The 144,179-nt window shown below is 42.5% G+C and overlaps 3 protein-coding genes across 8 annotated transcripts in view; 2 read left to right on the top strand and 1 right to left on the bottom strand.

The window, feature by feature from the left end:
• Positions 1–5,441: 5,441 nt before the first annotated feature.
• Positions 5,442–65,763, bottom strand: ophn1 (oligophrenin 1). Of its 2 annotated transcripts, XM_066714724.1 has the most exons (25): positions 65,129–65,763; positions 50,586–50,681; positions 49,378–49,439; positions 47,864–47,935; positions 37,464–37,565; positions 36,795–36,905; positions 36,030–36,134; positions 35,668–35,797; positions 35,313–35,413; positions 34,657–34,748; positions 33,827–33,905; positions 33,283–33,316; positions 33,055–33,117; positions 32,036–32,110; positions 30,872–30,956; positions 29,220–29,278; positions 26,692–26,797; positions 25,636–25,795; positions 24,664–24,811; positions 23,375–23,455; positions 22,230–22,574; positions 21,932–22,082; positions 16,445–16,495; positions 9,281–9,320; positions 5,442–8,530 (listed from the first exon to the last, which is right to left on the bottom strand). In XM_066714724.1, the coding sequence occupies exons 1-25, from the start codon at positions 65,280–65,282 to the stop codon at positions 8,519–8,521; spliced, it is 2,514 nt and encodes an 837-aa protein (XP_066570821.1). In that variant the 5' UTR covers positions 65,283–65,763; the 3' UTR covers positions 5,442–8,518. The 2 variants fall into 2 exon arrangements, with proteins under 2 accessions (XP_066570821.1, XP_066570822.1); XM_066714725.1 differs by lacking the exon at positions 23,375–23,455 and having other exon boundaries at positions 65,129–65,762.
• Positions 65,764–69,330: 3,567 nt separating this feature from the next.
• yipf6 (Yip1 domain family, member 6) lies at positions 69,331–78,588 on the top strand. Its single transcript, XM_066714726.1, has 7 exons — positions 69,331–69,406; positions 71,286–71,414; positions 72,353–72,431; positions 75,346–75,388; positions 75,802–75,927; positions 76,028–76,185; positions 76,818–78,588. The coding sequence occupies exons 1-7, from the start codon at positions 69,374–69,376 to the stop codon at positions 76,955–76,957; spliced, it is 708 nt and encodes a 235-aa protein (XP_066570823.1). The 5' UTR covers positions 69,331–69,373; the 3' UTR covers positions 76,958–78,588.
• A 13,070-nt stretch (positions 78,589–91,658) lies between these two features.
• stard8 (StAR related lipid transfer domain containing 8) overlaps positions 91,659–144,179 on the top strand; it is a 60,722-nt gene continuing 8,201 nt past the window's right edge. Inside the window, exons 1-10 of one of the 5 annotated variants that reach the window (XM_066714727.1) lie at positions 91,659–92,247; positions 104,256–104,289; positions 134,342–134,413; positions 137,158–137,239; positions 139,669–139,732; positions 140,026–141,329; positions 141,944–142,117; positions 142,473–142,632; positions 143,118–143,316; positions 143,847–144,057. In XM_066714727.1, the coding sequence (XP_066570824.1) occupies positions 91,783–92,247; positions 104,256–104,289; positions 134,342–134,413; positions 137,158–137,239; positions 139,669–139,732; positions 140,026–141,329; positions 141,944–142,117; positions 142,473–142,632; positions 143,118–143,316; positions 143,847–144,057 (2,765 nt within the window). In that variant the 5' untranslated portion in view covers positions 91,659–91,782. Of the gene's footprint in view, positions 92,248–100,747; positions 100,909–104,255; positions 104,290–107,664; positions 108,007–113,362; positions 113,580–124,905; positions 125,194–134,341; positions 134,414–137,157; positions 137,240–139,668; positions 139,733–140,025; positions 141,330–141,943; positions 142,118–142,472; positions 142,633–143,117; positions 143,317–143,846; positions 144,058–144,179 lie in introns of those variants that run through there. The other 4 variants (XM_066714729.1, XM_066714728.1, XM_066714731.1 and 1 more) reach the window with 4 other exon arrangements.

The raw sequence follows: 144,179 nt of genomic DNA on the forward strand, positions 1-144,179 counted from the left end.
CTCTCTTGCTATCGACGCCACGAGACAGAGAGGATTTCAAAGGCAGTGCTGGCATCGCGGAGCCCCGGTCTGCCTGTGAGGGCTGTTCGTCCCTTTCGTTCCCCTGAAAACAAGCCATCTGTGTGGAACAAGGTAGGGCTACGAGAAGACGATCTTCTCAAAGATCACATAAGAAGGGAGCCAGTTATGTTAAAAATGAAACTGCAGCTTTATTGGGCATTATTTGTGAACTGGCAGAACTGTAAGAGAAAGAAACTTGTGAAGAAGTTGGCACACATTTGTAAAAGTGAAACTATTATTTCCCACCTTTAAACTTAGCAACAGTTTTGTTTTTAACTTGCTTACATTCCCCCTTTCCCAGGGATGTTTTGAAGATGCTGTGTACAATTAACATGTTTAAGACTGTTGCTGGTGCAGTGAGACCTCTGCACATACGGTCACTGGACAGTAACAGTGGCATTAATCATTACATATTGAAATGCAGACTTCAAAGCAGAGACAGGATTGAAGAGGTTCATAATTAAAATCACCATCAGCACCACATGCACTATAGTCTTAGTTTTAAGTGAGGAGATGAGAAAAGACATCTTTCACATCTGACCACCAATATGTGTGTGTGTATGTACAGTTAGGTCCATAAATATTTGGACAGTGACACAATTGTCATAATTTTGGCTCATTTTTATATGTGGTCCCCCAATATTAGGGGCTCAAAAGTAATTGGACAAACTAACATAATCATGAATTAAATAGTGAGTTTCAATACTTGGTGGCAAATCCTTTGCAGTCAATGACTGCCTGAAGTCTGAACCCATAAACATCACCAGATGCTGGGTTTCTTCCCTGGTGATGCTCTGCCAGGCCTGCACTGCAGTGTCTTTTGTCCTGCTTGTTCTTGGGGTGTTTTGCCTTCAGTTTTGCCTTAGAAATCAAAACAAATCAATCAGAGAGAGAGAGCACAAACATAAGGTGTGGCCAAATCAACTATTTGGTACATTCAAAAGAAAGAACACACTGGTGAGCTCAGGAACACCAAAAGGCCCTGAAGACCATGGACAACAACTGCAGTGGATGAAGGGTGAAGAAACATCCTATGGACAGATGAGACAAAGATCAACTTGTACCAGAATGATGGGAAGAGTATGGATAAGGGAAGGAACTGCTCATGATCTGAAGCACACCACCTCATCTGTGAAGCATGTTATGACATGGGCATGTATGGCTGCCTGGGGAACTGGTTCCCTTGTTTTTATTGATGATGTGACTGCTGACAAAAGCAGCAGGATGCATTCTGAAGTGTTTAGGGATGTATTATCTGCTCAGATTCAGCCAAATGCTTCAAATCTCACTGGACGGTGCTTCACAGTGCAGATGGACAATGACCTGAAGCATACTGCGAAAGCAACCCAAGACTTTTAAGGTGAAGAAGTGGAATGTTCTGCAATGGCCAAGTCAATCACCTGACCTAAATCCAATTGAGCAGCATTTCACTTGCTGAAGGCAAAACTGAAGTCAAAACGCCCCAAGAACAAGCAGGAACTAAAGACACTGCAGTGCAGGCCTGGCAGAGAATCACCAGGGACGAAACCCAGCATCTGCTGATGTCTATGGGTTCAGACTTCAGGCAGTCATTGATCAAAGGATTTGCAACTAAGTATTGAAACTCACAACTCACAATGTTACTTCCCTCAAATTAAAGATGAAAGTCTACACTTAAAGCACATCATGATTGTTTCCTTTCAAATCCATTGTGGTGGCGTACTGAGCCAAAATGATGACAATTGTGTCACTGTCCAAATATTTATGGACCTAACTGTATATGTATATATGCAAGGCTTTAATAGTTGTGATGTTTTTTCCGCAGCGCTTGCATGCCATCTGCTGCCTGTAACCATGGTGGTGACCTGACCCCGCCACATTGCACTGGAACCAGCGGTCGCTCGGCTCACTTAAAAAAACACGCATTTGAAACTCGCATAACAAGCGTATTCCCAAAAACTGACATTATAGCCCATTGTCGGGCTTTGCCGAGAACCGCTGCCTGCTCTAAATGCCCTCTTTCAGACCAGCACTCGATCTCCAAAACCAACTAGCTGTGCTTTTCTCAAAAGCCACTTTTATCGTAAAAAAAAAAAAAAAAGCTGTTTGTTAACCTTGCTGTGCTATATAAAGACGTGGGTAAGGAGACGGAGCTGCAGGAGCAGAATGAAGCACCGGCTCTTTTGGTAGGAGGTGCGCCAGCACTGAGTACAATTTTGTTTCCATGGCGATGAGCTATTAGTTTTATTACGCTGTAATGAACCCGAGCCGATACTCGGAGCGCCGGCGACGGCACCTTGGCTCAGGGTGTCGCACTCACAGGCTCTCAGTAGCCAGCGCAGGCAAGATGCTCTTCTGGATTCATGCTATCGAGATAATAGCTTCTGGCTGAATGTACATCTCCCTGCGCTTTCCTTCACAGAGCTGTTACATTACTTTACACATATTTAAAGTAGCCCTGAGGAAGATGTGCATTTAGAGCTAAACAATGCCCCCCATGTCTTATCTAATGATAATAATTATTATTCACATGGATGATGAGGAATCTTGGATACAATCTGTGTCTCCATTTTATCTCCTAATCCATTAAAGTGCAGAAGCTCCTTTTACAATCTTAATGGACCTTTCTGTAAGAGGGGACTGAATACTGGCCTAGAAGGTCAAAAGCTCAGAGACATCTGGAAAGCCCAGCCGCAGAAATTTTGGAATAGGCTGTGGTCCCAGGATGACTTCTGTCTACACACCGGAGGCTCACATTAAACAGCATTTGGCTCGACGTGTCAAAGATGGAGGAAGGTTTTCAAATGGTCGATTTCTTCTCTCAGATGAAGTGCTCGGAGAGGCCGGGGGGTTAATAATGGCTTTGCCCTGACGGTGGAGTAAAGCCACTCTTCTTCTTTCTTTTCTTTCTTTGGGATAATCCCCGGTCCACCCCCCTCACCTGCAGGCGTCTCTCCTGCTGTGCTTGTGTTCTCCGAGTTTCTTCAGATCCTGAGTGTCAGTCCCAGACAGGTAGTTAAGACGAATCATAAGGCAGGGAAAGTATTGGGAAGCACAGGGATTCTAGCAACCATTAGACACATTTTACTTAGTGCGTTCATTTCCCCTTGAAGTTTTTTTTCTTTATCTTTTCCTCTCTCTCTCTCTCTCTCTGAAGACCGGGAGTTGAACAATAACACATGCAAACTAATGAGGCTGCGACACTGTCTTTTAAAGACTGCAACACTCCACCACAATGTAGTCGAGTTGAAGAGACACAATGTATTTGTGTGTTTAATCATTAATATATGCATTGTGCTTGTGTCAGTAGTCCTCTTCTGTACTGCTGTATGTTTCCCGTCTCTTAGTTTCAGAAACGGGTTCCAATGATTTGGGGCTAAACAACTAATCCTCCCTATCGAGTCCACAGGAGGAGCGTCTTCTAGTAGCAGGAATTTGAAGCATCAAAGAAACCGCTTCAGTTTGAAACGAAGCAATACCCTACGGTTTTGCTCCTGCTGACCAAACAATGACAGTCCCAGCACAAGTATGAGGCTTAGTTATCCATGCCTGCAAGCATAGTTTGCTATCAGAACATTTGGGATCTTATTGATGTGTATTCAGCTCTTAGGCCTCCACTTGTTGCCGGTAATCTGTCTTGAAAAAAGCGAACAGTATCTTTCCCTAAGCTTGTAATTGAAAACCAAATCTTTTAAATCGCAGTGCTCAGCTCACGCCACAAGACTGCGTGGCTGTAGCTGTAACAACAACAACTGCCTGATACCACAATCGTGCTCGGCCTTAAATTAACATCGAACGCCACTCTGTTGTTCGTTGCTGCCGATCTGGAGCTCAGCTTTCTGCATCTGCTTTGTAGGATGTCTGACCTTGTTGACAAGAACACTGACATTGCCATCGGAAGCGTTATTCCAGTTTGCTGATGTCTGTAACTCGGGAAGCTTTCTGGTCTGAGTTTTAAATGACACGCACCAGCCGGGAAAATGATACACGCGTACACAAAAGGTTGCACCAGGTGAATTTCGTTTTTCTTCCACTGACAAAGCAGACTTTTCCACAGCTCCTACTGCGGTATAAATCACAGTTCCTGCAAACGTCTTCTGTAGGGGTCTCCAATTCTGGTCCCTGAGAGTCACAGGGTCCGACATACTTTAGCTACTGCTTTGAACATCCCTATGAAATCGATGGACAGATTGGGGCTGTCCAGCAGGATTAGAGACCGCATTTTCTGAAGCAGATCAAGTCACCACTGAGACAGTAACCCTCTGGAATGGGATCAATTTCTTGGCTAAGAGGTGTGATCGAGTCTCTTCTGTCTGGAAGAGGAGATCATGACAGGACTTTACGGGACATGTTTTCACAGCTCTGAATGGTACTGGCAAAACAAAAACGTGAGAATGATAAACAGGAAGTATGTTTAATACAGAAAGAGTTTTACAAAAGTAATCTAAATAGTAATCTAAATCCAAAACACATGGCAAAGAAGGTGTACGCAGACTTGTGTAACGTTTCCCGTAATGTCATGGTATAAGACACAACGTGGGCTTCCGCTCAGGCAGATGTTTGTAATGAAGCACGGGAGACAGATTGGATCGGTCGGGTTGTGTGGCTGACATTGGCACGATCTGCTCTGGTTTTCTTATCGTTCATTCCCCACCTTAACTTTCAGTTCATTCATTCCACCCTGGAGGCTGGAACTCCTTTCTCTGAAATTTAAATTGCATTTTGAAGCTGCATGTCACCCACTTTAGAGGAACCATAAAAACGAATGATAACATTAAGCTGTATTGTACATGAATACCATCCGTAGAACTCAATTAAAAGCTATAAAATTAACTGCCAATGTCGGTCATATGGACTCATTTCAAATGCGGGGATAAAATAAATCAATCAAGTAGATCTTTCCGTTTACAATGGACTCCACTCTAGAGCTTATTCAACTCTTAACAAAAGGGGATATAGTCTGTAAGTCTCTAATTTGAGACCCAATCATTTTCAATTGATATTTTCTATTGACAAGTTTGCAGTTTGAAGAACCGAACCATCTCTCGGTGTGTCTTGAAGGTGACTCGGTACCGATACTGAAGGGACAACAGCACAATTCTGGCACATGCTCAATACTTATTGTATTCAATTTTAAAATCCTGTTCTGCCAGAATATCACCGCACTAAATCTGAGAAAACTATTTCTATCTGTGAAATAGTTTTCTCGAATTTAGTGCAATTGCAGACACAGAATGTCGCCACGTATAAATCGTACAAAAGCACAGGTGTCTCTATGGTGTCTCTAACTTAACATTTTGGATGTGAATATGGCCATAGGCGGTGTGTATTTGATTGAATGTATCAGTTGGCACTTTGATGAAAATGACAGGGACACAAAACAGGTGAACAGATATCATGGAGAGAGAGAAAGGCGTTTTTAATACTTCCAAATGAACACTAGACTGTTCAGTACATCTACACACAATTCCACAAACATTCATGTGTCAACAGACAGATTTTACAAAGGTACACCAGACTGCAGACTCGAGCGAGAGGATTCTCTATGGAGGAAAGATCACACAAAGCATGCAGACGTTTGATCGGCAGGACCCTGAAAAGGTCTTCCAGTTTCTCAGATCGCAGGCTTTACAGGCGAAAGCCCCCCACGTAAAAATACAAAAATAATACAAAAGAAAAGTTGGGAGAATATGTACACAACACAGAGAGCTTTAAATCACAATAACTGCTTTGAAATGTGAAATTCTGAAACTTGGTGAAGGAAAAAACTAAAGCATTTCTTTAATAACAATGTACAAGCTTTAATTATCATCTCTGATCCTCTGGGATTCATTTAATCTAAAGTAATTTTAACTTTATATTGCGCCCCCCCCCCCCCCAAACTTCAAATTAATTTGCCAGACGGGAGAAGCTGTAAATGTCACCGCTTAAAGCATGAAAAGGTTTCCATGGCACCTTTCCTTTGGGTCGGGTGTAATACGAGGGGAGACACGCACCTGAAGGACGATCAACTCGAAGGACACGCATCAAAACCGCTGTCATTTTCTCGTGTCAGTGACCGTTCTGCTCCCTGCCCTCTTCTCCAGCGTATTTCACATTCATATGCTTGTTGATCATTAAAAAGCATAATTGGACAGCTCTTACAGGGGCATTACTCCCCAGCCACCTTTCCGGTCACCTGTTCGGCACAGAAGTTGTGCTTTCTGCTCCAGCCGTTCGTTTCCCTGCTAGTCGCACATTTCGGCTGGGAAAATGGCTGCCGGTGAAGCATTACGGCACAGTCTAGAAATGCTTTATGTCCTCCCGAGTAAAACATTAAAAATACAGATTTGTTTAATGCTTTGGTTGTTTAAGGATTGCTTTATTGCCAGCTGCAGTTATTTGTAATAATTTGTGACAAGCCTTTATAATCGGTAATGAAATAATACCATTCCAGACTATTCCAATGACTATAGATATCTTTTTATTGGTTTACGATTAATCTCCTGGTCCTCGGAGAAGAGTTGCATCCTATCTTTATTACGAATTGAGAGAGAGGAAGCCAAGAAGGGCAGCGAGGGGGAAGGATCTTTTCTTCTTTCGGATTGAAACTGAGCGGAGCTGCTCTGTGGAATTCAAAGCGTGATTTGATGCATAACTATGCGATTAAATCTTTGTAATTACCCAGAGATTACGTAGTTACCTACAGATTACAGCCGAATTAGATGGAAAGGGCTAAGCAAGTGTTTTCACTGTTGGTGATTCCGTCGTTATCCTGCAATGACATTGTTATCAGCGCCTTCCCAGTACGTTCGTTCATGTGATCCTGCTTATATATCATATTAGGAAAAACAGGTGGTTTTATTTTATTTTTATAAAGAAAATGCTTACTTTCTTTTTGGTTAGGTACATTGGAAATGCAGTCCGTCATTTCAGAGAGACAAAATTCAATAACAGCACAGAACGAAGTTGGAAAAACACTAATTAAGACAATCAGAAAAGATATCTGGTCCAGGAGATGAAGGGGAACGATGTTCCCAGAAAATCAATTTAGCTCTAAGCATGTTTGTGCCGAGTGGGAAGAGGAATCGAGTGCAGGACAGCAACACAGACAGCCAGACTGCACTGCAGACACTGTGTGTGCAGAAGAGACCCAATGGAGTTGAAATTGGCTTTACATCTAAATAAAATATCTGGGATTCATGGCAATGTCACTGTTTTTTATATATATATATATATATATATATATACACAAAAATATAAATAAACCGTTTACCTCTAGTTCAACTCAAATGCAATTTTTCTTTCTTCGGCTACAGATGAAGTAGTTCTCACAGAAAGAAACATTTATTTGAACGTCAGGGAATTGGTTGAGTTTGTTCACATTCAATATTCTCATTGTTGACTTAGGAAGAAATATTGAAAGTCCACAGAATGATAATCATAATAATAATAATAATATAATTGTATATGTAACAGTGGCAAATCCAGTGAGAGGGACAATAACTGCAGACAGTAAATGTATACAGATAAAGACAAGTTACTTAAGAGAAAAACAAGAACAAAAACAGTCAGTTTTCAAAAAGATGGATTGCACTGATTTTAGGGAAAGAGAAGAGCTATGAAAATGAATCTTCGAAATCTTAAATCCTGAACGCCCTGCTCAGTTTGTAACTGATGCTTTTCTGTGCCTTTTGGTTTTCAAAAGTGTCCGCAACCAAAACTCACATTTACAGTTTATTTTAATTCTAAGCATTTAGTCAATGTGCAGAATATAGTTGTGCATTATAATTTCCACCCATATCAGGTAACTTCGTAGAGGGACTTTAAAGAAGTCTTCATGTGTCGTTGTGTCAGTTGTGTCCAAGAAGCAACATGTTAATCTGAAGGTGGATGAAGGCAAACTCTCTTTAATTCTGTTTGCCATCAAATCTGTTTCAAACCAAATGCGGTGAACAGAAGCCTACAGTTTAAAAACAACTGTAAAATCTCAAAATTTGATACCATTGCGTTAGTTAAATTATTTACTGTAGTGGGGGAAAAAGTGCTACCTCAGAGGAGTTCATCCAGAAAACCAGTGATTTGAGAAAATGCCACCTGAAACACCCCAAATGACCCCAAAAAGTCATGGCCTATACACAACACTTTCTGCTCAGACGGCACCTTGGCTTGAAAACACACCAATAGCATATTAAGGTTTCTCTGGCACATTCATTGGTAGACCCAACTGGATCCACTGGAATCCATGAGAAGACAATAAGGCATGTTCAGCATCACAGATTAAATGATTTGAACGCAAACATGTACAACCAAAAATATGAAAAAAAAAAGTCCCTTTTCCTTTTAGCATCACGTCAGCTCGACATTGGGCGACACATTCAGGGTGTGATTCGCGTCCGTTGATCCCAAGCCTGACCCATATCCTAGTGCCTCTCAAAGAAGGATTGTCCTCAGCTCCAGTCCAGGGAATGTGAGGAGATGGAAACCTGTCTGAGGGTCGTCACTTTGAAGGCTGCGGAAGAGAGAAAAGGCCAGTCAGTTTTGATCCATTCCACAGGCAGAAGTGAAGGTTTCCAATAGGTCCTGTAAAAATGCATCTAACACAGGCAATACATGTATTTTTATTGTGGAATCTATGATGTTCACATAATTAAATAGAACTTCATTCCCAAGGGTAGCCAGTTTCAGGTCAACATGACTTCCCATGGCTTCAGGGCTGTTCCCCACAGCATCCTCTGTCTGCTGGACCAATCCAGCCGTCTGGTTACTGTTTAACTTCACCCCTCTGTGCCCAACTATGCTCAGCTGGTTTTACTGTTTGGACACGGGCCACTGTTTTGTCTCTAAACCCGTGGGAGCCAAAAGTGGTTGCTGTCTCCAGAACATGCAGTTTACAGTCTAGGATATAAACTCCCTCACAGAGTTTTGATTCACAAAAACAATCTCTTCTGGATTCATATCCACACCAACTTGCCTCCATAATACTGGGTGACCTCTGACAGAGAATTAAACATGAATATATATATATATATATTGTTATGCAGGGGAGTAAATGTTTCCATATGTTCCAGATGTACAATGAACTGAATGAAAATGGAGCCATTCACTTGGAGGCTTGGATTCACTATAGAATAGAATTTATTTTCTGATAAAGAAAAGCAATGCCGGTGAAATTAAACAGCCCATCTGTTGGTCAGTATGTCCAGTTAAATGTGAACCAATTAAAAAAGCAAACAAATGAGGATAAACAAACATGGCTTACCTCTTCTCTCGCACTGAGACTCGACGGTGCCGGAGATGAGCTAGAAAGCAATAAAACACAAGTCAGAAAAGATTAAACCTCTAGATGACTGCAAGGGGATATGTCAAACCACAGTGGCTGTCCAAGTTATGATCTTCATCAGTGGCATTATGGACATTTGTGTTAGTTGTTGTTGTGGGTTGTTGTGTAGCTGAGTGGTCCAATTTGTGCTGGGAATGTACACTGGACACTGGACATTGGACATTTGTTTGACCCAAAAGGTACACAACGTCCTTGTTTCCCTCAAGCTTTCCCACAATCCCTAGCTGGTCTCCAAACTGCATGAAACACTTTCTCCACATCTACCTGTTATAAATAATTTTCTACCACAAGTCAGCTGAGATATCCGGGCCTAAGGGTGGTCATGAGGGAATCCTTGTACATTTGACCTGACCACTACGAGAGTATTTGCCAAGCCAACCAGAGGAAACATTTTTTGGAAAGTGTCAGGTGTTCAGATCAGTCTATAGTTGTCCTTATTGGTTCATCCCTGCTGGGTTCTTTGGGTCTGCTGGGCTCATCGTTGAGTTCTTCCCCCACATTTTTACATGATGTAAATGGCAACTATATATATTGTTTTACATCCGTAAGGCTCAGGAATTACTGGTGATCAAGAAGTCAGATGCAGGTGAAAGACGCACTAAGCAAGATGCATTTTTAAGAAGATTTGAAAGATTCTTGGAAAAACAGTGGCAGGAACGGTATGACTGTTCTCAGACAGCGCGATCCTGGCCTGATTACATTCCAGGAGAGAAACCCAGAACCAAAGATGCCACCGGCTGCTGAAACGAGTTAGACTACTCGAAATGTTCTTGTATAGTCTGAAAACTCACACTTCATACAGTTTGATGTATATCAGATCAACAGTTTATCATCTCAATCATTGCTTTCATCTCATGTCTGTGCAGAAGCTTTAATGGTCAACGAATCAGTGCCTTGAAATTCCTTGTTAGTATGAAGGTGCAGAACAATTCCTCTGACAGCTCGACATGTACTAATATTAAAATTAAAATTAATCTCAATAGACGTAAAAAGGCACATAGTGAGAATCCCAATAAAGGAGCGTTTGCTGTGAAGTATTTTTCAATAATGCTCAGTAAACATTCAATCCATGCTGTTACACAACAGTCCTTAATGACTTAACGCAAACTGCCACAGAAATACAAACTCACACTGCAGTTAACCTTGAACAACAGCTGAACTGCTTCACCTTATGCAATGTGGCACAATAACACAATATGAGAATTCCTCCATAAGTGACATGACTCCAGAAAGCAATGCCTCTGTCCACACAAGTCTGTCTTGCTTTAAATGATATCGAACAATATGTTTTTGCTCCAAACTGCACAATAGCCAGGCACCAGCTACCAGCCACCAGCTACCAGCCACAGTCTTGACACGAATATCACTCAACGCCCTCTTTGTCAAGTCCCTATTACACTGGCTCCCTGCGTCTCAAAGCATTATAATTACATTACAGGTCTCTCTAGGATTTTCTTCTTCATGTACAGCGTTAATTCGAGCACTACCTTGTGCTTGGACAGAGCTACTCAAATCCTGCTTTTTAAACACGGCTTTATTCTTGTATTTTTTGACATATTGAAATAGAAAGAAGAAAAGGGAAAATATATGTACGGCTACTTTCTGGTTATATGTATACAGTGTCTGTTCCAGCTCACACCATCAAATCATCCTATTTCATCTTCCCATCTTTTATGTGGTATTCTTCGAGGCCTTTTTTCATCTCTTGGGACCCATTCTATAGCTTCTTTTGTCCGTCTGTGGTCTGTTCTTCTCACAATGTGTCTGGCTCATTGCCATGTTAACATTTTCATTCTTTGAATAATGTCACCTACATGCATCTCTCCCTGCTCCTTTGTGTCGTCCGCAGTTTCTGTAACATTTTTGCGTTTACCGAGCAGGTTTCAGAGGCGTAAGTGAACCCTGGTCGTGTGCATTGATCAAATACTTTTCTCTTCAGGCAAATAGGATTTCTTTCAGCAGATGCACTACATCCCATTTTCACCCTTCTTTTCATTTATGCCATAAGATCCCCCTCTGTGTTAGTTTGCTGTCCAAGGTAGACATCACTTTTGACTTCTCCAAGTATCTTTTGGTCTAATCAGATTTTCTTGTTGTTGAGCATGACTTTGGTTTTAGTCCAGTTAATTGTGAATACACTTTTCTGGCAAATCGTATCAATTTTATATAACAAAAATACATTATATAACTGTAGGTAATACTGATTGATCAATTGATACATTGCATCTATTTGATGTGCGTTTTACATTCTGCAAAAATTGAATGGGTTACCCCTGGTTTCTGTTATGAAAGTGTAGTTGTCTTTCATTCTGCATATTTTTTTTTACCTTTATTAAGAACATAAGAAAGTGTCCAATCAAGAGGAGGCCATTCGCCCCATCGTGCTCGTTTGGTGTCCATTAATAACTAAGTGATCAAGGATCCTATCCAGTCTGTATTTGAATGTTCCCAAATTGTCTCTTCAGCCACATCGCTGGGGAGTTTGTTCAGATTGTGACGCCTCTCTGTGTGAAGAAGTGTCTCCTGTTTTCTGTCTTGAATGCCTTGAAGCCCAATTTCCATTTGTGTCCCCGGGTGCGTGTGTCCCTGCTGATCTGGAAAAGCTCCTCTGGTTTGATGTGGTCGATGCCTTTCATGATTTTGAGGACTTGGATCAAGTCCCCACGTAGTCTCCTCTGTTCCAAGGTGAAAAGGTTCAGTTCCTCAGTCTCTCAGTAGGACATTCCCTTCAGACCTGGAATAAGTCTGGTTGCTCTCCTCTGAACTGCCTCTAGAGCAGCGATATAGCGAAGTGTGGTGCACAGAATACACTTGACGTTTAAAAGACACTTTAACTCTCCCAAGCACTATGTTTATCACATAGTGTGTGCCAACTGTTTAATGCAGTGACCGCTGGGAGCGATTCACGTGACCTCGGCAGGTTGAGCGCTTCTCCTCAGGATCACATGAAGGTCCACCTCAACCCTGGCACTGGCGTTCCCAGTGTCGTCTGGTTTGGGTTCCAACTCGGCTCTTAGTTGTAATGAAATCTGCACCTGAACAATCTTCAATTGTTTCATAGCTGACAGCAGTTAAAAGCTCAACTAAAGCACTTACAGAACTTATAAAACACGCCTGGATGTTGCCATGACATGACAAGCCCCTGCCTTCAAAATTCTTTCCAAACCAGTTGAAGGGCCAACCTGTTTTGATTTTGATGCCAACAGGTTTATAGGATCGATTGCAATAAACTCTCGGAGTCGGTATGGAGCTGTGGACGGGGTATTGCGCTGCTATCTCCAGATCATCCCCAGCTGCTCAACTGCAACGGAGAAACGTGTGGAACAAAGCCGGACACCAGCTGATCTCCTGCTCGATACAGCGCTGAGGATTAAGCGCTGTCCTGGTGTTCTGCCAAACAGGAACTGAAGGGGCCTCACAGATCATAATTCTGATTATTTTTATGAGTAGACTAATACCTCATTACAACAAACATTACTGGGGTCATTGGACTATTGAACTGTATTTAAATGTTGTAGTTTTGAAGGAGTACTATTACTATTGGCCATCGGCTGGGTGTGTTTTTGTTATTGTGAAACTCTCTAACTGAGCTTCGCTTCTCATTGATACGGAGACACGGAAGTTAGCCAACTCTTTAGCAGTTCATTTTACTCAGTGCGTGTATTTTAACACTATGGAAGAAGCGCTACAGACTTTCATATGCTGTATTTGTACTTCATCTTTAATGTATATCTTCTGACCGAGTGGTAGCCAGGCCTCTGCATGCGGACACACAGTTCCTGCCTGGTGGAAGATGTTTTGCTTGGTTATCTCTCGCCATTGGTTTCCTCATTCCTTGTGACAGGTGTCATTGGTCGAGGTCTGCCCATAAACTGTCCAATCCTGAATATACCAGCCTCCACAATTAGCTGAGCTTTGTTGTTGAGCTGGTTTTGTTGCGTTTGGACCTCCTTGTGCTGATTGACAGGTTGTTTATCAAAGACTTCATGAAAAGTATCTTCTTTCAAGGAATTTTTCTGACTCATGTCTGACTCATTGAACCCATGACACAAGGCCGAGTAATGCCCCCATAAGAGTTAATTACAAGATTAAATTAATGAGCTGCTCCTGGATCAAACAGACACCACTTACAAAATACAATTTAAAAAGAGTGGACTGACAAATTGCCTATGAGAACTAATAACATGATATTAGAGCCCTTTCTGTAGAGCATTCATCTTACCAAGAAATACAGTGGAGAACATCTGACCCAAAATCCTTTTTGTATTTTTGTGGCATTTGTTTCACACTATATATAATGTTCCTGTTTTTGTTAGAAAAAGCAACAGAAATTGTGCATTTGCCATTAGCACCTCTCAAAATGTCAAAGTGAGTTTTAAGAGGAAAAAGGCGTCTCTACATGCTTGGCATATTTTATGAAGTGATAAAAGAAACGCACTGATAAGGATTTTCCAAAAAGGCAAAGTTTTTAAACCTTTTAAAAGGCTGTTTTAAACTTTTTTGATTCTCACATATTAGTTTCTTAGCATCAAATGTCTTTCTTTTACAAACCTTGCTACACCTGAACTGTGTGGTTTGGCTTCTCTAGTTTTCCGCAGACGATACATGGCGATTAGTTTCCACCCTTTAATTATATGAATTGTTTTTTGGTGGGGGGATCTCAGCAGATGTTGCATCAGAATTTGATCACTTTTGGAAAATAGAAACAGTTAAAGGAAAACTGCTGACTGATGTGAACCCCACGCGACGCTGGAGGCTTGAATTTTTCTTAAATGCGACATCAATGGAACTGCTTTATTGTTGTATTTTTTTTCAACGTTTTGAAAGTTTAAGGCTATAAAAAAATCTACATATTTTAAGTCATGAATCAATACACCCACACTGGCGTATATCTTACAGTCATATTTCATTACCAAGATTAATTAATTCTCACTAAAGTTTATGACCTAATTAACTGAAACCAAAATCAGAAGTAAACCAAAGACTTATTGAATTGTACGTCTGCAGCGTCTGGCGCATGTTTAACTCTAGCTTGGAAATGCATTGATTTGGAATAAAACTCAATATCTACTTCAAAGGCATCAAAGGCGATTTGAATTCAGAAAATTTGGATCTGCTGATGACAACCTGATATCTTGATCTGAGAGGAGGTATTACTGTTCAAATTTTAGCCATGTCATTAAGATCTTCACTGCCATATAAAAGCCCCCTTGATACCCAAGGCAGTTGAATTGTGCCTAATCAATATTTCGGCTGGACTAAAGCCAAGGCAACCGCCGGCAGGAGAGAAATGCCTGAGTGACAGACAGACAGGTATATAATCGTCTGGACCTCCTCCCGTGTCCAGTTTCCAGGGCCCAGGACTGAGGGAGTCTAAGGGGCTCAGAGGGGCACGGTCGTGGCAGGGATTGCTCCCCAGCTTAGTCATTTTTACCTGTCTGCTACCTTGGGTGTGTGGCATTTGGCAAGCTGCGCATCGCTGGCCTGTGTGACTTGCGTCAAAGAATGTGCGTTTGTCTCGCTTAATTCCTCGTGACTGCTGCTGCCACGCAAAATCTTCCGTCGGGAATTAAAAACACAGCGCAGCCCACTTAGAGCCCCTCCTGAGAATGGCATCAAATTAGACCCGACTTCCCTGTCATTTAAAGAGATACATTTGTGTGTGTGTGCGTGTGAGTGTGTGTGTGTGTGTGTGTGTGTGTGTCTCACAATAAAATACTTTTGTAGCTTTTTTTCTCAAGCTGCTTCCCATCTGGCAAAAAAGTTTTAAATGAAACAACGGCTTATTTTTAGTCCTCAACTCAATTATGAATTGATTCAGTTGAAATGATTTTCAAATGACATCACCTGAGGCAACCTACTGTACTGACGTACTGTACTGTTATTTTGGCTTTTAAACCAGCCACAATAACCATTTGTTTTACATTTCTGATTGGCCGGTTCAGCTGTTTTTAAATAATGTTTTTTGTGTTTTGTTGGTTCTCTTGTTTTAGGAATCCTGAAAAATTATTAAAGTTGTATTATGATAAAAACTCCAAGGCCTTATTTGTTTGGTCAGATATGCTGCCAAATCCACAAAATTATTCTACTGTCGACATACAAAAAGTGCAAGAACAGGAAAACACACAGAATAACAGAACCTGTGTTTGTGGCATGGGTGAAACAAGGCCCAGCAGGAAAATACAATTTATCTTCCTCCTCAGCAAATCATACATATCCAAGCTGCGTTATAATTAATACACAACACACTGCACCGTCTCGATAGACACCTTCAACACAAGGCACACTTCCAGAGCAGTGAAAGACACATTTATGTCTCTTCTCTTTCCAAATGTAATGCAGCCAGAATTGCAGAAAGCCTCAATCCAAGCTGCCAAGTCTCATGAAATTATTTATTTAAAAAAAGAGAGTCCTCTAAATCACTCTGTCCTCCCGGAGTAATGTCAGATGAAGTGCCCCCATAATGCCTATCAATCATTTAAAAGGCAAGGAATCACCTCCAGCAAAGTGGCCTCGATTAAATTGCAAAACAACATAGTTCCATACAAATCTCTTCTTTAATGCAAGGCTCACATCGGTCAGTTCTCTGGCTTTTCTTTCGGTTCTGAAACTGGAAATGTGAACTTTAGAGTCGTCTAGGGGCATTATTCCACATCTGCCAGATGTCTTACACAGCACGTAAACATGTGGAAGGAGTCCTGTCTGCTTGTCTCAATGAACGGCAGCTATCTGACCCTTTGGATGATGCGATCGGTGAAGATGAGACTGGAAACTTTCATTAACCACTTCTACATGTAGGAGCAGGGAAAACAAAATGCTAAAAATTAGAATTGATCTGGTTTTCCTGTCTGGGAGACCTACGAGAACATGCAGTGCTTTACCTTGGCTTATTACTGGGGAAATGATAAAAAAAGACTTCAGCTACACTTGAAAACTCATCAAATCTCGATCCCACACAGCTGAGCTGTCTGTTTCGTACCACTTGTGTGGGCCTAACTGATTGGATGGTCAAACAAGCATGAGCTCTTTGGTTTGCTATGGAGTTCCTCAAAATGGGGACAAGGAAAGAAAAAAGTTGCTTACCTTCCGGTTTGCCTCGAGGCGTTCTCGAAAAACTTGGCTTTGGAAGCGACGCTGGGGAAATAAAAATGGTAAAGTCTTTCAGCCCATCGGCTTGTTAAATGAAGCCGTTTACTGTCGGCCAAACACAGTTGCAACGCGATCCCGTCCAATAACAAGTTACACAATGGACAGTTTGAAACAAGGCACATGTTAGCTTGAATTTAGTGTCCCACCCCTGAGTTCAATTAACCAGCCAACTCCCCCGACCAAATGAAGAAAACATGATACACGAATCTAATGAAATGACTGTAAATTGTATGTATGTGCTTTCCAATCGAAAACTAAATGTTCAAAAGGTTAGAGCTGTTCTCTATGCTGACTTCACTGCTCGCAGGAAGACAGTCCATCTGGAGTTTAATATAGAGCACTCAGTGATACACAAGCACTTCAAGACAGAGGTTCACTTCAATTATTAAGGACAACGAACTGCATTCCTTTTGGTTTCTGTTGCATGTTTACAAAAGCCCTCTTGGGCGACTTCTCGGACACACTTGCTGTTCATAGCGGTCCTGGTCTTTGCTTTCTGTTTACTCACATATAATGAACTACAACAAAACAGTGCATTGTGCATGCGCCGGGCTTTGGTTCTTAAAAAACAAACACACACACACACACACACAAAACATACAGTCTCAATCCACCTAAACTATTATAATATCTGTATGTCTTCAGCCCCCTTCCATAAAATAAACTAAAATCACATGTTCTCCTTGTCAAGTCACAGAGTTATGCCCCGTTTCCACTGGCGGACGTGTCCGGCCCCGGACGCTTAAACGGGTGTTTCCACTGGCTAAGCATCTGGACACGTCCGTGTTTTGTGGCCAGATACAGAGATCAGATACATTGTGTCGGAAGATATAATCTCAAGTGCCGAGTGTGATCACGAAGAAATTACAGTTTTATTAGCAGCATGGAGTGAAATCCACGTACAGAGACAATGACTGCTTACAGTTAATATCCGAGTGCATTAAACACTTGGATTTCACAGGACCGGTGCAGTGCCTGACTAGTTAAAATAAACTGAAGGATACTAATGGGATGGTAGCAGCCGATGTTATTAATATTGTATGAAGAGCTGGACATTGTTTCAGGCTGTGTAGTGTGAATGTCTGCAGGACAATCCAGAGACAGTCAGTGTGAAGGGAACACGATTCAGTTAACGTGCCCATTTACAAGTTAAATTAATGAATAAATAAATACAGCAGATCTGGGTTTCCCTCTAAAACATAAGGACTGGTTTAATAAATGCGTCCATAAACGCCATGACTGAGACGCGCACACTTTAGTTAAATTAAACCTGCTATATTGTAGCTGGATGATTCATCATGAAACGTGTGTATTTTGTTTCAATTTTAACTTGCCCTGGCTAAGGACGTTTGATAAGTAAATAATAAAAAATACGGCAAATAGTATCGTTTGCAGTTACAAATCTGTAGTAAGTAATAAATTAAGGAAGTCACGCTGTGCAATTTAAAATACATATATACTCGCACAAATTATGACGATAATAATAACAATACCTATTTGCTATTTATTTTATTGTTGCATATGGAAACGTATTCTTATGGGACGTGCTTGTCTGAATATAATGTTGTCTACACGTTTAGCTCTTCCTAATATCTCTGAACAGAAACGTGTATTTGTTACGATGTTTACAATAATGTAAAGCAGAAAGAATAAAACGGACACAAAAGTCCTTTCCACGTCAGGCTGTGTCGCTCATAGTGTTGATCTCTGTCTCTGTTTTTAAAATGAAACAAACCAAACCCACAGTCGCTGCTCCTCCCATCAGAGGGAGGGATCACAGCGGCCTGGTTTTGCTAAAAAAAGGACAGACGCGTCTGGCACGGCATGGCACGACACGGATGCTTAAGCCAGTGGAAACGAGGCATTAGAGAGAGCATGGACTTAGAACATAAGAACATAAGAAAGTGTCCAATCGAGTGGAGCCCATTCGCCCCATCGTGCTCGTTTGGTGTCCATTAATAACTAAGTGATCCAAGGATTGCTTTATCTTTAAAAGTTCACAGTGTTCATATCTGTGACTGAGTAAAGTCATACACGACAAGTTCTGCTACAAGCTGACAGCTGCCAGACATGATACAGGCAAATGGATTAATATGCACTAGATTTATGTAAGAGTAACAGGAACGACTTTGGCGTCTTTCTGCGGCATTAATAAAATGCAGCACAGGACAGTAAACCTCAACAGTCATCTGGAAATAGCGTTAGAAATTGAATGACACTGAAGAATTTGATAGGGCTCATATAGTTAGTAAACATCAAAGCAGATTTGTTTTTTGAAGGTTACAGCTCGTGGACAAAATGTGTTCAACTTCTCTTTTCATTACATCTGTAGCTCTTAGAAATATATAATCAAAGTTCTCAGTCAGGGTAGGGTTGGGTGCGTCAAACAACCTCCCCAAACTTTGGCAAGATTTAAAAGGTCAAAATTGTTTTGTTGTTGACTGCCGTTTTGTAACATTTTCTCTGGATCCAAATTGAGCAACATACTGAGAAACTCAACACATCCCAGGACTTTGTCATTTAGTCACTATTCAACTCATCAGTTTATTATTTGAGGTCCTCTCCTCTTTGTTTCTGCTCTCAAGTTTTACAAGGTTTTTTCCTCCATGTGGGCCAAGGGAAACGGCACACGCTCATGGTGTAGAAGAAAATCCCACATTCATGCCAGAGTGTAATTTCACGTTTCTGGGGCGCAGGCAAATTTGGTTACAAAACCGTTTTGTGCCTTTCGTTGTTGTTAAAATATGCATGGTTGAGACAAAGCCGAAAGCAAATGAAGACTGCGCTTGGAAAACTGCACGGAGGATCACCATCACAACAGACAGCGGAGAGGAAGTTTGGAGAGAGAATTAAAGCAGAGAGTGATTATAAAGTATTACAATCACCTCCGAGCAGATTAACTGTAACAGATATATTTGTAATTCAGAGTACGCTGATAGGATCATAGGCGTGTGAATGGCATGCATGACATCTTGGCTCTGCAGGACAAACCTCTCTGGCGGACAATGCTACCTCACACCTGTGGACGGCTAGCTATGGATCAGGTGCTTGTGTCCCAATGCCTTGTTCCAGTTCTCAGTCAGGGTGGGTCTCGTAATGTAGCTTCACCAAGGGCCTGCTTTCTTCTGCCCCAAGTCCACTCACGTGCCCTCGAACCCATCTGTGAAGGCCGCGATGTCTGAATTGGATGCATAACTACAGAGATGTTCTTCCTGGAGGACAACTCAAGACTTCCTAACTGCCCTGAACCACACACAGAGAGAAACTCGACTATCAGAGAGAGATGTTGACTAGGGACACACTGCTAAAAGGACGGGAGAAGATCAGTCGACTAAATCAAGTGCAAATGCAAGTAATGCATCAGGAATGGTATGTCAGCTTCTACTGCTGTGCTTGTGAGCAAGAGCTAAGACTTGTGTTTTTTTACTACGATGGGAAAAACTAAGTGGGGTGTCAGAGGGCTGCAAATAAACATTCGGTGAATGCATGGTCTCAATTTGTACCAATGGGTGTTTGTTTTTCAATCTCTTTTATGAATCTAAAGGTCCTTCCGTCTAGAAGACACAAACATGATGCAAAGTCCCTATTGACAGTATCGCTGGCTCGGTTCATTTCTGTTTCAGAAGTCTGAGCTCAGAAAAGCTGGATTACGGGGAACATAATTAACCTCTTCTGACATCATCTAAACAGGAGCAAGGGCAACAAGTAAGAAATGGTTGTATTCCTTTTCCTGTTTTGTGTTGTAGCAGCCCCGAGGGAAAGACAAGGGACTTACCAATTAAGACCTGAGGAGAAAGACAAACCAGAACCCTCTTCAGCCCCTGAGGACTGGAGTTTGCTTGCCGCCAAGGACCGAATGTTCTGGATTAAAAAGCCTTTTCGGTGCAGTATTAATGTTCTGGAGAAAGAGTGAGGCAGTGGAAGGACAGAGAGCAGCGCCGAGCAGCTTTATCTGTTTTTAGTTTTTTTTTATGCCTATGGGGCATAGGCAGCAGGGCCCATCGCGACTAGGGGCCCCACAAGGGGATCCACAATCCACCAGATATATATATATTTTTACAATTATATACCAAAGAACAAATATTATTTAACGGTAAAATAATAAAAAAAGAAAAAATAATATATATATATCATAAGTTATACTGTATGATTTCATTAAAACCTGGCACAGCCAACTAGCTGTCGTTAAGTTAGGAACGCAAGACAATGGATAGAAAATACAAATCAGCCGCTCTGAAACGTAAAGAACGAGAAAAAAGAAAAGTGTAGCTTTAAGACGATGCGTTTAGAGTGGTGTGTGGTGTCCTTTGTGGAGTGAGCTTACAGTGTGTTTTTAACTCCGTTACACTGGCAACCCGTTTTATAAACACACGTTATATCTCCGCAGCGGACTGCCTGGAGGACCCGCAGTGTCAGCTTTATAGAGGGGCGGTGGGGGGTCCAACGAGAGCGCCCCGCCCACTCTGTGCTTAGAGTTAGTTCCGCCGCTGACCTACAGCTAAGAAAGTCGGGCCCTTGTTGTCAAGTTGTCCAACCATTTCCCGAGGGTTGTGTAAACTGAACCTAGAAGGAGCTACCGTAGCAGATAGTCATGTCCATGTGTCAGAGATCAGCGTTGTTTAACACACTGTGAGCACACACGGCCAAACCCTGTGCAGTGGTTGGGAATGGGGCAAGCCTGACTTGTTTGTCCTCCAGGTCTTTGTTAAATCCCTGCTGTGGTACACCGAAGCTGTCAGAAAGCTGGGAGGTGGCCCAGCACTATTCTTTCAGAGATTTACAGGCTAATTTTATGATTAGTGAGTGTATGTTGATATGTATGCATTTCCTTGGCACCTCCTTTCCTGTCCTGTAGCTGTTGTTAAGAAAGCCTGTCGGCAACAATTACTGATGAGCTTGTAAGCTTCCTGGCCTTGATCCGCCAACGCCAAACCCGATCCCCCGAAGGCCAGATTCAGTAATTGAACATGTTCAGACAGACTCAGAAGATACGTTACCAGGTAGAGGACTAATAGGTCATTCTTCCATTTTACCATAAAGGATGTTTAACTTAAATGTACCTTTAACATCATGACACTTAAAATAAACAACAATAAAACCATTATATATAATTTTTCTATGAAAACAGTCAACTATAAACCAGTCAGAGGTCTTGACACATACCTGCCTACAGTGCTCTGGTTCACTAACAGCTTAACAAAATCATGAAGATTTAATTGACATAAAAACAGTCCTGTGATGTACTGAAATCCAAGTCTTGTATTTATTTCCAAACTCACACCACTTAAACACCACAATGAATAAATGAATCCCTCACGATGGAGATAATCTGGTCAAACTATGCCATCGGCCGACCGATAGGTTCCTTCTCATCTGTCAGACCACTATGAAACAGGCAGAAAGCATGCGAGTCGTACTCACTAGGACGCGGTGCTTTCCTCGGCCACTGGGGGCACGGGGGGTTTCAGGGGTGCCGGGAACCTGACCGGGGGGTCCGGGGGCCGCATGGGGGGCCTGGTGATCACAGGCTTCTCCATCGGCGATCTCACTTTGCCCACATTGTCTCCATCCCCTGCAAGACAATGTTTATCTTTCAATACCTGGATTTATATACCCAAATCAATAAGGAAAGAGTGAACGCTGATGCCGAGATGATGTAAGTAAAAGGACCCCCTCGTTGTAGATACCCCTGATTGATGCCCTGTAAGGAAGTGGTTACCCTCTCTAGCAGAAGCTGGGGTGCGCGGGGCTGGTTTCCGGTTCGGGAACGAGAGGGCTCTGGTCACGCCGACGCCAGTCTCTCCATTGGCTCCCGGGTTGTCTGCTTTCTGCCCACCATCATGAAGCCTGGCCACCAGTTTGCCCACGTCTGAGTCTGAGTGCCTCTCAGGCCGGGTGGACTGCTGGGGCATGAGGGCCTGTTTCTGCCCCGGCTCCCTGGCGCTGATCCGGGGGGCGCAGTTGGCTAATTTGGTCCGCTGGAGGGGAACCGGGCTGGCTGAGGAACTGCCATCTGAAATAGCATCGGACTTGCTGCCATTTTGAGCGCTGCTGCTGTGGTCGTCTGCCAAAGTTTAGAACAAACAAGAGCAACAATCATACTCCACAACAGCGCTGCACAAACTATGATTCGGCCACTCCGAGGGTGATTTCTGGGAAGGGAACAGAACAACCCTGACTGGGGTGATGGATTGTATTAATTTCCCACTCAGTGGTTTAATCAACAAAGGCCCACGTGGCTGTTCTTTGGTTACTAGGGTCGATTACTTCAACTTCATTCTGTTTCCCTTCCAGAAAACTCCAACCCCAATAGTAGATCAATGGTTTTGTGTGGCACGAGTTCATCATCGTCTGGCAGATTTGTGCTTTCCTCCCTTTCCTCACAGTTTGTCCAAATGCATCAAGGAGGGCCCCAGCGAGGGAACGCAACGCCAAACCCAAGATACAACGCAATCAGAAAAAGGGAAATGGTGGGCCTTTCACTACCATTGTGAGTTTGCTGGCTGCCGGGTGTTAGTAAGCTTTGGTGCTAAGGCTGCTTGTGTGAGTGCAAAGATTCAGACAGAAGAGTAAGCAGAGCTTTCGATTCCATGTGAACAGTGCATTGAATTGAGTGCAGACATTGGCGTTGTTACAGCAGAGCCCAGCTGGCCACATATTTATGAATGGATTCACACCAACTAACATACTAGACAGAAAATCATGTTCTGTGTGTCACAGCTTCACAATCCTCCAAAAAGCAAATGGTTTGTAACATGGTTGCCTTAATTGATTGATTGATTGATTGATTGATTAGGTTTTAAAAAGTACTTTTGCTCCACTTAAAGCAAGCAGGAGGGGTAAATAAAGACATGTGATGTGCACCTGATTGCAGACGTTTGGTTGCCAGTGGTGACTCAGATGTCCTTGACTCATTTGGCGGTTTGACAGTCACCACAACGAATCCTGAAATCAAATATTAGCCTCAATATCAGTCACTCACTCACCATCCAAAACGGGGCTCTACAAGCCATGCCAGAAGAGCGCGAGAAACATGCGAACCAAATCCCCAATCACGTCATGGAAACGAATTTCTACCCAGATTATGTGGTTAAGGAGACATTCTTCAGTTCGTTTGGGATTGAGTCTCTTCACTGAAACTTGGACGCTGATGAAGAGCTACGTTTTTCCCCAAATCATGGACATGAAGGAAAAAATATATAGAAAAGTTTCCAATCTACAAAGTTACTTTGTTATCTCTAAAATAGATTAAGTTATAATGTAACTATTTGATAGTAACTCGAGATCAACAAAGTCATAGATACCATTCCCATTCAGTGACTATTAAGTTATTTCATGCTTCAGTATAATCTACATAATCTTAGATAGATATGAGCATAAATTATATGATGTTGGCTCAGCAGTAACGCAGCGGTGAGAGAGAATGCCTAAAATTGGTTTTAATATTGTCTGCTGCAGCATTTAGTGGCATAATACAACCTCATTTAAAGAGTTAAAAGTAGAATATTTTGTTATATGTATAATAAAATATGATGGAAACTATTTTTGCAAAGTTGAAAAAATATATATTGGAGATCGCAACTCTAGAGTGATATTTACATTTGAATTCTAAGACGTGGATGTCTGTGCTGAGAGTTGGATCAGTGGGGATTATCTGGGTGCTATTTCTAGAGATCAAGGATAATAACTTTCATGCAATGCAAAAATACATGGTTGCCGTTTTTTACTGAACCAATTCTGTGCAAAAACGAGAAAGCAGAGAGGAAACGGTTGACGCCTTTTATACTTGAAACAAGACGACGAGTGTGAGTTGATCGATATAAAATATTCTAATTCACAGGTGTATCTCGCACTAAAATCTTGTAGATATTGGATTTTAAACAAAACCGTTTATGTGCTGAAGTGTCATCGAAGGGATTGCTTCTGCTGAGGAGAAGCTTACAAACTCAAACTCTTTTCCAGACTGTTTGGTCGTGAAACTTCAGAAATCATCCCTGTGAGACTTAAAGGACAGTATTTACCACACAGAGAAGCTCTTATAAATCTGATAGACATGGTTTTGTCCCGTTTTCACACCCAATCATACATCAGACCAGTCACCAGCGCCAGCGGGTCGAAGGCTGACATCTGGGTTCCCCGGACAGGACTCTTACCGTCAGCGCTTTCAAACTGGCAGTTGTTGAGCATCGGCCGGGGGCGGGGGGGGCGTTTGGAGATGGTGATCGGCTGACGTTTCCTCGGGTTCACTCGGGGCGGGGGGATCGGAGGGGCGTTGGTTTCCTCGGGGGCGGCGCTGAAGATCTGCACAGCAATGGAGACAGGGCAGAGTGAAAAAACAAATTGAGGCATTTGCCAATTCCACACTTTATGATGAAAAAGATGAAGGTGTCGCCAAAAACCAATAAGAGGAGTCACCACTGTTAATTGTTTAATATATTCAATCATACAACATAATGATACACTAATTATTCAATCTTTTGTCTTGCAGTTTTTAACTAATTAGCGATGGCTAAGTTCCAGACCACAGATAGCGTGTGACACATTTGCTATAACGTGGTCATTAACACCAGAAACAGCTTTAATTATTTTGCAAGTGTGCTTTATTATTCCTAGTAATGATGCCTGACATAACGGAAATATTTTTGGTTGGTTTAATTTAAAATCTGACTGATTCATCGAGACTTAATTCAGAGCTTTGTTCCTCACATTAGGCCTCACTCGAGTTATGTCCTTTTTAAAAAAATCTATTTCACAGGTTTTTATATAGTATAAAGGTCAACAGCCCTTAAATAGCAAAGTTTCAATTGTTCAGCCACATTATATGGCATTAAAATCGCACAAAAGGGTCTGTAGACACTATGACTGTATGGGTATGAATCCAATTATACAAGGCTGGCTTGTTTACAACACTGAATGAATTAACTAAGTGATGTTAAAATAAGCGTCACTAAAAAACTCAAATGGCCTGTTGAGTATCTTTAAGACACTGACTGAACAAGGCCCATTTCGCGGACACACGATTGTTTGCGACGGCTCCGCTCTTGTGTTTGCGCCCGGTTTCCTCACAGCTGTCCCACTGCGGCACAGTTTCGATCACAGCCTGCCAACGCACCCCTCCGCCTCACCTTCTGACAGTCCTCGATGAGAATCTCCACCACGATGTTCTGGAACTTGATGTTGAGCATCGCGGCCACCGTATCCTCCTCCGCCCTCATCAGCGTCGGCCCGAAGATCACGCCCATGTTGGAGGGAGTCATCAGGTTGTCCGCGCTGTGGCTGCAGACGCTGCGAGACACACGGGCACAGAGCGGGCGTCACCACCGGGCCCGGGGCGGATAAGATCTGCTCGGGGGAACCGTGGCCGCGCTCGTATTCAAGAGGAGAGAGCATATGCCTCCGACCACAAAATCGAACTGCCTGGAGGAGAACAACACTCCCCGTGCCAAGGTATGGTGCTGGAAGGGAAGTCTGGGCAGAAGAGCGTGGAAGCAGCTCCAAACCCAAACACTGTTATTTGGCAGGACTGTGTCTCCTGAGACAGACTTGTTTCACTCACATCCGCCTGACAGCAAAGAGGAGCCACAATGGGCCGCAGTGTTATCAAGAACATTTATTCAAAACTAAATTAATTTGGATTTCTGGTTGTTTGTTTGCTGTTGTTATTTTTTTTCAGTTTCAAAATACACAGATATTATCTGGACTGAGATTTGCCCCAGTTACACATGCCCACAATGTGTTGTAACACTGATATATATCTGAAAGCAGAAATTCATCAGCATTTCATCCACGCTGTAGTAAAGTTCATCACCTGAGTTCGCCACAAACCCAAACCTCACTCTAATCTTTAAACCCCAACCCAACCTTAACCCCAAATGACTTCTCAGATTTCGATTTATTTTTTATTCTAATCTTTAAGAGAATGGGGTGAATTAATTGTTAAACTACTTAAATACATAACTACGGAGTTCAGTGTAGGGCATATAAAGTATTCCTAATATCTTTATAGCTTTGTGAAAGTTCCAACAATGTGTCTGCTTGAAGTTCGATAACTTCAGAAAATCCTTTAATTGTTAATCTGTGACAATGGGGGAATCTCTATTCAATAACACACACACACACACACACACACACACACAGGACAACACCTAATGAAGTAAATCCTACATAAGAGAAGTTCTTACTTGACTAGGTGTCGGATCAGCAGGTTCAGCATCTCGCGGTTCTTCTCCGGGAGTTTGTAGACCAGTGAATGAATGGCACCCAGTCTGTAGTCCAAGTTGTCAGATTCTAACGGCAGAGAAACACGATTTTCAGCGTTACGATTCATATAAAATACAAAGCATACATCCTGGTTCAAAGAGGCAACAAGTGCAGACATGGTGCCCTGATTTGCACTGGTGAGCAAATCGGGGCACCTTTGGTCCAACGCAAACAAATACTGTAATTGTCTTTTAATTAATTGAGAACAGGCGCATTAAGAGCAAGTTTAAAGTCTCCTTCTGAATGTCTTTCCCATTGTCTAATTAGAACACAACACAATTAGATTAATCTTCTGACAACTAGTACCACCTTCTGGTGAAGAATGTAAAATGCAGAAAAAAACAAAAAAAACATGAGAAGGTTGCCCCAAACAAAATAATTTTCTTTTTAACAATAAGTTGAAATGTAGATACAATTTAAAGCGGGGAAATGCCACTTTTGAACTGATCAGGTGTTATTCAATGAGAAAGGATTTGCCAGTCTTATATGAAGACTGGCGAATGAACTCATAGCATACATAGACAAATGCATGCATACAATTTGCAAAAGGTGTTACAAAAGTTAATCTTTAACATAAACCATTTATAAAGATAAATGGAGTATCTCTAAGTTGCCTTTTAAGCCAATAAGGTTCTGAAGAATAATCACTTTCACAATGTGCAAGACTGCATAAGCTGCATAAGGTACACATGTAAAACACAGAAAGTATGAAAAATAATTTGCAAAGATGATATGGAAAGTACATATAAACAAGAACAACTTGATCTCAGAGACATCAGTACAACACCCGGAGCGTCGGGAGGCTGACTGTCTATTCATGTCTCTGTCAGAGTCGGAGACACTGGGCTGACAGCGGATCAGAACCGACACCTGAACCACCACAGCACCGATGGACTCGGGCCAGAGGAAATGAAATATGAGCTGAAACGCAATACGTAGTTATTACCAAGGGTTCTCCTCATCCTTTTTTCTTTGATTGTGTATTAAACAAGCATGCAATATCTGCACAATACATTAATCCTGCAACCCCTCAATGCTCTGTGTCTCAAATTAACCATACAACGGCCAAATCATTGCAGTAATCTGTGCCTCATGTTTCTGTCCAGTGGAAAACTGAATATGAATTTCTGCGGGTGAATCTAATCGGCATAAAAACCTTTGAACTCATTGTGATGGAGTGTGCTAGTACAACGGACTTAATGTGCTGGTTATGGACAGTAATTCCCACGACATGCATTTCTGGATGGAAATGTTCACACCTGCATGTTCTATATCTACTAGAGCCGGTAATTTAAACCCGTTCAAAATGCACTGAGCAGGAAAAAGTTGATTACCATTGGCAGCCAGTTCTTGGAAGTTTAAAATGTAAACAAAATGTTTCGGGTTCATCAATGAATTAAAAAAACTAAACTAAACTGAACAGACAAAATAAACACATTTTCAGCTGTCCCTAATTTAGTCCCCTCTGAGTCCTAATGTACCATCTGCTCTGCTTGGCACGGTCCCAGAGTGAAACATAACCCCAAACTACAACTCCAACAGCAATTTGCCTTCAAAGGCCTCAATTAATCTACCCCAGAGGATCACATTCTATAAACTGAGAACGCTTTCTCACCTGCAGTGTAATTTTGGATTTTGCCAGAACAGACGCTTTAATGGAAACAGAATTCAAATGACTCAAGTTGACTTAATTGCAAATCTGCAAAGAATCTGTAGTCATAAACAAGAGAGCAAAATCTATGAATTATAAAATGTTCTGTATTCATTACATAATATGAAGTGGCACCAAGGTGAAACAAATTACTTTTTCAAACTATTTATATGAACCAAACAATGTGGGGAAGCAATAAAAAAGGCAATCACAATGCTAGGGTATATTGTCAAAAGTGTAGAAGGGCAGTGATGTTCAGACTGTACAATGCACTAGTTAGAGCTCATCTGGATACTGTGTGCAGTTCTGGGCTCCACACTTCAAGAAAGATATCGCTGCTCTAGAGGCAGTTCAGAGGAGAGCAACCAGACTTATTCCAGGTCTGAAGGGACTGTCCTACTGAGAGACTGAGGACCTGAACCTTTTCACCCTGGAACAGAGGAGACTACGTGGGGACTTGATCCAAGTCTTCAAAATCATGAAGTGCATCGACCACATCAAACCAGAGGAGCTTTTCCAGATCAGCAGAGACACACGCACCCGGGACACAAATGGAAATTGGGCTTCAAGGCATTCAAGACAGAAAACAGGAGACACTTCTTCACACAGAGATGCGTCACAATCTGAACAAACTCCCCAGCGATGTGGCTGAAGAGACAATTTGGGAACATTCAAAAACAGACAGGATAGGATCCTTGATCACTTAGTTATTAATGGACACCAAACGAGCACGATGGGGCGAATGGGCTCCTCTCGATTGAACACTCTCTCATGTTTTTATGTTCTTATGAAGCTTACTGGCAGCGGAGATTAGTTCTCTGTTGAGTTTGTAGGTCATCAATGGCTCAGAAAGACTCCTGCAAAAGCAAACAAGAAATATATTAATATCAACCACTTTTTCTCTTCCGCTCTTCCTCCAGAACACAGAGAAACATTTGCTGAGGAATTACAGTTTTCATTATATCGTTAATGCAATTTACAGCCTAAGAATAGTCGCCCTTTTTTATGAATTCGGCAGCATAAGGTATATGCCATGTATTTTGAAGGAAAATCACATTAAAGAACTTCAAAGAAAACAAACACGAAACAAAACAGTAATAAAGATACAAAACAGGTAGTGTTGCCACAAAAAAACAAACCAAAAAACAAACGTCATTTTAAACCACCTGTATGTATCATTTCATTTTAAGCTGTCAAGCCTTTTTTGTGAGAGACGAAAGTGACCAGAAAGTTACAGGACATTCGTTGTAAGGAGACAAGACCTATTGGATAGGACCTATCCAGATCAGCAGGGACACACGCACCCGGGCACACAAATGGAAATTGGGCTTCAAGGCATTCAAGACAGAAAACAGGAGACACTTCTTCACACAGAGAGGCGTCACAATCTGAACAAACTCCCCAGCGATGTGGCTGAAGAGACAATTTGGGAACATTCAAAAACAGACTGGATAGGATCCTTGGATCACTTAGTTATTAATGGACATCAAATGAACACGATGGGGCGAATGGCCTCCTCTCGACTGGACACTTTCTGATGTTCTTATTGGCTCTCGCTATCTTGGCTTCATTGGCTATTCTATCCCGACAGAGGATAGAAACACTGGCACCACAGACCACACTGGACAACATGGCTATTCTGGAAACTACCAGTATGTGTGGTAAGTCTGTTGCCACTGTAGAGCAGCTTCCTTTAAGTCGCCGCCCTGAGGCGTTCGTACCGCGGTTCGAGAGTGGATTGGCTTGCAATACCCATCCCAGCAGCCTCTCTTGACCTGTGCCAGTCTTACCAGTGTGAGCTCTGCTCTGCTCTGATGTGTCATCACAAACACACCCGTTAGGCTGGTCCCCACCCCCGAATCAAATCCGCTCGGGTACAGAATCACAGTCCACCGTTACAAAACAAAGAAAGGCTTTCTTGTTGTCTGTATTCACCGTCCACACCTGCCCAGCCTGTGCATCGAGCTCATGTCCTACTGAGCACGCTTGGTCAAGGCATCCAAGACTACATTCATTCAGTCGTTATCCAATTTCGACCTCCTATGGCTGTGGCACCAGTCAGCTCCTGGACCTTCTCAGGAATAAGCTTCATTAGAAAGCTTACAGTGCTGTCTATCTGAGAGAGAATCCACTGTATTTTATACTGTTATAATTCATATAAAAGTTTTCCAACTAAATATACCAAACTGACAAGAGACCCAGTCTATCTTAGAGCTTAATGCTCAGTCTGAATATGTGACAACAGGCCTTTGTACTAACTTTATAAACATCCTTTTTGATTTTGAGCCTATTTTAGACTCAGTCAAACAGCCGTGTTTGGTTTGAGGAAGAGGAGAGATCAGCTCAGAGAGAGCAGATTCAGTCCCAGCAATAATAAGATTCCTTTTCAATAACACTGCTGACTTCCTCTGGTCTTCAATCTGTGCATTTTGAACATCATTTCCACATACCTGAGGTAGAATTTCATTGAACTGGTGATCGTTTTTATGTCCCAGTCGCTGCTAAGGAAATCCACATCACCTGGACATTTGGGATCTGGAGTAAATAGAGAGAAATGGGAAAGAACAAGCCGTATGATTCGAAATATCCCCGAAAGACGTGTTTCTAATACCACTCAACAACCACTACTATTCAAATTTGCAGTCAATTAACCTGGAGACAGACACCTTCATTATTTGTCTTTGTTGTCAGCAGAATAGCCGAGACGAGTTCCAGATGAGCTGCCATTATGTTGCAGGAGGCATTATGATTCTGACACCTTTCTGCCTGGCGACGTGTCAGTGACTGGAGTCTGAGCCTCTTCTGTGCGTTCAAGAGAGACAGCTGAGGAGTCGAGAGGAGCCGAACTCTTTAACAGCAACTCGGTCCTGCATTTTGTGCTTTATTATCTTTTTATTTAACCCTAAGGCACATTTCTAATAGACTGTGTGGAGATAATTCGTTTATATATATATGGTCACAGCAAATCATTGTTTATTCTCATTGAAAACTGGCAAAATAAGCATAAAAGAGTCCAGTGCATGTTTCCAATTCACTAATCCTGCAAACTCCACAAACTGTCCCTGCTATTATGAGTAAGTTTCATTATTGTCTTGGGCTCGTCATGTAAATATGTCTGCCAGGGTGCCAGGAAATGATTGCCAGCTTTTCTTCACCAAGAGAAATACACCACAGAAATACATAAGGAACCATAATTATACGCAGCTTCCAGCTCCACTTGGTCTTGTGCTTTTGTATAAACCTAACATCTAGTCAGGAAATTGCATTGCTCCAGATAGTCCATATTTACTTTCCTATAATAGACCACTGTTTGCTTGTCATACACTTGAACGTGTATTATTTAGCACTGAAACCGCTACCAACATGTTTAAGGTTGTTGTTTCTTTTTTAAGACTTTCTGGATATCAGAAATCTGTGTCAGAGCCAACAGCCTGCATAAAAAGTTCTTTCTTAATTTACGAACACATTTAGGTGTTAAAACGTTGGCCTACATATCTGAGCACACAAGTATCCTCACGTTACAGTATATGACTTTCCTCGGTAACGGGTTTTGTGTCTGAAGGTGAAGTCGGTGTCAAGCGCACAGCTGTTTTCAAGGTGATTCATTCTCTTACCAAAGAAGGCATTTAAAAGCTTTTGCACTTGAATGTTACTGCCCACAGTTCGGTAAACACCTTCTTGTGTGAGTCCTGTAAGAGAGAGGGAAGGCGGGGGCGTTATTATTATAGGAAGGACACATGCTCAGGGCAGGGAAAATGTACAGACCTCAGTGACTAAGAAAACACAGATCTGAACATTGAATGCACTCAAGCCAAGGTGATTGAAACGATCAGACAGAAAAATCCTACATGTAACACTAATAACAATTATAACTGTAACAGAATCTAACAATATAGAGGTTGGTACAGGTCACACGAGCACACGCTATGAGCATGTTTTGATTCACTTCCAGGACACCATACGCACATCTCGGGAGATACTATAAAGATCTAAGCGAGCTCTGGCCTTCACAGAAATGCAAAATGCAACACTGCCCTCCACAGGAAGATGAGGGAAGATGCATCGAGCTACAGCCTGTGATTGGGCATTCATGTTTTCTCCCATTGCTCCAGAATATATCCGATAAAGGTTGACGAATGGATAGGATTGAAAGGGAAAGCTGCACCCCATAGCCTGTGACTCGATGGTGAGTGTGCAGGAGCAGGTGTTGGATGCTGTCCTGTGCAGTGGGAAGGTTAAAGCTTTTTGTTTGGCATTATACGATTGAGCTCATTCCCTGTATCTGAGCTCCTTTGAAGTGGAAAAGCCTCTTAGATATCTTTCCTTGATTGTTGTTTTCATTTATTTCCCCCCTATATCGATATTAAGACTAAGGAGTGACTCAGAGCAGATTACAGTCCTAATTGGTCTGACAACACCAGCGGTTCATCTTAGCTCTCTGTGTGACAGAGGTTTCTGTCTTCTGCCTTAAACACTTTTGTTGTCAGTTGCTGTTTTTAATTTGCAGTTAGCGAGTTACAGTAAACATTCAATAGACAGAATTTCAGCTGTATAGAGTTTTTAGTTTTGGATAAGATTGTATCAGTTATTAGCGTGATTCTCATGATCATCTAACATCATGATCAAGTCTCACCTTTAGTCTCAACGTAATTGATGCACTTCCGGACGAACTTGAACCCGACTTCATTCAACTCCACTGGAAAAGGGCAAGCGGGGAGGTATCAATACAGGCATATCAGTTTAAAGATGACAAAATGAAACTATATTACTATATTTGTATTAATTCTATAAAAAATATCACACACGCATCTTTGGAGTAATTATTAAACACACAAACAAACTAATACACACATGTACTTACTTTCTTCTTGCTTGTGTATGGGGGAATGGTATATCTAAAAAAAAAAGAGAATTGTAAATTAAAATAATTACAAACTAAGGCTGGGATTAAATCAAAACTTTGACCCACCCGCTAATAGAAAACTACGGAACTGAACTCAGTTGCAGCTTCATTTTTATTTAGATGCCACTTTCTTCTAATCAGAAAAGTAACCGCTATGATGTACAGCTTTGTAGTTTGCTATTAGCGGGTGGGTCAAAGTTTTGATTTAATCTGGCCCCAAGTGTATAAATGTATTATATATTTAAATTATTATACTTTGACATAATTATTTTGGTCAGTTTTACATATTTAAAAAGGTGCTTATACGATTCATTCCATCTATAAGAGTGGTCTGTGTCTGACTCACACACAATAACAACACACAACCATCATTTAGGCGGGCACGTTCCCCTGTGAGTTCCCTGAAAGGCTGTGTCAGTGAGCAGAACCAAGAGTCGCACAACGCCATTGGTCCAGAAGGTGGCAGCAGTCGACTGCAGCACAAGATGTGGTTCAGACTTACAGGTTCCTTGCCGTCCATGGCCTCCATCCACATCTTCCTGTTGGACTCTGACGGAGCCTGCAGGGTCACAGTCCCCAGTCTACAAGACATAACATATACGGCAATAATAACAACAACTTTGAGCTCGTCTCAGAGTAACAGCACACCAAAAAAACACTGGGTCAGATATAAAACACAATAAAACACATTCAGTTGACCGTAATGTCAACATCACACGACAGACCGTTAGCTAGTGTGTCGTGTGCTGGACGAGTATTTAAAGATGAGTTTGAGGAATATTTACTGAAAAGCGTGCTTGTAAAGAAATTACAGTTTGTATGTTTATAACTGGGGTCATATTTGTAGCAAACCTACTTCACAAAGAGGAAACAATAAAGTAAAGAAATGACACTACAGTACTTGGATGCTTATTTGTGCTGTTATTGATCTGAAGTTGCTGTGACTCATGTTTTTTATTCCAGTCTGTGGTAATGTAGCATCTGCGAACAGTAAAACATGCAAACGAGTGCCAGACGAGTGTTTGGGTTAGGAGACTTCAAACACAGCTCCAGGAGTCCTTGTAATGCACCTGCTCTCCGCACTGATAAGAGAGTTTGTTTTGGCCATAGAGATGAAGAGAAACGACACAGACACATCCTCAGTGTGTCTTTCCTACATTAAGATGTGTGTGTATGTATACAAATATATTATATATTTCTATTGCAACAACATTTTATGAAACTGCGAGATACAGGTTTGTCTAAATGATACTTGTTGGTCATGTATGTTGGTCTGTATCTATAAGGGAAAACTCTTATGCTAAAATAAGTGGGTTAGAAATACGTGGTTACCTTTCTTGGCATTCAATATCAAAACAGAACCTCTTGTCTATAGATTCTGACTTCCGCCGGATACAGGATTTGAGTTTTAACTCTGTGATGCCCTGCAATAGAAAAAACACAGATTGTGAAGATCAAATCAGTCCAGATAACATCGGCAATCCAATCACTGTTTACATCACTTTTGTTTACACCCTAATATGGTTTATTTGGGTGTTTCTCCTTCAGTCCTGGCTGGACACATGGGGACAGACTGGGGAAATGGCTGCATCGGTCTGAAAGCTCTCTCACCAGTGCTCGAGTGTAATCGAGACTGGATGGTTATGGTCTTCAATAAGAGTAGAAAGAACGCTGGCTGTTTTTACTGAAGGGACAAAAGCCAGCGATATAATTCTGTCCAGAACTAATCCTTCAGTGTCTATACTGTCATGCAAATTTAAAATAATAACATTAACTCGAAACAGGACTGTAAATCATTGATGTTCGAATTCAGTCAACGGAGGACATGTGTTCTGGTTTTCATTCAGCCCGAGCTCTTTATTGGGCCATTATTCACTTCGCTAAGCCAGATCAACCCTTTCCCCAGGTCTAAAGCATGCCGAGACTCAAACGGCCACCAGGGACTGAACCATGATGGACACTGGCCTCCCTACGGGCAGAGACGGTACCTGCTTGGCGGCGGGTTTCTGCTCCACGGGGATCATGATCAACACCTTGCTGTCTATTTGATATCTGCAGTAGTACTTCACCCAAGAAACTCCCAGAGCCCCTGAGGAACACATCAAGCAACACAAGTCAAGTGCTGACCTCAATGACACACGGCAATCAGACTGTGACGCTGGTGACATCACTATGTTAAAAGACGAGCACATGTAGACTGCCAGACTCGCGTGTACATCACAGCAGTTCTCTAGTAGATACAGTTTCATTGTCCGGGATTAGCCCAGGCTTTCGTTTCAGAGATTAAACTGGATTAGTTGAAGATCTGTGTGAACGACAGACAATTTCCAAAAAGTTGCTCACATTTCTCCTGGCAATAGAGATACCCTTCGATGGTCGACTGGTTGGAGATTTTGCACAGCTGGTGCGAGTCCTTCATCCTCTTCATGAGCTCCTCCATCTCTTCCCTGGTGCTCTCAAAGTGGTTCCTGGTCTGGAAGACAGAAACGTTGACGATGTTCAGCTGCCAGCCGTTAGAGAGGCGTGACTGAGTCATCCTTCCACACTGCAGTAATACAGCACAACCCAGACGCGAACCCAACTCTGCGCACGCTATACATGCTCTGGGTCTGCTTCCCCAGCGGAGAAGGTTCCCCAACCAGGGTTATTTCTGCAGCCTTCATCGACAACAACGCAAGGCCAGAAAGCCCCAAATCCACACTCACGTTTTGCAAGCTCAGCTGCAGTTCTTGTTTGTAGGGCATGAAGTCCTGAGTCATTTCGAACGTGAGGTTATTCAAGGTAAATAAGCTGTGAAGGAAGGCCAGCACCTGCAGCAGAAACAACACACACAGCACCATGTTAAAGAGTACATAAATACAACAATAATGATTTTAAAATACAGAGGAACAGCATATGGCTTTGCGTTGTTCTCAGATGGGCTTTGTAAGCTGTATATCATTCCTCCGCCACCAAAAGGTCGATACAGGATCCTCTCAAAGGCACTTAATGAGCGTTCATCATCTCAGTGTCTCATTTCATTACTTTACATTTCAGTGTACTACTTTAAGTTCACACGTGCTGACAGACCAATGTCAGTGGCTACTCATAATCGTCTAATCATGCCTCCATTTCATGCAGTTGTGTTATAACTATTCAACACATTTAAATGTTCACCAGGAACACATCTACAACACATCTTTCAACAGAAGAGTTTTGTTTCTCTTATTATAAAAATCAATGCATTGAAATGTGTGAGCTGTACCACACGTAGGACCGTTCTCAGGACAGAGGCAGTGTCTCAGAAACTGTCCAGTGCAATATATCGTGCTGTAGAACTGAAGCACGGTCAGTTTGTGAACCCAGGTTGACCCTGTTGTGTGAACTGACGAGACGCGGCCGACATCACACAAGAACACGGGTCGGAGCCAGTGGAAACGCTCACAGAGGAAGCGGAGGAGTAAACAGGATAAGAGGAGAAAGGCCCGTACCGGCTCCACAACGTCGAACTTCTTCCTGTCCTGCACCTGCTGAATCTGATACACATACTCCACCGACGACTCGTAGAAGTTGAGCCTCTCCTTGTCAAGCTGTCCATCTGCCTGTGGATGAAATCAAACAATATTCACATCTGGTACAAATAGTAATGACATGATAATAACTACTTGTGAATTTCAGGTCCAATCGCTTGCTCTCGCTCTGAAATAAACAGGGTTTTCCCGAGTGAGATGTCTGAACAAACTCATCCATTTTATGCTTAAAATTGATGTCAAATCCTCAGGAAAAACAGATATATTCATATGACTAAATACAGGGATCCACTCTGTACACCGATATCTATGGTACCGTATGTTTTCGAGTGTGTGTACCACCATATTATAAATTGTATGAAGTAAAAAAACTAATTTTCTTTCAGTGAATAAGCTGTCAAGGATCAGTGTTGTAAATGTCAACACGTATGTCGGTTGATGTTTTGATTTGGCCCTCGTCCGACTACTCCGGCATCACAGAGGAGATCACAGATAATATTCTTCATGCAGTATTGCAAAGTAATAAACTATGGCCACACGTTTCCCAGACAATTACCAAAACCAAACCTGTCCACATGGATGCAAAACTTGCTGTAAACTTGAGAAATATGTGAGGAAATATATACTAACATCTTGAAGTTGGGACTCCTTTTTCTTCGATGACAAGTTTAAATGTTTCTCCAGTTGTGAGTAGTATTTCTCACTTTCCTTCTCAAACTTCTTCTTCCTCTCCTGCAATGCAAACACAGGGATTCAGGGTCATTTCAGTGCCTTTGTGGATCGCGGCAGCTGGAAATGCAGTCAAGTGTTTTCAAAATGGGCAGAGCTTTTGTACAATACATTGTGTGTCTTTAAATATAAAATTGTCTGTCAAAAGACAGCTATAAACTGGAACAAGGTTGAGGAAAGCCTTTCATTTGACTGTAAAGCAACACAGACCATCACACACACGGGACAGGGCCATTCGAGGAAGGGAAAATGAAAAGACTCGTTTTGAATTTGCGAAGTGCTGAAAACATTTGGATTGCTAATTGCTCATCCTGTTGGAAGCCACAGGCAAATCCGTTTGAATCATGCTTTGAAATCAGGCCAAAACACACATCAAAGCAAATACAATCATATTTGTCACCATGATTAAATTAATTTGATCTCTAGTGAAAGCCCTGTACAGTCGGGACACAATGTGCAATTTGCTCCTCTCCCAAAAGAAAAGCACATCTGATTGATAATTTTAAGTCGATAATGTCTCGATTACCATGAGTCAGCGTTACACTGCAGAGCAATTAGGGCTGACAACAGCGCCCAATAGCCCCAAAGGCCAGCCAATGCTTTCAACCTGAATCAGTACCATAGAGTCCTGCAGACAATGAACAGTCCCGAAAGGTGACGCAGACCCACATAAACAGGTTAATCCTCTTACTGAGGACCGGCCGAACCACCAGGGTTTTCCTTCTTTAATTTGTCCTTGTTTCAGTCTCTGTCACGCAGGTGCAGTTCTGTAAAATGACTCAGACTTCAACACATAAAGACACAGAAGCTCTGAGGTTTGCTGCGCCCAACCCGCCCGTTTTAATATCGAACGGCTCACTTCTGTTGTGCGAAAGTAAATCGTATCGAAGCAAAAGGGTACTGATTCATCGGGCAAGAAAAATGTTTTTCTTTGTAGTTATCCATATATATTATATTGCAGTTTGTCCATCTTAAATATAATATAGATGTAATAGATTACATTATAGCTCTATATATCCAACTAACACAGAAGTAAGACTTTCTAATCGGAGCGAAGTGAACTCTGACTGAAACTAAGTAGCTTTTGCAACAATTTCCCTTTTTATTCATTTCAACATTGAAAGAAGCTTCTAGTGAACGACTCATACCTTTAGTTCACACTTTCTTTTAAGCATCTTTTAATTGCACTGAAATCGCACTGAAATGTATTTTGTGATTAGATTAGCACTAAACACATTGTGGACAGCCATCATAATTATTTGCTTATTCCTCAATTCAATTAATCACACTAACAATACAGACACAGTGACTGCTTGTATGTCTTGTAGGTGTTCATTCTTTTGCAAAATGCTTGAACATAAGAGATGTTATTTTCATATGCTATTCCTAGATAGTCAGGAATACATTTCTACAACATGCTCAACACAAACTTCAATGTTTAAAACAGTTTTCCCGTTTTCCAGTTTTTATTGCACAAACCCCCTATTAATCCCTATTCCAGCAGACAGGCAACACTGCATCACAGAATCACCAGAGTGTTATTTTTCTCTTTCCTGATGTTAGCAAATAAATATTATTATTGGCATCATTATTTAATCTCACTACTGGTAAGTTTTATAGGCACATTGGTGCATTAAAGCAACTTGTAAACAATACCACCATTCTGTATTTAATTCGGCAGGAAAGGCTATGAATTGGGTTTTCAGTTGTTTTGGTTGTATATCTGCTAGTAGGAAAGTCCTGAAATGTTTGTACCTCAATGCCAGGAGGATAAGGAACAAGATGTTAGACCTAGAAGCCACAGTGCTGGCGGGTGACTATGATGTTGTAGGAGTGACAGAAACATGATGGGGATGAATACAAGTTGAAAGGATACACACAGTTTAGGAGAGACAGGCAAAATCGAAGAGGGGGTGGGGTAGCATTATATGTCAGAAACAACATTGTGGCAGAAGAACTCAAATTAGATCCCAGTAAAGGAACAGAATCTTTGTGGGTTAAACTTTTGAATAAAAGATCTGGAGGATTAGTGGTAGGAATGTGTTACAGACCACCCAACTCAGATATTCAGCAAGATGTTGCATTGTACAGTGTAATCAGGACTGCATGTAGCAAGGATGTGGCTGTTATAATGGGGGATTTCAATTTCCCAAACATAGACTGGGAAAGCCCGGTTGGGACTACAGAAGCTGAAATAGAAATGGTTGAGATGGTAAATGACTGCTTTCTAACTCAATTTGTCAGGGAACCAACCAGGGAGAGAGCATGCATTGACTTGATCTTTTCAAATGACCAAGATAGAGTCAGAGGGACACTAGTGGCCAATGGCAAACTGTGATCACAATATGGTCAGCTTTGAGGCATTCTTTCAAAAAACAAGGACCAAGTATAATACAATGGTCTACAATTTTAGAAAAGCAAACCTTGAAGGTATGAGGCGGCATCACCTGTAAAAATGATTAGACAGAAAACAGAGGAGTATCTTAATGAAAACCATATTCTTGGAGATTCTTACTAATTTATTAGAATGCAACTGCAGCTGTAGATCATGTGAAAGCATATGATATACTTAGATTCTCAGAAAGCTTCTGATAAGGTTCCACACCAAAGACTGATCCTCAAATTGGAAGCTGTAGGCATTCAGGGTAATGTAAGTAGATGGATTATGAACTGGTTGATGTATAGGAAACAGAGGGTGTCGATTAGAGGAGTCGTTTCTAACTGGAGTGAGGTTGTTAGTGGAGTTCCACAAGGATCAGTACTAGGGCCTGTGCTGTTTCTAATCTATATTAATGATCTGGACTCTGGGATAGTTAGCAAACTTGTCAAATTTGCAGATGATACTAAAATAGGTGGCTCAGCAGACACAATCTCGGCAGCACAGGCTATTCAAAGGGACTTAGATAATATTCAGTTGTGGGCCGACACCTGGCAGAGTGTAAGGTAATACATGCAGGTAATAAAAATGTCCACTATAATTACACTATGGGAGGAACAGAACTAGATGAAGTAACGCATGAGAAAGACCTAGGAGTCTATGGGGACTCCTCACTTTCTCCATCCAAACAATGTGGGGAAGCAATAAAAAAGGCAAACACAATGCTAGGGTATATTGTCAAAAGTGTAGAAGGGCAGTGATGTTCACACTGTACAATGCACTAGTTAGAGCTTATCTGGATACTGTGGACAGTTCTGGGCTCCACACTTCAAGAAAGATATCGCTGCTCTAGAGGCAGTTCAGAGGAGAGCAACCAGACTTATTCCAGGTCTGAAGGGACTGTCCTTCTGAGAGACTGAGGAACTGAACCTTTTCACCCTGGAACAGAGGAGACTACGTGGGGACTTCATCCAAGTCTTCAAAATCATGAAAGGCATCGACCACATCAACCAGAGGAGCTTTTCCAGATCAGCAGGGACACACGCACCCGGGGACACAAATGGAAATTGGGCTTCAAGGCATTCAAGACAGACAACAGGAGACACTTCTTCACACAGAGAGGCGTCCCAATCTGAACAAACTCCCCAGCGATGTGGCTGAACAGACAATTTGGGAACATTCAAAAACAGACTGGATAGGATCCTTGATCACTCGGTTATTAATGGACACCAAACGAGCACGATGGGGCGAATTGGCTCCTCTCGATTGGACACTATCTTATGTTCTTATATTCTTAAACTGATTTTCAGAGACTGATGGTAATATATGTCAAATTAACCCCAATGTTACTTGACAGAACACATTTTTATAAGAAATAAATGCATCCATAGATAGACATGGCAAGTCTCTTTTTGTAGAGATCAAATCTCTGTATCTACACATCTATTTTGTAACTATACATCTATTTATATGTCATTATATTCAGCAGATACATATAGCTGTCAAAGGAGAGTGTGGGTACAAAACAAATAAATAAATGAAGACCACAAAAGAAAGACAAAAAAAAAACGTTACCAATTGACGAAAGAGGGCAACATCGTTATTGATTGATCCTATCGTTTTTACCAAACAATTAGGATAATGAAACCCAAAGCTTTTCAAATAAACTGCAACAAGAATGTTGGTGGAAAAACAATGGGGTCATGAAATGTAGTAATTCTGTTACATAATCATCCTTTGAAAATGACTAATGACCAACTTCTCGTCTTTCCCTTGTGATAATGCTGGTTCAGCGCTTTACAGTGGAGACACACAGTCCCTTCAAACATCAAAACCAAATGCCAGACAAAGTCCAATGGACACAGAAACGAAAGGGGAATAAAGCATTGAGGGAATATTTCTTATATTAACCATCTTCACAGACAAGTCACAGCGTCCGCGTTCCCTTTTCTCCCATCATAATGAGGACTGGAACAGAAACTGCCTCTCGCTGGCAACTGACAGGGAATCGAAGAGAGTCGGGGCCAACAGATCCACGTGGATAAACAAGAGGCGGCCACTCGGGGTGGGCTACACTGCAGAACCAATGCCAGCGAGAAGGAGAGCAAATTCCTCCGCACTTAGTCACCGAGCACATCAGTTTTCTCTTTTATTTCCCTCCCCTCTTCCTATTCTTCCCAAAAGCGCTGATAGGAAACGGCCCAGAATTACTAGTGGATTGTCAGCACAGAAACCACAGCCTGTTATTGTCTTTCCGGCTCGCTTATTTCAGGCACCCACAGATGTCAGATAAGGCCGTCCCGAGGGGGAAGAGCAAAACTCAGAATTTAAACTGCAGTCTCTAACAAATAGACACTAGAAGTGAGCCTGATTTTCTCATCAGCAGGTCATTTCACACACCAGCAGATAGACGTGAACTGGAGACGCACTTTTACGGATTCTCAGAAGACGAGACTCTGGCCCAGACCGCCAGCATTGACTAGGGAATAATAAAAATAGTGATAACGGGAAGATGATCTCAATGTTTTATTCTGAGATCATGGTTTCACAGTAGTTGCTGAAGATCATTCTCTTTCCTTCCATCAGTCACAGAAGCCCCTACGAGTAGCCCCCGCCTCGACGTGGGTCCCATCTGCCAAAGACGTTGGATGCGGTTTCACTCCTCGGTTGACTGAGCTCCAGCAGTTCTGTGCTGACGATCTGCTGTTGATTAGCTCTGGCACGGCCGCCATTTGGACCAGGCCCACAGCCGCCGAAGCCAAAGGGGGAGGCTTGGCCACAGAATCGGTGAGAAACGCGCAAATCCCCTTCTCCGCCTGCGACCTACTTCTTTTCTCTTTTTCTCTGACACGTGAATCTGCCCTCGGATATCTACATCCCCGTTTACAACGCTGGGGAAACAGAAACTCAAATCTAAATGTGTGTAATTATTTAATTTACACCAGGTTACTATGCCTACAAAAAGCACAGTAGGACCCAGCCTTGCTTTTTTGGCTCTGTGGCATTCTTCCACCGGAGAGACCGAATGCCTCACCTGTACACGTCAGCCAATGCCCGCTCCTATCCTGAAATGAGCTCAAATCACTGCCATTCACAAAGCAAGACCTGACTGTGCATGGGCTTCGTCTACCCTAATAAAGGGATCTGGTCGGGCCACTATACGCGTGACGCACTTTATTTTGCCGTTTTGACATCCAGCTTCTGAAACAAACAAGTGGCAACACTCCCAACAAAGCAGGCTGGGGTGGAGAGTTTGCACAACTTCCAGAAACAGCGAAAGCACAAATAAGGAGCCAGATGTGACAAAATTCAGTTCACTGCTGCTCTGTCCCCAGGCCTAGATATTTGAGTTAAACCTTACGTGGAGGGTCTGTGTTTCTGAATGACTGTGAATATCAAGAGCCTTTAAAACATGGGGGGCTTTGGAATATCACCAGTGTTAAAACAGCAGACCTGTAATACTGTAAATCTGTGTGTGGTACCTGTCCCGATAAAGCCCTGGAGAAGTTCTCATACTTTCTGCAACTTCTTAGTCATTCCGCTGCTTTCGCTGAGCAGGAACACTATGCCACTAACAGGCAGGAAGCAATTGGAAAAGCAGAGTGTTTTTTTGTTTATTTATGAAGATACTTCAGTTAAAGTTTAACAGGCCCGTATCCAGGCTGTGTGCACCTAGGCTTTGTTAAGCAATTGTATCAGATCAAGTTTGCTGCCAGGACCAAATGTGAACTCTGCATCTTAGAACCTTCTATAAAGGTACTTGGTTAAAGAGACTCAAGTAAAGGGTTGCTCCCATCTGCAAAGCAAAACCGCAGAAACCCACGGATCTGTAAACCTGTAATCATACAAATAAAGTTGTTGTAGGTGTTTTCTGACACACACACACGATTAAGAGATCAATGATTAATATCTAATCATATCTACTAACTGTCCAATTCTACAGAGCAGCCCTTGTTCACAAAAACGATTTACTTAATATAATTTTCCCCTTCACTTAGCAGATTAATTCTTCCAAAGCCACAAAAACACATTCGGCCGAATGCCAAAAAACTCCAGAAAAGACAGCCTCGCCACCTGTGGGCTCCTAATCTCAAGTAACAATGGCAGAAGCGCAGGTTTTGTGCTTTTTTAACGGGTCCCTGGCCACAGGAGAGACGGGCCCTGAGCCACTTCTCCAGAGGGGCCAAAAGCGCAGGACGTGATGGGGAAGTGGGAGCTGATATCAGGGCAGCAGTTGATGCTCCCAGGACGCAACAAATAGCAGCAGATAAAACATATTTTCCCATGTTTGTTTGTCTATTGGAGCGTTTCATGGATGAAAGAGAAGTCCTGGGGTTCAAAGCGCACCAAGATTGCGAGAACTTACCAAGCGGAAAACGGTTTGGAATTCTCTGAAGAAGAAATAGAAATCCCGAAATTGAAACAGGATATCCTATATTTGAAAAGCATTCCTCTTTCTCTCCCTCTCTCTCTCTCTCTCTCTGCACATTTCCTGTCTTTTTTATTACTGTGCTCTATAAGTAGCAGCATAATCCCCTGAAAGCTGGAAAAATAGATTTGTGGAAATTGCAAACAAATTAAGATCCCACGTATCGCATATCAAATAAGTAGTCTTACAAAGTTCATTTTAAAGCCCGTTTAGGAAAAAAGGCACAAACTCAACAACATATTTATGGTGCTGGAAAATGTTGTGTAATTCACGTTAAGAAACTAATAATTATTGACCACCGATATTATAACCGTTTCAATACACTACTTCATATCATATATCACAAACTTCATTTTTAATCCTACACCATCCTACAATCCCACAGATGCATTCAAATTATTTTTAAACATCTAGACCCTCCTGGAATAGAGACACTGATGTCAATGAATAATATATAACAATAATACAGTATCACTTCTCTCTTGTTCAACTCACACTTTGAAATGTTTCCAATTCATATCCAGAAAACAGAGAGAAAGCCTTTGAATGTCAAATATGAAAACTTTATATCCCACTTGCTCAGGACATTTACTCTGAGCCTGCAGGTCTAAGATTTCTCTTAATTCTCCTCAAATCAAATTGAAATCCCTAGTGGTACTTTCGATTATTGGACCTCTGACTAGATGGTCTTTCGTTATAGCTAAGCCAAGCAACTCGACTCCAGTTGGGCTGTGAGAAGCGTGTTATTGTGCTGACACAGCGACTATCTCCAGAGAAACTGCGTCCATGTCCTCGTGTCTGCAGTCACGTCTTTTCCAACTCACAGAGATGGTCACCAACTCCTACAACAGCTCTCGGCATGTTCACACTTGGCTCCTGATCTCTGCGCAGGCTAGGAACAGCCCATGGTAACAGATACGATTTCCACGGCTTCAACAGCTTTAAATAATAAATCTTGCAGGGCGTCCTCATCGCTGGTGAATTTGCGGTGGGTCCACAGAGACGTCCCAGTTAGCCACCGAAACAAAAGGTCACGATCCCTTATTTTATAGCCATCCAACTTTTTTATTTTCCAGAGATGTTTCCATCTGAAGCGAAACATGATGCAAGAGAGACTTTGGTCTATTCATTGTGTTACCAATTCCCCTGTTACAGGATCTGTACATAATAATGTACAAATTAGTGTTATTTGAAGCTATTGAGCAGATGTCTTGTCCAGGGCAGCGTCACACAGAACTGCAAGAGTCACAGCGTCAGTTACAGAACTCATGACAGCGAACATACTGAAGACAGTGTGAATCGTTTGCCGGTCGGATAAAGCAAAGTCAGATTGTATTTTCAGAGCCTGTCCAGTTATTAGCTGATAAAGTACCTCCAGACGAAGCTAATAAAGCATTCACTCTGTGACTGCATTTCATCTGGACACAACGAGCATCTAGATTAGGTTACTATCTGCAGCGAGCCTCGATTGGGTTTGGTTTAATCTGTCATCCATTGCCATCTTCTATTATAACACGGCATGAAACATAAAGCATTTGGATACAAATGAAAGATAATAAAGTGAGATAGGCCCAGTGTTGAAAAGTCTTAACTCAAATTTTAAGAGACTTCACTATTCAATTAACTGCACTCCTTCCTGTCCCTTCATATCAGTGTACTGAGGCCCAGATCACGCAAAAAGTGTCTGTTGCTGCTTTCTTTGTCATTTTCTTCTCTGGGAACACAATAGAAAAACACTTAGACACTATATATGGAAATACATGTTTGGAGTTATAAATTAAGTCATTGGAAAACTAGTAACCATTTAAATTCAAACATATTTAACACTTCAGACACTTAGGGATTGAGGGGATTAGGCTACAGAAACAAGTTTGTTTCTAAACAAGATGATTTCTAGGTTAAAAGTGTAAAAATACAACAAAAAACAACAGCTGTGGTCTCTAGTAAAAGTAAGCTTGACAGTCAATATGCATGCACTCAAACATTTTCTCACTGTATTGTAAAAGGAAATGCAGGTCCATAACTCCCACAATGCACTGCGAGTCCTCACTCATGGACCCGTGTCACTTTCCCAGAATCAATCATAAATCTAGTCCGAACAAAACACATCACAGTGCGATCAGAAAAACCTGCAGCCGAAACACAGATTGCAAACTAGTCTAAACAAAATCTTGTTTTTTCTGAACCAAACACACTAGGACATGAACAATGATCTGATCTGAGGGCCCTGTATTTGAAAACGTCTGGTGCTTGGATGAAATGGATGAAAAAATAAACGTAATGCTATCTTTGCAACTCACTCACTCACTCTCACACTAGTATTCTACTGCACTGCTAACTGACAATTAGTAACCAATTACAGAAAACATTGTTTTTTAGTAATGAATTACAGTTATGGGTTACAACAGATTCTTTTTTTTGATTACTTCTGTTATTATATTTCCGTTGTGTGTAAATAAAGACTAGCTGATACTTTAATTGACTTCTTGCTTTACTCCTCTACGATCAAGCATGAATATATTAAACTGCTGGCATTTACATTGCCAAATACACATACACAGTTGGTAACATATAATGAATAATTCACATATTTCTATCAACTGTGTGACACATTGCAAAAGATCATTTATTGCACACAAGGGTTTTATGCCATTAGCCTGGTGACACACTGCAGGGAGTGGTCGTGAACAGCAGGAGGGAAGGAGAGAATGGATCCCCCTGCTGGCTCTCTCACACTGCGTCCGTGGAAAACCACCTGAGAGACACCGGTCAGGCCGGGAGAACCTGATCTGAGGCTGCTGGACTGATACCTGCGCTGAACTATTTTTCTGATATCGAGAGCCACCCGGGACATTATGGACGAGAGATACGAGACACAGTGTGGGTGCGACACCAACTGTGGAAAAGAGAGGAGGGTAGAGAGCAGAGCGAGAGTGGAAGCTGAACAGGAGAGGCTGAATAGGCGAGGCTAAACACCTATCGTGCTAATCAGGGTGTAAAACAATTCACAACTTCACAAGTTCCTGAAAGCGAGACAATACACAACTCATCGTGTGAAATGTTTACACCCCCGAGAGGACGCTCACCGCGGCAGCAAACTGGTCAGACCCGTTCTGTAATGTCTGGAACAATAGAGATCTCAGGCTGAGGGTGAATGCCAAGTCTCAGCTGTTAGATTTGACAGCACAGGAAAAGCTCGTTCTGCTGGTCTCTGTGTGAAGTTGCGGATGGGAATTTGTGCTCCATCCGTCAGAGGCCATATTGCCATGTCTTATTAAAACATGAAATATGCAGTAGCTTGCTGCACCAAAGCCTTCACTCCGTCTGCTGGGAAAGAGACACTGTACTTCTGACCTGGCACACTTGCTTTTTCCACGCAAACGTTTCCAAGGCAAACTTTCCCAGGTTTCTCTCTCTCTGGACCCATTTTCCACCAAGAGCCGTTCACGACACAGGATGGCAGGACGCGCGATTGATTGACAACGTGACACTTACCTTTGTGACTCCGATTTGCTCCTTGCGGAATTTTTCCAAAGGCTTGATCAGCAAGTCGCAGGCGTTTTGCACCTTAAAATGAAACAACAAGCACACGCATTAATATACAACTCTGCTGGGAGAACTGTTGTGTTGTTGTAGCATAATGCACTATATTGATGATAAGGGCGTCTGCCAAGAAAAAAAAAAAAGTATCAAGGGACATAAACATCACCGTGCAAAGCCTGTGCATTTTACTTTTATTGATCAAGGCTGCCAATTCGAACCTTAATGAACACAGAGTGCAAAAGGAGCCTGCTTAGCAAAATGCTTGTATTGCAAACACAAGTTGTTCACATGAAAGGCTGCTGTCGAGGATTAACCTCCTCTAATGCAGATAAGGTACATTTATAAGTCAAGCAACAACCCTGAAGCTATGCAACAGATATTGGCAATTAAACAAACCACCTGATGAGGGAAACACGAAAGCACTTTAGGTTTCTATTCGCTCTTAAAGTTATGCAATAAAAATCTATATAAAGTACAAGATTGTTTTTGAAAATGAGCCTCACCCACAGACTGACAGGTGTGTGTGTGTGTGTGTGTGTGTGTGTGTGTGTGTGTGTCTCTGTGTGTGTGTGTCTCGGTGTGTGTGTGTGTGTGTGTGTGTGTGTGTGCGCAGAGGGAGGTGGGGTTGTGACTCAAGACGGTGAGAAAGTCCGTCAGCTGGAAGCAGAATGAAAGCGGTGTGTGAATCAGGAACAGGCGTGGAGAGCTCCTGGACGCTTACCCTGGTGATGGCACTTGTATGACTGGACCATCGACATTCTTATCCCAGGTGGCCACCGCTTTCTGGAGAGGTACCACGTCTGTGTGTGTGCGTGGGTGTGTGTAAGGGAGGGGATGAGAGTTTTGAAACCAGAAAAATGTCTACGCGATGGAGAACACTTTCTCCTGGTTCTCCTTCTGACAGATTGTGGAATATCTGAGCACAGCATCACAGAGAGCAGAAAACAGAAAGACTGAATCACCCATATGGACCGCTGCCCAGACCGAGAAGCGTCAGGAAAGCAAGAGATAGCCGGAGCCGACCCTCCTGTCTGAGTCATGCCAGTTCGCAGGGAGTCTGCGTTCTGTCATTACGGTGTCCGCAACCGCCAGGGAAATCCACAGGCAGTGTATTAGTGTCTGCATGTGAAATAATGTCGCCTAGTGCCTCTGTTAGGTAATCAAGTCTGCAAAGATGTTGACTAGTAACTGCCAAGACATTTACACTCACATATTTAATACATATCTTTATCAAATCATTCAATAGTGGTTGTTGTTCCAGCGCCAGGATTTCTGTGTCCCTAGTGTGGTTAATTTACACCTCTGCCGCGCCAGTTTGGTTTAATATACTGTGGCACGGTGTGGGGTTTGAGCCGTGCCCGTTGGCGTCGTGCCTCTGGAGTCCTGAAAAGATGCTGGGCGACCATTCTGGTGAAAAAAAAAAAAAAAGGACGCACAATAGTGGGTCTCTTTACCAACACACTCACCAGCATCATCCGTTCATCTTCCACCTCCTGCAGCAGACCAGCAAACTCACGGAAAGACTCGGCTGCAGAAAGAACATCAAACGTGTGAAACAGCACGCTGCTATCACAGCACCACTCACTGCCAGAGAGAGCTGCAGCACGCTGGGTTTCCGTGCCATCTCTATAACACGCATTTACGGTTTAGGAACATTTACAAATCACATTACATCTACAAACAGATATCGTCCAGGCCTGCTATCCATACATTAGGAGTTGAAATGTTTTTTAAATGATGCATCTGTGACTCATGCACGTAGGATGACTTCTTCTTTCTCCACATGCAGAAACAGATTTACAGTTGTTGTTTTTATAAGACTGGTGCAAAATATCAGACAGGTAACAGGAAGACAACTTCCAGTTTATAGCCATTGTAACTACAGGGATCTCACTGGGGTTACACGTCACATAATATACAGCAAGGTGGGAGGGTTGCTGAAATTCTAGAGTACAGATTTTTCATGCAGAACTCGGACTATAAAATGTCTACAATTTCCCAGATCTGATGCCGGGTTTCTGCCGGGCACAACAACGGTGCTTCTGGTACAACAGAAAGCTGCCAGTTAGTACCGCTTTGTTTTCGCTCATGGATTGACATTTTGATGTGATCCAGACCCTGGGAGAAACAATATTCTCTGGAATAAATAAATAACGGGATAAATAATAACATTATTTAAACTAGATTTAAACGTACTGTCCGGCTCAGGGAATCCAGCTTTCCTTATCACAACCACATTGTAACGTCAAAGATAATAAACAGGTCCCAATACATGACAGATATTAGAGGTTTTTCTAATACAATAACAGGGGTGTTCAGTAAAGCTGACTTAACAATAATATGATGTAACGTCCGTATTTCCCTGTGTTGTGTGGTGAGACAGCAGTATAAAGACCAAACCTAGACCTTATCTGACCTTGTCTCAAAGAAGGTCAAACAAATAACACAGCACGTGATGCGTGGGTCCTGGTAAATCACAGAAAGAAACACACACGGCTCCTCAACACATCTGGCCTTGCTGAGGCTCTCTCTACACACAGCTCGTTAGTGACACACATCTGGAACGAGTTACACCAAACAAAGAGCATTTGAATTTCATCAGAATGGATATGGGACAATATGCTAGTTTTTTGCTTTTGTCTTGTCCAATCTGGTGTACTTTTGTTTGTCCTACCAATATTCATCTCGTCGTCAGTCAGAGAGTCTCCGATGAAGTCAAACTGGAAGCACTGCAGGGTCTGGGAGAACTTCTGCACGGCCAGGGAGTAACCTAATCAACATACAGACAGAGAGAGAGAGAGAGAGAGAAAGGGAAAGTGTTATTGTGCAGCACACACAAACAAAGAGAACCGACTAGCACATGTACAGATATTGTTTGGCCCAATGGATGTGCTTGGATGGATTTTCTCAAGCTCTTGCAGCCGTCCAGGCCAACCTGCATATAATTTAGTGCCAGTGTATTGCTTTGCTCCACAGTTTAATGATGCCGAATCTATAATTGATTGAATTATAATGGATATGTTGGGTAAAATACTGTTTATTAGGTTAAGTATTTTACATTTTACATAAATAAAAACAATTCAATTTTTTTAATACTTATGATTAAAATCTTTAAAATCAATCCTTAAAATCACTTAAAAAAAATTAAAATCTGTGATTTTAACAAAAACAAAGACAATTAACTTTAAAATAAACGTGCCCAAAACAACAAAACAAACGTGATAAAAGCAAAAGCTGCTCACCAACAAAAGGGTCAAATACATTGAAAATAACTGAAAATGCATTGAACAAAATAAAGAAACAATTAAAAAGGAAAAAAAAAATAAAAAAAAATAAAAAAAAAATAAAAAGGTATGTTGGGTAAAAGGCGCCACTGAAATCCTCAGATCCTCCTTGTGACTGAAATCCTCAGATTCTCATTGTGACGGCACTGCTGCTTGAATCAGCAACTCGTGGGGGGTACAGAGGGGGAGGGTTGATTTGTTCTGCCTGCAGGCTGCCTGAGCCAAGCTGCACTCGTTTGGCCTAAACGAGGCCCTGGCTTAACATCAGTTCCCCATTTCCTAGGCCCCATTTCAGTGCATGTTTCACAAAAGCAACATAAAACAAATGAAGGGTTTGGTCCGCGCTGAAGAAGCACACATGTGCCAAAGTGTAAAGGGAAGAGGTTTTGGTTTAGTTTTTTTTTTTTTTTTTTTTTTTTTAAAGGAAAGAAAGACATGTTTTCCTTTCAATCACACTGACCATTAGCTGCCACTTTGAGGGGCAGGAGGTCGTAAAAGTGTAACAAATGGGTCGTGTCGGGTTCTGGAGAGAATCCAAAACCTCTGTCAGTCCACGCTGAAGAATGCAGAGCAGACAATGGAAAAGATGAGTTGTCTTCATTGTTTGATACTAATAGAGAGTGCCACTGAATTCACTCGGTGCCCAGTTATTACACACATGGCACCAGGCTGTCTAAAAACGGCTCAGTGCAAGCCAGTCTTCATAAAAGCATCCTTGTGCAATCAAGCCAAGACAGACAGCTCAACTGCATCCTTTAACTCTAGAACTGATGCAGCAGATTTGAAACTCTCACATTGAGATGCATTTCTTAAATTGGTGAATCGAATATAGTCTTATGATCAGACAGATTCTAAGGATGGATGTTGTTTATTCGTCCTGCAGATGCCTTCATGTGGGGCAAATTACAGGGTTGAACGAGGGGAGGGTCGGGTAGCAGATTGTGTGTTCAGTTGCTGTTTTGGAAATTTTTGCCACAATGCCAATTAACGAGTTTCTTGCTGGTTCAAGGTCTGGACGTCATTCACGACAAGTGGAGGGAAAGTGTCAACGGCCACAGACCCGCTCAATGGATGGCACTGTCAGAAACGCACCCAGAAGGATTTGCCAGCCCCTCCCTGCCGTCTGTGCCCTCTGGCCTCGGCCTCACTGTTCAATGCGATGTATAGAAACACAGTCTGCTCACAGTTGCACCGTTTCTCAGAATCCACTCTGCGCACCGCGAGACACGGCTACGCTGTCTGATACACATATATACACAAACACAAACAAGAAGCAAAAACAGTTTGACACACAACTTGAACATTCTCTGATCACTTCCCTTGAAGCTAAAGCAACACATTTGTATGTGTGTGTGAGTTTATTGAATATTGTGTCACACAAGTCCCAAGTTTTGAAAACCTCTTTTTACTGTGAAAGCAATGTGAGTCTGGAGGGCCGGACGCTGGGCAAGGCCGGGTCTGAAGGGGACAGCTGAGCGTGTCTTCTTGGTGCTTCTTACAGGAGTCTAATGAAGAGACTACAATCCTTATTGCCTTCCTAAATCCAGGGCTATGAGCCAGTCGATTATCCCCAAACTTGTGAAAGTAATCAGTCTCCGTGTCAGAAAATGATCTCACACACGGCACGGTGCCTGATTCCTGCATTGTAAGGCATCCATTCCAGTTATTTTAAAACTGTTATTTAAAATACTAAGGTTTCATGGAAATTCTGTAGATTAATCAAAGTAAACACAGGTGTTTCTTGTCACTGATTTATGGTCGTTCACAACACTATCATTTCCAAAAGTCTGTGACTTTTTTGTAACCAAAACCCCCTTACAATTCATATAAATTATATAATTTTGAAATTGAACTGTTATCAATGAGCAACATAACATTCATAATGTTTATGAATCATAATCTCAGTTTTAAGAGAGCTATTATCCAGTAACATAATCATTTAAATAATTCCTTTTTTCAATATTTGTCAATATTGGTTCAATGCTGGAATGCAGTAATCTTCCTGATAACAGTCCTGTTTTGAGAATGAAAGCTAATTACAGTATGGGTGTTTGGACCTTTGAATGATGTCCAAAAGTGCCCCTCCCTCAGTCCAGCGTATTTCTGTCACACAGCACACGTGCTCACCCCCCAGAGTCTGGACACCAAAGGCTTTTCGGAAATGAACACATTTAAACTACAGCCCCTACAGCCTGGCTTCTCAGTGGAATTTGCCTCATAGGAAGATTTGCAATTTTGAAATTGTTACGATACCACTAGTTCAAAGCAATGTCCCTGAGGAAAACCAAAAGCTAAAAATTGACTAATCTTGTCCCTCACATGTCACGGGCTCCAGTTACTAAGGGTGTCTTCAGAAGGAGACTGGAATATTTTACATTTTGTAATTAGTATTATTAAAGCATCTATGGGGGATACAAATAGATATGGTGTGTTGGTAGGAGTGTATAAGTAAATTATCTGTGCGTCTTGTGTTCAGTTCTATCATGTTTGAAAACTTTACTTATTCACCTCTAGCAAAGGAAGAATTACAGAATCAGGTATTTTTAAATGCACTAGTTCTCCTTTAAGAAGCTTGTTTAGCCACTGTACAACAATGCTAAAAAAGGCTTGTGCTGAGTCATCAGCATACAAAGGATCAGGCTCTGAATAATTGCTAAACACGCAAGAAAATAAACACTCAAAATAATGGTGAAGAAGAGATTTAACTTTTTTTTTAACTGACCAATGTTGACATGATTTCACATGACTTGGCTTCTGCTTCTGCAATGGCTCCTATAAAGCCCAGACTGGCAGCTCATGGTTCCTGTGTGCTTGTGGCTTTGTAACCGGCCCCCTGGGTGCAGACCGCTCTCTGGGTCCTGACAGGCTTCCCCTCTTCCTAGGACATTCGCAACGCCCTGCTCTGTGGGTCAGACTGCCGTAATAACAGCACCTGCACTATAAAGCCAAGCCTGAACCCGTCCTACACTGCGCCAGTGATGCAATCCACTTCCACCCCAAAGGATGCGTTTAAAGACAGAGCGGGATGTGTGGTAATTCATTCTTCCAACCCCCTCAAGAAAAACAACCATGTAAACATCAGCAGGCATGGAGAGAAATGTGCTGAGGAGGGAGAACACAAGGATTTCTCCACCTCTTTTATACATTGAAAAGCTCGAAACATCCCTCTCCGATTTCAACCCCTTTTTAAACTCGAGTGCATTGTCTGTTTTTGTAACCACAGCTTTAATATTCAAGTAGAGATCCAGACTCGTTTCAATATGAATACCAGATTGTGTCCACTAGGCAGGGAAGTAAAGCCCTACATTCGGATATAAATGCTCAGGAGCTCCTTGGAGGATATGGTTTGCAAGGACTGTAATCTAACACATGAGAACCGGAAGTGAAAAGACGGATCTGAACATTGAGAATGAAGCCGTATTCAGAACAGGACCATGGGAGGGTCTGTGTGGTTAATTGCAAGTTTTACAATCTTATTTAAAGCTACAAAAATATTATTTCTTCGTCCTTTTCTTTTCTTCACTTCAATTTAAAGCAAATCACCTTAAATGAACTCTCTTTTAAAGCCCGACTTAAACTACACTGAATACAGCAATAATGCCATCCAACACATCATGGCATTGTGTGATTGTGTATTTTGAGGTGGGACTCCAGCAACACCAGCACAGCTGTACCATCCATCCAAGCAACGCCCCCTCAAATAAAATATCACAAAATCCAGCTGAAATGCAGTTAGCACTCACTAGAATTGAAACAATGCATTACACGTCTCTTCGCTCTGGACACAACGAGCTCTTCTGTCTCCGGAGAGGAGGACTTGACAGCAGTTGGTGAAAAGGGAAGGAATGAATTATGGAATTTGCAATCCCAGCACTGGACGGAGTCAAACAAAGCCAACAGTGTTCGATTCATTTTTCGCTTTTGAGGAAACGGGGGTGGACAAGCCTACAGGGGCGATGTAGTAGTGACTGAATCCCGGGACAGTGAAGAGCACATGATGGCAACACATGAAATCCACAAACACGGCCTGCTGGACATCGGCTCATTCAATATGGACCTTCCGCTGGACAGGTGAGGAGCGGACACTGCTGTAAATGTTTGAGCTCAGCGTCTCATCTTTCATCCTACTGGACTGAGTCCCATCAAGACAAATGCTTCCAATGTGCGTCTCCATCAGGCACCGAAATGAGGCCGCAGGCTTCCTACACCTTTCCCGCGAAAATCTTTGCTGAACATTTTCTTTTGTTCGGCATCCTGAGATGCATCTCTAACACTTCCTGTGAGGAAGTGAGGAAAGATTGCGTGTTTAACATTAAACTTCAAAATACCGGCGCACCGCACATTGCAGAACCCCGAAATAAACAGGTCCATTATAAAATGATTTATGTATTTAAGATAAAATACAAAAAACTCAAAAGCTAAAAAACAGAAACACAACAGACTAGCCACAAAGGTATATTTATTTTTTAATCATTTAATGAAGTTTACTGTAAAATAAAAATAAATAATAAAACAACTAAAAAATCCACAAACGGGAAAACTTATACTGCGGTAGGTTACACTTAACTAGCAACAGCACTTTTGCTGGTGATTTTCCTTTAATTGTGTCTTGTGTCTGTGTTGTAGTTGCGTGAAATAGAAGCGGGAGAATCAAGTGCAAAATCAAAGGAGGCTGCCAAAAAGACTAACAATTAGCCATTTTCTATCACATGTTAAGGTGTATTCAGCCTGTATTCAGTGTACCGAAGCTCCTCCGTGGGGTCAGGCTTAGCACACACATCCGTTCTCACGGCCCACCGAGATGAAGGAGGGACCCTCACGCCTCCGCGCTGCCGAAGGGGCCCACCACTGCCAGTGTTAAGAATTACAAACAAATCTACTCCATCGAGTAATACCTGAGCTTTCTGAATCCTGCCAAGCAACTACAAGATGCGTGTGTTGCAGAAGAGGAAGACTAGAGATGAGGTCCAGTCTAATAATTGATACTCTGTCACTTAAGTCACATCTGTGAAACATCTGTATTGAAACTTCTGGTAATGAAGCCATTCCTTCAGACAGACCAAGGAAGAGACCATCTTAACAAGACAAAACCCCTGCCTGGTATTGCTAGCCAAAAATCATTAACAATAAACATTACACTACTGAACTGTGGAGGAATAAAGCCAATACAATGTACATTATAATAGTTAAAATAACAAATATGCTTCCCATGGTTTCACTTCATCCAGTCGATAATCTATGGGATAATCTGTAGCTCTTATGTCAACATCACGTTGAAAGAAGTGAACCAGTTTAGTGAATTGAAATTGTAGAGTCAGTTATCACTGCAGTTTTAAATCACTGCTATAAACAAGCGGGTCCCAAATCAAAACCACAGGAACTTGTGACTCAATCAAAAAACAAAAAACAAAAAACTTGCTCTTTTATAACACAGCTCCGATTTCAAACTTCCCAGAAAATAAAGCAGAAGATGATTGTCATGTGACGCAGGTGGTACATCACCAAGAACCGTGAGGTTTCCACCCAAACAGAATTACTGTCTGGAATGAGTTCACAGCATTCATCCTGAAGAAGACGACTCTTTCTGTGTGGTAAGAGTTAAGCTGAGCGACAAAAGATCGCCCACATCATGCATTCAAAGTGGTAGTTCTGAAAGATCGAACAATCCTACCAGTACTAGACCAGTGTGTAACGAGGGGGCGTAGCAGTCAGACGATATTGTCTAAAGTTACAGATGAAATCCACTATGCTCTTCCCACACTTAAACACGAGCTTAAACACTGCAGTATAACTCAATGACTGGGGCTGCTGATCTCAAATCTCTTATATATATATATATATATATATAAAAACGCTCAGGTTGCGAGAATCGGATACAAGCCCGAGTCTGGAGAATAGACTAGGCCTCACAGTGCAGGCATTGATGGTCTGAAACAATGTCACCTCCGACACTTAGAAGGAAAATCAACTGATTATACTTAATAAAAGGGGAAATATATTTTAAATTGTAAATAAGCATGCATGTATTTAATGTGTTTAGGAAACAAAATAATAAATAATAAATAATATATATATATATATATATATATATATATATAAATGGTTAACTACTTGAAATAACGGTTTCTGAATCAAGTGAAAGATGTACATGAACTCCATAATTACATACAGAGATTTTACAGGCGCTTTGCTCAGTCTGTGTGCAGAACATATTCACTGCGTCCTTGTGGGGTTTCAAAACAAGAGAGAAAATATGTCGGCCACAGATGTTGGGGTTGTTTTTTCCATAAATGTGGAGACACAGCAGCAAAAAAGTCAAATCATGATTTTGTGTGCGTTTTGAAATGTTTTCCCCCTGTAAGTGATGGTCTGTAGTGGTGGGGTGTGAAGACTTTGTGGAGCCGTGGTCCATGTGAACGACACGCTATGGCCACAGGGAGATGACGGGAGCACCTGCTAACAGCAATGTAGGATTTAAAGACTTTACGTGGAGTTTATAAGGCTCTGCAGTCGTCAGAGAGTTAGATTCATATGCAGACTAATCCAGGAACACACTGACATCATTCAGAGACTAGTTGCACTCAACAACAAAGCTACCTTGCACGCAAAACCTAAAAATCACTGACCTTTCTATATAACAGACTGCGCTCAGAGAGAGAGCTCTCGGCTGTCGAACCCAAACAAAAGCCATTTTTTCTGCTCGACTCTCCAGTCACATGTAAATACGGTTTAAAAACACCAGATACAAATGTTAAAATGAAGTTCCCCAATGCTGGTCTCAATCTGTATTTCATAATATCTGGAATATGACCAGGATTCTACCCGAGGAGTCTTACAAACTGACTGAGCAGGGTCTCCATTTGATGGATATGAGTGGGTCAGGGTTTCTCAAGAGTATCCGAGTACCCATGAGCATGCAATGTTATAAGAGCCGCGATGCCCCAGGCCTACTGTTTGCACACTGTATTGGCAGCTCCCAGATAAGCAAGTGACTTGGCATGATATATTTGGAAGGACATGCGATAACTGCTTACAATTGCCAAAGTGTGAGCAAAGGAGTCTTACAGGTAAAGCAAGTCTGTTAATAATTGCCGACTGCAGATTAGGGGGTGAAAAAAAAAAATGTATTACAAATTGCAGAAAGTAAAGAAAGGAAAAAAGTGCTCTCTCTCTGAGGAAGAAGCCTGGCTTATCTCCAAGGCAGCTGCAAACAGAACGTGACATTTCAACTCGCCGGACACTTTGGGACACCATTAGGAGTCCCCGTATGGCTGAGAGCAGAAGAGAAACTGCCGAGCCTTGCGTCAGAACTGCAGAGACGATGTGGAGAGGTTTCCCTCCGTCTCGTTGCACCTACCGCTGAGGGACGCGGGGCACATCTGGTTTGAATCTTCGGGGATCTCGAGCAGCATGCCTCACCATCAAAGGGCATCTGTGCGCGTCTCAAAACCAAACTGCACTCCCCCTCCATCCCACTCCAGAGAAATATTTTGTTGTAGGCAGAGAGCCAGCGTTAGACAAACAGCCCCTCCTAATGTATGGATCGGATAAAGGAGCATTTCATGGGGAACAGGGTCAAATGGTGCCACTATTTTCACTGTGACTTTTACAAACAAGGAGACATGTAGTATCTGTGTCTATTAAACACAGGCCTGTGCCTTTCCTATTCCTATGATTCAAATATGAAGAATGACTTGTGTTGCATGGGGTTTGTTCCTTAAACGGATAACATCCAGGCTCGTAATACAGTGGTTTCACAATTTGTGAATGTAATGTCAAACTCCACAGCAGAAATCCACTGCACATAAAGTACAGAACCAGGGCTGTTTTAGATGTTAACATCCAAATTCCATATTCAGAAAAGCAGCCAAGAAGAATATAAAAGGAACACGATAGGTTCGAATGCAATCCTGCCCCTTTTTATTCCTACAGGGATCTTTGTTCTACAGATTGTGACTGAATCTTCAGATTACTAGGAGTGCGGGAAACCAGAAGTGATTTGTAATAAGTGAATGTATTGACTTTCATTACTGATTGACAGACAATATATCTCAACAAAGATCTTTAATTCCCATAATCGGCCTATTTATCCCATGACCTTGATCTGATGCACAAAACCAAAGGCAAAAAATCCCAAGTTAAAGACTTGCCAAAGCAGCCGACACTGAAAATAAGTTACAGTTGTAAATAATCAGATGGTAGTACAGTAACACACTTATCAGCAGCATTCAGAACAGACCGTTTCTAATGTACACAAACTGTATCGTTGTGAAGATTGGAATATGGCTGCAGGGCAAGCAAATCAGAAACCTTAAAGTGCCAACAAACACTGTACTGACAACAGTCTGGAAAGGAGAAGCTGATCAGGCAAAGTACGTAAAACCACAGGGACTATGGCAGAGAACTGAAACTGCACTAAAGACTGGTTTCAAAGGAAGAGAGTCTGTGGAGGGAAGCAGCTGAGAGGACCTGGGCACGGGGGGCACAGCTGAACAGTTCTCCTTCCCTGCCTCACATCATCTGACACTGAGCAAAACCTCTCGTGCGATTTTTATTTATCTCGCCGTCACTTATTCAGATGATGTGTCTGCAGAAAGGAAAAGGGGAAGTAGAGATTGACAAGATGGCCGTGTATATATTCGGGAGCTCCGCACTGATATTCTGTGTTGGTAGAAAAGGTTTTGTTTTCAGTACCTCGACCAAGAACACTTCAGAGATCATAAAACTCATAACGAAAGAAGAACAAGGTCATTAAAAAGAACAGATAATAAATCAGCTACTTAAACAATACATACATGCAACCTCACTGTGGGAGACAGGAGACAACAACTGGCTGATAAAAACGTGGCTTCTAGTTATAGTTACTCTTTATGAAGTGTTTCGTAATATAACTAGGGGTTCTGATTTTCATGTTTTAGCCAATTTTCCCAGATTTATCGGAACAGATGAGTCAGCATTCAGAGTAAACCTGCACACTCCAGAATCGGTGGAAAACTGTCTGCTTCAAACACAGGAGACCGATGTGACGATGATGATGGTGAAATGAATTACTCAGTTGATACTCATTACATTTCTTTCCTCGGTATTAGGGTTTTATAGCTCTATGATTTTGTGCATCAATGTCTGTTTATTTGGAGCATGTGTTTAGGGCGAGAGCTTTCGGTGAAGCCCACTTCATCACTTCTCTGTTTGATGGTGTGGTCCTTCTCTTCTCCGTGTCGTATCTGCAGTTATTCATGCAAATATAGAAAAATAGAAAACAAAGGAATCGATAAATAGCTCCCGGTGTGTCTGTAGTGAAGACATTGTTAAAAGGGATCTGTAACCGAGTGTTACATTTTCTTTTCTTTGTGAGTGATGTGCTTAAAGCCAAATCAGCCAAATCAATATCTGTAATAATAATCACCATCTTCAATGAAAGCCTGTGAGTGACATATGGCTGCCTCAGGAGCTTTAACTTCCCAATGTTCATTCGGTCGTTCCTCTTTTCACAAGCCCTTCTTTTATCTCACCACAATGCATATCAGCTGTTTCCCTCCAATGTATAGTGGTCCGTCTCACCACGCCCATCACCAGGCCGCTGCCAAAAGCTGCCCGACAAGCTGAATGGCGCCCAAGATAAGATGAGAGAGGGCTGAGTGGTCAGTGGAAGTCAACAGCCGTGACATTTCCTCTCCATTCGACACGAAGCGCGATTGAGTTTCAAGGTGTCCTTCGCTGCAAGTGTGTTACTCCTTCCTTCTTGATGTTATCAGTGTTGGCTGAATGTCATGGGCCAGCCCTTATCAGCACAATGGAGTATTTACTGAACAAACGCACATGCCAGTCTTAGTAGCCCAGCAACTTCTGTCAGGGCAACTAGACAGACGCACACGATACGGCAGACACAGCGCTGGGAGGGCAAAATGGTAAAATATTAAATTAAATCAAATTCCACTGCTGCACGTAGACGAGGGCCAAAGTTCACCGAGTTGGACTTCCAGTAGGGAGAGCCGTCTCGTCATGTTAGCGTAAAGGCTAAGACTGTTATTACCAGGTGGCGAGACTTACACAGACGTAGGAACTCAAGCCTGGTCCCTAGGATGCAAATATCATCCAGACGTACTTTAGCAACTGATAAATAATGCAAAGCTAAGCTGTAGATACCCTTAGTGTATAAACAGCTTTGAGCGATTTGCTGCTGGAACATTTTACAGATCAAAGGCTGAGAAAGCCGCCTGGACTGCATGGGCACTTTTTTGCGAGTGTGTGTCTGTGTGCGTTTTAAAACACTGGCTTAAGCCGCAGCCATAACTTCTGGTCTGCTGGAAATGACTTGTCCTTATCGAGTCTGTGTAATTCCAAGAAGTGCTTTTCTATTCAGCACTGCGGAGCCAACAATAACAGCAGGCCCTGCTGCGGCCCGTGATGGCGCACACGCCGACTCACGGCTCGGTGTCGCTACTCTGCTCGGGGACTTGTTCTCTCTGCAGGATTGTGAGGAGTATTTTAAAGGAATCTCACACACTTTGTACGGTCATGGACTCAAAGAGCACGTTGAGTGTGTGATCAGCATTTTCCTCTGGTTTGCTGGACTCTGGTGTTAAGTATTTAGCAACAGCACAAGCTTTTATTCTTGTATTTTAGGTGCTCATTATGGTCCACCTGTTAAAGACGAAGGATTGTGGATCCTAATAGTCCAGAGATACCTGGTTCTAATCTGGGATCTGTCACAACGGACAGTGGGTTGGACCTCCCATGGTTTCCTATGCATTTGGCCGACTCTGGTTAGGTTTGAGTCCCACAGTGGCAACTACCAGCAGATGAAATAGGTCCATTTGTAACAATTCTCTTTGAATAACTACTCCTGGCTGGAGTGAACTCATGGTGTGAAAATAAATAAGTGAAAGGCTGACAACGCAGACATGCTGTCTACATCTCTCCCCTGTTTGTACAAAGGCCAGAGAGAGGAACGCAAGCACTTAACAACAGCCTGTTTAAGAAAAAACTATCAACATTGCAAGCGTTCCAACGTTTTTAAAAGGAAATCCAAAATACCATATTTGTGTCGGTAAAGAACAAAGACATGTCTGCCAACATGGCCGTGGAAGCCAAGCTCAAGTTGCTGCAGCAGCAAAGGTCTTCTGTCCACAGCACATGTGTGCGTGAGGGTGTGTGTTTATGCCTGGAAATATTCAGGGGAACCTAAAGCAAGAAAAGGGCGTCTGCCAAGAAATAAAAATAATAAAATAAAAAGCAAAGCTGGGCTAAATAAGGAGTTAGAGTCTTAGTTCCAGTTTTCATGTTTAATTTGCATTTCACTTCACTGCATTTAAATCTCTTCTGCTTGTCTGTTACCTGACACCCCATCTATTGCCAGAGTCCAGGCCCCCGTGCACAGTGTCGCACAATGTGTATGTGCAGACATATCGGCAGTTTGGATATGAACCCAATTAAACACATGTGGATTATCAACAATTTATCTCTGCGATGAAATCCTGGTTACACAATTCCTGGGGCTTGCTTACACAGATTCTGCAGAAAGAACGGGATATATTCAAAACTTCGACCCATCTGGCAAACACAAATTCAGCCCAAGGCAGTCTTCTGTTTGGCAGAGGCTTCTTGCTACCCGATAGGAAGCTGCCATCGAGTGCAGGGTTTGAGATTCGTGATTGGCAGGTGGGCCAAAGCCTCTCATTTGACCAGGACCGCTGATCCATTTTTAGAGCATAAAGTAGAGGGTCTCAATGCATCTCTGGTCCTGGGGACGCAATGCCCTGCTAAGTGGTTTGTTTTTACTGTATTGTTTTGTTTTTCCAGCTTAGCTCTCAAGAACTTGAAACCTTGAAACCTTAATTGAACTCATAATAAATAAATACTTATTCAATTGTTTGTTTTTCAACAAGCTGGAGAGTTCAAATGTTCAACTTGAAATTTCCATTAGGCAAATAATTAGTTAAATTAAGTAGCTTAGAGCTCAGTTCAAACAAACACAAGCAGGACATTGAGACCCATGGCATAAAGCAATGGGTGACACCACTAGTATATACCCCCATCCCAGATTGTGCTCGTATCGTGTATGGTTATGGGACTCTTAAGACATCGATTTCACCTCCAGTGTCTGTAGAATACAACGATTGAGTCGTACCATTGTCGTAATGTAACAGAAGGATGGACCTGAACTGCCAGGTTTAACACAGGATTGTCAGCTGAAAGTGAGACTGAAGGGCAGGCTTGAACTTTAAGAATCTGATACCCGCTTAGCCAATGAAATATTGAACTGCCTTGGTGAGACATCACATGCAATATACCTCCACGGTAGCAACTCATGCATAACAGTGATTTTATTTCAATATATTTCTGTTTACTAGACCTCTGTATTTTTTCAGACTGTCATGATTATGTGAAATGGAAAGGTATGCTTATTATTTTTCAGACTAGACACCACATCTTTCACTTGATCCAAACTGAAGATGTCATTTTAGTTGGGCTGTAACACACATATGTAATAGTGAAAGTTTGTAGTTTGCCCAAAAAGGTAAGTGATTAATATGTGGAAAGAGGTTATATCCCACCAAAGCACACATGGTATCATTTTCTTTTTAAGGCAGACCACTGACCAGCACCACAAAGAGCACTGTTTCCTTGTTTATTCAGAGCTCCAAATATAGAGGGACCTTGAATCTAACCTGAAAGGAAACTGCTGTTTAAAGGCAACTATAATTACACCCTCCAGAAACATCTCTGGTTCACCTCTGAGAGTCAGGAGATGAACTCTTAACCCCTTCCCCCCTGCAGTGGCTGCTCAACACTTACACACAGCCTGTACGTCTGGGTCAAACGGCCACAGTCACACAATAATACAGATACACACAGACACATCACAATGGTTTTACCTGTCATGGATGCACATTATGTATTATATAACTTTTGCAGTCCGTGTGCAGGGATCTGTGTTAAGTTAGACACACTGTTCCTTTATCACAGAAGATGAGTAAAGCTACTTATATTGGACAAAGGAGACAAAGCTAATGTCTTGCTGGGCAAGCGACCGGTTTGTTGCCTCACAACACGTGAGTCTGTCCTTGTAAACACTAGTGTCTGCTGACAGAACCTGACATGTGCTAAAACAATTACTAGGGCTCCCCAGCATACAGCACAATCCTCTGGAGTCCATTCCAGTCCTCCAAGACAATAAACTATAGTGGCACCCCTTAGCTCTGTGCCCTTATTTGAGCGGTTAACGTCACTGGGATCCAGGCAAATTCATTAAAACCATCCACTGGCTCCTAGCCCTGAGCTCACATCTAGGGCTGAAGCTGGAGTGCAGGCACACAATAACACCGCAAGTCCACGTTTACTCTTCATATTAAAGAAGTCAGTCAATAATCAGTGTGTGCTTCAATCTATTTATTATATCTGGATGCAGCAACGGCTTCTTTTTGTCTCGCAAATTGTGCACACGTTTATCTCAAAGTGTGTGTACTGATGTTTAGCAGACTGTTAAACATCGAAACAAACAAAAGACTTGGTGAAAGTGATTTAAATTGTTACTGTTTTAGTACTAAATGCTACACAACTGTTTTAGCTGTTTATTTCATTAGATGTGGGTGTTTATTACAGCATTCATTGCTGGTTTTGTATAGAAGACACTCAAATACATGATGGACCTGCGCTTTTTTCAGCATCGTATTGTTTTCGAGATTGGCATGTCCAGACATCAATCAGGGGCAGAGGATGCTGTTAAACCTGTACAGTCTAGGGAATCAGTGCAACTTTCTCGAAGATTTCCCAGTGGACCCCGGCCATCTGCCCGCTCATCCCAGCGACAGCTGACAGAGCACTTTCCCAGTCGGAGACTGTGTGTCCAAACACAATGGCATGGATCCGTCTTTGTGCGTGTGCGCCACGGTGCGGGACTGGCCAATCAGAGTAACAATGTCATACTCACTCTTGATGGTGCCGATGACGCTGTTGCCGTCTTTGATCACCTCCTTCAGGAATCGGCTGGTTCGGTCCAGTTCCGCTTCATAGCACTTGAGTCTCTCCCTAAAATCCGGACTGTCATAATAGCAGTCACTGAACTCCAAGGGAGGGTGCCCCATGGCTGTGTCTCAGTGATTGGAAAACAAAAAGAAGTATGGTTTCAATGGCAGCCGAGATCAGCTCTGCACCCCAGCCGCACGTCCAGATACTATGAATCAATGCTGTGCTGCGCAAGTTGCTCGGTCGCGCCCGGTGCTGCGGGTGGTCCCGCACTATGTGCCCCCCACTCGGCGGATGCCCGGCATGCTGCGTGCTCGTATCCCCCGGCGTGTCCAGTCAGCTCCCCGGCTCGCTGGGACGGCCCCTGCGCGGCGCTGCACACATGTCCCCGAGCTGCGGCTCTGCGGGCGGGTCGGCGGGTCCCGAGTGGAGGCGAGCTGCGGCTCTGCGGGCGGGTCGGCGGGTCCCGAGTGGAGGCGAGCCGCGGCGGCGCTTCCTCGTCGCTGGCTGTGCCGCTCAGTAAACACGAACAGGCAGCCTGGGCTCGGCGCGATCCGCCCCCTCGCACATCCGCAGCCTCTTAAAGACACAGCGCCGGCCCGGCCGCTGATCCGGGCTGCAGCTGCACACGCCCGCCGGGTCGCAGGGACGGGGTGGTTTGCTGTGTCTTATGAAACAGTTAAGCTTCAACTAGTACATTCATGAACAAACCATAACACAGCACAGTCCCTGACAGACAGCAAACATGCGTTTAGAGCAACTGTGTTCTCTAATACCGAGGCTGTTACAGTTTGCACCCAATATAAATCACCTGCAGGGCTACTGCTCTTCATAGTCTGTATCCAGGTGTGTGTGTGTGTGGCTGCTGATTTGTTTCTTTGTTTTTATACCCTGTACATTGTAAGTTGTGTGTAGCTGTATAATGGAAGTGTGTTGTTTAATATAAAATTGACCCTGAACTGACAGTTGTATTGAAACTGGAATAGATATCACTCTATTACCAGAAGCACAATGATAATAAAATAGAGGTAACAGCACTTTGATTCTCATTGATTTTACTTTTAAATATCCTTAGTTTGGACAGATCACAAGCGCTGTTCATTATGATTTCTTCATGCTCAGTTTTCAAGTGTGGCAGTTTTCATTAATGTCCCTTCTGTCCTGCTTGGGACATTGTTGTCTCACACACACTGTGTCCAGTCTGGGCCATACAAGCCTGCCGCTCTAGCACAGCTGCCATTGGCCCCTTGGCCGCCCCACTGGTCACGCTCCTTCTCGCTAAGTCATCCCGTCTGGAGGGACGTCCTGATCCAGGCAGGGTCGTGGTGGAGCCACACACCTTCCACTCCTTAATAATCATCTTGACCGGCTCCAAGGGGTATTCAAGACTTTGATGTATTTTTTATACCCATCCCCTGATCTGTGACTTTCAATGTATTTGTCCCAGAGTTGGTTTGCAAGCTCCTCGGTGCTCATGGTTGAGTCTTTGCAAAGCCAGCAGAGGAACTGCTGAATGTATCATTCATTCATGATAACTTGTGAAGTACAATTTAACACAGGCGGAGGCCACTGAGCTAATTTAGGATTGATATTACATTGGGGGTGGACACTTATCCAACCAAGCTATTTCAGCTTTAATTTGTAATACATTTTCTACAGTTTGTTTCAATTGTAAGTTGTGGGGAAGCACATGTGTAGATAAATGAAAAAAAGATTTTACTGAATTTCAGGCTATAAGGCTACAGAAAGTTAACATTTTGAAAAGGGGTGTAGATTTTCTAGGCACTGTATGTATATACACAAACACATAAACACACACACACATATATATATATAAATATACACCAATCAGCATTACCATTCTGACCACTGACAGGTGAAGTGAATAACACTGATAATCTCGTTATCGTGGCACCTGTCAGTGGGTGGGATGTATTAGGCAACAAGTGAACATTTTGTCCTCAAAGCTGATGTGTTAGAAGCTGGGAAAATGGGCGTAAGGATCTGAGCGACTCTGACAAGGGCCACATTGTGATGGCTAGACGACTGGGTCAGAGCATCTCCAAAACTGCAGCTCTTGTGGGGTGTTCCCGGTCTGCAGTGGTCAGTACCTATCAAAAGTGTCCAAGGAAGGAAAAGCGGTGAACCGGCGACAGGGTCATGGGCAGCCAAGACTCATTGATGCACGTGGGGAGCGAAGGCTGGCCCGTGTGGTCTGATCCAACAGACGAGCTACTGTAGCTCAAATTGCTGAAAAAGTGAATGCTGGTTCTGATAGAAAGGTGTCAGAACACACAGTGCATCGCAGTTTGTTGCTCAGAACCGGACCACGGAGCAATGGAAGAAGGTGGCCTGGTCTGATGAATCACGAGTTCAAGGTGTTGACTTGGCCTCCAAATTCCCCAGATCTCAATCCAATCGAGCATCTGTGGGATGTGCTGGACAAACAAGTCCGATCCATGGAGGCCCCACCTCGCAACTTACAGGACTTACAGGATCTGCTGTTAACGTCTTGGTGCCAGATACCACAGCACACCTTCAGAGGTCTAGTGGAGTCCATGCCTCAACGGGTCAGAGCTGTTTTGGAGGCAAAAGGGGGACCTACACAATATTAGGCAGGTGGTCATAATGTTATGGCTGATCGGTGTATATATATGCATATATATATATATATGTATATATATATATATATATATATATATATATATATATATATATATATATATAAATGGAACAAAAGTGTGATTCTCATATTTTTTAATATATTTTCAGTAGGCCTATATTTTAGTCTGTAATCTGTAGTTTAAATGTATATTTAGAAAATGTATTGTAGAAATTAACCTCAACATATATTCTCAACGAGTAAAATATATCCTATGGGCTATATTTCAAATAATGTAGCCACTGGCATATGAAACATATAAGGATCACACTTTTCTACCATATATATTCAAAATATAGGAAGCCTATGCAATATTTTAATATAACTAAATATTAATATTATTATTGTTATTGTTATTATTGTTATTATTATTGTTATGATTATGATTATTATTATTGTTGTTGTTGTTGTTGTTATGATGATGAAGATGATGATGATGATGATTATTATTATGATTCTTCTTATTCTTATTATTATTGTTATGATTATTATTAGTATTGTTATGATTATTATGATGATTATGATTATTATTGTTATTATGATTATTATTATTATTATGAGTATTATTAATACAATTATGATGATTATGATTATGATTGTTATTGTTGTTGTTATTATTATTATGATGATGATGATTATTATGATTATTATTATTAATATTATGATTATTATGATTATTATTATTATTATTGTAATTATTATTAGATAATATATAATATATATAATGTATATAATATATATATATGTAACTATATAATAGTTATATAATAACAATAATATTAATCATAATCATATTATTATTATTATTAATAATAATAATCATAATCACCATCACCATCATAATAATATGATTATGATTATTTGTATTATTGTTATGATTATTATTGTTATTATTATGATTATTGTTATGATTATTGTTATTATTATGATTATTATTATTATGATTATTATTATTATTATTAATATCATTATTATTATGATGATGATTTTTATTGTTATTATTATTATGATTAATATGATTATTATTGTTATTATTAATATGATTATTATTATTGTTATTATTATTATGATTAATATAATTATTATTGTTATGATTATTATGATGCTTATTATTATTGTTATTATTATGATTAATATTATTATTATTGTTATTATTAATATGATTAATATTATTATTAATATTATTATTATTGTTATTATTAATATGATTAATATTATTATTATTGTTATTATTAATATGATTAATATTATTATTGCTATTATTATTATGATTAATATCATTATTGTTGTTATGATTATGATGATGATGATTATTATTAATAATATTATTATTATTGTTATTATTAATATGATTAATATTATTATTATTGTAATTATTATTATTATTATCTGCAGTGCAGCTCCGCCGTGTGGGCCCACGTGCACAGTGCACGTTTTCCTTCTCGTGACGTTTTTAACACGCGACCACAAAAGTGGTCTTGGTTGTCGCAATTTGGTGACGTCACCGTGTTTGTCTCCACGTCGCCTCTGATGTTTAGATGAGTAAAGATGGCGGAAGTGGACGAGTCTAACAAGCCGCTGGTGAGTCGAACTGCGCCGCGTTTCTGTTTTCCTACGGGAATCGGGGTATTTTAGGACAGGACAGCACTGGTGTCCGCCGGGGAGCTGGCAGCCCTGATATGCCCCCTGAACAGACACATGAGCGCCCAGCCAGGAGGCTGCGAGTGTCGGGCAGTGTGCGGACAGGCCTGAGCCGGGATCCGAGATTATTATCCGCTGTCTTCACACGACATGTCCTCAACTTACAGTTCATTAAACTGCAGCGGGTATTGATCTGCTGTCGGTATTTGTGAAAGACCAATAATGACAAGACTGGATTTCGTTATAGGCCGGAGCAGTTATGTGTCGTATACTTTCTTTTTTAAGTATTGACAATTTGTTTCGGAAATAAAGTGTGCTATGATGACACTTTAGACACACTCGTGTTCTTGACGTAATGGATAAGATAGCCTTTGTGCAAATCAGAAGTAAAGGTTAAGGCGAACAGTGCATCCCAATACATTTCATTTTTTAACCCCTGAAGGAAATCAGTCCGATTTAACAGTTCAGCAGACAGTCTTCAATTATTAACGTGATGTATGTGAACAACGACAGAAATATGAGGCCATGCGTTGCTGACACTCGTTTCAGCACTTGCTGCCACGGCAGATGCCGGTGTTTGAACCCGCTTGAGAAATGCTGGTGCTGGGAGCGGACACAGGTTTTGCTGACACCTGCTGGGTGGCTGATTTGAGTGTGATGCTGGCAGCAGAAGGGGTGGAGGCTGGCAAAGGCTGCGGTGAAATGCCTTTACAATGTTTGCAGACATTACAAAGATCCTGGATGTGAAGGCTTTACAACAGGAAACGTTTACTGTTCTTGTGGTTCACCTGTAACCATGTAATGCTTCAGTGGACCAGTTTCAGGTGGTCTCTTCTAGTTTTTGTTCCATTTGAGCTAATTTACACCCTGAGAGTGTGATTACCAGTACAGTTAAGCTTGTTTTGAGATTGTTATTTTGAAAAAAGTAACATAGACATCAAGGAACCTGCAGGACCCATGTGCAAAACCAATGCTACTGATGTTGAGTGACTATTGTGCGGAGATCAGGTGTTTATGAGAAGCTTGCATTTTGATCCCCTGTCCCCTTTTCTCCCACATTGTAATGATTTCCGCACCTTAGTTATGTAATGTTGCAATAAACACTCCATACACTTGTCATTCCACTGTTCAGATGTCTTCTGCTTGGGATAGCAAATGACATTAACTGAGGTTATGATGCTTAAAAGATCCAAGAGTTTGTTCCAATGAATGACCATTGTGAGAAGAAATCAGCACAACCGATTCATATTTTACAACCACTTTTTTCAGTGCATTCAGAGTTCAGTGCATTTGAATTAAACTACTAACCTTCATGGGCTTTTCTGATTAGACCTGACAACTATTACACAGGACAATTTAAAATGCACTTATTCTGTCCAGTCCAGGTGAATCAAACCTGAATAACCAGAATAATCCAAGAGTAGTATGCTGTTTCTTTAAAGAACAAAACAAACAGATAACACCTCTATAACTATTACAGTTATGATATCTTCAATTAGAAGTGTGTAATAAACTAGTACACAACAAGGGCAATATTTTTTCAGTTTATAAGCACATAAGCATTAATTTATATGCATGTTTATAGATTTGTGTGTGTGTGTGGCTGTCTTGTAAAATACAATCTGTGGAAAGATGTTCTTCTGGTTAATTTATTCTGTGTAACAGCAGTAATACAATTGTGTTTAATTGTTTTAAGATAATTAACTAATTCTTGCTTTGAAGCTATACAGTAGGAGTCTCCCGGCAGGTCTTGAAGCAGGTGTTGAGGATGCACTTTGTTATCTTGGCCAATCTCAGCGGGTCTCCTTGTATGTCTCAGTTCGCAGGGCTCTCAGATGTGTCGATCTCAGAAGACATCCCGGTGGAGGGCGAGATCACTGTGCCCGTGGGCTCCCAGACACAGGAGGACGAGTATTCGACTCTAGACGAGCCAGTTAAAGACACCATTGTGAGTCTGAATTTCGAAGCGCAGAAGTGTGTGCACAGGGTCAGTGCTCTTCTCGTGTTGCAGCATTTGAAATTGTCGTCTGCTTGACATGGGAAGGCCGTGACTGAGGTGCTTGTTCTAGAAATCAATCTGATCATATTCTGAGGGAGAGGGTTTATTGAATAGTAGAGAATACATTATAGTGATTTATATTATTTTCTAATTCATGATGCATATCAATACTGCATGATGTGGTCACAGTTTCAGTATTGAGTGCATGTTTTTATTTTAATGAAACTGATCTACACAGGAAAAATAAGTAGTTGGCTGTTGCTATGTTGGGGAAACATTCATTTGTGAGACAGTCTGGCCCTGGAGGAAATCAGAGCACAGGCCCAGCCTCCAGCACCGAACACAAGGTGGCCAGCAGAAAGCCAGCATTGAGTCCTGGTTGTGGAATGTGCGACTGGGACAAAATCATCGTCTAAACTGGGCCGTGAATAGCAGAGGGTTAAAGTACAGAGGTCATGATTGCCTGCTAGGCCAGACTCGGGCGCTCTGAGAAAAGGACTTCTTGTTGAGAAAGCTTTACATTTTCCTCCCTCACAAAGTCCTGTTGTTGAACCAGTGGAAATACTTTGGCACTTCTGTGTCTCTCTTTAGAAACTCTGCTCTATGGAAACAAAACAAGCTTTTTATGGTGTGGGACCCTTGAAAGGACACCACTGTATCGATCTTGTTACACGCTGAGCAATGTGCTAAATGTACACATGAATCATTTTGAGATCTGTGAAACTATAACACAAAAGTGTTCTGCAATTATGAAATTACTCTGAACACATAAAATGTTTTTAGCTTTTTTAATTGTCACACACTTTGTTTAAAAATAAGAAAGTTTTACAGTTCTTTGAATTGGTGTAAAGTCTTTGAACGTTTCTTATTTATGTGTTTTTGTGCAGCTCAGAGACTTAAAGGCAGTCGGGAAGAAATTTGTTCATGTGATGTATCCCAAAAAAAGCTCTGCGTTACTCAGAGACTGTAAGTATAAGCTATTGAGTAAATTATCTAATCCTCCAATCTGGTCAATATTAATACAAATATACATTTGGGGTTTCAGCTATTGTCAGTCTCGCATAAAAGGGTTTACAAGTCTTTGAAATGGCCGATGCTTTCATCTGTAGTTGTGTGTCTTATCCTGGATTTCCTGTCACGAATATGCTTGTGAAAACAGTTTGTTGGCTAATCTTTATTATATATATATATATATATATATATATATATATATATATATATATATATATATAATATATATATAATAGTTTTTTTTGGAATAGATAAAACAAGTGATGCCCTAAATATATTTCCAGTAATATAATAAGAATTACCTATAATACTATATATATATATATATATATATATATATATATATATATATATATATATATATATATATATATACACTCACCTAAAGGATTATTAGGAACACCTGTTCAATTTCTCATTAATGCAATTATCTAACCAACCAATCACATGGCAGTTGCTTCAATGCATTTAGGGGTGTGGTCCTGGTCAAGACAATCTCCTGAACTCCAAACTGAATGTCTGAATGGGAAAGAAAGGTGATTTAAGCAATTTTGAGCGTGGCATGGTTGTTGGTGCCAGACGGGCCGGTCTGAGTATTTCACAATCTGCTCAGTTACTGGGATTTTCACGCACAACCATTTCTAGGGTTTACAAAGAATGGTGTGAAAAGGGAAAAACATCCAGTATGCGGCAGTCCTGTGGGCGAAAATGCCTTGTTGATGCTAGAGGTCAGAGGAGAATGGGCCGACTGATTCAAGCTGATAGAAGAGCAACTTTGACTGAAATAACCACTCATTACAACCGAGGTATGCAGCAAAGCATTTGTGAAGCCACAACACGTACAACCTTGAGGCGGATGGGCTACAACAGCAGAAGACCCCACCGGGTACCACTCATCTCCACTACAAATAGGAAAAAGAGGCTACAATTTGCACAAGCTCACCAAAATTGGACAGTTGAAGACTGGAAAAATGTTGCCTGGTCTGATGAGTCTCCATTTCTGTTGAGACATTCAGATGGTAGAGTCAGAATTTGGCGTAAACAGAATGAGAACATGGATCCATCGTGCCTTGTTACCACTGTATAGGCTGGTGGTGGTGGTGTAATGGTGTGGGGGATGTTTTCTTGGCACACTTTAGGCCCCTTAGTGCCAATTGGGCATCGTTTAAATGCCACGGCCTACCTGAGCATTGTTTCTGACCATGTCCATCCCTTTATGACCACCATGTACCCATCCTCTGATGGCTACTTCCAGCAGGATAATGCACCATGTCACAAAGGTCGAATCATTTCAAATTGTTTTCTTGAACATGACAATGAGTTCACTGTACTAAACTGGCCCCCACAGTCACCAGATCTCAACCCAATAGAGCATCTTTGGGATGTGGTGGAACGGGAGCTTCGTGCCCTGGATGTGCATCCCACAAATCTCCATCAACTGCAAGATGCTATCCTATCAATATGGGCCAACATTTCTAAAGAATGCTTTCAGCACCTTGTTGAATCAATGCCACATAGAATTAAGGCAGTTCTGAAGGCGAAAGGGGGTCAAACACAGTATTAGTATGGTGTTCCTAATAATCCTTTAGGTGAGTGTATATACATTTGGCCCATATTGATAGGATAGCATCTTGCAGTTGATGGAGATTTGTGGGATGCACATCCAGGGCACGAAGCTCCCGTTCCACCACATCCCAAAGATGCTCTATTGGGTTGAGATCTGGTGACTGTGGGGGCCAGTTTAGTACAGTTTAGTATAGTCCAATTTTGGTAAGCTTGTGCAAATTGTAGCCTCTTTTTCCTATTTGTAGTGGAGATGAGTGGTACCCGGTGGGGTCTTCTGCTGTTGTAGCCCATCCGCCTCAAGGTTGTACGTGTTGTGGCTTCACAAATGCTTTGCTGCATACCTCGGTTGTAACGAGTGGTTATTTCAGTCAAAGTTGCTCTTCTATCAGCTTGAATCAGTCGGCCCATTCTCCTCTGACCTCTAGCATCAACAAGGCATTTTCGCACACAGGACTGCCGCATACTGGATGTTTTTCCCTTTTCACACCATTCTTTGTAAACCCTAGAAATGGTTGTACGTGAAAATCCCAGTAACTGAGCAGATTGTGAAATACTCAGACCGGCCCGTCTGGCACCAACAACCATGCCACGCTCAAAATTGCTTAAATCACCTTTCTTTCCCATTCAGACATTCAGTTTGGAGTTCAGGAGATTGTCTTGACCAGGACCACACCCCTAAATGCATTGAAGCAACTGCCATGTGATTGGTTGGTTAGATAATTGCATTAATGAGAAATTGAACAGGTGTTCCTAATAATCCTTTAGGTGAGTGTATAATACACACACACACACACACACACACAGAGTAAATATATAGCTAAATATTATTCAGAATCTTTACTAATTGTGAACTGAATATTAACTACCAAACCAATGCTCGAAGACTTTGGGGGGGAAAAATAACTTGGCAAAAATATAAACGCCTCTAGTGCAATCCTAAAATAATGAATTCCCCAAAAACCCAGCCTGCCTCGATGCCCGTTATTCTGCCACTGAAGCTCTTGAGCTCTAGATCATATTCTCAGCCCTTTACTCTGAAGATCCGTGTGGCCGAAGTGTGTTTAAGGGTGTGATGTGATTGAGATTCTCTTCGGCTCCAGGTGTGTTCCTGCTGATAAATGCTTTTTTTCCCCCCACTTGACTAGTGATTTGAATCCCTGCAGGAAAGAAATTGAGCCACTGTGAGCAAGAGACTTGGTCAGACAGCTGCAGTGTTGCTGTTCAAGTGCAGATAGATGTGTTTATTGGCAAATCGTGCTGATGCTAAAATACATATCCCTGACCCCCGTTCCTTCTCTTCCAGGGGATCTGTGGGGTCCGCTGCTGCTCTGCGTCACACTTGCACTGTAAGTCATACCAATGTATTTAGCTATTTATTTTTAATTTAAAATGGACAACAAGAGGTCAGTAGTACCGCAATGAAGTCAATGAATCGAATAAAACCACTGTTGCAATTCTGTGTGTATTCCTTACACGTATTGGAGCGATCAGCTACTAGCAAGTTTTTATTGTTCTTTCAGCCTAATTTGAAAGAGTTTTGCTCTCCTTTTCCACAAGTCTGAATCGGAAGATTGTCATTTCTGTGCCATTTCATACTTCAGTGATGAAACGCAGTATATAATATTAGAATTCCTCGAAGGTTAGTCCCATCAGTGCTCTGTCAAGAGCCAGTAAACAAGACTGCAGAATTTCTCTTATCCATGATTGTCTGGAAATGACGCACACCCTGCCCTGTGTTTGTGCGTCTGTGGGTGTATAGGATGCTGCAGGGCGGATCTGCGGACAGTAAAGACGACGGGGGTCCGCAGTTTGCCGAGGTGTTCGTGATCATCTGGTTTGGATCCGTCATCATCACCCTGAACTCCAAACTGCTGGGAGGGACCATGTAAGTGTCAGCTGTGAGGCTGGGCTCAGAGCGGCTGCAGGCTCATTCACAGAGGTGGAATGAAAGAGTGACCCCGTTTGTCTTCCTGCTCCCCCCGCAGCTCCTTCTTCCAGAGCCTGTGTGTCCTGGGCTACTGCATCCTGCCCCTGACCGTGGCCATGGTGGTCTGCAGGCTGGTGCTGCTGGGGGGCTCAGGCATGGCCAGCTTCATCGTGCGCTTCGTGGTCGTCATCGCCTCGTTTGGCTGGTCGACGTTCGGTGAGTGCGGCCGCGTGGCTTTCATCACAGCCGACTCGAGATCGGACTTCCGCTTTGCCTGTAGGCGACCTACAGACCCAGCAATGTGACAGACAACACTATATTGTGTGTCATTATGTATTATATCCGATGATATGCTAGAAGGTTAGAGAATTGAATGAAAGAATACGTTAATATAACGCTCTGCAGTTTCCATAAGACAAGTAGATAACAAATGAAGCACAAGAAAACACACAATGAAACACAAACACTGAGGTCTCGGGGGTTGTTGGCGTTTGATCACATCTTATATGATCTTGTCCGAATTGAATGACATCACCGTGACATAATCTGTGTGTAGTGGTGCGTTGCCGGTCGATTGTGAGGTGAGACTAGAGACGGGCAGTTGTGTATTGGTTTGATGTTCCACACAATGCATCGTTCTCCCAGCAGGGGGCAGCATTGCACATCCCACAGAGTAACACAGAGCGGCTCTTGTGTGCCTGTAAACCACACAGGCCGGGATGGAACTGGAGTGTCTGTAGTCCTGAACATCAGCTGTCTTGATTAGCTGTCTGGCGTTGTGTGTAAACATCCTGGCGTTCCCAGACGCTCATGCTGCCCTGCTGATGTGTGTGTCTCTCCCCCCACAGCCTCCACAGCATTCCTGGCCGACAGCCAGCCGCCAAACCGCAAGGCGCTCGTGGTGTATCCCGTGTTCCTGTTCTACTTCGTCATCAGCTGGATGATCCTGACCTTCTCCCCGTTGCGCAGCGGAGACACGCAACCCTGAGTGGGCTGTCCGCAGGGCCGGCGCACCGCCCCTCGCGGTGGGGAGGGACAGAGGACCGCGTACCGAGTGACTCATCATTATTGTCATTATTATTCACCCTCCTCTAATGAAACCCTGACGGTAGATCTGGATTCCCATCGTAAGCGACCTGCATGTTCCCATATCTGACCTGGGGAGGAGAGACAGAGAGAGGGAGGAGACGCCTGCAATACGGACGGATGGATGGGAAGAGTGCGACTTTGTTTTGTTTAGTTTGCTTCCTTCTCTTGGTTTCTTTCCTCTTTCGTTCGCCTGTGCGACTCGACGAGTTCTGATGGGTGAAATGAACGCACCGTTATATTGCGTGCCGAAGGACCGGTTGTGTCGCTGGGTTTACATAGCGCTCTTAATTTAAAGTTTCTAGTTTAATACATGATTAAGACCCCACTGTGAAGACTGAATTGGGGCCTTTAATTGGGGAAGTTACCAAAACGAATAAACACAATGCAGAAGAGAGGGTTCCCGGGTTCTGAAGGGACTGGGTCTCCGGTGAACCCGGTTCAGATGGGCAGCTGCAGGCACACACAAGGAGTGCACGTCTGAAGACAAACCCAGCTGTTCGTGTAGTTTTGCAGTTCCTGGTTTCCTTCACCGAGCTCCTCCAGATGTTTTAAACACGGGGAAACAGGTGTCTTTTTTTCCTGCTTTGAAAGAGATGAGTTTTATTATTTATTTGTTGTGTAAATCCAACGTTAGGCCTTATTACACAGTCGTAGTCCCAGTCCTGTGTTGTATGTCGTCAGTGGAGGTGTCTGGTTTAGTAAAGGGGTCTGTGTTATAAGTCTGATCAGCACTATTTTTATATCCATATTGTTTTAAGTTAATTTTGTTTTGCTATAAACTTGTTTTATGGACAATATAGTTTTAATTCACTACTTTAGTTTTGCTTTCTGATTAATGTATTGAGTAACGGGTGTTCTAGTTTGATCTTGGTGAAGAGGATGAATCAAGGCTGTGAAGAAGAGGTTTCGTATTTCTCCACTGAATGTCATTTTGATTATATTCTTTCTTTCCTGATTTCCAAATATGAACCAATATGTGTCAGTGTACTTGGTGATGGAAACCTCCCTCCCTTTTCTATTCCAAATCACTTGGGATGTTTGATTTAAGGGTCTTGCTGAAGGAAACGTTAACAAAATGAACAAGAACTAAATTTCCCCCTGAGAAACCGGTCGTTCTTGTGAGAAGCGTCTCTCTCGCCTCCTCTAATCACTTCAAGGATGTATAAACTAATACGACTCCGATTGGCACTGATAGCAGGTCTGAGTGTTTTGAAAGCTGATATAATTGCAACTGAGGGGTTTTTCACACTGATACAGTAAACCCACATACAGACATGCGTGAACAGCTGAGGTTTGTCATTTTCTTTCATATAAGAACCAAGTAGTTTGCAAAACTAATCAGCACAGATCAAATAAGTTCTGTTCTGTGCAACAGGAAGGGGATGGATGTAAATCGTTAGTAACTGCATCAGTAATTCTGTTATATAAGAATATAAGGGATGCCTTAATGTGTTGAGTTTGTTTGAGAATCACTTCCCCAGCGCCTCATGGGAAAGTCTTCAGTGTACATAAACAAAGAACAGCATCAGAGTCATGTGTGACCAGAGTGTTTATTCTTGTTTTACTTTTTAATTTGGTCCAGATGGAAGCAGACTGAACCCAGAGACACTTCGCTTTCTACATTTCCTTAAGACTGAACGTTTCGGGATACACGTCTGATTGGAAACGGTGTTCGTCTCGATTGGCAATCTGATCCGGCTGCTCCACGGCGCTCCGTGTCGCTGTCCTGTCGGTGCTTCTCACTTCGTCTGGTTTAAGTGTTGATTTGTGCAGCCGGCATGTGGAACGAAATGTAAATGAAGGGTAATACTGAGAATTCATGAATACAATTGTCAAGGCTGACGGGGTCGAGGACCAGCCTTTGTCGGAGGAAATCTGTGCTTTTCCCTGGGGGACAAAAGCAGTGTGGCTTATAAACACGCTGCGCTGTTCACTGTTATCAGCTGCTGTGGGTTCGATGTTTATTACAGCACTGTGCGCAGATCCCACAGTGGCCGGTCTTCAGGCCGTGTCTGAAGGTATAATGCTGGTAGTGGATTGAAAAGAAAGACCTTTTTAAAAGCTTTATGACAGTAATGTGTTGGAATGTGAGCCAGACAGTGTAAGTGATGCTTCTGGACTCGTGATAAGATCATAGATCGAGTGCTGTGCCTTAATTTCCTCCTTCACTGGGAGGCTTACTGTGCACCTCTATCTCTGCGGTTTCTGTGTGAAGTGTACATGTAGGCCTACCCTCCCACCCTGGTGATGTCATCACTCTGAAAAGCACAAATATTTGATAAAAAAACAGGAAAGGACCCTGTCGACGCAGGAATTTACCTCTCGGCACCCTCTGTACAGTATTATTTCCTATTGCTCAATCTGAGCAGAACAAAAAGATGTACCTTCAATTACAAATTTTTGTCTCCGTGACTGAGTACAGTCACTGATAAAACTGACTAAAGACATCAAGGTAGTGGAAAAGCCTCGTGTCCAACTATAAATTGCGAAAGGTAGATGAAATGGGAAGAAAAATATTGCAAAACAGCCTATTATGATCTGTGAGTGGTGGGCAGGTTTTCATTGGTTCGGGGCGTGACTGAGGTAGGAAATGTGGCTCAAGATTTCACACAACGAAACCACAGGGTTCCTCCGAAATCCTCACAGATTACTGCACATACTGAAAAGGGGGATTTGTAGTCGGGCTGTCAGTGTGGATCATGTTCCCCAGTTCGGAGCAAGGCTGCCACGGTCTTTTTCAGAGGTGGTCATATTTATACATCATCCCTTTGCAGAATAAAGCTTCTGAGACGGCGGATTTGTAAGCGTGTGTCGTGAAAAGCGTCTGAGAGCTTTTCATTGTCAGAATTATCCCTGGGGATCTGTGGCTCCATTGGATGGATACAGAGTGAATTGATAGCTTCTGGATGTGAATATGAATGGTGCTTCCTGCAGCCGGGGCACGATATTATTATTATTATTATTATTATTATTATTATTATTATTATTATAATAATATTATTATTATTATTATTATTATTATTATTATTATTATTATTATTTCTTGGCAGACGCCCTTATCCAGGGCGACTTACAACATAATATATGCGGTATACACATATCCTTTGGGAGATGTGCACACAACACCTGAAATGAGCACCCCTTGTATTCACAGCTCGTTTTGTCTTTTAATATGCACAGTCAGGCTTGGTTGTGCAGTTTCCACGTCACGGAGTGAACACAATTGTGTTTGTGCGTCTGTAACGTGTCGTGAAGTTAATCTGGTTTCTGCTCAGCTGTGGAGAAACGGGAAATGTTTTCCACTGAAGAAGAAGAAGAAAAAAACCTCTCGGGGAAATGCAGTTTTTACAGCTGTCCATTTAGGAATGTAACTCGTATGCCATGCAAGTTTAAACTGCATCCTGGGAAGGGGGTGTGGACTGGCTTATTTACAAGCAGAGCTGCGAACTTTTTAATTACCCTGGAGGTATTTTGGATTTAAAAAAAGGTTCCCCTATAAATGACGCTTATCTAAAAAGCCGCCCCGTCGGGCCCCAGCTGTTCCTTTGCTTTCCACGGCGGTTTCCACAGCCACCCCTGCGTGCCCAGACAAGTGCGTGAGACGGTGCCTGCCGGAGAACACGCCGGGTCTCATACAGCGGGCTGCAGAGATGCGTTTCAGTGTGATATCCCAGAAAACGATTCCCTAAAGTGCCTGCCAGGGCCACTAAATCCTATAGGACTCCTTAAGAGGAAAAACACAGCAGCACTATTTATAGCAGCTCCTTGTTAGACTCGCTGGCACTTAATGAGGGGAGTCTTGTCCCTGGCAGCGCTGATGTCATGTGGCTCTGAGGGGTTTTTATGTGAATATGAGCTAAAGATGTACTTTAGTTTCTGAAAGGCCCCAGGAGGCACACAACAGTCAGGTGATGCCGAGAGTCATTTTGCTGTCCTGTTCAACAGGGTTTCGTTTCTGTGGGTTCAGCTTTGCTGGAAAGCAATCTGAACCGGCTCTCGAATGCAGTGGATATTATTTTTGGGAGAAAATGTTATTAAACTTGAGAATTTCACTGGAGATTTTAAAATCTGAATCGTGTCCTCGTACACCTCCCCCAGTTAGTTATCTCTGTGAAGTGTGGCTCTGCTGAGACGATGCCACGCATAACCAGAAATGTACAGTTGTGGGTGGCAAGTCACCAACTGCTGGTAGTTCATTAAAACTGTACGGTATATCATTGGCCGTTATCGATCCACCACTGGATGAAGCCCTGAAGAGACATTAACCCCTTTGTGTTTGAATTAAATAAACACAGAACACCATGAATGGATGTTATATTTGATGCTTCATCTCAGTGGATCCCTATTTACTTTTGGCTGCTAATGATAACAGTATGTATTCAAAACACTCCCTCCCTCTGAAAGCTGCTCTGTGCAGGAGCCGGTGCTGTGGCTGCTGCTGATTGTTTATTGCACAGACGGGATGTTTAAGAGCCTCCAACCCCTCTAAGCCAGCGGTAAATAATGGAAAGGTTATTCTTGAGATATGGATTATGGGTGTTCAGCGGCTCTGAAGAGATTTAGTGTGTTATTGTATAACTGCGTGGCTTTTGTGTTTGTGTGTGTGTTGGGGGGTCAATATAATCGGTGTAGTTCACCGGTTTTCAGCCTTGGACCAGATCGCCCCTCCGCCTGCGGTTTGTTTGTTTTGTTCCAGCTGAGATGTGAATTAATAAATTGAACATTTACTTGAACTCGAATTGCTTAATTGGACCTTTTATCATTTGTCGGCTGTTAAACAGATGATTATGTGCTTAATGACAGACTGAATAGCTCAGCTGGAATAAAAAACTAAAAGATTTGTTGTGTTCAGGGACAGGTTATTGTGGTTGGAGAAGAAGGATAACGTTAAATAGATTTTCTTCATGGTATCAATAAACAGCCACCTTGTTCCTTCACAATCCCAACTTTGAATAATCCATTTAATCCTGATCGATGGAGCTGGTGTTTTTGTATTGTGAACCCAGGCATGAGGAGATCAGTGGGGGCGTCACCTGGATAATCTTCAAACACCAGAGTGGTCTCGTATCAATGGGATACGGTGTAGAAGCACTACAAATGTGCCTCGACCAACCCCAGCCATGCGCTTATTCATTTGAACCGTCTTCATAGGACACACTTAACCCCTTGCAGAAGATATTCAGTGACACCGGTCTTGTCTGTGAGCTCTGCCCCATCGGCATCTGTTTCCGTACGAGACTGGAGGGTCCCGATGTGACATCACTTTGTAATCTTTGGAATAAGAATTTAAAAAGATACAAAAATCACTAATGGACATGTTGAGTCTTCTCTCAAAGCGCAATTAAGACTCTGCAGTTAAAGAGATCCCTAACAAAGCTGTGTGCGGCCCGCTGGACCCAAAGTCATCTCACAAGACAACAGGGACTGGGCTGCCCGAGTCACTGTTGCCTTGTGAGATGACTTTGGGTCCAGTCTATGGGCGCCCGTGAGCTGCTACTGTTACAAACGAGGGCTACATCCATCCTCCCCACACTGCTATCTCTGCCACATATTAACTGGGTTTCATTTCAAAATCATGCCTTTTGCGGATGGACACAAAATAACATTTTTGCATTTTCCTAGGTGAGCCAAGTTCGTTATTAGCGGTAGACAGTCGTCGTACAAAAGAAAAAGAAAGACATGCCTTTGGGGTAACTGGTAGGTTGTTTAATTTGCTTTGTAAAAAGCAGAAAGACAACTTTATTATACCCCTATTTTAAATGCCATGAAAGTACACAGAATATAGCTTTTTTTTTTGCAGTTAATCTAAATCTACGGTAGTCATCGCTAAAACACATTACCTGACATGTGCAAGAGGTAAATGAGAACAGGGACATTTCTTTTCATATTATTTTCTTGGGAGTTTTTTGGATAAAAAATAAGAGGTGTCTGCAAGTACACCGTGTCTCAATCGATAAGGCCCATTCGCTGATAACTTCTCTGTGATTGCGCAGAATGAGTTATTGTTCAAATGGGCAGACTGCTCAATTTGGAAACGCCTGCGATCAGCGCTCGCTGTCTCCGGGGGATTTGTCACTTGAGAAGAAAGAGGACAATTGCCATTTTCATACTTCTAAATTGTGCAGAACATTCCCATTTTTACTAAATTGGAAACAAAATTGGAAAGCGTGTGCACTATAACAGTCACAGATTTAAACCCAGGAGGAAATGTTGAATCCTTCCTCTCTTGCCAAGCCACCACTTCTGAAACGTTAACTTTTTAATAAAACATTAAAACGGAAGCCATATAATATCTGACTTCCGCTGCAGTTCTGAGAGTCGTCCTGTTACACAACACTCACTTCAGTCACTGAAGAGAATACTTTTGACACAGAAATGTGCAGACTCCAATGGCTGTTGTAAAAACATTATAAATTGACACATATAACTAGATTGAAGACACAAAATATATACAAATGAATGTAAAATGAGGAATGTAAGGAAATATAGTGTACATATTGAGTCAAAACGATCTAGTTGCACTTTATAGGTGTTATTCCAGGGAGGGACTGATGATTTTTGCAGACAAGGTTGTTGTGCAACAATCCAAGAGTATTAACTGCTCTGTGTGGTGACTTTTGTGTAACGCTTCTCTGGTCTTTGTCAGAACCAAAACACTGCCAATACACCGAGCCCTCAAACCTCCCAGATCAAGTGCCAATGTCTTTATGTGTAGGTGGACTATGAAGGAATGAATCATAAAAGACCCTATACAGATTTCGGGAGGATTTGTATCTGTATGTAGTTCTATAGAAGTTACTGTTAGCAGGGTTTAATTCAGACACTGAGATCAGGTTAGATGCAATTACCACGAGATTGAACAGGAGCGCATTAGGAAGGAGGATTAAAGAATCGTTTATGGGGGGATTTGGTTGCCTCTGGGCACGGATTATATCGGTGAAAGGAATTCTGTATTTCACAACATGTACCTTTAGGCAGGTGTTGCAATGTGCACCAAATATGAACTTCCTGCTTTTGAATGCATAATGGTTCACACAAACAAACACCCGCTCACAACAATATCCCTGTGCATTGTATGTATTCAGTGTACTGGCATGTATCAGTTGTATGTTTGTGTCAGTTAGTTAAAATCGAAGGGAAGGAAAGCAAGACCGTGAAAACCATCTTTAGTGGTGAACACTGGATATCTAGACTCTATTGCAGTCCTCGATTTTACTTTCTTTCTTGATTTTGAGATGCTAAAATCCTGAGTAGCTGTTGAAAGCACTGAAGCCTTTTATATCCCACAAGCACAAGATCACACGCTCTCACTAATACAATCAGAATAGTTTCATCTGGTTTCCGATGCACTGGATTTGGAGATTCTAAAGTCGACTGGAAAACCTCCTAATGGCATCGCAAGAGGAGACACTTCAGAGAAGAAGCCGCTTGCTAAGCTGTGGTCATCATTTTGTGTTTTATTCCATAATGATGGCCTGGTGGGCCATCGGGATGCTAAGCTGATTAAGTGAAGGCCTGGAGTAAAAGGTTTATTGCCTGGGAGTCGGACCGGCTTTGTACTGAGAAGCATTTCAAGAGCAGATTTAGCGCGTCGTTGTGTTTGCGCAGAGCGGTTGTGAATGGCGCAGACCCTGCGGCGTGCTTTTTGAAGGCATCTGGGACGGTTTCTTATGTAACTGCGTTTGCTCTGTCTCTTCTGTTCCCAACCTCCAGAAACAGACTAAAACCCATGACGTGAGTATGAATGACAAGAGACGGAGGAGGAAAATTCGTAATCTTCCCGACGATGAGACCATTTGTTCTTAGACTGAAGGAAGGTTTTGTCATGATTTGTTAATGATAGTTTCCACAAATGTTTGAAGAAAAATATAATAAAAAATACTGTAAAATCCAATTCTACACTGTTTCTTTAATAGAATTGTAGCTGTCCTAGATTATTAACAAGCTTGTAAACTGAACTAAAAACATATAGAAATCTCAAACTCTAAATTAAAAAATAAGGAAATTACTTTCAATATACAAACTGCAAAATAAATGAAGTGACTGCTGTACACACTGTAATTGATACAGAGTAATTTACATCATTAAAAGGAGCAAAAATAAACAGATTCAGACGGTTCAGAGCTTCCCACAACTGTAAGATAATACTGCCTGCGAGACACAAATAAAACAAAATGAAAGTGAGTTCGCTTCAAAAGCTCGGTGTCTTTCATTAGCAGTTGCCTGGAGGGAGGGGAATTCACAACACTGACCGAAAAATAAATGGTGTTTATTTGTTTTGTTGAGCTGAAGAAAGTGTTGGAGTGGATGGTGTTGAGACACCGGTGTCCCACAGAAGAGCGAGTCCAGAAGTCAAGGATCTCCTGACAGCAGCTGCCGAGTGGTTTGTCTCGGGGTGGAGACATGATCCTCCAGGTCTGATAGAGAGGTGTCTGAGATAGGCTTTATGACGCTCCAGATGTTCACTTGCTCGGTCTGACTGTGTGTGTATGTGTGTGTGAAAGAGAGAGAGGCTTGGATCCCAGCCAAGGCAAAATCTGGCCTTTGAGCGTGTGTCTTGACTTGCGTGTAAACTGGGTGGATTTAGTTACTGTAAGCCTTGTTAAGTCAAAGCACCTTATATCAGCACAGAAGATCGACTGTACAGTGTGCGCTTTGATCCTGGGGTAAGTGTTATTTTCACTCCTTTGTGTAGCTCTGGGATAGAACCGCCTGGACAGACAAAGTTCACCAGGACTCTGAAGTGCTTTTCAAGGGGAGAGAGAGAGACGTAGAGGTGAGATTTGAGTTATTGTGAGGAGAGAGTGGCTTCACTCAGGTGTACTTGTGCAACAGCAACTCTAAAACAATTGCATCATTTCAGTGAAGGAAGTGTGTTCTCGCCTTAATAAGTGTAGATTGTGGCTTCGGGTTGCTTCCTCGTGAGCCAGTGTAGCTGCTAATCACATCTGACTCTGTCCACGTGAACGGCACACACCTAGGAATACAGATGTCTGGTTTCTGAAGCTGTCTGTGAACAGGAGAGGATAATTGCAATGTCTTTTGTGGAGGACATCTGTTAATAATGACCTCGAATTGGCCCCCGGCTATCTGAAGGAAAGGCATTAGTGTAATACAGTTATCAGAGCTGGTAATACGAAGGCAAGGCATTAGTGTAATACAGCCTCACATTGTCTCCGCTGCAATCGAGGCACGGAGCGTTTTATCTGCACTAGACGTTTTGGGGACAGTTTTATTCATGTCTACGACGCCGTGTCATTTCTGCCAGAGACGGACAACAATAAAATACAAATTCATACATCAATAAGCACAGGATGTCCTTTAACGGAGAAATCCTTGTACATTTGAAAGTAGTCCTGCTTGGAAGTGATTTGCAAACTATATAGAGAGGTTTTTAAACCTTTCAAATATAAGAACCTCAGATTTAAAGTCATGCATGATATTATTAATGATACTACTTCTTCTACAAAAGTTGAATAAATAACTAATAATACTTGTGAGAATGTGGAAATCAAAACCAAGGGTCAAACTGTTAATTGTCCACTGGACCTCTAGTTGGCTGCGAGTGGTCCTTTAATATTCATGTTAAACAGCTACCTAGAATAAAGAGACTCACTTTATTGGCAGACGGCGGTGAGGAAGTCCTTGTCCTGTCACTGAAATGAACAAAAAGCTGTTTCATAAAAAAGAATAACAACGATCATTAATAACAATAACTGGCAAATAACGAACAATTCAGCTCCCAAAACAAGTTTCCTGCTTTGACCTGAAGTGACTGAAGCTGTTCATATTTCCTGCCAAAATCAGATGTAAAAACAAAAAGACCTTTAAAATGGAAATACAATCAATTAGAATGAGCATGTCAGGGCAAAACGCTTGACGTTGGCCTGACAGCGCAGGATGCTGGTAACTGTGTTAGATTCAGCACAGTGCTAATTAGAGAGACACAGATATCAGAAGAGGTAGGATTACGCAGAGGAAACATCTGTCTGTGATGAAAAGAATACATTTTTAAACATCTGGACTCTGAACTCTAAACTCTGGCCTGCGTCTAACTCATACTTTATGATTGCGGTCAGGTTAGCGGTCAGCCTATTTTGGGGAAAACCACTTGCCTTCCAAAGTGCTGGCCTGTCTAAGATCTCAGCCAAGACTTTAAGAAACACGGTCAACCTGAGCTCAGATGCCATGGCTGTGCCTCTGACAGTGACTTACACATTCAGTGTTAGATTCATCTTCTCACCCGTTTTCCAGGCATTCTCCCACTGTAGTTCTATGTCCTCGACACAATGAATTCTTGACGGAAAATACAGCGTTTGGAAATGAGTTAGAGGTTAAAGTTAGAGGCTGAATATATCACAGAGAGATATTGGCATCTCTCATGTACAAACTGAAAATTCGACCAGATCAGATCCACTCAGGTTTTCCAGTGATTGTTTCCCATTCAGAATTGTGCTGGGACTGCAGCTGTGTGTAAAGTTTCCTTCATTGTGATGACTAGATTAGATTGTTTTCAGAGTTTGAATCGCCCACTGCAGTCCTGCCCGTAAGATGAGATCATCAGTCTGTTTTGGCCCGGGTCTCAACTTGTATATTCGGGAATAGTCTTGGAAATTTGGAAATACTCCTCTGAAATATACACTTGTTGAAGATGCATGGATTTCCCCTGCTTTTTCCTGCATGTATTAGAAATCTGTATTGAACCACAGCTTTGAGGATAATGGTCATTATTATTATTGGTGGTAGTAGCAGCAGCAGCAGAAAACATGATTAATACTAGTCTCAGATTTAAAGCTAATACCTCTGAAAAGAAGAATGCAAATAAAGGCTCATCACTAACATAACTTTTGATTTATCCTTAAATGCTTTTTTTGAAATCTTTCACGTGGAAATCTCAATATTTTGACCTAAAAAGACCTATCAGTTCAATAGTATATTATATCATGTATTGAATTTTTTTTTACTTCAAATTGAGGGGCAAATATACCTGTCTAGGACCACAGATTCAACCTGGCAAGACTCAAAGCTTCCTGGAACCATGAAACCCCAGTATAATCTGTAGAACACACAGCACATCGATTTGATTTATTTGTTTTAAGGAAACTATTATTGATCCAACAGATTATTATTCATACCAATGTTCTACAATCTTAGTTTGGGAGAGCCCCAATCCAGTCAGTTTTATAAATTAATGTCACCTTAAAATCGCCATGAATCATCTTCAGATCATTTCTAAAGTGGGAACACGTTCTGATTTTATTCAGCTGTTTAATACTATTTTATTGGTATAAGTATTTTACATTACAATAATAAAAACAATCAAAACAAATTGTAATACTCATGATTAAAATTATTTTTTAAAATCAATTCTTAAAATCACTTCAAAATTTTAAAATCTTAGTGATTAACATAAACAAAATATATGAACTTCAAATAAACAAGTGCACAAAACAATAAAACAAACTAGTGATTAAAGCAAAAACTGCAAACCAACAAAAAAAGGTCAAACACATTGAAATTAACTGAAAATGCACCGGACAAATAAAAAAACAATTAAAATGATAAAAATAAAAAAACAAACCAAAACAGTCCGATGCATTTAAAATTAAATCCAAACGGTCAATGTATTTGACAAAAAAACAGAACAAAACTAACCAAAAAACCCAAACAACTAGTGCTTTAAAAACAACTAAATCTTTAAAAACTGTTAAAATTCATTTTTTTAAATCATTTTTTAAAAGACAATCATTCATAAAATAATTAAAAGATCTTGGACTCGGGCTCCAGCAGGGGGAGATGACCGTCCCCGGAGGTGGGTGCCATCATGGGATCCTGAGCTTCCCCAGATCTATTCAGCTGTTTAATACTGTTTATTAGGTTTAGTATTTTTACATTTCTTAAAATAGAACAATTTCAATTTTAATACTTGTGATTAAAATCATTTAGAATATCAATTCTTAAAATCACTTAAAATTTTTAAAATCTTGTGATTTTTTTAACAAAACTAAAACAATAAACTTTAAAATAAACGTGCTCAAATCAAATAAACAAAACGTGATAAAAGCAAAAACTGCACACCAACAAAAGAGTCAAATACATTGAAAATAACAGAAAATGCATTAGACAAATTAAAAAAACAATTAAAAAGTAAAAATAAAAAACAAACAAAAAAAGTCTAATGCATTTTAAATTAATTATTCAGCTGTTTAATCCAAAAGATCACTAAATGACTTATTGAAACACAACACCCTCTTAATTGATTTCCATTCTAATTGGATGGAGTTAAACTGAGCTGGATTAGAGACCCAGGCTTTATTCCCAGAATGCACCGCTCTGGAGCAGCTGCAGACCAGGTGCTTTAACGTCTCTCTGAAGCAACCGCTACTCCATGATATTTAATTGGTCCAGTTAAGATTAATTAGATAAGCCCTCAGATGTAATAAAAAGCAGACATGCACTGATTTATACCAACATAAACAGGCGAGAGAGCATTATACAGTGTTCCTGCCCTAGAAATACGGGGGCTTCTCTTCTAATGCATTGTGGGAAGTGATGATGGCTTTTCTGGATACAGAGGTACAGGATAGTTGTCGTACCTAATTAAGTAATGCCCATTACCTGGATTTATCTCAAATACAAGGTTTCTAAATCGATTGAGGAAGAGAGTGTGTCGTTGGGATCGGGGCTTTCCAGAAGGACGGTGTTGACTTCGTTAGGAAGCTTTGTTAGCTGTTTCGGTGCAGAATTCACCCTGAGAGATTAGGAGAAAGTGTGAGGTAAGAAAAGCTGCTCGGGTCTGAAGGAGGCGCTGCTGGGGACCGTGTGTCTCTGTTTATTTGTTACAGGCCTAAAATCTAATCTGGAACATATTTATTGTTTAATGCTGGAGGCAGAGGCTGTGACAGGGGCTTGGACTGAGGCGGACACACACACCCGCACAATGAGCCTGCAGTGTGTTTCCAAGGAAATGAAAATGAAACTGAAGAATCTGCAGCACTGGCTCAATAAACGCCACTTTAACGTTTAATGGACCCGTCTGAGAGGGATAATATAGAAGGGTTTTTCCATGGAAGATGATATCATGCATGCAGCACAGGTGGAGTGAAACAAATGAACTCAGAACTCCATTAATGTTCGCTCACAGGTTTAAGATCCAAAAACAAGACCTGGGTGTGAAATTAAAACAAACCTCCTATGACATGATTATCCTGTTTGTTGCATACCATATAATACTGTGGTAAAAACTGCATCACAAGGTAGATGATGGAACAGAATACAATAAAAGATACAGCAGAAATGGCAAACGCCGCTCCACTAATTGCACACAACGTATATTCCTGGGACACATCTCTTCTACCAGGCCTGCCACAGTGACAGCTTTCATTCCACTGAAGTGCTATGAGGGTGTCTTCGTGATGCCAGCAAGACATGGTGATAAAAATCCCTTTGATCGCAGGAATGTAAAGTTCACCGACCCTCTCAGGTCTTCATCCTGATGGAATTCAAACCAAACTCGAGCGTTTCTTATTTATTTATGTGTCTGTATTTCATTTGTGTCTGTTAATACGTTTTTGTTTCTGTACAGACGGTGCGGTCTACTTTGATTGTGGATTCACACCTAGATTACATGGTTGCTGTATATATTGGATGAGTGTGTTATTAAGCAAGCTTGTTGATGGCAAACACTTCTGTCAAGACCACGATGGTACCCCGTAAATTATGTTAATAATAATAATAAGACGAAGGCGAAAGAAAGCCTCTTGGATTCGTGTCAGTCCTGCAGTCATTTCTGTTGAGAGCATATTAGTAACAAGCGTATTGCTTGTTTGCTAGTCTTAATCTGGAAATGTCTACATGTTGGAGCAATTGTCCCTTTCAGTGTTTCATGAAGTTTGCAGTCCGTGATCTGCAGTAAATTAATGAGAAAATAACTAATTTGATACATCTTTTGTAAGCCGGGAGTCAAACACATTTCTCTCTTTCCTCAGCCGTCCCTTCCTCCTCTTCAGCAGATATTATCTTCAAAGCCATCTGCGTGTCTGCGGTGGAGGTGCAGATAAATGCAGATAAGCTTGCCTGAACAAGCGATTGAGGTGTTAGACCCCCACATAACTGAAACACAATCCACTGGAGGCTTTCTCAAATATTTCTGGCAGAAGGCGTCTATTATGCGCCTTTTCATTGAAGGTGAAGAAACTGTTGATGGTCCAAGAGAAATTACAGTTTTCAGGAAACGCTTTTGACAAGAAAACAAGGAAATCTATTCAGCGCACACACACAAGCAGGGCATTTGATTAGTGTTGTCTGTTTTGGATGGCGAATTCCAGTTGAACCTTTATAAAACATTGTGAAGTTATCTTTCCCTGAGGATGTGGGTTTAAGATGCATGGTGCAATACTGTCCTCCTCACTGAACTCCCAGTGACCTCCGGATAGTTTTAGTTATCATTGGAGCATCGCTGACGTGACCATCTCGTTGATGTCATCAGTAATGGATGACATCTGTTCTTTGATCATTAAACAGACAGATTTGAATGTAAATAACCCTGTGTCTGTTCTATGTTTCAGGAACAAACAGACCAGCTGACACACAAACCATTCAAACGTGGGGACTGAGGGACACCAGGACTTGGAAGCCCAACAGCACAGATCCCCCAGTGAAGAGCTGAGCAATGTAGCCCAAACTGAGCTTCTTGGGCTACTTGGTTTCAGACCCAACTTCAAGATGGCGGCAGAGCACGTTGGTCCAGTCATACCAGAGGTTGAGGAAGATCCTGATTATTGCATCCTTTATGTGATCGAATTGAATGAGGATGAAGTAGAGGCCAGCAAAGGGCACAGTGTCTGCAGCTCAGATCCCCCGTGTCAGACTCTCAAGGCGGGAGACAACAAGGAAGAGCAGACCGTGAGACGGACGCGGGTTATAAAGCACAAACCCAGCGCTATTGTATTCTCCAAGGACTGTTCCTGGGAAATGGTGGTGGAAATGGCTGCTGGGAGGGGGAGCAGACTTCCCAGAGACCCACGCTTTCCTGACTGCTTGTGTGGGAGACCGATGGAGGGCTACTCTATGGAGATGTTAGTCACAACCAAGGACCAAGGAGAAATGGAAAGCCGTTTATTGTCGGGGAGTCAACAGTGCGCACATAAGCCCAAGACAGCCAACACACCCATCTGCAAGTGCTGTCTGGTGAGTTGTGACGCCTCTGAATTAAGCATGTCTTTATTATTTTTTTAATTGTGGTGTCCAATGGCTTTTTATCATGTAAAGCTCAAGTAGTGTAATTAAATGAATGGATTTTTAAAGATTGTTCTGTAAGAATTAATCCAACCCGTTGTCAACTGTCATATTAAACACAATTACTATTACAGCACTGATAGACACTTACAGCGCTCTGTGCAATTACAATTAGATTGACAATTTAATCACAATTGTAATTATAGGTTTACTAAGCATGCCAGTAGATGCATTAATGCAGCACAAATTCAGAAAATTGACAAATTTCTATCATTTAAAAAAACGTTACATTTCTCTAACAATTTAACCCTTTAATTATATATTTTGCAGTTTACATGTTTGCCCTCAAGTGCAATTTATTTGCACTGTCTCTGTTCAAGGTGTAGTTTTCCTTCATTGTTTGCTAAAAGCAATGAAATTTGATTGACTCAAACTGTTTCTGATATCAGACAGGTAGTGCTGCTGTATTGGTTGTTCATCAGTGGATCGTATTTCAAATGATAAAATCTTGAAAAAATTAGAGAGAACAAAAGTAGTATTTTCACATGAATTGGGCTTCTGTATAAACACATGCTATAACTGTGATTACAATGAGGTTCCTCTACAATTACAGCAATAAGAATCAACACCAATCTATGATCTGAATTGACAATCGTGATGGAATAAATGTTAATTTAAAAGGAATCGTACATGAAATGATGGTGATGGAATGAATGGGTGGGCACCTGGTTCCTCCACGAAGACAGAGACCAAGGCAAACTGAGAAATGCAGCACCTTAGGATGGTTTTCCCATTTCTGTTTTGACCATTTGTTGGAGTACCGCACTGCCCTTCCCCGACCCCCTCTCCTGCCGGTATGTGTATGTGTTGCAGAAGGCTGGAGATGTCTTACCCGCATGCTGTCAGGAGATACAAATCTGAGCAGGAATTTTCTGTTTCTCCAGACAGCACAGTGTCAGACTTGAGAGCTTGCCAACTGCTGTTCCCAAACACAGACCCAGGTCTTGGTCTGGAAAGTCCTCCGCCTGTGATCACCTCGCCAGAGCCGAACCAAACCGAAAGGCAGGTGGTGGAGAGGGTCGTGTTTGGGCCGATCCCCAGGTTGTCAGTCTGAAAGAAAGGGTAGAAAGTCTAATATATAAAGAACCCGTGCTGACACTCATTCGAGGTCCAGTTTGTCTCTTGTGCCACCATCGACCTCCCTTATCATCCATAACATTGCTAAATACCGACCAGCTAAATGGTTTTAATCTGGTGACGGCATCTCGAGACGGGAACTGTCTTTGCTCAACAGACAATAACCGATCTGATCCCGCATGGCTGGCAGGAGGAAACAGGTGCGCGCCGACTGTAATCTCCTCTCTGCTAGACAACCAGACAAGGGTAGATAAGACACCAGTGGATGTCTGTCCAGCACACTGTGTTTCTGCAGCATAGGACACAATCAGAAGTTCTGACCAGTCTTGTGTTCAATTATTATTAGTATTTAGTATTATTAGTATTATTATTGGTAGTAGTATATTCACTCAATTTAGAAGCGTATCATTCTTTCCTCTAGTTGTCAGAGCTATCTGCCATCTTTCACCCTGCAATCCCAGCGATTACACTAATCAGAGGATTTGACTTTGCTAGGAAATGCTAACAATGTGAGCCTGCAGGTGCCTGAGAGTCAGACACTCACTGATACTGGATGCGATGAGAATCACCCAGTTCACCCCCATCCCAGCACTACCATAACAAGGACTGGGAATTAGCTCATTGACCTGTCCTCTGGGCACCGACTTTCACTGCATGTTTTCTACTGCATTTTGTAAATTTTGTTAACACCAGCATGGGTAGGGTTCACTCTTTGAAATCCCACAGGCTGGTAATTTAGTATTCCTCTCCTACAGACAAAGCACACAACCACAAATTGCGGTTGCAGCGGCATGCTCTCTATATTTCCAATTTGTTGAGTCTGCGGTGCAATGGCACGTTTTTGACCGTGATGAAGTGTCCCCTCGGCCGGGGAGACATGTTCAAATAAATTGTATGTCTAGCGAAACAAATAAAGGTACAAAAGACAAATTAAGGCCCATGATGATTCTTTAAAACAATCAAGAAAACAAATACTGCAGCGGGCAAGACCAAGTGATGTAAACACATCAGAGAACAGGAATCGTACCGGTTAATACACAAAGAAAAGTATTGTAGATGTATATGAATCATCTCTACAAGTCTTTATTTTTGTCACTGTGGTTTGACCTCCTTTAAAAAAAACAGCAAAGCGAACCTCTTTTACCGTGTAGTGGAGTAAACTGCTCAATCATTTCCGTAATTATGACTCATTACTGTCTTCCCTTCACCATGACAGTCTGCTTCCCTGTCCCGATTTAGAACAAACACAATCCTGCGGGATTGAAAAGAAACATGTTTGTTGGTCGGGCACAGCTGTGAGTCCATGATTCCCGACTGCACCTCGGCTCGGGTCAGTCCCCCAGCTCGGCTCTGAGTGTGGTCACAAACTGCTCAGTCATGGGATCATGGGAAGATTAAACTGCATTCCTAATGGGTGTCGTCCCATTCTCTGACAGCACTCCGGTGAGAAGTCTCTCCCGATCCCCCACACCACCTGTCTCTGTGGAAAAGTGTTTCTTTCCACCGTTTCTGCCCGTCTCTGGTTAGAGTGCAGCGCTCCTGTACTGAACTTCGCACCTATACTTGTGTGACAGTCGGTCATGAAGCAACGCAGTGAAATCAAACCCAAACAGTCATCTGGATCATCCCCAATCACTTTCTACTGACACAGGCTGTTATGAAGCTTGATCACAGCATTGTGAAAGTGCGGCGATAAGACACGGAAGAGACCGTGGGGTGATTGTAGAGAGATTTTCCAAAACACGGTTGCCTGAAGTGGGGGAATGGAAATTGGCAATATCATTCAGATGTGTTTCGCGGCAGTCTGTGACTTCCTGTCTGTTTGAACGTCTGTGTCAGATTTAATAGACACTCGAAAACTTGATTTGATTTTAAAGTTCCATTTCTGTGCTGGTATGAAGGTCGTGTTTGATAAGTATAGTGCATGAGGAGCTCCGCATATACAGATTAGGAGTTAGGCTATAGAAAGTGTCTGTGCTGTTGGTAACAGTACCCTGCACCCTGCACTGCTGACACTATTAACACATTTCCAATTGTGTTTGAATCACCTGTTCAGGGTTATTGTATTGCATTTTATTTTAATAGGCTTTATTTAGGTGCGAATATTATATCTTGTGTTTGTTAGTGGTTATTGTAATATGTTGTAAGTTTTGTGGAATGCGTCCTGTCAGACATTTCTATATTGTTTGTCATTAGAGTTGAGCTCCAGAAAGCCACAAGTATAGTATAGTATTATGATTATTATTATGATGAAATACGTCTCAGTCTAAGCTCTTGGTTATACGGGTTACAAAACTCATATTACCAATCACATCTAATCTCTCTGAAAGGGTGGGAAATTCTATCAAATTCCTGCTTCAAGATTTACATACAAACCTGAGGAAAACAACACGGTAACACATTTACTGTTATAATTTTCTGGCTGGGATTTGTCCCGTGTTGCGGAGAGATCTGGAAACACAAAAACATAAATATTCGAATGTGTCGGCAGAAAATAAATCATAATCCGGGAGTGAGATTAAAATGGTGCGTGTACTTTGGTGCTTTTTAACATTTTAATTGTTTTTGCTATTCTTGGTTTCTTGCCAATGCCCACGGGCTTACAGTTGGCAGCCGAGTCGGTGGTTTTGCCATCTGAAACCTAGAGGCTTATGATGTCTTTCATGTTTATTTTAATTTGAAATTATTCATCAGATCCGATTGACTCTTCCCAGCACCGCCTGGTTTATTTGATCCGCTAATTCTGCTACTGCATCAAGGTGGAAATAAAGTGCAGCAACACGTTTCTCAAAAATTACAATGCCTGATCTTCTGTCTTTCATATGGAATGTAGGACAACAGCCTGTGTTGTGTTTTTTTTTTCGGTTGGCCAAGGGACTGAGTTTGTCCGTCTCAGTGTGGATCTCCATCAGGTCCTCTCTTTTGTCTGTGTGGGACAATGTGGTTGATTGTGTGTCACCCAGCAGGTCCTGCCACAGATTTGAGCTGGTAAGTCCTTGATCCCACACTTATGGAGGAATCTGAGCTCTGTATTGTCTAGCAGATGGGTCTTCAATGAGATATTGGTTTGGGTGCTCAAGTCAAGAACAAAGACATTCGTGTCCAGAAGATGGAGACCTCTAAGCCAGAACTGTCTACACAATTTCATCCCAGCCCTTTGGAAGATTGTTTAGATCAAACTTGTTTCGGGGGGGGGGTGGGGGGGTGGGGGGGGGATTTTTCCAAGTGCATTTAGCTAGGGATGTGGTGTGGACCTCAGGGTCCCAGTGATAATCAGGACTGCTGAGTTTTGCTGAACATCAAGCAGTTTTGAAGGAGCGCTTTGACCACATGGGGGAGCACTATGCCACCGTGGGATAAACTCATGCCACAGCTGACGTCTGAAGAGTGGAGGCGTCAGTCCTGGTCCTGTCAGGAATGGGAGAGCCTCAGTAGATGGTGGGGTGATGCTGTGGGTGGCTATGGCCCGGCTGTCTTCATACCAACACCTCCAGCCGGGGGTAGTGAGTGGGTCGGCAATGTAGAAGTTGAACAGTGAAGGGGAGAGTCCTGACCCTTGAGGAAGCCCATTATCGAGCCGTCATGGCCGATCAGTTCCCGCTGTCAATTCGAGTCTCACCCCATCAAGGAAGTGTCCCATGTTCTTGATTTAACTATTGAAGCCCATAGTTTCTGATGCTCATGTCCATGTATTATTAATAAACCTATTCCAACAATGTTTAAATCGCCACTTGACCTAACTTTGGGAAATTAAGTGTTTTTTTTTTCTCCCAATGTGTTCTCTGCTTTGTTAAGGTCTGTATCTGCAGTCAATCAACTCCTCACTTCTCCTGAACCATTCTGGACAATCTATGTTCACAGCTTTCCGGCTGATGTTTATGACTGATCTTGACCACAAGAGGGTGCATCGAGGATGGTCATTCAAAGAGTTTACTATTGGTAAATAAAGATTAATATTGCGGAAAATATATGAAAACAAAACCGCTCTCAAGTGTTTTCCTTCCTTGTGCAAGAGAAAAGGACAAGTCAGAATATCTATTAAATGTCTAACAGTCTGTGGCATCCATTGACTTTCATTTTCTGTTTTATATTTCGCTAGCAATGCTGTCAGCAGCTGTTTTCACCTGACGTGACATTATGTTTTGTAGTTTATGTTACATTAGTTATTCTGCTTTATTCTTTTCCCCCTCAAATGCTTTCATATCTCCAGATTCCCCTTTTGAATTATTTCACACTGGTGTATATTTGACAAGTTGACTCTCTCTGATCCACCCCTTTATAATATCTACCCTGATCCTCATTTCCATGCTGATCCCAGACTTGGTTATCTAACGACGGGAGACCCCTGTCATTGTACTAAATACATGCAATAATCCCTCTGTGTTTTGGACCGACTTTGGACCTATTATTTTACAGAATTGAGTCTCACTTCTAAGGTGCTTTGTGGAAAATGTCCTTCACATATATATGGGATCACCAGCTCTTGTCTCTGCCCGGATTCTCTTCAGTAGTCTGCCTTAAAGTCAAACGCAGCTGAAAACTTAAAAATGAAAAATATAAAGCTTTACCTTCTCCGTGAACCCAGTATTTTTAAAACTCCCCTTCTCAGTGATGCCATTTATTCCCTCCAAGAAACTTTTGAACGTATCACTAGTTATTGTCTGTCTTCTGCATTTTGGTACAAGTTAAGTTCTATGTGATTTATTAAATAATATGAAACATTAAATATTTGAGAGCCTGAAAACCCACAGGAACACAGAGTCTTAAGTATTCTAACGATAATTGATGGATTAGAAACCATCTTTACATTTCCACGGATACCGCCTGAGGAAATTCCATTCACACTCAATTGAAAACTAATTTATTTCCTGAGTCTTTTCTTTATGCCTTAAATTGCACAGAGCTTTGGGGCTGCTTCTGTGCATATTATAGTCTATTTATTGCATTACATACTGTATGGATTTTCATAGACATTAAAGCCTTTTGCCATTTTAACGTTGGTTTCCTCCCAAACAAAAAGCCAAGCAAATCTGAGAAAACACTCTTGCTTTCGTCGGGCCATTTGCAAGCTCGTTAAAGCCGAACATCAAGCCTGGTGAGATCTGGATAATCACTGAAACTAATGGCTTCGGCTTGAGAGTAACTCGATGTGTTGTAACCTTTTTTATTGTTGAAATGAATTTCCTAATTCTGCAACTGTAATGAGACACAAATTGAAATCGAGGTGTTTTCGAAGCGTGTTCATCACTAGCTAGCACTCTTTCTCTCTTGTGAACATCAGGCGGCCTGTTATAGGTCTCAGATGTCCCAGCGGAGACGTCGAACGGCCATTTTTAGCTGCTCTCTTCTGTCTTATTAGACCACATTCTCTATGATTAGCGAACTAATATGCCTCTTGACCTCGTCCTCACCCACGCGGTCAGAGAGACAATGTCCTGCTTCTTAACAGACTCGACTTATCAATGGCGTTACTGTTGCCACCCATCATGGGAGGCTGCAGACAGGACCAGTGGTATGTGTGTTATGCTGCTTTCAATGCTGGATTGTTTAATAATTTCCTAAATCTTTCTGGCTTGGTAGAAAGCCACTGAACACCCACATCTGGGGAATTAGCAGATGCTTCTCCTGCATTGCATTGCATTTGCATTGTTTTTTTGTTTTTTTACGGAACAGAATATTATAACCTGTAGCGATTGTTAAAAGTATAATTATTTGAATGTTTCTTTTGCAGCAGAGGGATTAGGTAGGAGGACAGGCAGCAGAATGTTTTTTTTTTTTTTCTTCTCCCATTTATTCAAACTTTCTCCTAACGGAATCAGATGCTTTCTCTCCTCCTCCATGTGTTCTTTATCACACTTCTTAAGATCAGTGACTTGAAGGTATATCGATATTGTGTACATCTTCCTCCATCTCAGTCCTGTACTCCTGATGCAGACTCTTCTCTTGTGTTGAAATGGGAGTTTATTTTGTTCTTCTGCATATTTGAGGCACAGAGTCCCATTGAAATTGCATTGCCAGTTGGACGCTAATCAGCTCTTGTCTTTGTTCTGGTGTCCAGCTCCTCACGTGGACCGGGCACGACTCCACGGCCCGGCGATGCAGTGAGATTCGCAGACTCACTGCTCAGGATGCTTGAGAGAGAGAGCTCAGATTCTTTGTGGTTTCATGTTGTTGATTGATTGTGTATTGTTTTGTTTGAGCAGTAAAATGGAGGAACAGGATTCATGTTTCTCAAATGCATCTCATTGACTTTTGCTCTGGTCTGGCATTTGTCCAGAGTTCTTCTCAAATGCAGCCCGACCTCCTTCAGGTGTCAGGACCGTGGAAAGACCAGGGATTGATGTCTGTAATATAATTATCCTGGAGGAAGACACGCTCCTCAAAACTCAAAACTAACTTATCATCTGGAATGCAGTTATACACGCCCCAGATGCTGTCGCTTTTAATATTTGAAGAAACTTGCTGGTAATAGTTAAATATTTACATCAAAGGTCCAGAGAACATCAGACGCATATTTGAGGAGATTCTGTTGAGGTTTCGAATTCCCCTAAAGCGATGTACATTTTACACTTCATCAGATGTGCTTAATAAGGACCTGCACAACACCGAGTCCTGGCACTCTTACTGAGCAGGAATCGGAGCGAGAAACTGTATATCTAGCCATTAAAAAGAGATTTTATGTTTTATACAAGGCCTGAGAATAGAATCTACTTCTGTTTTTTGTCATCTTTCTATAAAAAAGCCCCCAGAACATATAAGCATTAATAATAACAACCAGGACTAGCAGAGACACTAGTAATAAGGAATGGCTCTGTAGTCGGGCTGCAGAGTTCATAAAATAAATGTAGTACTATTCTCCGTAGGCCAGAGATAACGTCCACCGTGACACTAACAAGGAAAAACACTGTGTGGTTTTACCTATAATTGTTATAGGTGTACAACTTTGAAGTTGGAGTAAAACACCTTAAATTACAATAAATCTAACCCCTCTCCCAAAACTGTATGCCAAGTTTAATGATGGTGCTTTCTGTGGTGATTTTGGATGTATGTATTCTTTCTTCCCTCCTTTTGTACTATAGTCAATGGTGCTGCGTCTGTGAGGGAGACGGGTGTAACTCCTGGCCCTTCTCTTCTCCAAAGTGTTAACGCTCCTGTTTGAGGAGCTGTGGAAAGTCGAGCTTGGCATTGGTATGCAGGCAGCATCTCTGCTTGTGCTCTGTTGTTAGGAACTGAGGAGCAGAACTATCCCCCTGTCCCGCCTCCCTCCCACGCGCCCGTCCCTCTCTCTCTGCACTGCCTCCCAGCCGCAGCCCTGCTCTGCTGTCCAGGACCCTGTCCGTGTCTGGGGTCCCTGCCGAGGGGACAATGGAGTCAGGAGCCCAGGAGACACCGGAGGGCTTTTTTGTTTTGTAGTTGTTGTTGTTGGTCACCATGGCTTTCTTCAGCTGCCTGTGCACGCTGTTTAGCCGGGCAAAAGTAAGTAGCAGCATGAGTTTGTGCACACACTGTGGTCCAGAGAGGGGCGGCTGAATGACACGATCTGGATATGCATGGATTGCGAGGCACTGCTGTGTGTCTCGGCAAAGGGGTTTAAGGGAGGTGTGTTGGAGAAAGTGACTTATTAGACACTGCAACCTGTAGTCGCCGTGTTTGTGTTGGCGTTTGTTTTTAAAAAAACAGTGCACATTTTTAAATAGAGAGAGAGAGAGAGAGAGACGAACTCGGGTTACAGCAAGTGAATTTGAAAAGCAAATGTTGTGGTTGTTCTTTCTGGTTTTGGTTTCTGTTCACTGATGCTCCATGCCCACCCCCGCTTCCTGCTGAAAGGTGGTGGTCTGCAAATGAATTGCTTTTTTTTCCTGGAAAAAATAAATCATCTCTCAAAGATGCATGAATAGAGCGAGGGGTGGGGGGGTAAAGCAGGGCTGGTATTTTGAAATGCGAGGAGTGTGGAACATGTGACTCGCCGGAGTAACGGACATTCCTGGCCGTGTCGGGGGGGTGCTGGAATGGCGTGAATGTGGGCTTGTTCCCAGGGAGCGTGCTCAGGAGAGAGTTCTCCGTTGAGCCACAGTTGCTACAGCAATGAATTCAAAAGTCGCAGCGGCTGCCGGCTCCACACGCAGGACCGGCTCGGCACACATTAATCATCCAGACCATGACATCATTACTCCGTTCCACAGAACCAAAACGGCTTTGACTTCAGACTTAGACTTAATTAAAATCCAGCAAAGCTGAAACACTAGTTTCTTTGTAATAATCACATTATTTCCTAATGGCATCATTTCCAATTCCATTACATGGCTTTCAGGAAGGAGCCATGAAGTTTAAAGTGGCGCCGAGACCTGCACTGTACGCAGGCCGCGGTGGGGGTGGGAGACTCTTAGCTGCAGCTCAGGTGTGTGTGTCTCTGGAGCTGAGGAGAGGTTTGTCATTGTTGTCCATCTTTTCTATCAGGTCTGGGAGTTACACTTTAGATATTTTGGTGATATCCAGATGTTTTTCTAATTCAAGAGATGCAGATGGTGTGTGTACACGTGGGGGAGAGGTGCCTCCAGTACCGGCACGCTAAGGACCAGTCCTACAGGCGAGATGAGTCGGTCTACACCTGCGATATGCAAATCCACCAGTGAGTCACATCCATTCAGTCTGGGAGGAAGTCTGTTTCCTATTTCTCTCACCGACAAAAGGTGTATGTGGGATGCAGATACGCATCACATGGGTTCAGTCGCACTGGGAGGCGACCATGTGACAAGTTAATTTTTCGGTATTGTCACCCCCTTTAAGTTCTGGGGTTGCAGACACATAAGAAAATACCATACACCTTCTCAAAAAAGATACAGCTCACAGCCAAGCAGATTACTGAGGCGACAAATTGGGTGGCAAACAAACCCTAACACCTTGCACCACTGAGGGGAAACACCAAACGAATGATCCTAATGTACGACACAGGAATGACACCTGATTATCCCTGAATATATACATATATCTGTCTCGGTTCACTTCGCGGGCACAGGGCGCAGGGCACAGGGAAGGGGAAGTGCAATGCTGTTGTTGAGTGACTCTCGTCTTCGTCCTGACAGAGAGATACAGCAGCTCGAGTCACGGGCCTCTTCACCGCATGCCCATGCCGACTGTTACTGTGTTCCTTGTTACTGTGACAGCTAGACTGCTGTAATCTGTGATGTTGGGTGGATTTGAAATAAAGTTGTCAGAGTTGTGGAGGATGATATTTAAAACCTTTGAGGCTTGTAGAGTCCTTAAGTGGACAGAACTCCCATTGCCTGATCTTGACAAGCATGGTTTCACTTTTCAGTCCAAAATATTGGAAACTAATATACTTCTAAAACATCAACCATAATCTTAAATAAATAAATAAAATGTGAACAGACAGGAGCAATGTGCAATGTGTTAATAACACACCATTCATCTTTAGTGGATGTCAGTTGGTACCTGGTTAATATCGTAACACGCAATTAGTATCAATCAGTGTAATTACCTGTAATTTGCCGCCCCTGATCCAAACGTTTCTCAGAAGTGATGATACGAGTGTTTCTCTAGAACAGGTGGGCTGTAGGTTGATTCTCAGATGATGTCACTTAGGGTGAGTGCTTGCGTTTGAAGGGGCTTTATATTAAAACGTGTAAAGTCTCTCGCTGTGTTTTATAAGAACAAATACATGCCAATGTTCTGGTGCCATTGCCATTCAAATAATATGCTGAACATGATTTTTGCCCTCCCTTGATGTGACCTCATTGTTGTTGTTTTAAAATATAAACCTGTGTTGGCTGGAGCAGAAGGACGTGAGTCATATAACTCAACGGGGCAACAGTCACAAGATGGTGTGGTGTTGGGAATGCAACTGTTGAGATGTACACAAAGCAGATAGTGTGGGATCTGCAACACTGCTCATCTCCTCTCCCTTTTAAAGTGAACTGCGACAATCAACAGACCCTCACCAGAGGAATCAAATATGGTTTCGATCTTTCCTCCTTTTATCCCTCCGACTCATTCAGTGATTGACAAGGCCGTGTAGAAAAGCTCCGTCTGCACAGTGAGAGACGGGAAGTAATAAGAGTATGTTTTCAGACAAGAAGAGAAAAGATGCATAAACACAGAAATTGAACATCTTTAAAACAAGCACTTTCAAGTGGATGTCTTTATTCCCCTTGGCAGCTCTTTCTGTCTACATATTCAAGAACTAAACAGCAGGTAACGATCTAGATATATACATATAGATACTAATAGGTGGGGAGGGGCGTCTGCTAAGAGATCAATCAAGCATCTTCCCTTCTCTGTGGCACATAACCCCATTGAAGAGTAAATCGCTTTTCTTTTTTTATTTAATGTCTTTTCTATGATATTATTAAGATTCCTGCCTCCTAGAGAGCAAGATTACAGTCTATTGTCACTGCAGACAAACTAGAGGCTGGAAACTAGAAACTTTTACCCAACCGCTAATATCAAATCACAGACCTGAACCTGAGAGTGGTTTAATCCACAAATGGAAGAAAGAAGCAGCAGATAATAAACACAGTTGCCACTGAGTTCACGTCTGTAGTGTTTAACATTAGCACATGGTTTAAACTGGATTTTTTCTCAGCCTGGATCAGGAAGGCACCGGGGTTGTTATACTCGGAGAATGTGTGGTTGATGCCTCTTTGCACCTGCATCAACAGTGAAAACTCTCTCATACAGTGACATCATGCTTCTAAAGGATACAATGCCGTTAGCTTGTGATAAAGGGTCTCCTAAAGCATTCATCAAACACCGCTCCATCATGTGCCTGTGCAACATTGTAACCGATCCTTCTTTTGTTTCAGGGGCTGTCGTTGCCGTGGGACAAGAGAGACGCAGGTAAGGACCGTGTCTTCCTTTGAATCTGCGTGTGTGTGGCAGCTGGAATGGAATATAATGCAGAAAGGCACCAGGAAGTACAGGTCTACCTCTGATGAAGATGCCAATATTGCAGTTCAAAAGGCGCGATTCATCCTCCATGCATAGTATGCAAACTTTGTGGTGTCTTCAAAGAGCTGTTCATAGAAGAAAAAACGGATACAATAACCACAAAGATATTTGATCTATACCAAATCTAAAAAGCAAGCTGGGGCAAAGCGCTCGAAGCATGACGCTGCACACGCTTTCCTGGCCGAGGACCAACAGGGGAGTTTCTGTTTCATGGCCGCTGAAGGAATGGAAAGAGTGTGCAGCCGCTGGAAACGTGTTGGGTAGACAGTGGCGTTGCTGTATTTGTGGAATTTAACTAGGGTTATTTTTCCTATTAAGAGGGTCATAGGTAGACTTCATGCTTTGCTGAAAGCGAAGGGAATATGAACGTTTCCACACCTTCCACTCTGGGGCCCTGTTCACTCTGAATCACTCCTTCTGTGTCCCTCTCTGTCTGTCAGCTGTCCCTCTCCATCTATTCATGCAATAGACCAGAGAGGACTACTGTGACTCAGGGGGGATAACTGTAGAATTAGTCAGCAGTGTAGAAAGTGCTTTATTGCGTCAGACGGCAGCCGCCCCCGCGCTGCCCTTAGGAATTCACTCGTGCTTTGCAGGAATTGTCCAAACAGAGAGTTGACAAACTTGACCGATCCACATTTGGTTTCCCTGGCTTTCAGATGCTCAAATTTAACATCTGAATTATTTGAACGCCATCTGCCTGATCACTGTGGTTTTCTTGTCTGTTTTAATCCAAGCGCGTCTTGTGATTTCCTGAACGCAGTCTTAATCTGAAAGCGGCTGATGTGGTGATATGGTGACAGTGGCACAACACCACTGCCAAGGGGAACCATCTCACTCTCATTTAGGAAGTACAGTGTTGGTGATTAAATACGAGGGTGAAGCTGAAGAAATGAATAGAACTATACATTTACACAGCCTCTGTTTTGTGTTTGAAGGAAATTATCCCGGAAAGATGTTTCACGATTACAGTAAACTAATATACAAAATTAACATTAAAAATATGGATTTAAAAATGCATGTACCAGGAAGAATACTGATTAAGCAGTTGCTCAGAAAGAGGAAGCAGAAAGTCACACTGTGACTTTATGACCGTAAATTGTGGACTGTATGACGTGTGCTTAAGGGCCTGAGTTTCCAGTGTTGTTAAAATATTTACAGAAAGAAAGGGCAATATATAATGTTTATTAAAGGTACTATATCATACTTGCATCTTGTCTTCTCACACTCTCAAATGTGACAAAGAGGCCCCACAAAGGATCTTAACCTGAACAACTGAAACATGTAATAATAGTATTTCGAACTGCTGACCTTACTCACGAGTAACCCATTTAGCACTTCGGAGTTGTTTGTTTCTCGTATCGAACTCTTGATGAAGTCCGTGGCCTGGGGATTGAGTGGAAATCCTTATGGTTTGTGCTCAAGGCAGCGACCGTGAAATTAATTTGGATACACTGGGACACAGTACTGATAAGGCCTTATTATCATCACTATCTGGGAACTTATAATGGAGTCATGCAGAGACCTATTTATTTGACTAAACATTATGAAGAGCAGTAGCTGCTTGCATGATGGCAATCTGTTAGTGCACCGGTCTGGGGAATCCTTTGGTTTGATGACACATGAGAGAGAGTCTACGATTTGCAAACGGGTCTTCCTGCCGAACAGTTAGATTGTAGGGCTTTCCCTGACAGATACCCTGGGGAATTGACTCAGACTGGGCAGCGCCACCCCGGGCGATCTCTGCCTTTCTCTGCTCAGTCTGGGTGGTTCAGAAAGGCACATTTACAATGATTGCCAGAGATAAGAAAACACTTAAGTGACTCAGTGAGGCTGTCTCGCCGGTTGTACCTGCACCACACTGATGTCTGAGGAGGAACTTTAGAGATTGTTATTTTAATGAGGGCTGGTTTTCGGACTCTTAAAACATTGCTAGTCAGACTGTCTGAGGATTCATTAAATGGACAAAGAATCCCAAGAGATTAGGAAAGTCCCAGGCAAAGACCACATGTAAGACAGGAAAATGACATCAGAAACTTTTCTGGTGTGAACTGGGAAACGGACTCATCCAGACAGTGGAAACGTCTTGGGGAGCCTTCATCCACCTGTGGATCCATACAGGCTGATGTTGATGAGGATGATATTTATATAGTTTACATACAGGTTACATTACAAGAAAAACCACAACAGACGCTTCTTTTCCCATCACGTATTTGTATATGGACTTCCCCGTTGTGCTTCCAGTTGTGATATGTGTTTGTTGTTCACTTCCCACGGAGAGGAGATGAAAATGGAAACTGTTGCATCATGTTGCCACGATGTGAGGGAGAGTTCAGCTCAGCGCAGACCCGTGAGTGCCCTGCGGGGATGACAGGTCTTGTGATGCTGCTGTGTGGTCAGGCCGGGTCACTGGAGGACAGTTAGAGCAGCCAGGCCACTCGCGCTTGTCTAGCACTAAACAAGGTCTGAAAAACCTTTTATAAGGTTCTGCATTTGTTTTTATTGAGGTGAAGGACTATTGTAGTAATTACCACGAGATAGAAACCTTAATAGTTGTCTAATAAAGTAGATTATTTCTGCATAGTCAAATGTATGGTAGGGTGCATTATGTCACCTGCAGAGCAACACAACCCCACTGTTTACATACAGGGTAATCTCCTTTGTTTATTTAATCTTTCATCAGATTTATTTTATGAATAAATAATGATCCCTTGTGAAAAAACACAATTAAGTACACTTTATGCATACTTTAATATACTCAGGGTGTACTTATAGTATATTTAACTACACTGTCACTGCAACACTGTAATTCATAGTTCTTCTTTCTTTCTTTATTACTTCTCGACACGTTATGTATGTGTTTATTTTAATTCAAGACTGAAACCCTATTTATATCCAACTGAACGACTTTGCAGTTGTTTGCTTTTATTGACACAATCCAAGAAAATAAAACAGATTCACGCAATGTTACACCAATTGGAAAAATAATTGTATTAATAATAATAATAATAATAATAATATAATTACTAAATTATATTATGAATTGATATTATTATAGTATTCATTGATTATTAACACTACTACTACTAATAATAATAAACATTCATTTGCTGGGTGTCACCCACTCATCAAATTCTTCAGAAATCGTCAATTAATCAGAAATGAAAGGTAATTGATATCAAATCAATACCGGTGTCGATGTATCGGTCTATAAACTTCATATCCCACAGTCCCTTGCAGACTGAAGTGAGAGTCAGGAAGCGGCTGTGGGACACAGTTGCACTGAGACACATTGTACACAGTGGAGTGAGAGACACTCCCACCGCCGACACACTGCCGCCGCACCGCTGGCACCGCTGGCACCGCTGGGCACCGCTGGACCTGAGCCGAGCCGAGCCGAGCCGAGCCGAGCCGAGCTGACGGGACCAGGGGGCCGACCCACAGGGGAGACTCAGTCAGGCTGCTTCTGAATAACTTTTTGGGTGAAGATGGATGGTATGAACTTGGGAAGTAATCGAGCAAGAAGACTGAGTGTCCATGTGAGAGACTCGACCCTCAGAGCCCTGGGGCTGCTGCGCAGGAAGGTGCAGCAGAGACACATTGCAGGTACAGAGACCCTCCTATTCATCATCATATTAATACGAGTGTCAGACAGAGTCGAGTCGCTGCGTATCGTCGCACTTCAGCTCTGTTGGACAGGAGAGCTACAGGTGTGTGCTTAAACACGTTTAACACGTCTCTCCAGTTTAAAAGTACAGCAGTGAGAGTGTAATGTGTGCGCCAGGGAGCAGACCGTGCGGACGTGTGAAGAGCGCAGTGGCTGCTGTACGACTAACGGGACTCTGGTTCCTTTTCATTTGCATTTTAGAGACCTGATTTGCATTTCAGTTGACCCTTTTAATTGTACACATGTTCAAGTATATTGTAGAAAAAGCTATAATGGGAACAGTTTGTGTGTGTGTGTATGTATGTGTATTCTTATTAATATGTCCAATTATAGGGTGTGCTCTTTCAGGTTAAAGCTGTCATGAAGTGTATTCTATAATGATATGGGACAAATGTATGATTCTCTTTCCTTCCTTCAATTATACATCCATTACAACCTATACATGTAGTATTATTATTAGTTTACAATAAGAGTATAACCTGTTATTATGGCATGTTGATCTCACAGGAAGAGGTTTTCAGAACCGTGTTTCTGTGGTTTGTGGCTGGTTTTAGGTGTTATTCTGGAGTATTAAACCATTGCTAAACCAACTTATTTTTCTTTAAGAAAGTGCAAACTGATTTGATGTGTAACTTGGACACCGGTAGACATTGCATGTTTACTGCAACTCGAATGTGCTTTCACACTTATATTCTACATTAAAATGTAAATGATCTCGATATAAAACTGCACAGAGCAGTGTGTAAGGAAGTCATTTGTAAACGGTTCCTTCATCGACTGTCAATTGAATGCCAGATTGTAGTTTAGGATCTTGATTATAATAGTCAGGGTCTTAAAAAGGACTGGAGTACTATTTACTCAGGACAGTTTTTGTATTATCAGCCCCTTTTCCCACATATAACATCTCATAGGAACACAAATGTTGTGACTTGGCTTCTGAACATCAGTGCCTTGTAAGATGGTTAATTTGCAAGTAATAATTTGTTTTTAATTTAGTTGTCATATGTTTCTCATTGTGCTTTTCTCTTAACAGTCATTCTGTTGACTGAACAGCAAACTGCACAACAAAAAACACAATTTGTGCAGCAGGGCACATGTGTCCAGTCAGGAGTTGTCCATTGACCCAACATCATGTCTTTAAATCCCACATCTGTCCTTTGCAGCAGACGGGGTTTAAATTAATAACAACCAGTGTGAATTCAAAGGGAAAAGTGGCATGAAAAAAATAAAAAATAGACGCCCCTTTCTCCAAACCCGGGCACTCGGGCCGGGGGTGCCATCGCTCTCCTCCACAGGGCTGGTACCGCGCAGCCAGCCGGGGGGCCACGGGGGCCTGGCGCTCCTGTGCACTCGGGGAGGGTGTGCGGCCCACGGCTCAAACACTGCGCTCCTTGTCTGCTGGCAGTGTCAGTTTCACATTGGCGGGCGCGCTGCCATTCCCCAGTAATTTGTTATGAACTATTAATACCCAGCAAAGTGTGGCCCCTGCTCAATGAGCCCCATTGAGGAGCGGCCGCGTGGCGCAGGTGATTAATGCGCCTCCCTGACATGGCTGGCCTGCAGCCACACTAATTATACTGCCGAATTTTCCACACCGGCAATAAAGACTACAAAACTCTTTTTTTTTTTTTTTTTGCTGTCCTTTTTTCTTTTTTGGTGACTCGCTTTTTCCTGTTTTACTAATCTGAGGGCAATCTCTCCTGTGACTGGGGGGACTTCATACGCGGTTGTGTTTAGGGGGATTTTTCACATTTATAAATGTCATGTAGGCATGCGAAGGTAGTTTTTGTGTCTATAAAAAGCTGTGTCTTGTGACTGGGGCAGTGCGCTTCAAAAAAAGTTTAAGCACAGATATCAATCGGAGGATCTGTTCTTTTCTTTGTCCCTGCCTGCACTGTGCATGTGTTTGTTTTAAAATGAATCCATAGAAGCAAATTTCTTGTTTTGGTCGGCACCACTGAGAGATAATATTCTAAGATTTGTGCATCGTTTCTGGGTTTAGATCAGCGCTGCAGCTAAAGAGACGTCTGTTTAGTTTCAGCTTCTTAATTTACCTCGATTGTTTTGTGACAGGAGAGCCATTATTGTAAAAGTATTGTATGATTACTTGTAACACTCAAGCAATGATACTCTGCAACACTTGTTGCAGATACTTCTTGTTACAATTGGTAGCTGTGTCTCACTCTTTACTACAGATGTATCTTTAAAGAATACACTGGAATTATGTGTGTTTATTTTCCTTTAAAAAGGAAATAAAAAGCAAAGCAAAGAGACCTAGTTATGAATTGGTTTTGGAAGCTCAAGTTGCAGTCTGTTGAGAACAAGGGCAGGATGTGGGGATTTATCAGTACTACAGAATCTAGCCTGTTTCTTCGCTGCTACGACAAGTATTACTTATTCATAAGTTGTCAAAAGGCAAAGCTGAGTTATCTTGAAACCTACGCCTGAAAACGCATGTTAACAGAAAGTCTCACAGTCTTTATTAGTTGACAGTGTTTTGATTTTGCTTGAAAGTTTTTTCCTAGTGTGTGTGTCTGTGTGTATGTATATGTGTCTGCTTGTGTGTGTGCATGTGCGTCTGTGTGTGTGTGTCTGTGAGTGTGTGTCTTGTGAAGTGAACTGTCATTGATTAAGGACCTGCTGGTAAATGAGTATCGCCCTGACTTTTTGGAAGATTTAGTGTTACATAATTGTTGAATCCTTGGTTAGAAAAGGAAGGGGTTTGAGTTTTGCAGTAAAAGGCTCTTAGACCCAATCATTCACACAGTGCTGAAGCTACGTTTGTCCTGCTTTTGATGCTGTAGCTCTGCCATTTGCACTGTGGACACACAGAGTCTTCATTCTTCCTGTGTCATAACAAAGACTTTAGCGGTCGGCTGGCGTGAGTTTGGTCCAGAGAATTCCCAAACTGTGGTGAGGAAAAATGAATTGGCAGTTTCAAATACACAAATTACGTAAATAAAGAAGTGGAATAACCTGTGAGGGTTTCACTTTCTGTGCTTATGTCAGCTCGAGTTTTGGTTCCCCCTGGACACCTGGGGTCCGCGCTCTTCCCTGTGGCCCACCTGCCCTCGCATGCCTGCAATTCCCTTTCCTGTGTTGTCCATCTGGTAGTGTTTCACACACACACGAGGATGAGGGGACATCGGGCAGAGAGCGGACACACAATCCCTGACTCCCCCTTTGGGAAAACTGCAGGGTTAAAACTGCCCCTCCAGTTCCTTTGCCATGGAGCTGGTATTTTGCCCGCAGGCGAAATAAGGAACTTATTCATTGTTACACCTCTGGGTCTAATCCTGACACACAGGCACAGTCACTGACATTTCAAATGTTAAATACATGAAATCACAAGGCATTAATGTGGCCCGCTCTCAGAGGGTAGCATTTTTAGCTGCCGTTCCTGGGCTGTGTGGTTCGGTCAGGATCACGGTGCCGGCCAGCCCGCCTGTCTTCCGCTCTCCATCTTTAACTGCAGGGTCACACAGAGGTTTGCTGTTTCCTTGGCTGCGTAATGAACTGTCCAGAAGAACTTATGGATCTGCTTGGCAATGTAAACAGTGTGTGTGGGGGGGTCGGTGTCAAGTGTCCGTGATGCAAAACAGACACCCAGAAGCCCGGTGAGGGAGACGACTGATCACCAGCTGGACCGTCTCTCATCGGATACAATTGGTCTCTGAGTGTTCAGATATTCTGCTGAGAACAGAGCCTCTTAAACTTTATATAAGTGTGAGTGGTTGTAATGTTAAACCACCATGGATTAAAGTGTGATGTAGGAAAAGAATTCTGACTTCGGGGCGTTTCCACGCGGCTTCAAATTAAACATCTCTTGCTTTTCAATTAAAAATATCTTTAAATTCAAGCCTTTCCCCCCCTCTTCCTCACTTCCCCGGCCGTTCCTGTTAATGCTCCTGCTCTAGAGCTGATGAACTCTCAACACAGCGGCTAGTGGGGGCGTTTCGCAGCCCCGGTTCCTAAGGAAGTTCCCCGCTGTTATGTTAAAGAGCGCGTGTGAAAGCAGCTTTTTTCATGCTAAAAAGTACAAGACAGAACAAACTGTTGTGCATTGACCAAATGCAAACACGACGTTTCTGTCAAAGTAGCCTCTTGGGTCTTTTTTGGGGGGGCGGGGGGGATAAGAGACTTCTTTGCAGTTTGACCACTTTATCATTCAGGAAAAAAGTGAGGAAGACAGAAAAAGAACAGCTCTTCAGTGAACGAAGACTTGGGCTGCTTGTGTCTGTGTTTGACGTCCGTGTGTGTCCTGGGAGTGATTCGCTCAGCCTCTCATGACAGCACGGTACAAAAGGGGGCAGCATTCCCGTTTCAGAAGCGCGTGACGCAGTCCAGAGAGGAGACAGTGCTGAATCTTCACAGGGCTTCACTTCTGTACCCCAATCATGTCCCCGTCCTCTGTGTAACAGTGGAAACCTCTTATCACCTCCGTTCAGCCAGAATGCCTGGCATGCCAACAATGTGAAAGCCCCCGTAGTTTTAATTAAAAACGGGAGCACACTGACAGTCACATTTTGGGGGGTGATATGAGGAGCTATAATTCTTCTCTCCTCACACCCAACTTCAACCCTAAACTACTCTTTTAATGTGTCTGTGATGTGGAAGACAAATACAGGCGCAGAGACGGCTACGTGACCTCTTTGAAGTTTTCCTAACATTTCCTTAGAGACGGTGTGAGGGACGGGCAATTAAATACTGAGGTCGTTTAAAGACTGTTGAAGATAGCCCTCAGTGAGCCGTTAACGTGCTCTTCATGGAGATATAAGTGCTCTTTCAACTGCAGTCTGCAAAAAACTGAAAAGACCCAAACTGTTGACAGCAGTCGTGTGCATTTATTTATTGTTTTATATGACTTTTCTTTTAATGAATTAGTTTTCTACAGAGCAAGTCTTTGGTGTGGCATTCAGATGCTGTTGTTTTCATATAACACATCTTTAATAACAGAGCTGGATATTAAAAGATATTGGAGGCTTGACGAAACAAGACTTCGAGTGGAATTAGTCTTTTAACAGTAATTAACGGGGCTCTTTCAGTCAAACCACATTTTTCCTCCTTGGCAACTGGACAGCCTACACGCCTAACCCGTGGTGACTCGAGCAACAAAACAATACACAGAGGAAGGGGAGTTCGGAGCGGCTTTTCCGGCGCTGAAGACTTCAAACTGAAATTCCATAGGAGTGAGAGAGGGAGAGGGAGAGGGAGAGGGTGGGGGGACGACATCTGGATTACAGTGAGATCCCATTGGCCTCGACCGGAGAGGAGGAGCAGAGTCCAAAATTAGAAGCATTCAGGGTTACCTGCCTCTTAGTTTAGTTGTGTAAAATGAAGTAGTTACTGACAACAGCTGAGCTTTTAAATATGCTTGGCTGGCAATATCCACACGTGTGTGTATATAGATATACATGTAAAGGTTTATTTTCTCTACTAGCCCTGGGAAGTACTTGTTAAAGGGCGAAAGGCTACAGGAAGACCATGCAAGGAAAGTTGACAATGTCTCAAGGTAAAATACAATGTCATATAGTGTTAGCTTTTCTTCTACCTTGCTGGGTTTTGTAAGGAAAAAATATTGGGATTGTTGTCATGTTATCAAGTGCGTTGAAACATGTTTGTCAGGCAGTTTGCAGGGGCGTGTGATTGTGTTTGTTCTGTGTGTGGAAACGCTTTAAGAATGGGAGAAATTGCCGTATGTTCCCCTTTCCTGTGACAAGTGTCCTGGATCGAGTGGGAAGACAACTCTCTGAGAAAGTCATGTGCGGGAAGGAAACAAATATATTATTTGAAGTGTTTTAGCACTTTCTGTTTAGTTCCACGTGGTGTTCAGGAGAACTATAGTCCTTCACTTCGTTAGTTAAACTGCTGTGTCTTGTACTGCATTTTATTTGTTGTATAACTATTTTAATTTGTATTATATTATGTCCCTCTACAACATTTCAGCTTGGACTAAGGATATATCATAGCTCTTTGTGATAAATGACTCGTAGGACAAGTGTCAGAATAATAATACCACTACACTAATAATAATAATAATAATTATAACAATACTACTACTGCTAATAAACTGTACACTTTAATACACACCTTTACAAAGTTTGTCTTGCTGTCTGTCTGTGAGGCATCATAGCGAATCACACAATTTAAAATGATGGATTCCTTTCCCAATTGGGTACGTTTCATTTTTCAGGGCACATTTGCAGGGTAAGCAAGACTAATGAATATAGAGATTTCAGCTCTGTTCCACTCCACTGGGAGTCAGAGGAGAGGCTTTGTACAGATTAATTGTCCTTGTGCGGGGCTGACACTTTAGTGGAATAGGGTGAAAACGTGTGTTAAATGCGTTTAGCTCTGGAATACAATGACTTTGAAATGTGTTGGCTATTAAAATGTAAACAAAGCTGGATTGATCCTGGATTTTAAGATGAAATATACACACGATAAAGATATTTAATGTTTTTCTTATTCCTCTCCTAAAGAAAATGCTCAATAATTTCTCCCCATCTCTTTTTGTTCAATATGATATAAACGTATGTTTCTTAAGCTTCTAAACAAACACAGACTCACTTTATATACCATTTGTGTAGAAGGCTAGTGTGGTAATATTATGGGATAATACTTTTGAACATACAAGACACTACTTGTACATATTTCTGGAATCCTCCACTATTTGAAAAACATAAACACCGTTTTAGTAATGAGCATAAAAAAAACGATTTTGTCTACTTCACCAGGACTGAATGCAGTAATTATGTGCAGAAAAACAAAAAACTAAATCCCTAAATAATAACCATTTTAGAGAGAAGTAAAAGTCAGTCTTATTGGCTGCTGTTATGATCTCTACTTAGTGCTAATCCAAGACAGCGTCGGTTTAGTTTGGGTTCGCAGCTCAGGAGAAAGTGCCATAAACACATTGATAGTGGTGATAGAGGGGGAAAGATCCAGCTTCCCCTCTGTGTTGGGGTGATTATTAGTATATGGCAACACAAACCTTTTAGGCCAATTAAATATAAGTACTGTTTTGTCTTCTTCATTTGTCAATTCTCCCGCATTAGTCAGCTTTTCAGTTTCTTTCTCGTTAAGCTCTGGAAGCAAACTAAGATGCCACTCGAACCCCCAACTCGTATTGCCGATAGATCCGCAGGTAGACAGATTTAATTTCTCTTTCTTGTCGTGTGGCACCCAACCTTTGCCCCCCGAGTCTGTCCTTCTCCCCGCGGAGGAAGCGGAGTGGATTCCAGCAAACACCAGTGGAACATTGGTTAATCGTCGACCACAATGGCGTTCATTGTGCACCTCCACCAGAGAGGTCTGGTGCTCTAGGTTTTTCATTAACTAAATTGGTCGTGTTACGCACTGCGTTTCAGATGCCGCCCCCCTGGCCGGCTCACTAATCTCCTTTCGCCCTTTAATATCTGATCTCAAATATGTGGGAGGGGTTGCATAATGTGTGTAACGCAGCAGGCATTTAAATATAGGAGTTTAAATATCTGTAAATCAAAATGAAAATGTGCACATGTGTGTCAGAACACAGTACAGCCGCACAAATGTATCTAAATGTCGTGCGTTTATTATGTAGTCAGTTCAAAGATTGGTTTTGCTTTGCATGAAAGGATGTGGGTAAGAATGGACAATAGAGAGTATTTTATATGTAATCAAGCCGCGGACTGATGTCCCTGCGATGGTCTGTGTCTGTTCAGACATGTGTTAGACAACTCCTGGGGTGATAACATTGAATCCAGCCCTTCCTTCACCTGGATGTTGGATGTGTGGTTTCTTCTGAGCAGCTGGCCTTGTAAATTTGCATTGGCGCGCCTCACTAACATTCAGTTGCTCTTTGCATGCAAACCTGGCTCATGTTCGATCATGACTGCCTCCCGATTCTGTGCAGTTAATGGTGAGGGCCTGAAGATCATTCACTGGAAAGATCAGCAGATGCACTTCCAGTTAATATGTGATGTATTAGGCTGGTAAATGAGCCTAGAAGTTTTTTTTTTTTTTTTTTAAATCAGCCATGTTCTTGTTTTGCTCTAAATGTCTCAATCCTAAGTAGCATTCCAACCTTGAATGATTTCTGAACGAGCCTCTCTCTGTTAACCCATCATTTGCATGGCGCCCTGACTTATTCTCCTGCATTTTAATCGAAACACACAGTTGCTGATAGAAGTTATATGTTACGGCTCATGTTTATGCAGAACTCCTTTTCGAGAAACAGACCTCTTTACGTTGTACACGTGTGTGCGTGTCTGTGTTTTGCATAAACACTGGTTTTGCTCAGAAACACTTGTGCTGTGCTTATAGATGATTCGCATTTTGCGGTGAAGAATTCGTGTATTGCATCACAGCCCACAACCTTTAACACACACTGTAGTTTTCCTTTCACTCACAGTAACACGTTTATGACATGTATACATCTGTGTCCATTATCACAGGATAAAGCAGGTTAGCATTTCTAAACCACATCCAAACCATCAAACCATGACAGCTTTACGGCTCTAAAGCACAATGGCAGTCATGTTTTCCTGCAGACCAAGTCCCTTCAAAGTGCGATCTAAAAACCCGTGCCCTGTTGCTTGAGATCAATCCGGTGCAGCGAGTGGCTTCAGACTCTGATATCGGGGTCGGTCAGATTTGTTCTCTGGTCTTCAAGCCCATACTGTGATTACAGCCGGTCAGATCTCCTCACCCAGAGAACCCAGTGAGTGAGCGCCTCCTCTATCTGCCCTGCCTTGTCACATTGACATGCTCCTGCGCTGCTCTGCCTTCCTGGTTTTCTGCTCTGTAATCCTCTCGTCGTCAGGGCCCCGAACCCCCGATATCCTCGATCAGAAGAGCTCAGGTGTGGAGAGACCCCAGCAGTTGAACCCTGGGAGCCTGGCAGAGATTAGAGCTAAATTAAAAAGTCACTTGAAGGGATTTGTTCAGCTTCTTTGGAGGGGGACTGAGACTGCGGGTTGGGGATTAACCCTCTTGCTTTGGAATTCTTTTATGCTTTGTGTTTGTGCCTTGACGGCTCCACAGGCCGGCAGATCTCCATTTCCTTTCTCTGGTCTTTAAAGGCCTCCATTCAGGGAGTAGGATGTTGCCTTGTGTCTTACATCTGTTGTAAACTGATGGCACTGTAGCTTGCGTGTGTGTGTGTGTGTTTTATTCTAACTTGTTTTGCTGGCGTGGAGGTCGTGGTTTGTTGCTATGACGTCGAGCTCATGTCAATCTGTGGTCTTGCTCTTGATGGGTTCCTGTCTGTGGTGACGACGCACGACTCAAAAAGACGAAGTGAATCTTTACGTGGTGAAATAAAACGTCTCATGAGCCGGTGTCTATAAATGAGCGTCACCCTCATCTTTAAATGTGTCTTCAGTCTCAATCAGTGTGCAAAAACCAAACGAGCCTTTAGACCAATTTAAAGCGTCTGTGGGAAGAGACAGATGTTTTTTCTGTTGAAAAGGCTGGTGAATCAGGTGGGATTATAGTATGAACTCAATCTCACATCCAGGCATTTGCAAACTGGAAGCTAAATATGAGAACATATACAATATAAAAGCTTATGCTCAGAAGAGCTTTAGGTAAAGATGCCTTTAGTGGATGACTCAACTGATCTTGTGTTTAGTTTTATTATTCTTTCAGTTCAGGTCTGTTTTTGACTGGCTCCAACAAGCGACTTTTCCTTTAAATTACCCTTTTATTGCAGATCTTCAGATTGAATCAACCCGTGCTCTTTTGCGCCTGTTAAGCCTCTGCGACACGGCGTTTTCTGTCCAGGTTGTGACCCTTTTCTTCCGATATGAAAGACCCAGAGTGGCTTGTGACCTAAACATGCAGGTCAACCTGCTGCAGGCCCTTCACTTCGGCACTTTGACCCGGTCGAGCCCCAGGTCACAGGTCCCGCTCGTATGAAGCTCCACTCGTAATCGGGTTGACTGTAATTGGGCTGGTGTTTGGTGGCCACCCACCTCAGGAGATGATGTCACCACACTGCGGCCCAGGCTGAGTGAGACAAAGTGCATTGTGGGAGCTGGAGAGTGGAGCATGTGGCATGACGGTGAAGGTTTCAGCCACACAAGAGGCGATGGAAAAGAATGTCAGATGATATTGTCCATGTGAACGGTGGTCCTTTCGAGGTGCAATCGTTTGTTTTCCTCGATGACCTTGGCTGTGTCCTGGTTAGGGTTTGACCTGGGTCAGAATGTTCTGGACCTTTGCTGACAAAAAGTGGGTGATAATTGTAAAATGAAATACAAAAACATCAGTTATGGTTCTTTCACTTTATAGTTTTATTGATCCTTATCCTTATGGATCATGATGTTCAAATCAAGCAACATAATATGCATTTGTGTTGATTAAACAATTACTACATCAGGCATTCAAATCTGTTATTTTTATTACTAGAATGATTGTAATGGATTTAAAAAAAACTTCACCTTGCAAATGGTTTGACTTTCTTGGTGCTTTCCTTCTGAATGTTTGCTAACCAAACGGTGCATCCAATGGGTAGAGATCTCGACAGAGCTTCAATACCTTCCCCTCCTCTGTTTAAGACACAATCTCATGAGGAAGCCCGCAGCAGATAGGAAAGGGTTAAAGCGAGGAAATGGATGTGAAATACCACTGGCATTGTGTCCACCCAGTTAAAAATAGGGTTTGGAGGAACAGATTTCCTTTCCAGCTGTAGAGAACACAGCATTCCTGAACAGGAACGGCGTTAACCTCCGGCATCGCGCATGTAACGCACTCTAACGCACTTTGTGAGCACAATACAGCCCTGTTGACACACAGATCTGTAGCTCAGTAAACTGCAGAGGGTTTGTCCTATGTGATAATGTTAACCTCAGGACTGACACCCTTACGGCAAAGGTATTGCTTAATGTCTTGAGAAACATCAAATTACTATTTGTTGTGAAGATCCATTAATATATAGTATTTAATATGACCCCCATACGGAATTCTCACATGATCATAACGTGTTTAAATATGTACAGTGCATAATACATACAACTATACCATGTATGTAATCTCACTGATACAATATTGTCTTATTGTTAATGTATGAATATGATATCTAAAGCAAACTGTATTATTGAGCCAAAGCTAAATATTGACCTTTCTGCCCAATACTGGAGTCCCTGACGAACAGACGCCTCTTGCATCGACCCGGTGGAAAGCAGAGCCAGTCGCAAGTCCTGGACATTGTGTTGCTGGGTGGGATGCAGTTTGACCGGTATGTAGGCTGTTGTGATTGTGAACACACAATAACACACATGGAATAGTTTCTGGGGTAGAGAAATGAGTCACTGTCACATACTCTGCACTGTGGGACGAACTGCATTTGAATCTATACCATTAGCATTTCAATCAGGCAGAGGTCAGTGTTTCAATATATTGAACTATTTATGAGGCACATCCCTCGGTTTGTGGGGGCATCTGGCCACTGTTTGCCCACAGTCTCTCCATGTGTTTTGCTCATAATGTGTTCTGCTTTACTGTTCCTCTAGATGCTTTACCATGATTTCACTTTGCTTGGCGACACTTTGCCATGCTGCTGCCCGAGTTCACCAGTCAGCCTCAATGAAACATCAATGCTTTCTTGTACTTGCTTCACACCTTTTGCAAACTCAATATTACTTGTGAAATGTGGGTTTTCTGATGAAAGTCTCGAATGTTAAATTATTCTTAAGTGTGAAACAAAACTTCCTGCAGAACCAGAGCAGCATTTTTGAAATCGTTATTCGGTTGGGTCAGATATTCTACAATTTGTGTTGTTCATTTATTTAGTATTCATGATAAATGTACAGTGGGATATACTGGGTATTTATTAGTAGTAGTGGTAGTAATAGTATTTTAAAATGTAGTTTTATCACTTACGTTGTCTCAATTGTTTGTTTTTGTGCTTGAGGTCCTTTACACCACGCACTCAGTTGATGTTAAAATATTGTAACATATAATGAGTTTCATACAAACACAAGCCTTGCCTTCACACACATGACTTTGAGATCAACTTGTATTTTCCCAGCAACTTGAAATGGTTGTTGTTCAGAAGCGTGTAACCAAAACACGTGTGGAAACATTCTCAGCAGTTGAGCAATAACTGCCAACCCATGACTTCTGGTCTCATGAAGTAAAATAGCAGCCAAGCTTTAATCTCTTGCAAAACAAGGGGAAGTATTCTGTGAAGCAGATTCTTAGTTTTGGAAACTCAGGGAAATTAACGTGATGGGAACTCGAGTGTGTCCTCAACAAGCGACATCAAATCCAGAGCAAAATGTAGAGTAATTACTCTCAGGAAGTCCCAGATGGAAAACCTATAAAAATACATTAATTTACACACATCGGGTCATGTCCATTAGAAGCTTTCCATTGATGTGTTGGCATGAAAATGCAATTGTTTAAAGAAGTAAGATCCTTCAGTGTCCTGATGCTCGTGCTGTTGGGAAACAAAGCTGTCCGGCACATCCTATACATCCCCGTTTTGTTTTTCCAGAACATTATTTAACGACAGTAAAGAGGTGTTTATAATGAATGTGTTTCTGATAGTATTTATTAAAGCTCGGTACTCAGCATGTTACTCTCAGTTGTGGGACAACGGGGTCATCGTCCTCAGGAGTTTATCATTCCTGGGATTCGGCAATAATTGACCACAACACGACAAAGCCCTGGATATGACAATCTGAAAGTCTTCCCTTAAGCCCTGATCTCAGTGCTGTTTTGTTTGTTGGAAACGTAAACTGCTGGACTTGCAGGGGGATTTTCCTTATTCCTCATTTAAAGCTTTTCTTAGAAACATGAGAAATTGTTTATATTGAAACCCAGGTAGAGCTGCCAGGGCGTTCGGATAAAACATTGAGACAACAGGAACTTGTTTTTTGGGGGGTTTGTTTTGTTATTTTAAGTTACACAGATATGTAAGAAAACACTAACTTCTGAATCATTACAGTGTTAGCCTGTATTCTATTGAAATAAGTGAGACATGATTTTCATTGCCTCTGAATCTGTTGTGATTTGTAGTCAGATTAGGAAGTTGATGCACTTTGAACTCCTTTTCAATTGTTAAGTGTTGAACAAATGTGTTGCTTCAATCCTCAAACGATCAAAACATTGAGCTGTTTTAAGCATTGCAAATCAGTGGTTAATGAACAGTGTAAGACAGTACTGTTTATTCGAACAGGATTCATGGATCTGCTCGGGCTGATCTGTGCTTTAGTATCTCCGTGATTGGAGCGCCTGTGCTTTGCATTTACTGTACAATCTGAAAAGGTACAGTAGCGTTCAGCCAACGTTATTATTTCTCTTCTTTTGAACCCTCTGTGATGCTCCGTCCAGTCATCGCACAAAGAGCTTGTTACAGTAACTTGTCTCATGTCTCTTATCGGCCTCTGTCCCATTTCCTTTGAAGTTTAGATTAGCTGTGTGAGCAGGAAGTGGGGAAATTAAACAGCGCTGACACTTATTTGGGAAACATTTCTTTAGGATCAGAAATGAAGTGGTTACTAAGGAGCTCGCTGGTTTACATAATAGAGGCCGTCTCCTTCGATAAGCTGCATGTTCACTGACACTTCCTCAGGTTAACATGAATGTGCAGGTTTAATACAGGTGTGTTCTGTGTATATATTAATATATAAAACCAATCACTGTAAATCTGAGCTATTTATTAATTCTGTTTTGGTGTTTATAGAATTCTAGGGAGATTATTAAAGGATCCTACTGACTTGATCTGTCAGGTCACTTCAAAACAACACGTTTCTACTGTTTTCTAAATTAATCAATATTCGTTTTAGGTTTATTTACAGCATTGGCACAGAGAGGCAAACTGTATATGCAACACATAAATGAAACCACACGTGTTCTTCCTGCTAATGGTGTTGAGGTTATATCCAACAATCAGATAAACACTTTCAAGTGTTTCAAGCTGTCCGGGGTCCTGTACTAAAACCTCTCTGAAAGGTCTAAGGTCTCTGAGGTTAAATCGATGGGTTAGGTACTCTTAACCCTTTACTACCACCATTGGCGTTTGGCAGCATTATATTTCAATTGCTCTACCATGTGGGTTCAAGCCGTGTATTAAATGTGAGTCAGATTACTTCTCATGGTCCTTTTGAACATGGCAACCCCCTGAAGTGTGCTTTTAGAGTATAGGACTGTCGGCGAGGTAATGACTCTCAGATTCAGCATTTTCTTTGGACGGTTTTCATGTGCTTCTCGGTTGGTGTCAGGCAGAGATTATGCAGAAGTATTTATTTATTTTAAAAGCGAGTAATGAACCCACGGGAGGCGTTATTCTCATTGTACATCTTGGCATTTCGTAGAGTCGGGCGATTCTAGAGTTCAGAGTTAAGAAACGTAATAAAGAGATTCTGCCGTCGCTGTTCTGTACCTGTAACTACCGATCTGTCCTCTCTGTGGTTCAAAAAGTGGGAAAGAAGCTTAAATTTAATTCAGTGAAGAGTCCGTACCAGTTTCCACACCATTCTGTCCTTCATTTCCTGTCTTTCTGAGCTCTACATTACTAAAATGGTCAGAGTATTCACTCAGCTGGGACGTTTCCTGTCTTTGAGAGTTTCAAACGAGACATTCGGCCCTTTTTTCCCATCACGACTGACAAATTGGTCAGAGTCCGTCTTGCTTAATATTTAAGTGACTCCGAATATGGCCTGATGCTGGAGGCTGTGGTTCAGATGTGACCCGGGAACAGGGGAATGTTTCAGGAATGAGCGTGGGTGTGAGAGTGGATCAGGCCGTGCGTGGAGGCATGTGAAGAAAAACCTTTGTGTGGCAGTGGGGAAAAACTAAATGCAGAACAAATCAAATGTTAAAGCTGGCCTTCATTTATTCTGAATTTGTCAGTATTGTCTGAGAGATGTATAGAATTTGTGCTGCTTTCTTTTGCTTTTCTATCAGATAACACAACACTGGTTTTCTTTTTTTCCCGCTCTGTTGTATACTACATACAGGTCAGTAAACAAGATAATTCTACACTAAGAGAAACAGAAGAAACTCAGTTAATTCTCAAGAAATAGCAGATTGTAAACTGTGGGGAAAGTTTTATTTACATGATGGTCTTCATTCAAATTGAAAGTGAGTGTTTTTGAAGAATTGGGAATGCTTCTTTTTATCGAAAACCTTTTTTTATACCAAGAAATAGCCTAGCTGACAAGAAAAACATAAGAAAACAATACATTTTCAACCCCAGTTGCTTGACTCGAATACCCACTTTTTCAAGTTTGTGTTTAACATGTTGACGTACTGAACACATTTTGGGAAAAATGAAGGGAAAGGCATTATAAGGTCCACTAAAGATCATTTTACATGAATATGATGTATTGCTGTCAAAATTGGAATAACAGGCCCCAAAAATAGTCCCCCTTATCTCGCACCTTGACCCCAGAGCTGCGAATCCCTCTCGACCAAAAAAACATTTCCCAAAATCTCTTGGCTCTCCAGTGGACGTTGTCAAGTAGAGGAAGGAAGCTTCTGCCACGAATTGTCTTTTGCTGTGCTGGGGAGTTTTCAGCCTCCAGTTCACCGTGACCCGAGTGGCTCGAATTCAGCCTGAACTGCACAACTGTGTGTGCTTTAATTGTGTTGATAATCGCAGTTGCAGAAGGCAAGAGCTGTAAACAAGGATGAGAAAAGAGGAATCCTCTTTCTTTTATTCAGTTCCGTTGTCACATTCTGAGCTATTGTGATGATTATTGACTATTGAGTCTATTTTTATGAATTAAATGTAATGGTTTGCCTGGAAAATGTCCTCCTCACAGCATTGTATATGTTGTTTCTGTCCATACATTTTCTATAGATAACTTCCAACAAAACACAATCTACTGCAGAAAAGAACAACTGCCAGAAGTTGTGAACGTTGTGAAGGGAAGAATGGAGAACTTTGCCAAGAGCAAGGCAAGGAATTAAAGGTTTTTTTTATGCCTTAAAAAATAAACATCTCCTCTGACAATAAACAGTAATTCACGTCTCTCTGTCCTGCGTGTGGCCCGACACCGGAGTCCTGCCCGTACAGTACAGAGTCTGCGCTGCTGACACCGAGCCAGTCATTCATGTCTCATTTGCTCAAATCGCAGTCATTGTTGTATTGTTCCGCTCCATCATGGCGGCCGGGCCTCCAGGGCAGGACGTGGTGGCCAGCGGTCCCAGGAGGGGAAGTGAGCTCCGCAAGAGGTGAAGAGAAAACGGAGGGGGAGGAGAGACAGGCAGACAGGATGTGGGGGTCTAAGTTTATCTGGTGGGACGTCACTGATAACAACTCGCCTCAGTTATTCCCCTCCGCCAAAATAGTTTATAACTGTCTTTGGGGGGAAAAAAGTTGCTAATGATAAACAAATACACAAAAAAATGCATGCATGCATACATGAATAAGGCAGGAAAGTTTCTTATGTAAATGATTGGTATTTGTTTTAGTTTTTTGCTTGCAGGGATTCATAGTTCTTGCAGTGATTTAAATACAATCTGTTAAAGTTTTCTGTGGGAAAAATCCTCAGCTTTAATAAACTATGGCTCTGTTTTAAGATGGTAATGACAGTGAGAGACCATGTGTTATGCAAACGAGCCGTGCTAATGAGGCTAAATGACTGTACTTTCCAAGCTTTCGTTTAAGAGGTATAAACTCCATATATATCTATATCTATCCTGTACAGAATATCTTATTTGGTCCAGATTTTATACCCTTTCTCAGTTCCTACTTCCCACTCTTGCTGGAAAGTTGTTGGAAGTCAGAGTTGGCTTTTGTGCCTTGAGATTTACCCCCACTCCTCCAGCGCAGTGGTACAGCCCAGCTGGTGGGGGGGTTTCTGAGGTGGGACATTTGTTCACGAGGAACCAGATGGCTTTCAGTATGAATGGGGTCAGGAAGGGCAGATTTTATTAGCTGGGTACAGTACCTCTCGGATGGGAACACACAGTCACGTCTCCTCTGTGAGAGCCGTCGGTTTTGGGAACTTGATTTGTCCTCGCCCGGTGGAGAGGCAGACCTTTGGGATTTATTTCTTCTTCTTGCGTGGGACCCTTGACAGCGGTTCGAAGTAGTCCGAGCCGGTTCTTCTGTGTGGGGGAGCAGTGTCTCAATGAGTCGTCTTCAATGAGCAGAAGGAATAAACTTCACGCTCTACTCCGCAGAAATGGTAGGTAGTAGGTTTGTGCTCGGTGTGCACAGCCTTTAAGTGGTTTTGTTTCCTTTCCGTTTGCTTTGATTGTGTTGTGGGGGAATCGCATCCCTGGTGCAGATGTTTGTGAATTGTAGGGATTTGGAAATCACAGTTCAAGTTTTCTGTTGGTTGAGGAAGGCGGTGCTGTTCTCCCTACAGGGCTGGGGTCTGTGCTGTAGATTAGTTTCATATATTGCAGTGTTCTAAATGGAGAGAGAGGGCCTGTTTAAAATACAAAGTTTTGTGACAATTTACTACTTTAAATCTCAAGATATAACATTTTTCTGTATTTCCCCATCATGCTTTTGACAGAGATAAAATCATATCCTGTTACGATCGACTACGAGATTAAAGAGTTCTGAACTGAAGCCCTCTATGACTCCCTCAGGTAAAAAGGTGACGTCTTTCAACACATAGTAATAATTTCCCAAACTGTAAACTGAAGGCAAAAGTTGAGGTTAAATTCATGGGTGAACGCTGGAAGGATCAACACTCGGTGCAAGTTTAAAACTGCTATAAAGGTTTCAGCTTGTTTGTGTGCAAGGAGGGATTGTAGCATTATAAATCCTCGGCCTGTCAGATTACTGTGACATATGTGAACATATTTGGTCAGCTGTTACTGTACTGTACACAGTGTTACATAATATCACAGCAGTGCCACCAAAGTCCTGGGTGTTACCAGGAGAATTCTGACCTAGTGCCTAGTTTCTCTGGGCTGCCGTACGTGCCTGGTCTCTCTGACGTTCAATCTAGGTGGAATTTAAATGAAATAATGATGTACAGTATGTCTTCAGTAGTGTGGGCTTTGAACTTGTGGACATCAATGGTCTACATTGTAGCTGCGCTGGACTCCCATTGGGAGACGGGTGTGAAACAATAGGTCCCACACATCCAGAGCGCACAATAGCTATTATTCACCGCAAGGAAAGAGAGGGCTGGTTGACCGGAGATGTGTTGTTGCAGAGAGAACATTTCCTCCTGTCGACTGAGGATTTTTTGTTTTAGGTTTTCCTTTTGCAAGAGGTTTTTATTGGTAATATTTTGATTATGCTCATGTTTTAATGATTTTATTTGAGATGCATTTGCACTTGTGACTGTTTAAATAAGTAATGTATGTATGTGTGTGTGTGTGTGTGCATGAATCGTCTGTCCTCCAGGAGATGGTCCTGTTGGTGGTTCTTTGCCTCTTGGGATCCAATCCGCCATTTCCTTGGCCCATCAATGATCCAACGTCTTGCCTATCCATGAATGAGTTTGCTTTGGGGTGGGGGGAGTTTTATGTTGCTTTCTAGATATGAAAAGGGATATAAAATAATGTGGATGAAACCTTTAAGCTTAAGAAATCCAGATCTGGTAATAGCATGTGGTGGAAATTGCAGATTCTTCTGCCACGCCTTGATGGTTTTCACCAAAAGGCTGCAGAACAGATGATCTGGTGGTCGAGACCCGACTGCAGCTCCCTCTGAGGATCTGAGGCGGGCTTAACCCTTTCCATTTAAAGATTGTGGAGAGGTGACCAATTAGAGAAGCCTCTCGTTATGGGAGCCGCAGGCAGCGCTTGTGGGCATTCCTGACATCCAGTAATTAAAGGCTAGGTTTAATGAGGTTGTAAGAAATCTCCATTGTGGGTGGAGGGGTATAACTCTGTAATGAGCTACAAAGATGGCGCGGTTCTGGAAATGGCTCTGTGTCGCGTGTGTTTAGGGGCGGGGGTATGTGTGTATGCAAGAAATGAACTGAACTACATTTTAAATAGCATTTTGTGTTGCTGCATTGTGTCTATGAATTAATTTCCAGTGGCAAAGCATGAAAGACTAACAATCATGTTGTTGGCAATGCAAAACTGATCTGGTAAACTATTCAGCTTAATTTTAAAGAAGTGCGTCACAATTAAAGTGGCAATAAGGAACTAAGTGCAAGCAGAGTCTTCACTTGTGTGGAGACTTGAAGAACATGTCAATATAATGTTTGGTTCCGATGTGATTGACTGACACTGTCAATAAACAGATTTAAAACCTGATGGGAACTTCAGGATTCAGGTTTTAGGATTCCTCTGTTGTTTAGCCTTTCCTGTCACCCGTACACACACACTCCCCTCCACCTTGTTGTGGCCAAAACCATCTGCTTATCAGCTGTGGGTTTCAAACTGTGGATCACTGCCACTCCGTCCCCAACCCCCCACCGAGGGCGGCCGCTGCATTTACATACAGTCACAACAATTGTAAACAAAGCAGCCTTGGAGATGCTGAGACCCTCCCTTGGTGGTCAGATAAAGCTCTTGTTTGCATTGAAGCCCAGGATTATGACTCATTAGGCTGGCGCTGTATTTTGGTTCAGAGAGCATCTACATCAACACTTGGGTTATAGTACCAGTGAACATGTGGCACTAAAGAATGATTGTGTCATTAGAGTAGAACAGAAATGTGTCACTTTGAAGGAATTAAGCCATATATCTATCAATCTCTATCTCTCTCTATACCTGGTAATTTTTTCATGTCACTTAAATTCTCTTTTCAGTCCCTCCTTTAGCCCGATGCCAGTCAGTTTTAAATGCTGTCTCACAACCTGGCGTACTGTTGCGTGTGTACATGGGCTAGTGCGCAGAAAAGCTGCAGCAACAGCTCAAAGCTGGCTGAAACCCCAGAGTCATGTTTGAGGGCCGTTGGAGAGAATTGGCTTCATTCCTCCCCAGTCAGACGTTTCTGTTTGCTCGGCTTGTCTGGCACTACTGTGTGGAGTGTGTAACACAGTGTTATGACATCGCCCGAGCTGCTCTCCGGGGTGTGATGCAAAGTCCTCTGGTTTTCTTTTCTTTCTTTTTGAAGTTTATGCAATCTAAGGAATAGAATTATTAGTTTTTTACTTAATTCCACATAGTGTGAAAAATGCAGCAGACAAAACACTTTCGAACGCACAATACTGCGCCTTTTCAGACCGGATTGTGTGTTTGAATCATTCACAAAGCATAGCAAGAGCCTGATGCTTTCGCCCAGTGTCTGATCCACCATATTTTAGGTCCCCTTCGCCCTTTCCAAACCAAACTGAGATGCCTCTTTAGAAAGGCACAGGAATGGACACACTTTGCGTTGATGTAAACAGTGTCGTGTGTGTGTTCAGAGTCCCGAGAGGCTGGGGCACACAGCCCTGTGACAAACCCACCACACCAAGACCTGTCCCCAGGCGTGGGAGGGGGAGGGCTGTAAATTCTTCAGTCTGTAGGGGAGTGACATGACTGTTGTTGTGGAGTCTCTCGCACACACACACACACACATACACACACGGGAGAGTGGAGAGAGAGGATATTCACAATTCGTCATTGACAAGAATACAAAATAGCTAGGCCAGCAATTAAACAATAGGGTAACCTGTGGAGACAGCGTTAGGCAAGTAAGATGGATGTCTCATCACAGACGGCTCAATTAAGTGTCCCGGACTGTAAATGCTTTTATATCTCAGTCTGCGGTTCTAACGTTTCATTCGGCCAATCTGACCGCTCTGCAGAATTGTCTCTTGGGGTGTTGAGTTCGCTTCTACGTGTGATGCTCAGCGAGTGGCGTTTCAGCCCCCTGTTATCTACACATTCCTGCTGCTGCAGACTCTGTGTGAGGGGGTTTATAAGCCCCCGGAGTCGGCTCTGAGGCGTCCAGCGGCAGCCGGGGTCTCGGTGCGACGCCACAGCTGGAGAAGCCAGATGGTGGCCCCTGCTCTCCAATAGACTGTGTGTGTTTGTAATCCGGTCGAACATAGAGACAGACTGTCTCAATGCCTCACTGCAGGGCAATGGCGCGCACAGAGCGACACAATGGAGCATTTGATTTTATTTGACTTTATTATGCTTTTTATTATACAAGGAAGGGAAGCAGAGGCACACAGTTAAAACTAAGGCCAGCTTCTCAGATGTCTGCAGTCTGAGTTTCAAACTAAAGATAGGACTTGCTCTTCTTGATGTACAGATAATTTTAAGGGTTGCATTAAATGGAATGAAAAGTTTAAAACGAATTACATAATTTTAACATTTTCCAGTTCTCTTTCACTCACTAAAATGTTTAGACAAATGAACAGTGATTTAGGAACGCAAGTCAGGTAATGTTTTAAAGAACAGCTGTTTCCCTTAGTGTGACATTTACTCATGCTTTCTCTGTTTTAAATGAGAGACTTTAAATTGAATCCCCTCAGAGCAGGACCCACAGTCTCACAAGATCAGGTTCAGCCAGACCGTGTGTTCTTTTCAAGCCATTGTTTATTTTTGTCAAATTTAGAAGAGCGCTGTTCAGGCCCAGCACTTAAAACGTGTCCCACCTTGGGAATCAGCCCATCCTAAAGCAAGGCCTTCAATTGTGTTATTCTTTCAGATAAAGTGGTCATTAACAGTTCTACACAAATCTGAATGGCGAGAATTGCCTTATCGGGTTCCTTTAAGCCCTCCGTCAGCTTCAGTTACCACACAGTCTTTGTTCTGTGCAGTGTGTTTACACGGCACGCTCCAAAAAACCAGTTTTGCTTTTGTTTAGCTTACAGAGGAATACAGAGACGCTCAGTTATCTGCAACCAAGCAGAACAGCACAGAGTAAAGAAACTTATAAACCACAAGGAGGTAGATGAGATCATATCTACCTGCGTCTTTGTTGCAGTGCTTCTGCAATTGGCATAATGGATGTGTATTTGTAACGGTTACAGTGTGCCAAATATATTGTAGAGAGACCTTTTTCATGCATTTATACTCAGAGAACAGGGAGCCTCTGTATAATCATACTTTCATACATAAAGATCCTAGAACATTCGTTACTCAGAACTGTTTCCTTTGCTTCTGATGAGCGGAAAATGAAAAATGAGGCGAAACCCCTAATTGACATCAGAGTCGTTTGAGTAAACGCTTCCCCGTGTTATGACAGTTTCTTATTAAGTCTGGTTTTGCACATGACAGCTGGGATGCTATGGATTTCCTATAAGTTTGTTTTGCAGCAGATGTCTGTGCTGCTCTTGATCGTGCAAGTCATATATATATTCTATATTTTCTTGCCGTGAACACTAATACCTGTCCCGTATTCACTGTAGACCGATGCATCATCAGTTATCTTGAGCGCCGTGGGGGAAAGGATTGCTTTCAAGGCTGTGTGAGCTTCCAGTGCCAGCAAACTTTCATCAATGCCTGGAAAGCTCAGTTTAGTTAATTATTTGGTATTAAACTCTGCCCATCCTGGGCCATAATGGTTGGCAATGATCTCTCATGTACCACTGTTTTTAATTGATGTGGAAATTAGTCACATTTTAGCATAAGTGCATCTTTTTGCTTCTCTTTTACTTGAGATCAATATTATTACTTGAGATTAATACTGGGATATAATTCACAAAACTACTAGGGGTGTATTATATTTGAATGCATCTTCATCATATTTTAAACTATGAGCATTTAACCAGCAGTTCTTTCCACACAGTTTTTAATCAAGCACAATGTTCATGAAGAGCAGGTCTTGTTATTGTAGTTGGTGGGGAAACACCACAGTGGAAAAAATGTATTTCCTTGATACACTCTTGTTACACACAAGCATGCTACATTTCACAATTCAGCAGATTAAACTACCTTAACACAATACACATTAAAAGAGTTATTTCTCCAGCTCAAATACCTGTTAGTCTGGACTGACAGTGTATCTACTACACATGACAACTTTAAGGATCAGGAGAGAGACGGGTCTTCTGAGTTTCTGTTATATAATGCGTTGCATAAACATATATATAGTATAAACATGCATGTGATTTGTAGGAGTCTCTTCTCTTCTTCATGGTGCAAATGTAATCATAAATAGAGAGTTCAGCGGTTGTTTGTCCACAGCGAAGCTTTAGACTCGTTAGTCCGCTCTCGGAAATGTCTGTGACAGATTTACCCTGTGGCCATCAGCAACTCCTTTTTCCAGTTGACTGATGCGAGGGATGTGACGGAACGGCCCAGAGGAAACCGAGAGGACAGTCGGTCACTTAATGTCAATTTTTTATTAGTAGTGAAAGCAGCCCACTCCTCCCTCCGCGTGTTTCTCTGGCTCTCGGTAAAAGTATGCTGGAAGGGTTTAACCCGGGAGTTTTTGCAGCGTTCGCTTTCTCCATTTTAATTTCCAACTGGAAAACTGACATGCATTGAGTCTTTGTATTTGGGAGCGAATCTAGAACACAGTTATTTAAACAAAGTGCAGCACAAGAACAATCTGTAGACATCTGGGGTTTGCTCTACCCACGCGAGGCCTATGGTAAGAAAATGTGTGTGTTTTCCTGGAGGAAAGACATGTGAGTACTGCTTTAAGATGCTACAGTCAAATATGTAGTGCTTTTAAGATGTAGGTTTGTATTTATTTGGAGTAGAAGGTCTGGGAGGAAACATCCACAATCCAAAGTGCAAAGTTCATGGGGGGTGCGGGAGGTAGGGAGGACACAACATCAATGAAAGCACCCTTGTAACTTCTTCAAAGCGCTGCCTCAGTCTGCATCTGACTCTCGTTTGTCGGTGTGTCCGTCTCTCGCCGGCTCCGCATGTGGAAAACCTTAGCTACGCACAGCCGGATTATAAAACAGCTCCGCCCTGGAGCCGCAGTGTCGCTGGGCCAGGCAGGGAGGGAAAGGAGATCTGCCTGGGCCAAGGGGGAAGCACCACTTCCTCTGGAAACATGATTTCTCATTATGTCACCATGCTTAAATATACATTGAGCACACGGGACAAATATAGAGGACGAGCCGTCCCCAAGGGAGGACCAGCAACCTCCAGGGAGACTGAAACAGCTTCTGTGAAGAGAGCAGTATCTGGCTTGGGCAGCTAATTGCAGCTTCCATCTGAAAATCTAATTTGCTGTTTTAGTCTGTTTTAATGTTGTTGCGCCGGTCAAAGGGAGCTCAAACTGTGGATATTGTGTCTGGCTGCGGCCCTTTGTCCGTTGAATGGTCCAAAAGCTCATTGCTACAGGTATGGCATTTTTAAAAAGGTTTGAGTCTTTTCAATGTCCTGCTCTATTTAAGTCCACACACACAACTTCAAAGGCGTTTACAATTAGAAGCCCAGGGAGAACAAAACCACGCTTTCTCGATACGGGACAGAAGCGAGTATTAATGTCTTTCTGAAGGCCAGCTTTCAGGTATAAATATCTCGAGTCCGTTGTTTTATTTTGGTTATTTTTCGGTCAGTGTACTCTGTCAGGAAGGTGGGATTGTATTGGTGTCGCACCCAATGTTTGGGCCCATTTCAACCCAAGCACCCAGGCATTTCAGCAGTTTGTTGAAGCTTTAGTAGAGCCCGAATATAAGTCAGGGTTATGGTCAACTGTGGACACTGGAAACCGATCTTTGACAGCAGTGGGTGTCTCTCCAACGGCTATGTTGTTATACGGAGAGGATCGTGGCCTTTTGGAGACGTTTTGGTCACTTCTCTCTCACACAAGTGCTATTTGTCCTTTACTGTAAGTCTTATGCTTCTTCCCAGACTGGATTAGATTCTTATTTAGGATGTTGGAGAAGCCCATGTATTGTATTACACCTCCACTGCTCACTTGTTGTTTTCCTTGTAATCCAGGGCCTGTAATGAGTTTTTTTGCTGTCAGATAGAAAAAGGCCCAGAGAAGGCTTGGGAACACATGCTTTTTGCCAGCAGATGGACAGACTGGCCTTTCCCTCCCCACCAAAAAGATAAATTTCAGACTCAACTTCTCCTTCTTTGGTTTGATTGAATATCTGTCTTTTTTATTCATCTGCTAAAAGATGAGTGATTGAGAGTCCCTTCTTTCATGCAAACAATCGCTCTGTTCTGTCCCAGCAGTTTATTCTCGGAGCGTCAAACATAATGCAGATTTCAATAAGGTTGTGATTGCTGTAATTACAGAAGAAAAAGTCATTATATAACAGACACTTGAAAGTGTTTCGGCGTGATGTTCAGTGTCTTGCAGGTCGATGCTCTGTTTGTATCTCTGCACAATATAAACAATGAGTGAGAAAATCAGGCCCTTTCTGCACCTCGTCAAAGTGAGGCACTTAAAATTGTTTAATGGCACTTATCAAAACATTGATGGCTCGTTAACTGCATATTTGTTATTGATGCGATTCTTCTATTTGATCTTAGTATTTGCTCCAATGATCTCAATGAATTCTCCGTGCTATGTAAATTGATTTCCTTTATATAGACACACCAATCGCAAATTCCCCGCGAAAAGTGCCCTGTCATTAAACTGAGGGCCGTCCTCCTCCAACGAGCTCACAGACAGCCTGACTCCGGTTTAGAAAGCTGCCGTAGCCCGAGGGCCACTCACAGGCCGTCCACCCTGCCATCTGGCACTGTTCTCCATGACACAATTAGATGTGCTCAGCCTGTGCCACGCAATGGATCCTGTTTGTTTGCCGCCTGTTGCTGCTCTCAATTGAGTTATTCTCCGTCAGATGTAATGATATTCTCCATATTTTGTTCTTGAGTTGCCAGACCTCGGTGATGCTCATTGGATGCTCTGTTATGCTCAGAAATCGGCACTCTTTGAACCCAAGCAGTATGCAAGGGATGGAGATGTGTGTGCCGTACCGCCATATGGCGGTGACCTCAGTTTGGCTCACAGGTTACCCCGGGCCCCAGAGACCTCTTTAAGCTGTTGTCGCCTGTGCCTTTTTCTAATATATATATATATATAACCTGCTAAATATAGCTGCGGTGATCGCCAGTTGCTGCCGTTTTCCAAAGCAGCGAAGGCTAAGAGTGGATGTTGTTGCCACCGTGCCATCTTTGACACTCGATTCCTCTATCTAACAGTGTTTCTCCACATTTATAATATTCCTCAGCGTGCAACGTGCTCATGAATTGTCATTAAATATGAATATATACATTCAAATACAGATCAAAATACAGATATGCTCAGCCCTGCTAATTGTGACTGTTTATTCTTGCACTTTTTATTGCGCTTATATTTTGTCAGTTGCCCTGGATAAGGGCGTCTGGCGTCTGAAATAAAAATAATAATACAAAAAAATAAAATAATATAACATATCATTATTGAATCCCAGGCAACAGGTTTGAATGTTTGGGGTGCGGAGTTCTGTGGAAATAAAGCACAATAACAGTTTATGGATGTTTTCACAAAAAATTGTCATTTCTGCTTTCTTTCAGAACTCGAGGCTAAAGAAGCGTGTGAATGGCTACGGGCTGCTGGGTTTCCGCAATATGCCCACCTCTACGAAGGTAATCATCCGACTAATACAACCTGCTGTGCAAATGGACGAGTCCAGGGTGTCAAGATGCTCACAATGTCACTCCAGGTTACTGCCTTATGGGTCTAGAATAGCCCGACTAGAATAGTCGTCCGGTTCTGGCATCATACCCAAACTGAACTGGTTAAATATAATAGAGAACAGGACTTTTCACATCGCATTCAAGTCAAACTTTGAACAATTGAACGAAGTGGGAATGATGATCCCCTCTCATTTACTTTAAACATCTTCCTTCGAACCTGGGCGGGCGACTCCTCTGTAGTTGTTGTGCTACTGCTTTCCTAATAAAGACGGTGGGGAATTAATTTCAGCGGCGTCAATTAAATCAGTGACACGTGCGCCCGCGTGCCAGTAATAACATGCCGAGCGAAAATGGAAATATCACCGGGATTAGCGCAGCGATGCGCGGATCAGTTCCAGGACACATAATCATTCAGATCATTAGCATCGAGAGCCTAATGCGTCTACTTCAGCTACTTTGGCTAAATTAAAGCGGTCTTGCTCTTCAGACCTAGTTAATTTGTAATCCGAGGAAGGATCTCTTTTCTGAAATGCTTGTTTGAGTCCTCCTCCTTCGCGTTTAAGCGTCTGGCCGAGCGCTCAGGGAAAATCGAGCACGCCGAATGCCAGTTTGCTAATTACTCATGGAAACATCACACACCTGCAGACTGTGGCAGGATATTGGACAGTCTCCGCTCGAGTGCGGCGAAGTGAAGTGCAAACGCCAAGTAATATCCACTGCATTCAGATGAGTGCCTCATCATAAAATCTGTGACATGTTGTTGCTACGTCTAATAAATACCGGGTCACTCTCCTTGCATGGCTAACGTTCCCACAGCGTGTGCTGAACAGCAGGTCTTTAATGCCTGCCTCTAAATTCATACTGAAATCCCGGGTCCCTCAGTTCTCTACCGTGACGAGGCTGTCAGGTTGTGCAGTCCTTTGTACTCTGTCTAACTGGGACTTTCTTCTGCTTTTGCTTTGACCCCATCTTGTGCATCAGCTCATGGCAAAGTGTCAGAAATCCTACCTCTGAGCTGCGCCTGGCATCGGGACGTGAGAGAGAGAGCCGAGGGACAATAGCGGGAAATGAGAAGCGGAGGGGAGGCTGAGAGCCAAATTCTCATACTTTGATGTAAAAAAAAAACACACAAGAAAACAGTTACGACCCCCCCAAAAATAGAACTTATACCTATTCAAATATAAACGTAAAAACCTGGGCATCTTAGCAACATGACAGTACTTCTATCATCTGCGAGAATCCCTCTCTTGTAAATAGTATTTCAATGTATATTTCTGACTTTATTTGTGTAGACCTTTCTATATATAACACAATGTTCCTGTTTACCTCCTCTCTTGTCCTACACTGAGAGCTAAACTGAACATATAAGTGTTAGCATTTTGTAGTCCTGTATATTTACAAGTTAAAATAAACCTAAATCAGCTCACCAGAGAGGTTTAATGAACAGGGAACAATGGTGTTTACACTGAATTCTGCAGATTTCTTAGGTTTAAATCCTTTCCAAGAATGACTTTTGACCAAAGAAATGTCTGATTGAATTGAGGAGGTGAGTGAAAATGTGCTTCTGCCTGTCGACATTAAAACCCAGTTCAGAGTCAGGTCATCTCTAAGACTTAACAATCTCCTATCCATATATATATATTGTTTCCAGTATCCAATATATGGTTATTGTCAGGCCGATGTGTCTTGTTTTCACAGATTATAACACGCGTCTCCAGTCTCCACTTGTCTCGCTTTGTAGCGCTCGTTTCGCTGTCGGATTTTCACTCAATGATTTGACATTTGTGTTTCAATTTCCTGCAGACATTTATCAGCTAAATAAAGGCTAAGGTATCTGACATGTGCAATCAACTGCCTTATTCTTCTTTTTTAAAACTGCTGCAGAGAAACCTTTTGTGTTCAATTCTCCTCTCCAGCGCATCTGCTGGAGTGTGAAACACAGTGATGGGAAAAGGTGGGAGGACGATAGTTTAACCACCTTTAGAGAGACCTTCCTTTGAACAATTTCACAGTGAGAAAGATGCCCTAGGCTGCAATACAGAGCAACACGTAACATTCAATTTGCAAGGTATATCCTATCAACGTCCAGACAGACAGGCAGAGGAGAAACGTGACAGAGGGATCTCGTGATTAGGCCAAGGCCCAGGCGTCTCTTTATACAATTAGGGGCTGTAGCTTGAAGGGTGAGGGAAGCACTGAGATGAGTTTTTTCCAGAAAATTAGGATTGAAACTTCACTATTTGCAAAGCATCAATACTAAGCTACTATTAGAGACGTGACATTCCGAAAGCATCTGCTTATAATGAGGTTTAATTACAGCCATTCTGCAAGTGATGCCTGGAGAGACAAAGCCTCACTGCAGCCAAATGACACAATGATTAGGCTGACAATAAATTGTGTTGCAAGCTATTGTAGACACCGCAGGTCCTGCTCAGCTGCCAGCCAGCATCGGTTACATTTTAGTTTAAGGAGGGTCTGAAGGAATTAAGGAAATATATAATTGTGTTTATTTATGTGTTTATTGTGTATTCGTGCATTACAAATCTGTGTATACCGGCTGGAGTTTGGTAATGGGAAACACAAATGGTGCAGCAGATTGCAGCTCTTTTCCTCCACATTTCCCCCCAGTGTTGAGAGAGATGCAGAAAGGAGCTGATGTTGAGAAGTGACGCTTGTTCTTCCTTGCTTTCCAGACTCGCTGTTCCCTATTGATATCACATCTGTGAAAACTGACCACGACTTTCTGGACCGGGATTCCCTGAAGTCTCTTTGCAGGTAAGAAGCTTCAAAGATTCAAACATTTCAGATCATCCTGTAAGAGCCAAGGAGAAGTTAAAAGCCAAGAAAGGGTTCTCAAGACTTTGAATACCTGAATCATAGTCTCTTCTGTTTACTAATTAGGTCCTTTACCGTGTCCCGTCATAATCCGTATCAATCACAAGTATGAGACCGAGCTCTTCTTTGACCCTCTCTTCAGGACATCAGCATCCTTCTTGTAGCAAGGAGATCAACATATCAGTATGTCATGCTGTATTTTAGGTCAGGTTGGTGTTCCTGCATTGTATAATTTGACTATTACCGCCCTGATTGAAATTCAGCATGTCTCCCTACATAATGACTTCTAGCTGGTTCTCTCTCAATGTGTTGTCTGCTTTGTGTCACGTTTGTTATGAGCTGGAATGTCCTGAATAGGCCACAACCATGTGCGCACGTTTCTGAAAAGTCCTCACACTGTTGCCAGTCAGAGGTTCCTCTCTGCTCTGACCCCGGTTACTCTGTTTGCTGCGAGTCGCGGCAGAAATCGATCATAATCGACTGTGTCTTAAATTAGTTGCATTTACTGCGTTTGACCTGCGTTTACCGCAGAGGGATGTGATCGCTGTTTCTGGGCACCAGTCTTTAACACTGAACCCCTGGTGGAAATGAAATAAATCTCCAGTAACTCTGCTAGCACATACTCACGGAGGATTGAGTCGGTTTCTTAGTAAAGCATAAAAGTGTTTATCTGTATTCAGGCTTGCAGGCGAGTCTAGAGAGATTACTTTCCCACATAATAAATCAAAAGTATAGGTAAGCACTAATCCCACTAAGTCAGTGGAACAAATAAATGGCTGCATTTGTGTAATAAAAGCAACTGTCAGTGCAATCAAACGTCTCTCTGATTGTCTAACACTGAAAATCCAGTCACTGAGACTCGTAAAAGCAAATGTCAGGCTACGGACTTGAATGATGTGAAATTAAGTAGAAATGATTCATGACTTTTGTCAAGTATACAAGTTTGTTTTGAGATCATTTGACTTCACTGTAAAGCCTCACAGGAAGCAGACCGTTCTGAAGAGACTTCGGCCATTTGCAATAGAACCTCTCCTGCTGTTTTAAAGGCGGGTGGTCCCTTCTGACCCCCGGGGTGATCTGAGCTTCCCGGCTTCTCTTGTTTCTCTGCTCAATGGCCAGTCAGGACTCCGTCTGTCTGTCTGTCAGACCCGGTCTTTCATCTGGGTTTGTGCGGCTTCGGAGTGAACTTAGACGATGCACATTGGAATGACCTCATAAGTGGAAACGTATTCAGTAACTGTTTTGTTGCTCGTTTTTGTGACCCTTCTCTGCTGCTTTGAACAATATGTTCAGCTGGAGTTCACGGTGCCCCCGACGTAGGTAATCAGTCACAGAGGTGGGTTTGTCATTTCAGCGTCTGTTAGAAATTATGATATGGGATTTGAGATGGGGGGGAGACGTATAAACTGACATAGTTTAGGGGTGTTGAAAAGACAGAGTGTTAGTGAAGGGCTTTGGGACGAAGCGTGGATTCCTGTGTATTGTTTTTAATTGAATATTTGTTGAATTATAATGCAGCTGATTTTTGGGGGGAGGCGGTCTTGGTTTTGTTTTTTAAGAGACCAATTAAAGGTGCTCTCAAACATTAAATGAGTTACATGTGTCTCTTCCTCATTTCTGTTACCTCAGTGTACATAGTGTCTGTTTTGTTAGTGGATTGTTTTTAGTGTGATGGTCTTTTTTCTTCGCTTGGTGCTGTTCAGAGGAGTGTGGTGTTTGAAGGTGTGTGAGAGAGTGAATCCTGCAATGTGTCAGAGTGCTCTTAAAGTCGGGCTGCAGAGATCCGGGCCCCTGCTTGTTATACTGTGCATCGTGTGAGGCTGTCACCTTCAGTTCGCCCCGTCGCCCACATCCGTCGACAGGCAGGAGTGCCTCTCTTTGCTGTAGCTTTCGAGGAACGTTCCCAAAATAGCTTGACCTTTAAAAGTGAGCCCTTGAACCCAGATTAAAAGCATTCGCACACTGTGATTGTTACTAATCCAGAATACTGTGCCCCTCCCCCTCTCCTCTCTCTCTCACCACTTTTTACATTAAGACTAAAGAGTAAAATGCATTATTATGACCTATTATCTCCAGTCATTTCCTGCTTGTCCCTTTGAAGAGGATCTTTAGCTTCGGTGTGAATGGCTTGTTGACCGACCCGGGCCCGTTCCAAAGCCCAGGAGTCACTCGAGAGGAACTGACATCCTCTGAGTGGTGTTTGTTTAAAGGGCTTATTGACACGGTTGTTTTTCATCAAACTGCCCTGTATTGACAGCCAAGTCCTGGGGCGGGCTGCCCTTCCCAGGCCTCCTCTGTCTGTGTTTGCAGGTCCGGGTTAGAGACCTGCCTGGTCTTATTCCCAGCTCTGTGTCTTCCTTCTCTGTTAGGAGGCTGACAACTCTGAACAAGTGCGCCTCGATGAAGCTGGAAGTGCATTTTCAGCGCAAGCAGGTGAGTCGAAGGGGGAACAGAATTAGTTTTCAGCTGGGATGTGTGGATGTATTTGAACAATGTATACATGTACACATTATCATGTGACTGTGTTTACACTGCTGTGACTTCGAAGCACAGACGGTATTTTCTGGCCATAATGATTATATTGACTTTGATGTCGAACAATTCTTGTCGTGTATTTTTGGCCTCCAGAGAAGTGTCTTAAACACACTGTCTCCGTATCCAGTAGAGGTTGATGCCAGAAGGTTCTGCATGATGCACCACGTTTAAAGCCCTTTTCTTCCGTTCAGAGCGAAGACTCAGAGGAAGACGATCTGTGCGCCATCAGTGACCGCTGGGCGTTTCAGCACGACAGTAAGCGATGGTCTCGGCTGGGCGCCCTCCTACCACCCCCCCTGCACAATGCCGAGGTTCCCAAAATCACCATATCAGCGTCGGCCAGCCGGGAGAGTGTCCTGAGTGACTTCAGCGACCTGGAGGCTGGGTCCGTGCGCAGCGGCAGCAGCTGCAGTGCGGGCAGCACCAAGGGGACGCCCTCCACATTGGCCGATCCCTTTCCCAGCTTCACCTCCGACTCCACCGCGGTCTCCAGTGCCAGCCTTGCTGAGTCCAGCTCCTCCAAAGACTTGCTCAGGGAGAAGTCCAAAAAGCGCTCCAAGAGCTTCCTGAGGAAGATCGAGTCCTTCCGGCGCAAGGATAAGGAGAAGGAGTCCGACCGCCTCACGAAGAGCCCCGCCGTCCAGACGACCCCAACCCGACAAGCGCTCCTGGCCCCGCTGGCGAGTCTGCACTGCACCACCAACGAGAGCCTCCCGGGCTTGAAACAAAACCACAAGGAGAGAAGCAGCTCTCCCTTCAAAAGAAGGTCAAAGACCATCTGCAGGACTACGGTCGACAGGTCTTCGGGAGGCAAGGGCAAACACAGACAGCCCAAGCCCCCGTGTGGCGGGCTTTACCTGGAGGACTACGAGATGAATCTGGGGGCGCCCGTCTGGACGAAAGAGATACCGGGACACCAGGACGTGCAGGAGAACTGTCTCGTTCATCTGCCCAGAGATCACAAACCAGGGACGTTCCCCAAGTCTCTCTCCATCGAGAGTTTGTGTCCGGCCGCCAGCGATGATCCCTGCACCTGGACCCCCGGGAACGTGTCTCTGGACATCTCCATGTGCAGCAGCAGCGAGTCCCAGGGCTTCAACAGGTTCAGACGGAGAAGGACTTCCTGCAGTTCCACAGGAAGTGTGTATGACAATGTGCCCGAGGCGTACGGTAGCTCAGAGGAGCTCTTCAACCTGAGAGGGGAGGAGGTGTTCGAGCACTTGGATGATATCCTTCAGCACGTCCACGGGCTGCAGCAGAACATTGATCTGTGGTCGAAGAGGGTCTGTCCGGAGCTGGAAGACCTTGACCCGGAGCTGACGGGGGAGGCAATCTTTCCCTCCAGCCTGCATTTCGAAGAGCAGTCCATGTCCGACGTTGGGACGGCGGCGAGTGACTTCGACAGCACGGGGAATTCCTTGAATGAAGTGGAAGAGATTGAGATGAGGGAGAGGAGAGATTCAGGTGTTGGCGCCTCTTTAACCAGGCCGAGCAGGTGAGGCTAACTATATAAATGGTCTATGAAACACATGTATTTTTCTATTATGTCATATTGAGATGACTTGACGACAATCATTGTACACTTTGCCTGAGTTCCTGTGTTTAACGGACTGAGCATTCTGAACACGAGCATATTGTTAATACAAAGTTACAGGCAGGTATTAAGGTCATAGTTTGAACACTTGCAGTCTGCTATCAGAATACATTTTGTGAAATATGTGTTTTCAAGAGAGAATGTTGTTTTTTGCACCGAATATCAAGGTGGTGTTTTCTACAAACTCACTTCTGGAACATCCTGTGGTGTTTTCCTCAAAAACTGCTTCCGTAAACACCATCGAATGAGGTCGTTCTCTGTGTGACGTCGTTATTAGGGGTCAGAGGAGTGCTGGGTTAATTTCTTACTGTATGATTCCTGAAGCTGTGTCCACTAAATTGGAAACATTGGTATTGTTATAACTGTTTCTTTGCCATGGACGCACAAACCTGCACAGTACAGTAAAGGCAGGAAGTGCGCAGGATTGTAGTTGTGTGTTGGCATTTGAGTAGCAGATAAATGTAATCTGTGAGGTCCCCCGTGTCAACTGTCTCCCATGTGACCCGCTGCCTTAGGAAACTGAGGTGGCACAGCTTCCAGAACTCACACCGGCCCAGCCTCAACTCCGCGTCTCTGGAGATCAACAGGCAGTCGGCCGCCCAGCTCAACCTGCTGCAGAAGTTCTCTCTCCTGCGGCTGACGGCCATCATGGAGAAATACTCCGTGTCCAACAAGCATGGCTGGAGCTGGTTAGTATCAAATGTTGTCCCGTCCTGTTGCATTTTCCGCAGAAGTGCAAAGTCAGAAATAATCCTTCAGAAGAAAACAAAATAACACGTTAGACCTCGCCTTTTCATCTTCGACCTAAATAGCATGTTATTTTAAGATTAGATGAGATGTTACCTGGGTGTTGAAGCCAGGGCGATACAGGGCGTGCATGCTGGGCCCTGCCGTAAAATGTGCATGTGTTCAGCCAATGCAGAGAGAATGGCCGTGTCTGTTCACTTCCTTTAAAAGGCTACTCAGTATAAAACCACAGACACAGGGCTCTGAATGCCGGGGCAACGCCAGTCTGCCTAATCTGTGCCATATTGGTGTCTGTAGGACGGTGCCCAAGTTCATGAAGAGGAGCAAGGTTCCCGACTACAGGGGCAAGAACGTGTTTGGCGTCCCCCCCATCGTCAACGTGCAGAGGAGCGGGCAGCCTCTTCCGCAGAGCATCCAGCAAGCCATGCGCTACATCCGCAGTCAGTGTCTGGACCAGGTGAGACTCCACTGGGACTCCACTGCCTCAACGTTGAGTGGCTTCAGTGCTGTGAATTAAACATTAAATCAGAAAAACAAAGGGCAACAACCAGCTCCAGTAAAGACAGTGAATCTAGTCCTGGAACAAGTTTCAGTGTGGAGGAAACTTGTAATAACTGTATAGAATCAGGGAACGTAATCCACTTACGATGATGAATGAGTTCATATTTTCAACAACAGCATTTCTCATTGTTTATCCCTCACTGATATTACCTGCTCTCGGCTTCCACACTTTGCTCCCAATTCCACATCCACAACATTTAAATCGACCTTATTTCACAGCTTTGTAAAGAACATTTATGCGTTTATTCAATTTTACTGTAGGTGGGCTTTTTTATAACTATTTATTTGCAAACTTTTGTCATTGGACGATGCTTACATCCATGGTCACCTGGTTCAGTCAGAGAATGGGGTGACGTTCCTCTCTTCACCCTGTCCTCCCAGGTCGGCATCTTCCGTAAGTCGGGAGTGAAGTCTCGCATCCAGATCCTGCGGCAGCTGAACGAGAGCTCCCCGGACAACGTGAGCTACGAGGGCCAGTCGGCCTATGACGTGGCGGACATGTTGAAGCAGTACTTCCGGGATCTGCCAGAGCCGGTTTTCACCAGCAAGGTGACCGAGACCTTCCTCCAGATCTATCAGTGTGAGTATGAGCCAGAGCCGCGCCTCTTCCTCTGCCGTGGAAAACGTCCATCCCTGCCTTGTAGAGTATTTCATCAGGCTTGAGCAGCAGTGACGCATCATCAGCTGATCTGCCGCTTCACTCCGGGTTGCTTCCCATTTCTTGCACTTGGGTTGCCAACCCTGTGGTCTGACAGTCTAGTTAATAAGCAGACTGTGAGATGCTTAGGATCGCTGTCTTATCCCAGTCATGAGATTTTATTCTTAATTATTATTATTTTATTTTAAATGCATATATTTCTGAAGTGCAATCTCACCTACAGACTCATTATCCCGTCCTGGGATGTGCTCACGTACCTGCTGGGTTTCATCCCTGTCCCTCCCTCTCCCTCCCTCTTCATTTCCCTCTCCTTCTCACTCTCATTCTCCTTCCCCCATCTTCCTCTCTCCTTCTCTCTCCCTCTCCCTCCCTCTTCCACTCTCTCCATCTCCCTCTCCCTCTCCCTCTCTCTCTCTCACTCAGTCTGACTCTTGCTGTGCTCGCGTCCGCAGGTGTCCCAAAGGACCAGCGTCTCCAGGCGGCGCAGGCGGCCGTCATCCTGTTACCGGACGAGAACCGGGAAGTGCTGCAGACCCTGCTCTACTTCCTGAGCGACATCGCCTCGGCTCAGGACAACCAGATGACCGCGGGCAACCTGGCCGTGTGCCTGGCGCCCTCCATCTTCCACCTCAACGTGTCCAAGAAGGAGGGCACCTCCCCCAGGTACGCTGCGGCCACCCAGACCCCCGCTGCACTCGCCTCAAAGGGCTGGTGTGTGTGTGCGGTGTGTGTGCGTGTGTGTGAGTGTGCGTGTGCGAGTGGTGTGTGCGTGTGTGTGCGCGTGT

This window comes from Amia ocellicauda, chromosome 10, assembly GCF_036373705.1.
Source record: "Amia ocellicauda isolate fAmiCal2 chromosome 10, fAmiCal2.hap1, whole genome shotgun sequence".
Taxonomy (NCBI): Eukaryota; Metazoa; Chordata; class Actinopteri; order Amiiformes; family Amiidae; genus Amia; species Amia ocellicauda.

Bases quoted from the DNA above. Each gene is read 5' to 3' on its own strand.
- ophn1 (XM_066714724.1), bottom strand. From the start codon at position 65,282: ATGGGGCACCCTCCCTTGGAGTTCAGTGACTGCTATTATGACAGTCCG. The intron at 29,279-30,871 runs GTATGTGGAAAT...TTGCTTTTGCAG, and splicing joins TCAATGAAATTCTACCTCAG to GAGTCTTTCTGAGCCATTGA. The intron at 22,575-23,374 runs GTGCACATCACA...AAACTTTGGCAG, and splicing joins AACCAAACGTCTGCAATCAG to ACGACCACAGCAGCAGCGCT.
- yipf6 (XM_066714726.1), top strand. From the start codon at position 69,374: ATGGCGGAAGTGGACGAGTCTAACAAGCCGCTG. The intron at 72,432-75,345 runs GTAAGTATAAGC...CTTCTCTTCCAG, and splicing joins CTCTGCGTTACTCAGAGACT to GGGATCTGTGGGGTCCGCTG. The intron at 75,389-75,801 runs GTAAGTCATACC...GTGGGTGTATAG, and splicing joins CTCTGCGTCACACTTGCACT to GATGCTGCAGGGCGGATCTG.